Source organism: Girardinichthys multiradiatus, chromosome 3 (genome assembly GCF_021462225.1).
Source record: "Girardinichthys multiradiatus isolate DD_20200921_A chromosome 3, DD_fGirMul_XY1, whole genome shotgun sequence".
NCBI classification, from domain to species: domain Eukaryota; kingdom Metazoa; phylum Chordata; class Actinopteri; order Cyprinodontiformes; family Goodeidae; genus Girardinichthys; species Girardinichthys multiradiatus.
The window spans coordinates 41,595,294-41,706,311 of record NC_061796.1 but is presented as its reverse complement, the minus strand read 5'-3'; the positions used below and the strand labels follow the sequence as shown (position 1 = coordinate 41,706,311).

General features: G+C 40.0%; 1 protein-coding gene across 10 annotated transcripts; it reads right to left on the bottom strand.

Annotated features, from left to right (window-relative positions):
* Positions 1-5,521: 5,521 nt before the first annotated feature.
* cspg5a (chondroitin sulfate proteoglycan 5a) lies at positions 5,522-86,989 on the bottom strand. Of its 10 annotated transcripts, none has more exons than XM_047360585.1 (7): positions 86,472-86,989; positions 58,043-58,985; positions 29,333-29,521; positions 19,318-19,474; positions 15,829-15,885; positions 9,238-9,339; positions 6,373-6,509 (listed from the first exon to the last, which is right to left on the bottom strand). In XM_047360585.1, exons 1-6 carry the CDS (start codon positions 86,569-86,571, stop codon positions 9,253-9,255), a joined length of 1,533 nt encoding a protein of 510 aa, XP_047216541.1. In that variant the 5' UTR covers positions 86,572-86,989; the 3' UTR covers positions 6,373-6,509; positions 9,238-9,252. The 10 variants fall into 10 exon arrangements, with proteins under 10 accessions (XP_047216534.1, XP_047216535.1, XP_047216539.1 ...); XM_047360588.1 differs by having other exon boundaries at positions 19,396-19,474; positions 86,472-86,988; XM_047360578.1 differs by lacking the exon at positions 9,238-9,339 and having other exon boundaries at positions 5,522-6,509; positions 86,472-86,988.
* Between the last annotated feature and the right edge of the window lie 24,029 nt (positions 86,990-111,018).

Genomic DNA, 111,018 nt, shown 5'->3' with positions numbered 1-111,018 from the left:
GATAAAATTTGTCATGGAGGCTAAAAACTAAAATCTAACCCAAGTCATGATGAGGAGAGTTCAACGTGATTGGATGGATTAGGGCTGTCTGTGGAGATCTCACGATGACATGTTGAGCATGTAGTGGAGTTGAGAGCAGTTTTAATTCTCTGATAGCCTCCAGTATATTACTAGATGACACAAAGCTCTGTGAGACCTTTAATCTGCTTGGTTGGTTTGTTTGTAACTGAGTGGCTGTGTGTGTCTGAAGACACAAGAGGACAGAGGTTGCTGAGTTTGGAGTTAAAAATCCTAGTTTCATACTGGGTTTCCATGGAGATGATGCCCAATCTCTGAAAATGCACAAATCGCTGCCAACTGCTGAAAAGTGAAAGAGAAAACAAGAAGAAAAAAAGAGAGGGATGGAGAACTTGAAAGCTGTGTTTAAACTTAAACGCTGGGGTGACCAAGCCTTTTCGGTGGTGGCACCCACGCTCTGAAACCTGCTTCCATTGAATCTTTGTGCCAATAACCGAATCAGGTCTTTTTACAAGCAAAGTGAAGACGTATATGTTCAGAAAGGCTGTTTTCTGTGTTCCTTTTTCAGTTTTTTTTATGGTTTTACTGTTATGCACTTTGGTCTCCTTATTTGGATGTTTTAAAGCACTTTACAAATCAATAGATAAGAAAAATAAATGAATCATCTGGGTTTCCAGTGAGTCCACTAACTTGAATGAGCAAACCGATTCAGCAGAACAATTTCAATCCTGAAGTGTTTCCACAACTCATCTCAACTGCCTTGTATATTTAAAAATGTTTAACAGTAGGGATGATGTTAGTCAGTCAATGAAAATTGCCTGTTCAAACATGATGCTTGAAGTTCAGACCTAAAAGTGCTATGCAGGATTCAACCAACCATAACATTTTATTTATCATTTGAGTTGTGTTTTGGCTAAATTCAAGTGGGCTGCTATGTGCAGTGGTTCCAGCAGTAAGGAGTGGCTTCCATCTGAGCTCTGCCTAAGTGACCATTGTGTTTTTGGTAACCTCTGTGACTAAAGCCCTGCCTTCCCGATTAGTTAGTTTTGTTGGGTGGTTTGTTTAGATGTTTTTGAATTTATGATATTTTAAAACACCTTTTCAGGGACCAGGACAAAAACTAAAGACTGACCTTCATGAACAAGCACATAAGGACTCAGTCTTTCTCTGTTTCTTTCAGAGAGATGACAATGCCACCCCCACTCTGCCTCCCTTCTCTCTTTTGGTAATATAATGCCCGCTTGTTGCCATGGTGTTCTGTGGTACGTCTAGCTTCACTCATTTTAATTCAGTGGACCTTCTTTTAGTGTTGTTATGTGTGTGTTTCAACATGTGCAGTCATGCCCCAGCTTTACAAATGTGTATCTGTGTGTGTGTGTGACAGGCTAAAGGAATAAGGAGTGTGATAATGCCTGCTGTTGGTGTTTCTGAAGCCAATGTACTGCTGTTTGCTATTCTGTATTCATAAAAAGTCTTTTATTTTACCTTTTGGGGACTGAAATGCTCTCTGAACCCTCTGCCTATTTATCCGAAGAAAAGGAACAGCACCCAGACCTTCCCCCACCCTTCATCTATTACTCCATCCTGGGAAGAATTTGCCACAATGCTGTCGTTCAACCCGTTACTTTCACGCTGAACCAAAAGAGAAAGCCAACAAAAGGGTGGAAGCACTGCAGCCTCAGCTGAGACACACTCATTACTGTTTATCAGCTGTGGAAGAATGTGCATGTGTTTGTGGGAACCAGTTTCTGAGTTAAGGAGAGACAAGGTTTGTCTTTGGAGTTAAAACATAAAATTGTGACTTAAACTTTGGAACTTAGGACAATAAAGGCAGCTCAGCCTAAGATACAGTATATCTGAATCAAAATTACTTAGTGGGTTATTGTCACATTGGAGGAAGAATCATCAACTCAGTCCAGAGCAAGCTTTCCTGAAGAATCTTTCTATATTTGGCAGAGGTCATCTCACGTTCTATGTGGACTAGCCGCCCAATATCTGCAGAAGAAAAAATACCTAAAGCGTGAAAATATCATCATCATCATGCTTCAAAGTGGGCCAGGTGAAGAGCAGTGCATGTTTGTCTCCAGACACGACACAAAACGTTGTTTTGATTTAATCAGATTTAATCATATTTCTCCTGGTCTGACAATCTTTAATGTGTGTTTTACAAAACACATCCTAGCTGCTATGTGCTAAAGTGCAATGCACCTGATTGGTAAATTGCATTAGAAATAGTTGACCTTTTGGATGGTTCTCCAATTTCCACAAAGAAACAGTGGAGCTCTGCCTAAGTTACCATTGTGGTCTCGGTCACCTCTTCGACCAAGGCCCTTCTTCCCACACAACTTGGTTTGGTTCGGCGGCTAGATCTGGTGTTTTCAAATGTATTGCACTTAATAATGACAACCGCAGTGCCTTTCGTTAAATGCTGCCAAAACTTGTTTTTGCATCCTTTCCCTGGGTTGTCTATTGACAATTTCTTTGACTTCATTGCATGGTTTATGCTCTGATATGCACTGTTAGCTGTAAGACCAAAGAGAGATGAGTTTGTTATTTTCCATTTCACGTTCAGTCAACTCAACTTAGCAGAGCTGGCCTCAAATGAAGTTTAAGAAGCATCTAAGGATGATGAGTGGAAATCAGATTTACCCCTAACTGTTACTGTGATATGAAAAGGGTGCTATCCTTAGGTACCTTTGTACCAGCGTATAGTTTGAAGAATGAAACAATACTCAAATTACTTTCAGAATAAAGTAACAAAATGTGGAGTACCTGAAGAGCTTCAAACACTATATGGTGGAATGACATGGTCGTGTAAAATCTTAAGATGACCTGTACTGTCATTTTCCTGTGTGGAACTTTTACAAGGGAATACTTTTTATTAATTTAGAATTAAAGAGTTTAGACTGAGCTTAAAACAATCATAAAATGCCAACTATATGATGTGAAATTGCTTGGCAGGCTTTAAGAGTTTTGTGCTGAGTTAAGCATTTTATAACTTCTAACTTCAGACTCTGAAAATGACTTGATTTACAACATTTACAAAATGAGACATACGTAAAAAAATATTTGATATTGTACAGTTAACAATTTATTGCCTTAACTTGATTAACATATATTTTTACATGACATGACTGAAATATGTACGTCTGCCTGTAATTAGCATCTATATAAACGATAACCCACCAAGTAACTTTTCATGTTTTCATGACTGTGTCAGCCACAGCAGTATTTTTCATCTAATTCTGTCTATACACCAAATTTGCACCCCAAATAGCTTTTATTTGCAAGCATGAGCATGTCAGCCAGTGTGTGTTCAGCTGAAAACAGCAAAAGCATCTCCAGAGGCATGAAAGATGCAAAAGCAGCAGACTGGTTCCTGGTGTCTCTTGTCATGATTTATGAGCAGTGAGGATAACTTTTTGAAGAGTAAAGGCTTTGCAAATGGTAGGCCTCACAGCCACATCATCAACTAACTGACTTTTTATTTTCACGTATGTTTCTCAGGGAATATGGGCACAGATTTTGCCTTATCATTAACAAAATATGCTTGTTAAACACACATAGTGTGTTAAACTTTTCCAGGATCAATTTGAGCAATCTTTTTAAAATTTTTCCTTTCTCAGCCTACAATTACTCAGGGTTGAGAGGACTGTTTTTATTGCACCATTGCTCCCACTTTCCATTGTCCATTTTTAATACTTAAAAACCCTAGACTTTCAAATGGATCTAAATATTCTTACCTCACAACATACTATAATGCTAGTGTCCTAATCTGGTGTTTAATTTACCCTGGAGCTTTTAGTCTGGGTCATATTTTTAACTAGTCTAATGCTAGTTCTGTAACTTTGATTAGGATTTGATTAGGACCTTTGTGGAGTACAAACAAATCGGTTTCATACAGTAAGCCAGTTAGATTTATAGGGTGATAGATATATATGTAAACCCAGATGATGTGTTACGATACAATACTATACGATACTATACAATACTATGTAGCCCTTATAGGGAACAGTTCTTCATATTAATTCAGCTGATACATAATGAGGCCATTATGGTCTAATTTTATGTTATAACTAGATGGCCTTTATACTTCTTCCCTGTTCATAGCTGCATAAGTAGAAAACCTATGGCAAAATATTTTAGTACTTGGTGTGTATGATCTGGGTGTTTGTTGTCATTTTAGAGCTTTTTAAAATTTGTGACCAAAATTATATTTGCATGGTATCTTACACCCACATGATTAATTGAAAAGGCACAGATCCTATTAAAGAGGTAGGTACAGTTGAGTCCAATTACACACTTTCTTCTGTTATAATTTGATCAAATCAGGTCACAGATATTTTCTTTATATTCCATAATGTTATATCAACAAACATAAAAAGGGTTAAGAGTAACTTATTTAGTAATACCTTTAAGTATAGTTTGAGCAGTTTGTTGCTCTCTAGTTTCTTTACACCTGTTTTTAAATAAACTAAAAGGCTTTTACCAAAGACCTTGATTGAAGAATATAATTTCTGTATTTGCAAATCTAAATAAAAAAAAATATTTAGAACCAACGTTTGTAATCATAAGATACCAGTTAAGCTGCCTCTGATGATGACAGATTTTCACATTGAAAAATACTGTATGGTTAAAAATGACAAGAAATATGAATCTCAAATTATAACAACCTAGTATTTTTTATTTGAAATGTATTAAAATAGTTAGTGCAGAAGGTTGGATGTTACCACCTTTGTCTCACAACAAGATCTTACTGTGTGGGGTTTCCATACTTTCCCTGTGCATGTCTGGGTTTTCTCCAGGTACTCCAGTTTTCTTCCACAGGTATTTGGTCACTCTATGTTGCCCTTATACAGTGCTTTGCTAAATTATTCACACCCCTTGGACTTGAAAAGAAAATGATAAGTGGATTTTAGTACTGTCTTTTAAAATAAAAATAAAACTTGTGAAAGAAAACTGTGGAGGTCATATGTATTACGTTACCTGAGTCAATATTTTGTAGAATTACCCTTCACTGCAATTACAGCGGCAAGTCTTTTGGGGTATCTGTTTGCCAGCTTTCCACATTTAGAGACAGATATTTTGCCCATACGTCTTTGCAGAATAGATGAAGGGCATCTGTGAACAGCTATTTCATTGGTCCTCTGATGGACTGGCGACCTGTCCAGAGTGTACCCTGCTGAAGTAAGCACCAGCGCTCATGCATCCCTGAACAGGAATAACAGAAAATTGATGGCTGTGGTAAAATATAATCTAGAAGTAAAACAGAATGATTTTACTTGTGTTAAAATCTGGATCAAAACGACACTGAACTGCACCTGTGGTTATGAAATGAACCAGGTGTGTTTAACTCTGGCTGTGTTAGTGTAAGCAGCAGCACTAAGGCGCACATAGGGCAAGGACTTAAGAAGCTGTGTTCAAAGCCATGCAGAAAGCGTTGGATTTAAAGGGAAGGAAAAAAGGGGAGGCGACACGCAGGAAGACACAGGGTCCAGAGGCGTCATGTTAAAAAGGTTTATTTCGACAACTGTCTGAGTTTCATTTGTTTATTCTCTGTTTGAAGTCCCAAAAAAGTACAAAAAAAAAAAACAAGTACATCAAAGGATTAGAAATCACATCAATGAAAACCAAGACACATTGTGTTGCTTCTTTTAAATCAATCCAAGCAATTTTTTGCCAATATTTATACATACTCACTGGATTAGTCAGACAAACATCAAAACCTTTTTTACAACTTTTTCTGTACGTTTTAAACTTCTGTATGATTTCTTTCTTTTTACAAATACACCAATGCAGGCGGGGAAAGGGAAGGTATGTGTGACAGTGTTCACATAAAAGCGGGTTTATGTCTTAGAGCTTTTCACAGGATGCGTATGCTTCTAATGTCTGTGTGCGCATGTGTGCAGGTATCACAGAGAGGAAAATGTTGAAGAAACAAGAAGGGGCAGGACTGCGAAACAGGGTCATGTCTCAATGTAAGGGGTAGAGGGGGATTAACCGGGGGCTTTGGGGTGAAGCAGATTGGGGTGGGGTTTTAGCTGGGGCAGTGTCGGCGGCAGAGTTGGTGTATTTTTTCTTTTGTTTTATTTGCAGCAACCAGAGGCTGCTCGTGGCAGTGGTGCCATGTTGGAAACAGTTGCAGACAAAGTTGGTTGGCTGGTGTGTTGACAGGCTGGTTGGTTGACCGGTTAGGCGAGCTCGGCAGTGGGCGAACAGAAAGTAGGGGAGCGGGGTCTACATCTTCCCGTTGCCGGCACACCTTGTCGTTTTCTGTGTTTTGTTGTCAAGTTGCTGGGGGCTGTTTTGCGTTTTGTTTATTTTCACATCATGTTGTTCTGCAGTGAGTTTACCTCCGAGGAGTTCTCCTCGCCCAGGACCTTGTGGTTCTCATGTTTGGGGGTCAGAGAGTTGTGGATGTTGAGGGAGTCGTCCTCCTTGGGCGGAGCCTTCACCGGGTCCTCCAGCTTGTTCTGGGAATGAGGATCATCCTACACAAGAATGGGCAGTAGTGGAGGAGTGGGGGGCAAAAAGCACAGTTAGGACGGCTCAAAATAAATGACACATTCAAGCTCAGCTGCAACTCTGACCCTGATGATTAGTAGTACCTTTTGCTTTTGGGTTTTTATATGCCCTACATAACATTTTCAGTTCAAGGCTATGTTCTCTTATTCCAAAAATCCAAAACAGTAGAATCAGCCTCTTGAAACCTATTAAACCAAATTTTTTTTAAAACCTAGAGAGCTCAGCTTGTAGAGTATACAAGGCAACAAATAAAAAACTCTAATGTCCGAAAACCAATGCGCAAACACTATGTGATTAAAATGTACTTAGCTCAATATACCTAAAAATATACTAAACCACCTAATTTAATTTAGTTTTAACTAAATTAGTATTTAAGCTTATAAATCCAGTTTTTCAGAAACCTATGATTATAAAGATGAAAAATACATTGAAATGATTATCTAATAACAATATTACTTGAAGGTTTTTGATTGATCTTGCTTCCTGAAAGATTCAGTCATTTAATACGGCCTTAATTTGAAGAGACATTCATGGGGCCATTATTGTGAAGCTACAGCTAACATGAACAGATTTTTATGAACCATTAAAATGCCATAATCCACCAATGTCACTGGGTAATAATTAAGCTCATCTTTCACAGTTTAAGCAAAGATGATAGTTATGGTTTGAGTTGCACTTAAGTTGCAAAAATAGAAGACTTGAGACTCGACGTAGACTCAAGCCCTAACGACTGAGATTTGATAAAAACTCCTGGTCTAAGACTTGAGTCTTGGTTTAACTACAATTATTAACTATTCAGTGGTTTAGTATTTTCACACTGCTAAACATGAAAAACCTGACCTGATGAGCTAAATAAAAAATTTATAAATCAGATAAAATGCCACTCACAGTATGGTGGCGACATGAACGTACAATCTGAGCACCCATGTAGCGTCTACTCTTCTACATCAATAAATGTCACATTAAAAATGTGCCTGAGTGCTCAGAAATAGATAACTTTTTGTCTGAAGTTGATTTACTCTCTCAGTTTTTCACAGGAAACATTTTGAAACAACACACATGTAAATATAAAAACATTAATATCAAAATTTTATTAAACTGCCACAGGTTATAGGAATAAATATGGTCTATAACTTTAATGTTATTTAAAATATTCCCTCGTTATTCGACAAATTCAATTATTGAGATATTGATGACACTACACAATCCAATGAAAAAAATTGCCATTTAAGCCACAATCAGCTAGTTGACAGATTTTCAAATAATAATAAATAAATAAATAAATAGAGGCCAATGGAAATGGAATTGATGGCATTGTCATCTCCACTTCTATTTAACCTCCTGATTCTACTATCTAAATGCAAATTATGGAGGGCCAAAAGGGACACAATTGAAATAAAAAATATATCAGGAAATAAATAAATATGAATGTCCCATGGAATCAAAAAATGTACCATGAAAAAATAAATTAAAGAATTAAATGTACCATTTATTTACTGATTTTTCAAGTTAAAAGTTTAAAATATTTCATGATGGCACTGCAGCATGGGAGCCATAAAATAAATAAATATAGAGTGAAATAATTATAGTTATTTTTAAATGAATCTATTTGAGAAAAATGACATTTAATTATTTAATTAAATCATTTAAAATGTATATTTAAATATTTATTGGAACATTTGATTTTATAAATATGCATTTCATAATTTAATGGTATATTTAATTATTTATTGGGGCATTAATTTATTTCACGATATATTTTTTTATTTAATTTTGTCCCTTTGGTCCTCAATAGATCTACACAATATATTTAATTCTATGAAAATATTGAAGCATTTTGAGCATTTTGTTATGGTATTTGCCTTTTGTTTTGTCATGTTAGAAAACTACACTAGTCTTTAACAAATAATTGAAAAAACAAATAATTGAATCCATACTGGTTACCAGAGGTTAAAGAGAAGTCTTAAAACATTTTCTTTTGGTGATGCACAACATACAATTTGTAAACATATTAAATCTACAAAACAAAAAGGGCCTTCAAATGCTCGGCTGGCATGTAGTGAGACACTGCGGTGAGCTGCATGAGCGACACATTACCCACTCCCTTTACCCACCCTCACCAGGCAACCCCAGAAAGCACATGCACATCCACATGCAAGAAGAAAACAAATGCACCCTGTAAACAGTGAAGATCGCTCATGCAGAACACCTTCAGTTTCTGCTGTCCTTTTACTGCTTCAAAATAAAAACAGTTCACCCAAGCTTATTTTCAATGTTCACCACCATCATACATACCCAAGCAGTTGCTGGAGGAGAAGAAAAACACTGTGCTTTAGTTGTTTTAGTTTAAGTCATCTGCATTTAATTAAGGTCAGATGGGAAAAATTGAACATCAAGTCCATTGGAGCTCTGTTTTCCAGCCTCTTAGTCCCATTAATCTTGCATGGCTTTATCAACGTGGCTGCACCGGGTGTCAGTCTGCGCCTCTTTGTCACAATCACACACACACACACACACACACATACACACACACACACACACACACACACACACTATGGCCAGATATAGATGCTCTCGTTCACACACGCAAGTCCAGACCCTGAGGCCTGTGCCTTTTGAAAACACTCCCTAATTGAATGTTTGCATTTGAACGCAATGGTACTTTCAGAGTGGAAGAGCAGTGAGAGGATTTACCCGATGGCTGTTGGCCTAGATAGTAACTTCAGGCAGGACGTGTGGGTATGTCACTTCCATGGTTACGGGATAGGGGCCCTCTGTCCTCCCGTCAGCATGAAACTAGAAAATTCTTGCGTTTGTTGGGTTTCATTGTTGTTGTGCATGGGTGGAGGGGTGTGGGCAGTGGGTGGGAGCACAGAGTCACGAAGACTTTTGTGTGGTAATAAACTTTTGGGGGGGGAGTGGGAACAGATATAAACAGGGTTTCTGAAGATGAAGATGATGATGGAGGCAGATGGACGGTTCTTGATGTCCTTTTGTCAGTTCTAGGATTGCATTCTGTGCGCTGTACAATTGCATGCATGAGGAGATTGTTTTCTGGTTAATTTATAATTTTTTGTCAGATTCAGTCGAGATTTATTCCATTTTATCCAAATCACTTGCACCATTTCCAAGAAATCAAATTACTGACTGTCCATTGTTCGAATTAAGGTCTACACCTGCTGAACAACAACATTTCTTTTCTTGCATGTTTGGCTAAAGTTTATTTCTATTGAGACGAAATTAAGTTTGTTGCACAACTCAGATATGAAAGGACTGAAGCGGCACAAGAAGCTGTTTTCACAAAATGTCTGTTGATATGTGATTTGAGCAAATACTATGCTGGGTGTTGTTGTATTTGTTTTTCCTTAATTGGTAAAAAAGAAAAATCAGTAGAGGTTATGATTTATGTTTCTAATTTACCTTTTTTGTTGATACTATAGTAACACTTTACCCTGATAAATAATTTGGAAAAAACTGAAGAGGATATTCTTTAGGATGTTACTTGGTCCTTCTAATTAAAGAAAAGATCATATTTCTTATTTACTTGCAAACCTACACCAAGGAAAGTGATCAGGTTTATGTTCGGTTTAAGCAAACTGCTTCTTCTGTTTGTTGTAAAATCATTTAAGACCTGTGTTCACCTCTAATGATCTGCTTTCAATTGATGTTTGGTTCAATTTAAGCACACAGAAACACGAGTGGGTTCAAGCATTAATTACTTAATGAGTTATTTTGGTTAAAACTACTTTTGTTTAAAAATATGCAATTTTAAAACCACTATGCCTGACTCTCTACTGTCATCCTTTCCTTTTAAGTTGTTGCAGTAAAGTTGTGGGAATTTTTACTAAAGATTTCGATAAACTGATGGTTTTTGGAGCACTATGACCAGAAACAAGCCCATTCCAGTTATTTCACACAACATTGTGTTATAGTTTGTAATCAATTTTCTAAGTTTTTCTAGTAAGGTTCAATCTTGCTTTGCCATCACAGAAGCATCTGCGCCAAGAGTCTTTTCAAAGCAAGTCAAAAGCTTATGCTGTTACTTATCTGCTCTCCAGTGGGTCGACTGGTACCAGAACTGACTTCACTACACACCTTTGTCAGTGTTGTTGATTTATGTGCCACACTGTGATTGACGCAAACGATATCCTTCCAGATTTACTATCTGAAAACTTTCTGAAATTGTTAAGAACAGATTTGAGTCAATTATCTCTAAACAACTTCAACTTTGAAGGATATGAGAGACCAGGATTTGTTTTTCAGGCAGTGAGAAAAATTATGGAAAATGCATTCCTCGAAATGCAGTCACTAATGTGAATAAATCCATGTATGCGCATTAGCATTCAATGTATTACGGGGGGCCTCAGAGTAAAATATTTCTGTTGGTATATGGGTATGTGTGAGTATCTGTACTTTCCTACCATCTTTGTGTTTGCAGAGTAAATGTTTGCCTCTCAGGGTGTATGACTATCTTTGGACAGTGCAGATCAGTCTTTATTTAATAAAGGATTTGTGATTGTTTGACTGGCAGAGCATGATCAGACATTGTTGTTTGTGGCTTAACATGAACTCCTGTCTTTGAGGATAACCAACTAGTTCAGAATGATTTAAATTGCTTAATTCTGCTGAAAACCTTAGGTCAGCTCCGCTGTGATAAGTCAACAAGACCCAATACATTTGATGGAAATCCTCTTAAAATTTACTGCCGACACTGCCTCGGCAATGTATTTCCTGCATTGAATTGATTTACTGTTGACAGAAAACAATTCCTTTCCACCATTTGCTGCAGAGGGAAGGATACGCCTACACCCGGTTGAATTACTTTGAGAGGAAGATCGGGGACAAGTGGGTTCAATCCAACACCATGAATGAAGCACAAAGCTTTCAATTACAGCAGAGAAATAACTCCAGTTTATGGCACGGTGCAGAAGACAAGAACTTTGTGTTCACCTTCTCAGTAAACAGTTCTTTTTGTAAAAGGCTGTTTTTTCCAATGAAGGGTCAGTGTGATTTTTTAGAATTGTGTGATGAGGTTGATGGCCTCTTTCAACAGGACCTCAATTAAAGGGCATGTTCACATAGTTTTAATTTTCTTTCTTTCTTTCTTTCTTTTTTCTTTCTTTCTTTCTTATCTAGCTCCATTTTAGAGGGTCCTAACGGAGCATGCTATAGAGGTAGAGTTGGCACCACATATATATAAACTATTAGTCAACAATGCAGACATCCGGACATGAGTTAATCAAACAATGCCAAGATCAAAATTGTGAATGAATTTCTAATGTGTTTGTTTTATCAGACCAGATAAAGTTTCTCCTGGTACCAGAAGACACAATTCAGGTGCTTTTTACGAGTTGTGAGTAGAAACAAGAGCTCATGACTAGGTTTTTAGTATCAAGGTGTACCAAGTTAAACTGGTATAATTTCATGTGATATAATTCCTGCAACTCAAAAGTCCTTTTTTAAATCTCAGATGCCAGAGAAAGTCTTGGAGGGACCAGATTCTATCTGGCTATATGAAGGATAATGCAGCAATGCCCCTCCCCCACCAATTGCTTGCTGAAACAAAACTACGAAATATTTAATTTGTTTACCAGAAAGACAAATTTAAGACAGCCATTGCATGGAACCCAATGGCACTCCACCCATTACTCTTATTAAACAATGCGGCTCACAAAGTACAGTTGAGTCACAAGAAGTGGTGTGTTAAGTAGCCAACTACAGGTTGGCTATCTGAGAAGAAAGGCCCACTAATTAGCAAGCTAATACGAGTTTGTTATACTTGCTATAACTACTAAAGACCAGAATAATAAAAAGGTATATTGTTTGCATAAGCACTTGAAAACTATAGCCAAATTTAGTTGGTGTTTATTCTGTATTTTGCTTAAATCCACATATCAAAATCAAAACATTATTACTATAACTATATATACTATTTGTAGTAGGACTAATTGTTGCTTTTCTGTTTTAAACAAAAGCAACTTTATGTTATACATTTTGGTTTTCATTTTTTGTGACATCCTAATTTTACTCAAAGCTCAAATCATGCTGTGCAAATCACACAAGTGCATGAAACCCTCATGACAAATAAGGAAATCAGACCAGTTTTAATTTGTTTTTTTTTTTATAATTAATTTGACGGTGTTAACCTTGTTTGAAGGTGACCTCGCTTTTTATAAAATTTTGAACAGTGGAAAGGTAAAATATAATGCAGGTTGTTTCTTACTCACTCTAAACATTTTACAGGTTTTAAACAAACTGTAACAACATGAAGATTTTAAGAGTTGCTTCTAACTATAAACCTTCCCACGGACTGCAAATCGAAATATATCCTCACCTAAATCTCGCACGTGCTAATATTATTCCGTTTTTTGTAGCCAGTACAGAAAATAATAAATCACAGTGTGTGATGGGGAACAGGGTATGCAAATTTCATTTCATTGATATGTTTTGCTATTTTTATACACAGTTGAAATCAGATATTGACATATACAGGTCCTTCTCAAAAAATTAGCATATTGTGATAAAGTTCATTATTTTCTATAATGTAATGATGAAAATTGAATATTCATATATTTTAGATTCATTGCACACTAACTGAAATATTTCAGGTCTTTTATTGTCTTAATACGGATGATTTTGGCATACAGCTCATGAAAACCCAAAATTCCTATCTCACAAAATTAGCATATTTCATCCGACCAATAAAAGAAAAGTGTTTTTAATATAAAAAACGTCAACCTTCAAATAATCATGTACAGTTATGCACTCAATACTTGGTCGGGAATCCTTTTGCAGAAATGACTGCTTCAATGCGGCGTGGCATGGAGGCAATCAGCCTGTGGCACTGCTGAGGTCTTATGGAGGCCCAGGATGCTTCGATAGCGGCCTTTAGCTCATCCAGAGTGTTGGGTCTTGAGTCTCTCAACGTTCTCTTCACAATATCCCACAGATTCTCTATGGGGTTCAGGTCAGGAGAGTTGGCAGGCCAATTGAGCACAGTGATACCATGGTCAGTAAACCATTTACCAGTGGTTTTGGCACTGTGAGCAGGTGCCAGGTCGTGCTGAAAAATGAAATCTTCATCTCCATAAAGCTTTTCAGCAGATGGAAGCATGAAGTGCTCCAAAATCTCCTGATAGCTAGCTGCATTGACCCTGCCCTTGATAAAACACAGTGGACCAACACCAGCAGCTGACACGGCACCCCAGACCATCACTGACTGTGGGTACTTGACACTGGACTTCCGGCATTTTGGCATTTCCTTCTCCCCAGTCTTCCTCCAGACTCTGGCACCTTGATTTCCAAATGACATGCAGAATTTGCTTTCATCTGAAAAAAGTACTTTGGACCACTGAGCAACAGTCCAGTGCTGCTTCTCTGTAGCCCAGGTCTGGGGAATGCGGCACCTGTAGCCCATTTCCTGCACACGCCTGTGCACGGTGGCTCTGGATGTTTCTACTCCAGACTCAGTCCACTGCTTCCGCAGGTCCCCCAAGGTCTGGAATCGGCCCTTCTCCACAATCTTCCTCAGGGTCCGGTCACCTCTTCTCGTTGTGCAGCGTTTTCTGCCACACTTTTTCCTTCCCACAGACTTCCCACTGAGGTGCCTTGATACAGCACTCTGGGAACAGCCTATTCGTTCAGAAATTTATTTCTGTGTCTTACCCTCTTGCTTGAGGGTGTCAATAGTGGCCTTCTGGACAGCAGTCAGGTCGGCAGTCTTACCCATGATTGGGGTTTTGAGTGATGAACCAGGCTGGGAGTTTTAAAGGCCTCAGGAATCTTTTGCAGGTGTTTAGAGTTAACTCGTTGATTCAGATGATTAGGTTCATAGCTCGTTTAGAGACCCTTTTAATGATATGCTAATTTTGTGAGATAGGAATTTTGGGTTTTCATGAGCTGTATGCCAAAATCATCCGTATTAAGACAATAAAAGACCTGAAATATTTCAGTTAATGTGCAATGAATCTAAAATATATGAATGTTAAATTTTCATCATGACATTATGGAAAATAATGAACTTTATCACAATATGCTAATTTTTTGAGAAGGACCTGTACACCTGTTTAAAAGAAAAAAAAAATTTTTTCTTGCTCTTTGACATTAAGTAAGACTAACCTTTTCATCTTTAGGGCGGTTTTGATTACCAAGATTATTGATCTTTCCTGAGTACTTGAATAATGAGAAAAACCGTCTTTAAGATATTTTTTTCATCTTCAAATTCTATAGTTCACATGTATTTCCTTAGTATTTGGTGAAATTGTCTTTTAAACTGTATGTCTCGGGTAAGTTATTCTGGCCCATTCCTTCTGATAATGCTGGTCGTAAAACTTTTCAGCTCTGCCTACAAACCTTCTATGAAACTGAGATCAGGTCTTTATGATGGTCACCCTAAAACAATTACTTTGTTCTTTGCCATTTGTAGCCAATCTGGCAGTATGCTCTGGGTCATTGTCCATTTGAAAGACCCATTTAAACTCAAGCTTCACCTACCTGACTGACATCTTAAGATGTTGCTTCAGTATTTTTATGTATTGCTTTTTCTATAAATGCAATAAATTGTTTGAAGTACACCAGTCGCTCCTGTAGAAAAGCACCCACACCATGTGATGCTGCTACTTGGTTTTGCTCTGGGATCCGTGTGTACACACAACATCTCTGGGACACAGAACCTGTCTTCTTATTGAAGGGGATGATGGCTGAACATTCCCTTGTTTCTTTATATAACATAAAGGGGGCACATTCACGCATCCGGAAATGGTACCCATGGATAAACCAGACTTTTGGAGGTCCAAAACTCTCTGATATCTTTTGATTTTTCCATGGTGTCTCAATGTGTTTTGAGCAAAATGCATCTGTGCCTCCATTTAACTCTAACATTGTGAAGCTTTGGGTTTTGGCAAGTTGTTTAAAGACATAGTACTTTTACTATATGTCAACATCTGAATTTAAAGAGAGTAAAAAAATAATAATCTTGACTGACCTAAAACCGTAACGTTTATTCTGTTTTAACTTCAGACAGACAAAATAATAGACCTCTGGTTTTAACTTCAATATTTAAATTTGTTAAAACAAATCTTATATCTAATCTTCTCAGTTCTAGCCTGTCAAAGCTTTGTATAAGGTACTTTTGTTTGTCTTTATTTGTCCAGATGGACTGAGGCTTGGACTGATCCACTGACAGTTGAGAGGGGTGATTGACAGGGCCACAGTAACAATGAGAGAGCTGTTTGGGAGGGTGACAAGGGGTTGGGACTGTCTGACATTTCTGAAATTTGGTCTTACCTCGCAGTCGGACTCCTCTTTGGTCTTACACTCCCAGGTGTATCTGCTCATGGTTTTCTGAAGGGAGGGGGACGGGGCAAAGGGTTATATTCCTCAAAAACAACCATACAATCCATCCTCAGAAGAAAGACAGATGTGGGAGGATGGAGAAAGACAGAGTGTGAAGTATATTGAAAGAAGGAGGAAGAGTTGAAGAGCCAACAGATCAGAGACAAGTAGAGATTAGGAGGGAAACAGGAAGAGACAGAGATAAAATAGACAGAGAGGCTGGGGGTTGGAGACAGAGACCAACAGTAGGAGTAACTCGACTTCATGTCCAATGTCAGCTGATATTCCCAGCTGGATTCAGATTTGTTCCAGCACAGACTCTGGTGCTGCTTCACTGTTAGTATGAACCAACACAGCACACACAGGTTTGGAAATTTATGATGAGGTTCTGGACCATAGTGGCACAGATTTGGATTTTTTTTTTATTGTAGGGTGTACCTATGGTTTAATTATGAAATTATGTTTTGTGCCCATTTGTGTCTTACAAACTGGATTGAATAGTAGCTGGGAATACATATTTTGATGTTGAACTGGAGAGAATGTGCTCCTCTGCATCATACCGATAATGCTAGAACATTCTGCAGAAACACTAAATGGATTATTTACATTTATTTGAAAGCAGGGTTGGGATTCAATTGGAATGTAATGCTGTTTTACATAATGTACTTTACAGGTCCAAACTATAAATTGTTTTTGCTCATCAACGATTTTTACTTAGACTATCAGCTGTTATTTAAATATTAAAATACTACATTAGGAAAATACATGTTATGTTTTACATTTGCTTCAAATTCCAAAGACTCAAATTGGTTCATATGTAAAAAACTAGACATAAAAGCAGTGAACAGAAACTAATGGTAAATGGACTGAACTTATATAGCACCTTTCCAGTCATACAGACTGCTCAAAGCGCTTTACACTAGTGTCACATTCACCCAATTGCACTCACTAACGCTCACACATTCATACACTGATATGCAGATTGGTAGGCAACTTGAGGTTAAGAGCCTTGCCCAGGGGCACATTGACATATGGCAGGAGGAAGCTGCAATCAAACCCACAACCTTCTGATTGCAAGACGACTGCTCTTCCTACTGAGCCACAGTCGCCTCTTAATAATACTGAACAATTTTTATTTTTCTTAGGCTATCTTTAGAAAAGCGGTGATAGCTTTTCACATTTTGTATATTTTGAAAAATTAAATATTTTCCTTTTAGAAAGTGAATTTTAGAAAGTGAATAAAATTTCTTTATGTCAGTATACTGAAAAATCCAAATCGGAAAGTAGCATCAGAACCCAACCCTGGTTGTTGCTTGCTGAAGGATATATTTTTACTCATATTTCTTTCCAAAAAATTGTCTCGCAAAAGAGTTTTTTCTTCATTAACCATGTGTAAATCTATATTTGTCCAATTTTGTCATCCACCCTCAAAAATATTTCACATGGTACCTTTAGGAGCTTACAGTCAACCCATTTGTATACCAGAAGTACTAATCAATCCAGTGACTGAGAAGTGTTGTGAGTTGGAACTTTTTGAGATGTTGTTAAAAAGTGATGATGGATTTTTTTCTTTTTTGCAATCTCGTGTTTTGGGGTTTAAGATTTATTGAAGAGACAAGACTTTTACTTGTAGTTAGAATGAATTAGCAGGACTCATTTCCAAGAAAAGAAACTAAACGTAAAACTGCTAAAAGGAACAAGTTCAAAGCCTATAGACTGGGTTGAACAAACTACTGAAAGAGCAGTGAGAGGGTGGTTCCACATCCTGAAAATAAACTAATTTTTAGCTAAAATAAAACAAAACAAACCTCAGTTGTAGCACTACAGCAACCCATGCTGCTACAACTTTGGTGTTAGCACAACTAGCTACCCATGCTTCAGTTAGTGGAAAACCTGCCAGACTGCCACCTTCAGGCAGCAGCAAGGTTGCATCCCAGATGTTTATCCTGATAACCACAACAATTTTTTTCAAATACCAAACACTTTTACTTTACCTGTTGTGATATCACTACTACATCCTGAATAAATTCTTTTTTAGTATCACTTATTCCTCCCTCTTTCCCTACCAACCTTCAGGATAAACAAGTCAGACAATTTAATAAAGTAAACAAGAGGAGCTGCAGTGGCTGACATGGCCATTAGGAGGCGCATATAAGCGACAGAGCAGACATGCCTTGACATAAAGTATAGATACAAAGAGGTGATAAGAGAAAGAGCAAGTTAGAAGGACAGAGAACAGGCAGGGTTCACTGCAAGGATTTTCTTCTCCAAAAATGTTCTTATTGTAACTATAAAAATCTTTAACTCTTCAAAGAGCCTGCTTGGTGTCAGGGGGGATTTGAACCCCTAACCCCCAGCTGTGTTTGAGCCCTCATCCAACCACAGCAGTAAGTTATGCGGTGCTTCTGATGAAGTTAACCTCAGAAGTAAGGTTTGCATGATATGATGACTGAAATTTATGTTTTATGTAACCTTCAGCACATTTGTACTTTGTAATGCATGAAAGTTAATGTTTGCATAGGTACAATTAATTAAGGTCTGATAAGCAACAAAAGCAGGAAACTAAATCAATAAAACCAATCAAGCTAAAAGTTTTATAACTCTGTAACTCCATGGATATTAATTTCTTTGTTTACACTCCATTAGCAATATTTTTGACATATTTTCATGTTTGTTAAAGATTATGACATGTTTTTTTTCTTTTTTCTCCATTCTGGTTTTAACAGCAGATTTCTGGTTTTACAAAGAACTTTTACCACAATACCTTTTGCCAATAATGGTTCATTATTTAGGCATTTTGCCCAAAAGGTGTACACATTTAGAGATGTAATATTCTCCTAAATAGTTTTTTAAACAGTTCTCAGGCTGTTGATAGATTTTTGAAATCTCAGAGCCAAGATAAGGATCTACATTATTTTGTTCAATTTTCACAACAATTGCTGTTTGCAGTGTAGTTGTGCTAAATGCTAACATAAGATGATAAAGGGGTTTTAACATGTCAACTAAAAATCTTTTTATTTTTTATTTTTTTAAACAAACGGTGAGGCGACACTTCTGCACCTAATATAAATAATTAACCACAGCTCATGGCAGGAAGGCCTAGATGGATATATTTTAAATGCTGTTTAAGTGTTGTTCTTAAAACTGAATGGTCTAAAATCGATATTGCCAGCTCAGAGAAGATTGGAAAAAATTCTCTAATTGGTGCATCTCTATGCAGTTTTTAAAAACAGAAATATTTAAGAAATAAAGAGATCCAGTATGATTATCAGCACCCGGCACTTGGACCCCACCCATCCTCCCTCCTTCAAGATACACCTCAGAGTATCTGGGAATACTCATGCCCATGCATTTTGAGGGGAAGTTGAGGGCCCAAGCAGGATTCAGGTTAGGAGGGAGATGCAGAAAAAGGGTGGGAGAGAGAGGCGAGAACCACGTTACCTGACAGATAATGTTATCATAGTAAGCCAATGCACGGGCATGAGGGACGTTAGGAGGGGTTTCGCAGAGTTTCCTTACATTTGGGTGGGAGCCCTCAGCGATGGTGGACAGCGAGAAATTATCATTGTGCTGCTCCGATGAAGGCCGGTACTTACTGCTGGTCGCCGGTGGGATGGAAGGGATCGAACAAAGGGAGAAACCAAAAAAAGAAAACAAAGGGAAATTTAAGAATTTTGAGGCAGAGGAGCAAGGAAAAATAAACATATAGGCACATGTTTGATGGTTTGGAGAAAAAGTCAAGAAATTTGGAAAGGAGACAAAGTTATAATTATAGGACAGTGAAGCAAAGACGCTGCAGGTTGTTAAGGAAGAAAGATGATGTGAAAGTAAGATACAAGGATGAAATGGCACAAAGGAATCAGACAAAACAGAACAATATGTGGGGTTGTAGGGCTACAAAAGGAGAGGGAAAATATCGCATTGTGGAAAAGGCAAGAAGAAAAGCATAAAAAGTGGAAAAAAAGCACAAAAGCAATATCAGACAGCTCAACATGAGAAATTATAAAAGAAAACTAAAATAAACATTTATCTGTGATGCAACACTAAAATGTTACCTGGTTCTAAATATATAAAGCAGACATGACTTCTTTTTTTACTGTTTTTTAATGAAAAAAGTCACATAATAAATACAAGAATTATCTTTCTGGGAGGAAACTACTTCAGGAATTCCCGTTTGACAAAGTCAGATAGAACTCTTTGAGGTTTGTGCTCCTTCCTCTTCGTCACAGATTTCTCAAAGCAAAAGACACCAAATCAAACGCTAACTTTGTTGAGAACGATACCAGTTTTGCATCTTTTCTCTTCTGGCTCTAATGTCACCCTGTCATTCAAACAAACTATTACTGTGAACACTTGAAGGAACATCAGCCCACCACTCCCTTCTGGGGCTTTCTTTTTCATGTGTAGACTTAAAGAGGCTGTGGTCTTCTTTGTGGTTCAAAAAGCAACCATTTCTCTGTTCTGCCTGCAGAGCTTTCACATTAGATTTGATTAAAATAGTAATGCGGGTGTGGAAGAGATAAAGAACTCACTTGGCTTCCTTTGAACAAATATCAGTTGTTTATCCTGTACATAAAATGTACTTACGATGTATTTTTTACATTTATTAAGATTCTTGGTACAATTAAACGAACAAGATATGAAGTTTTGGTTGACAGGCTTTAGAAACGTGTAGTTGTGGTAAGGGTAGTTTCTTGTAGTCCTCCTTTTTTTCTTTTACACCTCCTGCACACCAGATGAAGACCTGTATTACAGATACATGAGGGAAGATCACATCACAAAAACACTACGCTACCGCCAAAGGTATCCCAGCTATGGTCCTACTTTACATTCTCGACAAGAACGGTACATTATATGGGAAATATGACACTGATGAATATTTATTGTGATTAACCCACATTTTTCTGACTTTTTTTCCTCTTTACTTTGATTACAATGGCCGCACTTTTCTCTGGGTGCTTTGGCAAGATTTTTTTCAGTGTGGGCATAAAAGACAGTAAAGGTCCATCCAACGGCCCAAATATATTGCTGGCAAACAGAGTTTGAATGTATAGCACAATCAATGTTATAGCCTAGCAAAAATTTAAATATCACTGCCACAGGTCAAACCTAGATTCTCCAGGCTCTGCCCAGGATCCCACTGTCATGCTCTGTCACGCATAATGACAAGCCAATTTCTTAATATCACCCAAAAGACATAGACAAAACCATCAAAATTCTGTTTTTTCTCTCTTTTTAGTGTTTTAGCAGGGTGTTAACCCAGTGTGAAGCCGCATTCAAACAATGCATATTCAATTTCAGCTACACTTCTGCAACAAAACCAATTACTTGTCAGAAGATACCGTTTGTTTATCAAGTGCAAATCTTAAAACTATGAGATAGTTTTGGAGCCACACAGGGATAAACCAATTATGAAGAGGTGAAAAACTGCTGCAGAATTGTCAGTTACTGTTATTTGACAGTATTATTGTTATCATTTGTAGGGTTGTGTTTCATAAGGGAAATGATTTACTTATATATATTTTTTTTGATTGAATGCTGATTGTATTACTCTCCTGCTGGAACACCCAATTGTGTCTCAATTTCAACCATCTAGCTGTTCATTTTGAAAGAAGTTGGAAAACTTGAAGGTAGTCCTCCTTTATCTGCTCTTTGCAATACAACTGTCATGGTTTGTAGTTCACTGAGTGCAGGTAAACAAGGAAGCAGAAGGGTAAAGTGAAACAATATTTAATAAATGCCAAAAGACTTACAGCTGGCATGGAGAACACAGTAGTAGGGCAGGGACTGGAACCATGAGGCAGAGACACAGAGCAAAACCATGGAGAAGTATAATGGAGGGAACAGATATGAAACAGACAGGCCAGCAGGAGAAACCAGCAGAGAACAATGAAAGCTTACATACAGGGAGAGAATGGAGAAAATGAAGGTCAAGCAGGTAATCAAGAGGAGATGAGGGAGAGTAAATGAGCAGGAGCAGACATAGAGAAACATAGGGACTAAATCCAGCAGAATAATAATAATACAAAAATGTACATAAACACTAAAGTTAACCAGGAGGTAAAATTAATTGAGAAATACACCTAACAACAATGGACATAGGGAACTGGACTGAAGAATACAAAGTCTAAGAACCTAACAGCAAGGATTGGTCAAAAATACAAAAGAAAATCAAATCATCAAACACCTGGAGACCATGAGAACAGCAGTGGTTTTGGAACCAAAACAGTCCCACAGCATTATGCCACCACCACCCAACAGTTAGCAAAATACCTCCAAACATATGTCTTGGTATTATGGTCAATTAACTCAAAATTAACAGCAAATATGTGTCTGAAATGACAATAAAACACAAAAGGCTTGGGGTTTTTCAATTTAAGCAGATACAAATTAGTGAAAGTGTCAGTGCATTGTGATGTGAAACTGGCTTCACTGTGGAAGGTGATGCTGGTGTTCCAGCTGTTTTCATCCTACGTAATGCTCAAGGCTTGTTGGTTGCTGGTCTGTTCCTGAACTTTCTAACCAATTTGTTTTCATCTGAGGGGAGCTGTTTGAGGTTAATAAATGAAACATGGACACAGTTCCATGAGGGTGTTGATCTAAAACAAGTGAGTTTTTGAAGGCTTATGAATATTCCGGATGTGCTTTTCCAAAGCCCTGAACTGAACTCTACTGAAAATTTGTGAATTCTGTTTAAAAGCTGGGGCAGTGACAGGAAATTAAATGGCTCAAATGGAATCGACCACATTTGCCAATAATATTGGTAAAATGTAAGTTTTTTGATGGATACAAAAGCTCTGGAGCTCTGGTGTCGAGGTGGAACTTCCTGAGGGACATTTAAAAAATATTAGAGTGGACGAAAAAATTTTTAAGTCTTTGTAAGAATTTTGCCCAGAAACAAATCCATAATATTTTTATCATGTATCCTGATAAAAGTTTTGTTGAACAGCTAGGCAGCTGAGGCATCATTTAGCTGTTTTTAACTCAGCACAAGAGTAAATATCATATCTAATTTTCAGTTCAGCAGCCAGGTTGATTCAGATAAACTCTTTACAAGCACTGTACATCAGATTAATAGCTCACCAGGCTATTATTAACCACTGAACTATCGGATTATGTTTGTGTCTGTTGCATTTCTGGTCGAAGAGCGTTTGACCAGAAAGTAATGATGTGTATCAAAGCAGAGAACTCACAGCCAAAGCTACTCATTACATCAGGGAAAACAAATAGTAACTTCAGTTTTAGGATTCAATTTGACATGAGTATAAACAAAAAAAAACCCACTTGTAATTAGTTACTTTTACTTCAGATTGAAGGAAGTAGCATTTAAAAATGTAAAATCCACCATCAATCTTTCATTTTCCTGACCAGGATGTCGCCTGATCTCAGATGCGCTGCAGAAATTCACAGCAGATGGAGAGTGTGGGAGTTTCAAGTATTCATGAGCCTTTTCACAACCAAACACACTCCTCTGAGTGTGTCACGCTGAGTTTTTCTCCCCATAGCTCCTCTCTCTTCCTTATCTTTCACTCTGTTTCCTTCCTTCATGCAACACTGAACTGTCACTCCCCCATCCTCATCTTGCCCTCCTTTCTGATCTCCTAATCTGCTGTCCTTTATACCTTCCTCTTTTACTACATCCTTCTCATTCCTTATCGATTTCTTAAAGCTCACCACTTGATGAGGCAGTATTTTCTCTTTCATGCAGCACCCTGCCGCTCACACCCCTCAGGTTTCACAGCTGTATGTAGGTCAACCCCACCTCCCCTGCCCGTTTCCCGCCGCCCTCCCCTCCGTCTTTTCAGACTGCCCTACTTTCAGCTGGATCCACAGTTCCAATGACATCACCCTCTCTTTCCATTTTAGATTTTTGCAAGCCAGCATCATGGATGCAACTCACTGCACCACTTTCCTTCTTACCACCGACTTTAATCTCCAACACAGCTAGCATGATATCCCTCCCTGCGGTCCTAAAAATAAACCCTGCAGCGTGGGAGATTGAGAAGAGGTCTCAGTCCTTTGGTTCCCATTTGCATCCATGGTGCTCGGTCACTGGGTTGCTTCTCATCTACATCAACAGCTTTGTTGCCATGGAGATCAGTATCCAAATACGAGCATTGGTGAAGCAAGGACAAAAAATCCTCCACTCACTACTTTTTAAATTCAATCCATCCCTTTAATCTGTCTGTTGCTCTCGTTTTCTCCCACCTTTCTGAAAGCATTTTCTTTATGATAAAGTGCATTGCACTAAATGCATGGTTTTTTAGCTTTTTCCAAAGGTTCTGAGGTTACAGCACAGCAAAGTCCCTTTTTGAATTAGCAACGCATCACAGCTATGTAGTTCTTTGCAAATGTTTTCATACTCTGAACTTTTCTTCTTCTGTCAAGTTACAACCATTTAATTTTCATTGATTTTTCTGAGATTTTATGTGATAGACCAACCAGTTACATAATTGTCAAATGGAAGGAAAATGATCCACGGTTTTCCAAATGTTTTCCAAATAGAAATCTGAACACTACCAGCAAATAAAATAAAATCAGTGCAAACAAAGAGCACCTAATTGGCAGATCATCCTGTCAATCTGTGTGTTTTAACCCTAGTATAAATACAGCTGTTCAGTGGAAGCTTTAGAGGTTTGTTCGAGAACATTAGTGAGCAAACAAGGGACTAACCAGACAGGTCAGGAAAGGGGTGGAGAAGTTTAAAGCAGGATAAAGTTGTAAAACAATATCCAAAAATTTGAACACCTTATGGAGAACTGTTCAATCCATCATCCAAAACAAGAATGAGAAACTCCAAACCAACACATATCCGTCCATCTAAAGTATCAGACCGATCACTTTAAATTCCCATAAAATATATGGAAGTTTGTGGTTGCAAGGTACACTGAGATCTTTAAAAGCTGTGGTTTCTAAACAGCTAGTATTTCTTTTCATACTGTTATTACAGTTTAACCTCTTACTGCCTCCATTCATTTATAATTATATAAAGAAACAAATTATTTATGTTTTTGCAGTCAAGCAGATGCCAAATTAAACAGAGCACAGAAAGAGAGTGTAGGTAAAAAGAAACACATGTAAATGCACTTTTGCAAAATTGGGCATAACAGCTGCTAGTTCGCAGAAAAGTGTGTGGAATATGCATCAGGAGGCATTAGTGAGATACATATGCCTTCTTGGCTGCACTAAGACAGGAGGTATTTAAAGGCAAACAAGTGACACCAGTCTACAAGAGGTTATAGTTCTTTTAATGAGCTGCAGAGAAAGTGCTGGAATGACTGGAGTTTCCTCAGCTCAATAAAACCTAGGATAAAACAGTGTTACCCCTCCCACACTGATTGCTGCCCATTACTGGTCAGCTGGTAAAAAGAAGGCTGCTACATTTTTCTCATACTTACCGAAAAGACCCATCTGGTTGCTTGGTGATATTTCCAGGTACGAAAAACCCAAACAGTCTGGGTATGGAAACTACAGAAGTGCCACAAATCCTTCTTTCAAGGTAACAACGTTCTTCAAACTAGGGTTGGTGAGCTACAGTTTGGGTTAGATAAAATCAATCAAGTCATGTAATTTGTTTTCTTTTAAAGTATTGTGTAAATGCTGTAATACTGTGGTATTTTTACTTTAGCTTATCATAAAGTTAGAATCTCATATCGGCCATGCCAAAAAGAAACTGCCTATCCCTCACCAGAGACAACAAGCATCATGTTCTTAATATTTTTTTTAATGTAGTGTATTTCCCCCTCCTTGAACCGCCACCTTAACGGGGTGGAGGGGTTTGAGTGCCCGAATGATCCTAGAGGCTATGTTGTCTGGGGCTTAAATGCCTCTGGTAGGGTCTCCCGTGGCAAACAGGCTCTAGATGACGGGTCAGACAAAGAGCAGTTTAAGACACCCTCATGAGGACTACACAAATGAGGCATGTGACGTCGCCCTGTACGGCGGAGCCGGGGTCCCACCCTGGAGCCAGGTCTGGGGTCGGGACCCATCAGAGAGCGCCTGGTGTTGCTACTCGATGCCAGATCCCCGGATGCTTAGGCTGGCTCTAGGGACGTGTAATGTCAGCTCACTGGGGGGGAAGGAGCCTGAGCTTGTGTGGGAGGTTGAGAGATATCGACTAGAAATAGTCGGGCTCACCTCCATGCACAGCGTGGGCTCTGGAATCGATCTTCTCGAGAGAGGCTGGACTATTTTCTACTCTGGCAGCCTGGGGTGGGTTTGCTTGTTGCCTCCCAGCTCAGCCATCTTGTGTTGGGGTTTACCCCAGTGGATGAGAGGGTCGCATCCCTGCGCCTTCAGGTTGGGGACAGGTCTCTGACTGTCGTTTCGGCCTACAGGCCAGGCGGTAGTGTCGAGTACCCGGCCTGCTTGACGCCCCTGTTCCTGCTGGATAGTGCCCCTCTCCGGGACTCCATTATTCTGCTGGGGGACTTCAACGCCCACGTGGGAAACAACAGTGACACCTGAAGAGGCGTAATCGGAAGGAATGGCCTCCCCGATCTGAATCCGAGTGGTGTTTCGTTATTGGACTTCTGTGCTAGTCACAGATTGTCCATAATGAACACCATGTTCAAGCATAAGGGTGTCCATCAGTGCACTTGGCACCAGGGCACCCTAGGCAGGAGATGATCGACTTGGTTGTCATCTCGTCAGATCTTTGGCTGCATATTTTGGACACTCAGGTGAAGAGAGGGGTTGAGCTGTCCATTGATCACCACCTGGTGGTGAGTTGGATTCGCTGGAAGAGGAGAAAGCCGGACAGACTTCGCAGGCCCAACGCATAGTGAGGGTCTGCTGGGAACATCTGGCAGAGCCCTCGGCCAGGGATGTATTTAACTCCCACCTCCGGGAGAGCTTTGACCAGTTTGGATGTTGGAGACATAGAGTCCGAGTGGACCATGTTCTCCGCATCTATCGTCGATGCTTCTGCCTGTAGCTGCGGCAGTAAGGTCTGCGGTGCCTGTCGTGGCAGTAATTCCCGAACCCGGTGGTGGACACCGGCAGTAAGGGACACTGTCAAGATGAAGAAGGAGTCCTATCGGCTGTGGTTGGCTTGTGGGAGTCCTGAGGCGGCTGACAGGTACCTTGAGGCCAAGCGTGCCACGGCCCAGGCTGTGGCAGAGGCAAAAACCTGGGCCTGGAAGGAGTTCGGTGAGGCCATGGAGAAGGCCTACCGGTTGGCCTCGAAGAGATTCTGGCAAACCGTCCGGCACCTCAGGCGGAGGAAGCAGTGCTTCGCCAACACTGTTTACAGTGGGTGGAAACAGAGGCCTCTGGTAGAAACAGAAGCTGGGGACTCGGGGTTGGACTCTTTCATCACCCAGGCTGAAGTCACCGAGGTGGTTAAAAAGCACCGTGGTGGCAGGGCTTTGGGGGTGGATGAGATCCGCCCTGAGTACCTCAAGTCTCTGGATGTTATAGGGCTGTCATGATTGACACGCCTCTTCAACACTGCGTGGCGGTCGGGGACAGTGCCTCTGGACTGGCAGGAGAGTCCGGCCGATAGTCGGACCTCGGCTTCAGGAGGAGCAGTATGGTTTTCGTCCCAGCCGTGGAACACTGGACCAGCTCTATACCCTCTACAGGGTACTTGAGGGTTCATGGGAGTTTGCCCAACCGGTCCACATGTGTTTTGTGGACCTGGAGAAGGCATTCGACTGTGTCCCTCGTTGTGCCCTGTGGGGAGTGCTCCAGGAGTATGGAATCGGGGGCCCTTTACTAGGGGCCATCCGAACTCTGTACAAGCGGAGCAGGAGTTTGGTCCGCATTGCTGGCACTAAGTCGGACCTGTTCCCGGTGCATGTTGGACTCTGGCGGGGCTGCCCTTTGTCACCGGTCCTGTTCATAACTTTTATGGACAGGATTTATAGGCGCAGCCAAGGGCCGGAGGGGGTCTGGTTTAGGGACCAGTGGATTTCGTCTCTTCCTTTTGCAGATGACGTGGTCCTGCTGGCCCCCTCAAGCCAAGACCTACGGCATGTGCTGGGGCGGTTTGCAGCCGAGTGTGAAGCGGCTGGGATGAAAATCAATTCCTCCAAGTTCGAGTGGGGCATGACAGAAAGAACGGGATCCCGGATACAAGCGGCTGAAATGAGCTTCCTCTGTAGGGTGGCCGGGCACTCCCTTAGAGATAGGGTGAGGAGCTCGGCCATCCGGGAGGGGCTCGGAGTAGAGCCGCTGCTCCTCCACATCGAGAGGAGCCAGTTGAGGTGGCTCGGGCATCTATACCGGATGCCTCCTGGACGCCTTCCTTGGGAGGTGTTCCAGGCACGTCCCACCGGGAGGAGGCCCAGGGTACGGCCCAGGACACGCTGGAGGGACTATGTCTCTCGGCTGGCCTGGGAACGCCTTGGGCTCCCACTGGAAGAGCTGGAGGAGGTTGTCTGGTGAGACGGACGTTTGGGCGTCTCTGCTGAGTCTGCTGCCCCCGTGACCCGGTCTCGGATAAAGCGAAAGACGACAAGTACAAGTAAGAGCAGTGTATTTTCAGCATAACCTACTTATTGTGCTGCATTTGCAACCATTTCTTTAAACAAATTGTTCTCCTATGTTCACTTGCTAAAATGATAAATTAGGCAACATAAAATTGGATCCAATCTCTGGTGGTTTTTAGAGAAACTTCATAAAGAAAATGAATGAATAAGTAACAGCATAAAAATAACGCAATAAATGTATGACTGGGCTTCAATATTAACAACAACTATTTTCAAAGAGCCTTTGCCTGATTATTCACAGAATCTATACTGTTTGTAGCATTCACGTTAGATTTATCTCCTAATCTGTCATTTTATTAAGATGATCCTTACTTTCAGGTGTCTATTCTGCCTTTCCACCTTCCATTCAATTCTCCAACACACTCAGACTGTCTGTCAATGTCCTGTCATCCTTGCCTATCTCCCTACTCCCTGTCATTTTGTTTTGTTCCCATTTTTTTCTCTTTCTGTTTTATTTTTAATTCTCTCTGTCCGGATTCTAATTACCTTTATTTGCTCATAACAAAAATTCAACATACATAACATTACAACAATGAATGTTTCAGAAAGTTTAAAGGCCACCATCTGCAGCTAGAGACATTTTAATTCATATTGGCATATACAGTCTCGTGAAAAGGTATTGCCCCATTATAGGTTTAATTCTTCAGATCATTGAACAAACTGTAATATCATACAAAGATAAACAATATGCACATATTATTAGTAAATGTTCTAGTAATTTGAAACCAAAGTAAGGAGATGGTCATTTTTAGTTAACCTCTTCATTTTAGATAGGACAGTGGTGCTATTTTAGACAGGACTGAATCCTTCTAATCTGGACAAGGATCCTCCTTCAAATTAATAGCAACCAATTTATAATTAAAATATACTGTATATTTCACCAAATGTTTAGCCAAAAAAGGAAACAAAATCATCACACCTTCTACTTTTCCTTTATTAGAAACCTCCCAGCCTCATCTTACCTGCGCTTACGCAGCTTCTTGTTCTCTCTCTTAAGAACGTGGAGCTTCTTGGCGAAGCAGACGATGATCATGAAGAACAGCAAGACCACCACGGCCGAGGCACCCACGGTGAGGCACATCACCTGGAACTCAGTCACCACCGACTCGCAGCGCGCACCTTTGTGCCATATGTAATCCTGGACATTGCATCTGAAATAAGAAAGACATGGGGGCGAAGGTGTGATTAATACATAACAAGAAAGAAAAGTGGGCCAGATATGTCATTTGCACCTTTTATGGGTATGATTGTTCATATTTTAATACCAATTATTAATTACATATATACAGGTATTAGGGATACTAGTCTGTTGATATTAATATCGGATTAGTAATGGTAAATGGACTGAATTTATATAGCAATTTTCCAATATCAACCACTAAAGGGGTTTATTCAAGTGCCACATTCAGCCAATCACACTCACAAACACACACACTTTCATTTATCGGCAGTCAGGTTAAATGTCTTGCGCAGTGGCACATCAACATGTAGCAGGAGGAAACTGGAATCAAACCCACAACTCCCAGATTGCAAGATACCAAACTCTCCCCACTGAGCTCCAGTATCAGCAAATTCAAGAAGCTACTTGTAATCAAATGTGCCTCAATATTTGATCATTATTAGTCATTAAATAACTACTGAGAGTTATTTTGCTATAGGTGGCTCTACAAGGGTCGTCTGGTCAGCTGGATAAGAATCTTGATGATTTTCACACTACTTCCTGTAACTGCTTTAATGTAGCATAAAAAAGTTGGAAAATAAATATTTTTAGGATTAAAATAAAATTACATAAGCCTAACTATAAAGTAATTTACTGGAGGAGCTTTTGTCCATAGGGTCTGATTAAAGTCTTATTCAGAAATCATAAAGACGTTACTTTGCCTCGCTGATAATGGAAAGTGAACAAAGAAAAAAACACCTGAGGAGATTTTCCAGCTATACAGATGGCAACTTTCACTCACAAATGCGCAGCCAGCAGCTGTCAAAAATACAAAGTCAGAAAAGACATTTATAGGATTTAACACAACACACATGTGGACGCACACACAAAATACACACAAATGCCATCTGAGTCCCATGCTCCTTTCATCAGTGTCTGCTAACATACGGTCCGCCTGGGGACAGGAACCATTGAGGCAGATGTTTTTGTCTACCCACTGTTTGACGTGGAAAATGGCGAACCTATCTCAGTATTATAGTACTACAGAGCAACCTGCCTACTCTGTCACATCTATGTAAGTGTGTGTAGACTGTAAAGTCACAGGTGTGCAGGGCTAATACCTTTTAACACATACATTTGCTGGAAAAAGTCTTTGACAAAGCTGTTGCTGCTATTAACTTTGTGTACTTTGTTCTTTCTTCCATAGAAAGTACTAGTAGCAAAGTCCTTCTATGTTTAGCTGTCAAATTTTGCAAATATGACTTAGGCAATTATGTTATGAGGCTAAATTAAATTCATTCTTATCATTTAGGAAAACCAGACTACAACAAAATCGGATTCTCACAAGAATTGTAGATATCTTAGCCATGATAACTTCTTAAAAATATTTTTGTAATGATATTTACTGATTTCACAGCAAAATTTGGTAAAGATGTACTTCTTTCTATTCACTCGTTCTGTAAAATGTCTCTGTAGTGACACAAAGATGGAGATCAGTAAAGAGAATGAAGAATTTGGGGTTTGCTGATCCTATATGCTTTCCCACATATAAGAGTGTCCCTTTCACGGTTTGGTTTCCTGAATCCTTTCTGAATATCCTTCTTTCATTTGCCAGCTGAGAGGAAGCGCTGGCGAAGAGCCAGGAGACATTTTGAGTGTGTGGGCAAGTGTGAGGAGGAGAGAGGGGAGTGATGGAGCCTGATATCACATTTTCAAGGAGACTTCAGTGCACTCAACCTCTGAGTGTTTCTGTGTTTGTACAAAAGGAGGTTTATGTAAGTCTGTGTGAGACGGACAGAGAGGTTGAGAGTGGGAGAAGGAGGGAAATAAAAGGTGTGAGTGATGCAGAAAGGACAATGATGTGCCGGTCACCATGGCAACCGAGATGAGCGGCAAACAGAGCCAACGCGAAGCTGAAATGTCTTGCCTTCACAGGCAAGCGTCGTCGTTAAGGCAAAAATGGAAGGCAAAAATCAGCCTTAGCATCCAGTTCAGCATTCCTCTTCTGTCTTCCTCCCCTCATTTCTCTAATCCCTCTCCTGCTGGTTATCTTTTTGAAAATGTATTTGCCTGCTCACTGCCTCTCTTTCAGCATCCTACCTCCCTCCTAGTTGCCAAAGAGCTCCAGCTGAATCACATCTGCCCTTTTAGGTTGTGCAGGCCAATTTTATTTTCAGCTGTAGGAGTCCAAGGTGAGCCTTTGGTCCTCAATATTATTAAAATGCGGAAGGTGAAGTCATCAATGGACTTTATTCTCATTCCTCAATGACACACAGTGCTTCTTTTGACCAAAAGTTAATAATAAAACATAATTTGCAGTCATCCTTGCTGCAGTTAATTGTTGTGGTGAAATTCTGAAAGTGAAAGGTGGTATAACCTTAACAATTTTCTCTCTCACTTCAGTGTATTAAAATGTTGCCACTGCTGTGGTCTGCTGATGGAGCAGCATTAGTACCAGCGATGCCAGCAGTATCAATGAATGTATTCACTAAGAAAATCAATAGTTACAACCTGTAGACTTTTGAGTCAGTGAGGATGAGGAAGTCAATACCCAAATGGTTGCCTGTAATAAACAATAAACATACAGAAAGCAGGGCTTATTCTCCTGTAGACTTATGCGACTATGCTGTTTTTTTTTCCAAAAATCCTTTCTTGCTTTCACCCACAATTCATGTCAGTTAAATTCATGTCTGTGCTGAATAATATTGAGCACTTTTGGTATTATTACTATGTAAACATTTACTGGTTTACTGTACTTTCGGGTCCTTCTGGACGGCAACGTGTATCTTCAGATTCACAGTTTTCATGATGCTTTTATTTCACATCCAGCTGAAATATTAAAATGCTTAACATTTATTTGATCATAAATACATTTGTTTTCTTTCTTCCTTCGACTCATCCCTTTAGTGATCATCACTACTGCTCATCTGCCTCCATTGCACCCTTCCCTTTGGCTTGTCTTGTTACTTTAACCCTCAACATTTGCTCTCTAACTACACTTATGAACCTTATCTTTGGTTCTTTTTCCCTTCTCCCTGACAGCTCTAAAAGAAACATTTTCTGTCCCTTCTCTGCACCGATCCAAACCATCTCAGCTTTTTGGGATTCTGTCTATTTCTCCAAACTAAGCATCATAGCAGGCCTAACCACCATGTTGTAAACTTTTCTTTCCCTCTTGCAGCTGTCGTTCATCAGATACCTCCTCTGACACTTGCATCCACTCAACCCTGCCTGCACTCCCTTTTTGGTCTCTCTTGTCCTATGTTGCTTTGGATGGTTGACCCCAGGTAATTAAACTGATCCAACTCTGTGCAGCCTAGTTGTTCCATCTGTCTCTCTGTCACTTACACAAATGTATTCAGTATGTATTGTAAATTAACTCTATGTCACTGTCATAAAATACCCCGAAATACACAGGATCCCTGAACTGTCTAATCACACCTGCTGCCCAAACTATTTGGGAGAAAAAACACATTTTACACCATTAAATGAACAGAGGTTGAAAGAAACAATATTCCTGTATCACAATTAGAACAGAGGGAATCATTTTGCTCTACATTTCCTAATTACAGTGTGTTGGGCTACAAAAAAACATGCATGCAAAGAAGGCACAAAATAAAAGTGTTTATGTATTAAAGTGGGCCAATTTTGTTGCTCCTTAAAGAGCTTTAATTTTTATTTTTACACATATTTAAAAGCAAATACAAAAAAAATCACAATTTAAGGACATTTTAAACTATATTTAGCAGAACTGGACAATATATGTAACTGGACAATCACAATTTCCATTTGGGCAATATTGCAATTGCCATTCATTCAGACTCTGCTTGTAAATTATATATTTGGCCAGTTAGATGGGCTTCTAATGACTTTATGCCCAGATATAAATATTCATGACAAAGATGTTAAAGCTCAGGAAAAGTGGAGAAGAAGAAATGTTTTGCTAATATTTTGCACTCCTACATTGTGGCATTTTAACTTTAGGATTAGTATAGTCAGGATAAACATACAGCAGTGGTTCAATGTATTCCATTATGTACCACCTACATTAATTACTGAGGATTTCCAAAAAGGCTGCTGACATTTTCAGATCCAGTCTGTTCCTGTAATACTTTCAGCCTTCATGTTCACTCCTGAAAATCCTGTGCGTTCTCACTCTCTCCCACTCTCATTTTCACACATTACCCATTTCCGCACAGAGAAGTGTTCACATGTGGTGAATTAGCTCATCAGAAAAGATCGTAAGCTTGAGTTTGAGAAAGGAAAGATAATGACAATAAATGGCCATTGTGGTTTATGGGAGTTTGCAGGATTTATGGAGTTAAGATATGCAGAGGCATTCTGATCCAGTTATTAAGACTGTTGCAGCCCTGTTAGACCAGCTGACAGTTGATGACATAATTCTGCTTTTGCATAAATTTGGTACAGGACAATCTTTATGAATGCTTTTTCTTCCTGCAAAGTCTCAAGCCTAGGATGAAACAGCTTTGACCATTATTGTTGTTTAAAGGATCCCAACACTTCTTTGGTTTAAATGAGGCAATCAGCAACAGTTATTCCCAAAATGAAGACACCCACACATCCCATAACACTGTTTTATTCACTCCCCCACCCATCATTTTATATGATGCCGTGGCTTACCACAGCAATATGGGAAGTGACATCACAATCCAAAGGGAACCTAGAAGAACTGGCACAAGACCACAGCAACCAGAAAAAATAACAAATGATCAGACTATTTAACTAATTAGGGGTGTAGTTGTATTGCAGTTTTGTTGCAAAAAATCATAAATGCTTAAACTAAATCACTTTTGCTTTTTGCTCAGTTTGTCTTTCTTGGACTTTCCTTAAGTTGCTGTTTCTGTTGTCCTTAACCATTAATTCATATGAACCTAAGTATGAACAAAGCAAAAGTCTCTGCTTAGTTTTTCTGTCATCGTTAATTCCTGTCATTTCCTTCTATGTTGAAATACGTCGGTCATTCAGATCCCCGCTAACTAAAACCTGTCGACATTAATGAAAAACTTTGCTGCTTTTAAATTATTGGAAAAATAAGACACTCAAGATGAAGCTTTTCCCCATTAAGAGTACTGCTTTATCTGTTATATAAACAGCAATATTTCACTAAATTATTATTGAATTAGAAAGTGAAAAACTGTATCCTCATTTAAAAACTCAGTTAAAAACATAGTTAACAGATGAAATTGCTGGACTAAATATTTTCCTCTTTGTCATGTTGTTGGTGCTTTTTAGATGTGAGACATTGAAGTGCTGAACAGGATATAGTTTATTAAAATCTATATAGATGGCTTTTAAGATGTGGCTCCACTTTGCCTCTATGGCTATGGAGAAAGAAAATGGTTATATATATTCAAAAAATATAGGTGGTATGAAAGCTTTAAAACTGTGACACCCACAGTAATTGAAGGGTTTCTCTTTGTTTGGTGTTTAAAGCAGTATTTCCTGAAGTAAGAACATGAGGAGAGATAGACAGCATTTTAACAAGGTCCTAAGAAGGTGAAAGGGGAACAACTGAACAGAAGGCGAGACCTAAACAAGCTGTATCTGAACTGACAGGAGAGAGTATACAAGGGTGCTGAATATATCAGCATGAAGTCCAGATTTGCATAAAAAACACCCCTATTTTTAAACATTTGCTGCCTAAGGGTAATATTTTCTTCTGCAAGTATTGCAGGGAAGGAAGAAAAAACTTAGCCAAGTATCTAAAACAGACTGGATGTGTGGCTGAAAGGCCAGCAGAGGACAGAAGAGACCCAGATTCTTCCAAAATAAACCCTGTAAAACATGAACTGGGGTTTTGGCACTGAGATCCACATTTGACTTTCCATTTCCAAATAAAGGGAAACTTTCTCATTCGCTAGGGGCTTTGGGAGGGAAAGGGAAACCACGGGTCAAACTGAGGGAAGGATTCAAAAACTGGAATAGATTTTACAAGGTTGACAGTGAGGAGGAAGAATGGCTGGAGTTTGATCTCCTCTGATTGGACGTTTAAACAAAACAGATGGACCTTTTTTAGTTTTATTTTCACAGGAAAAGATGTGTCCATGACTGAGTCAGAATGAGGTAAACCCTATGGAAAATAGCTACATGACTTGTTTGGTTGTCATTGCAAGACTTCATGGTTTTAGTCTTCACATCACTGGGTGGAGATCTCTCTGATGGGGCAATGCATCAGGGCTGGGAAAGGCAAGGGAAAGAAATATCCAAACAAGCTTTCATACCACCCATATTTTTAAAATATATATAAGAACCATTTTCTTTCTCCATAGCCATAGAGGCAAAGTGGAACAAGTCCAAACAAAACTTTTGAACTCACAGTTATTGACATTAAATGAAGAGAAATTAGCAATACAATGAAAGCAGCAACAAAGCAGCTTAAATAATATTTAATATTTAATCAATTTTCATTTTACAGATGGCCCATAATACCCAAATTACTAACTATAGTGGGGACAGAACTAGAAGATCCAATCAGGCTGTAAACTGAATCCTTCAATCTGAGAACTAAAAAAGGATTTAAAAGCATGGAAACATATTTAATATTCTCTGCTGGCATTAGAAGAATCACACCAGTTAAAACACTGATAATCACGTTTTAATACTTTCAGACATTTGTCTTTTTTTAAAGGAACACTGCATTTACAGCACAGAGCATAGCTGAGCAGGAAAGTGAACTTGGTACGTACTTGCGTGCAGTTTTTGCCATCTGGTTAGCACAATATAAACACCTAATATGGCTCATTTCTGTTTGCTTGTCACATTTACATATCGTTTCCTGCGGAGCTGTCTGCGTTACTCGGCCACATCCCGTCATTCCTGCTGTTTAATACGCACAGAGGTTGTTAACGACGCAACTGACTCATTCAACAGAGATCTGCAGATCCGACTGTACCCAAAACCTATTTGCATAAACCTCTGGATCCCTAGAGAGCAGTCACGACACCATAAAGTGCAAACTAATTACCGATTCACAGATGGGTCCCTTGTCACAGTTAACTGCAACTATTCACTGAAGCTGTAAGGGATGTTTCAACAAAACTGTTCTGCTTGTGACCCTGACAAGACAGTAAATCAGCTCTGCAGAAACTCAGTTTGCTCTTAGGAGGTTAAATACTGACATGACCTCCTCAGATTTGCACTAGACAATAAAATATAGGGTTATTGCAGGGTTTTGCTAATCAGGAAATAATTTATTTTGCAATCACTGGAAAAGATTTATGATGTTTGGGAAGCACATCAGCTGAAGAGCCAGATTCCACCACGATTTACATCTCATCATAGCTTTAGTTTGTCTATTTGACTAAAATTATCACAACTTTACGAACGGAGATAAAGCAGTTTAACAGAGATGACCCTCATGAAATCAAACTGAATAGGTACATATCTAAATCTATTTATCTATCTGCACAATACTCCACAATTAGTGGTAAAATTTGTGATTCTAATATCATTTGTGATAAATCCACATTTTACCACTTCTGCCTTTTTCAGCTGTAATTCCAACACTCTTTCTGACCTCTTAGAATCTGTAATCTGTGCAGGGTTAGGGGGGACACTGTGGACATCTACCACAGTGAGACTCCATCCAACAGGTTGAACATGTTATTGGCACGCAAAGGCTGAAGTCATGATGCCTGGAATAAATTAGGAAACAATAGTTGCATGCAAAATGTCCTTTGTTATATTAACATTACGTACACTGATGCTGTGATGACAATGTATTTGTGATTCATTGTGTGGCCCTAATTTTAACCTCTTATTTTTTAATTTCAGGCTATGAAAATCTTAACTCAATCTACAATGATCCTTCATTTGCACTGCCTCCAGCAGTGTGTATTTCCTTTCTCATTGCACTTTGATAAACCAGAATATAACCATAATCTGTTATCACTAACTAAAACAAACATAGAGTAAATCCTAAAGAGTAATTCTAGCTAATGATCCTATAATGTCTTGAGAAAAAGCTGCACTGAAGTGTTTTATGGGAGAAGTTCTCAACCACTTTCAAATGTAGATAGAAATGTTTGGGAGTCATCCCTTTGTGGTTATCAGTAGTATTGCTCTTTAAAAGACTTAGACTAACTTTAATGTGGACCACAAATGAATACGTTGATCAAGTACAGAGTTTCTCAAAAGTGTACACACCCCTCTTGCAATGCCAGGTTTCTGTGACATTTGTGGCATTTATCCTGTATAATTTAAGTGAAAACCAAAAATGTAATAGAGGAACAAATATGTATGAAAAAACTGCAGTAAAATACTTGCATAAGTGTGTACAGTGTTGAATTAATTATTTGCTGAAGCACATTTGGATTTGATTTCAGCAATCAGGCTTTGTGAGTTCATACCTGCAGTCAATTCTAATTAATCGGATTACCCTGAAATAAAGTTCAGCTGTCCTAGTTGGATTTTCCTGAGATTAGCTAATTTACTAAAGCCATTGTTTTCAGAGAGGTTACAAAGAATTAGAAGGATCTCACTGTATAAAAGTTTTCGTCTTTAGAGGAGCCCAAAAAACAGAAATCAACACAATTTTACATACACCATGGCACAGTGAAAACAGTCACAAATATCTGAAGAAAATACGGGACAAAACTAACATGACAAATAAATTACTTTTCTCCAAAACTGATGAAATAACAAGTGAGAGAGGCTGCCAAGAGGTAAAAGCAATACTGAAAAACCTGCAACGACTTCCAGCAGGTACTGGTTGTGTTCCACAGCCAGTACTGGTTGTGCTCCACCGCCAGTACTGGTTGTGCTCCTCCGCCAGTACTGGTTGTGCTCCTCCGCCAGTACTGGTTGTGCTCCACCGCCAGTACTGGTTGTGCTCCACCGCCAGTACTGGTTGTGCTCCTCCGCCAGTACTGGTTGTGCTCCTCCGCCAGTACTGGTTGTGCTCCACAGCCAGTACTGGTTGTGCTCCACAGCCAGACCTGGCTAAGAGAGCTCCCAAAGCTGGGTAGGACAAAGAGTTATGGATTTCACATAGCTTTTTTATTTACTTATCTTTTTTTGCTACTATATGTGGAAAAGGTTTTAAAATAATTCATCATAGTCTCTATTTTTTTATATCACAAACACCTGGCATTTTAACAAGGATGTGCACAATTTTGAGCCAGTGTACAAGGAGACTTGGCTTAATGTCGTGCATGTTGCTTTTCTCATGTTGCCTATGTCTGTTTCTGATGTCTTGCCTCAGTCATAAATGGCCTCTGGGAACAATAAAAGTTGAATTACATCATATGAGCACATTTATCTATCTTAAAATTCACATTTTTGGCCTATTTGTCTCAATACATAGAGCTGCACTGTGGAGCAGCTAGTAGCACTGCTGCCTAGCAGCAAAAAGGTCCTTGGTTCAAATCCCTTCCTGGGGTCTTTCTGCATGGAGCATGTTCTCCCCAAGCAAGAGTGGGTTCTCTCTGGGTGCAATCCAAAAACATGACTGTTAGGTTAACTGGTCTCTTAGTTTTTGCTTTGGTGTTTGTGTGTTTGCATTGTTATCCTGTGATGGACTGAGGTACACCCTGGACCTGTCCAGGGCCTCTCGCCCAATGACCACTGGAGATAGTTACCAGCCCCCCCATAACCCTGCAAGAATACGCAGGTATAGACATTGGATAGATGCATGGTCTCAATACACAAAAATGTGAAAACTTTAAAGAATTAAATAGATATAACTTTTATAGAACATACTGTGTTTAAGACCTAATAAGTTCATTCAGCATCTGGTTTAGTTTTGTGGAAAAGAAAAAGCAGCGTCACTCCAACAGTTTTGATATGAATATATCCAATGGAGATAATGTCCATATTGGGTTCTCTTTCAGGCCGGCTGGGTGACGGTACGTAGAAAGCATAGTCCTAGATCCTGGCCCACAGGTCACCACCTGGCCTGTGTTTCTAACAGATTTTCCCCGCTCAGCGACACACCCGCTGAGAAGCCAACTCTGGTAATTGGCAGCTCCACAGTCAGAAACGTGGCACGAGAGACACCAGCGACCATAGTCAAATGTCTGCCAGGGACCAGAACGGGCGACATCAAATCCTACCTGAAACTGCTGGCTAAGGATAAGCGTAAATACAGTAAGATTGTTATTCACGCTGGCAGTAATGACACCCGGTTACGTCAATCGGAAGTCACCAGTTAGTGTAGCTTCGGTGTGTAAGTTTGCCAAAACAATGTCGGGCTCCGTAATTTTCTCTGGTCCCCTCCCCAATCTGACCAGTGACGACATGTTTAGCCGCATGCTGTCATTCAACCGCTGGCTGTCTAGGTGGTGTCCAGAAAACGATGTGGGCTACATTGATAACTGGCGAACATTTTGGGGAAAACCTGATCTGATCCAGAGAGACGGCATCCATCCCACTTTGGATGGAGCAGCTCTTCTTTCTAGGAATCTGGCCGAATTTATTAGTTCTCCAAACCTCTGAAAACCCAGGGTTTAGACCAGGAAGCAGGGTCGTAGTTTTACACTCCTCTCTGCAGCTTCCGTACTGCTACCCACCCATTACCCTATTAAGACAGTGTCTCGCCCACGGCCAAAATTGAATAAATTAAAAAATAATCTAAAACGAGGAAATCAGGAAAATCTAATAAAAATAAACCCAACTCAGACTAAAAAGAAAAATAAAACAATTAAATGTGGCTTACTGAACATAAGATCTCTCTCTTCAAAGACTTTGCTAGTTAGTGACCTGATTTGTGACAATCAGATTGATTTATTTTGCCTCAGAGAAACCTGGCTGCAGCAAGACGATTATGTTACTATAAACTCCTACTAATTATTTAAATTTTCACATTCCTTGAAATACTGGGCGAGGAGGAGGAGTAGCAACCATCTTTCAGTCCGATTTATTGATTAGTCCCAGACCAAACAATAACTACAACTCTTTTGAATATTTAATCCTTAGTTTTCCTCATCCAAATTGCAAAGCACTAAAACCACTTCTGTTTGTTGTTTTGTACTGTCCACCAGGCCCTTACTCTCAATTTTTAGATCAGTTTTCAGACCTTTTATCTGATTTAGTGTTAAATAAAGATAAGGTTGTTATAGTGGGGATTTTAACATTCATGTTGACACTGAAAGTGATAACTTAAATATAGCCTTTGATTCTATCTTAGACTCAATTGGCTTTGCTCAAAACATTAACAAACCTACTCACCATTGTCTTCATTCTCTGGACCTTGTGCTGACATATGGCATTGAGTGTAAAGACATAACAATATTCTCTCATAACCTTGTCCTGTCTGACCATTTCTTAATAACCTTTGAGTGTAATTTAACCGAGTACTCCACACCTGAAAGAAAATTTCATTATAGTAGATCATTATCAGGCGATGCTGTAACAACCTTTAAAGAATCTGTTACACTTTTAATCTCCCCATTATCACTGAAAAGCACAGTGGAAGGCAATAATTTTGTTTCTGCCCCTTCACAAATTGATTCTTTTGTTCATAGTGTTTCTTCATCATTGCGTAGTGCATTAGACAATGCAGCCCCCTTAAAAAAGAAGGTAATTATTCATAGGAGGCTAGCTCCGTGGTTTAATTCAGAGCTGCGTACTTTAAAGCACAATGTTAGAAAATTGGAGAGAAAATGGCGCTCTACACACCTTGAGAATTCCTACTTAATCTGGAAAAATAGCCTACTGTTGTATAAAAAGACACTTCGCCAAGCCAGAACAGAGAACAAGAATAATCCTAGGTTTCTCTTAAGTACAGTTGGTAAACTTACAGGCTCAACAGAGTCATACCTCTGTTGAGCCATCCATTCCCTTAGCTCTCAGCAGTCATGACTTTATGGGATTCTTCTTAAATAAAATTGATTCTATTAAAAAGAAAATCTTTGACATACTCCCGAAGATGATTACTTCATCCTCAGCAAGTGAGACAACATTGGAAGTAACTGTAGAACCTGATCTGTGTTTGGACTGTTTTGATCCAGTGGAGCTTCCTGAGTTATGAGAAATATTAGCTTCATCTAAACCTTCAACTTGTATTGTAAAGAGGACTGTAACTTATTAGTAGGAGGTTTAGCAATCACTTCAGGGTGTCGGGTCAGGACAGCAATTTATATGTTCAGGCGAGTTGAGATGACATAACACAATATCCAATCTTCGAGTTGTCTTTAATAAGGCATCAACATTGTTCCATACAGGTATCAGCAGTTTGTAAGTGTATGTGTGGTTTCTACAAGGAGAAATAAACCAATAAGCAATTCTTAGTACTAGTCTGAAAGTACTCCTTTAACAAAAGATAACTAAAATTGTCCACACGGGGGAATAAACATGTGACTAAAGTCTCTCATAAGATTAAGAATTAACTAATAACTAACTATGAAAATGTACAACATTAATGTAGATGAATAATAACAGCTGCCAATAATAGTCTAATGATAGATAAAGACTTACAGCACAAATAAGTCATTCAAATGTAAAATGATAGCAACAACACCAACAGAATCAGATGGAACTAAACAGAGCTTAATTACCAATGCAAAGCGGCTAGCAGTTAGCTCCCCAAACTACACAGAAAACTATCTCAAACTATCTCAAATACAGCTTTAAGGCTTTTAAGAGACAAGGGTAGAGCATAAATAGTATTACTCACTTTTAATGGACGCACACAGTTAAGAGACTGGATTAAATAATATCCGTTTCATGCTGATTGTCTCAGAACAACGTAATGCACAGAACTACAGTGCATGCATTAATGTGGTCTGATAGCCATCTAGTGGTAGAAATAAGAACTACATGAAAAGAAACGTTAATAGAAAACACTGAACTAGAGGGCTGAAAACAAGTCAATTACAGTCTTTTGTACAGCCGCCCCCAAATTTGGTGTTCAAATTTGCCCCCTAGGTGTCTTCATTGTCCGGTGGTAGGGTTGGCAGCTTAATCAGGCGAACAACTGGACGAGTATAAGTCCTGCCTTTAACTTGAACGACAGCAGTCCTTACGCGTCTATCGGCTCCAGGTATGACGCTCTTAACCGTCCCCACTTGCCAGAGGGCTCTTGGCGTTTGCTGATCAACGATGAGTACTGTAGTGCCCACTGTGTTGTCATCCTTCTCTGTTTTCCATTTCTGCCTGACTTGTAAAGTGGGAAGAAAGTGTCGAATGTAATGCTTCCAGAAGTGATCCGCTAAAATCTGGGAATGTCGCCACCTTTTCCGGCTTAACATTTCAGACTCGGGATAGACCACCTGTGGAAGGGAGGAATCCGGCCGCCTCATTAACAAGCAGTTGGGCGTGACTGGGTCTGGGTCGGCAAGGTCAGAGGAAATGTAGCCCAGAGGTCTAGAGTGTAGAATGCCCTCAATTTCAACAAGGACTGTCCTTAACACCTCCTCTGGCACTGTCTGAACTCCTAGACTGATGCGTAGGGCATTCTTTACAGATCTTACCTCATGCTCCCAAGATCCACCGAAATGAGGAGCATTCGGGGGATTAAAGCGGAAGAGAATCTGTTGAGCAGCGAGCTGATCCTTAACTGCTGGTTCCAAGGCACTGAAGGCTTCATGAAGCTCCTTACTTCCTCCTTTGAAATTAGTGCCCTGGTCTGAAAGGGCACAACATGGACTGCATGTTGTGCCGAATGGGAGCACTTGCCATTCATAAATGGTAGGGTCCTGGTCCACTTTAATATCTCGCCACAGGAAACGTAAGAAGGGTTTGTCCTCATCCAGCAGCCGGACCTGATGAAACATTCCTTTCACGTCACTGCTGATAGCTACTGGGTGTTCTCGGAACCTGAGGAGGACTCCCAGAAGACTAGCTCCAAGCATGGGTCAAGGAAGAAGGTGGTCATTGAGGCTCTGCCCATTGAAAATGTAAGAACAGTTAAAGATGCTTCCCATTATCCTCGACAATGTGATGCGGAATAAACCAAGAAAAGTTACTCTCCTTAGCTTTGGCTGGGAGTATTTCATTGACATAACCAGCATCAATGAGCTTGTGGATCTCTTTGGAATAGATGGCAGCTTTCTCTGGATCTTTAGCTAGCTGTCTTTCTGTACCACATAGTTGTGGCAAGACTGCTTCTTCACCTGCATGGAGAGAGGGAAGATTCTGTTTCCATAGTAATGGAGTTGCATACCTATTTACATTATCGATCATTACTCTGGTGGTCTTTTCTTCTAGTATGCGGACTGCCTCTGTATCTTGTCTTGACCTGGTGATCAACCGCTCACTCCTGTATGGCAGTGTATCCAGCTGCCACAGCTTCTCCACATGATTTAGAAGCTCAGTCTCTGGTGAGTTACACTTAGTGAAAAGGCACTGCTGTGGGAATAGTTGGTTGCGTAACAGACTTGTGGGGCCTTGTAAAGTCCATCCTAACCTGGTATGAACTGCTGCAGGTCCACCTGGTGGTCCAAGACGTACTGGTTCCACTGGCGTAACCAGATGTGGATAATCTGATCCAATCAGCAGTAAGGGCTAAGCACCTTTAATGTTTGGCAGTGGAATGTCTCTGAGATGGCGATACTTCTCCTGCAGAGCTTCAACTGGGTAGGTATGGCAGGCTAGGTTCAACTCTTTGTCTGTGAAAACCCTGTTGAGATGGTATGACTTGCTGGGTTGTAATGCAGGAGCTACTGAGAAGGATATGGTAGCGCCATGGATGGTGCAAACTTCTTGTCGGACTGTGCGCAGTGTGAGATCTTCCGGCTTCCCTTGAAGGCCCAGGCTAACAGCGGCATCCTGTAGGAGTATTGTGCGCTCTGACCCATCGTCCAGTATTGCATAAGTCTCCAGTATCTTTGTACCACTTTGGAGGAGGACACGACATAACTTGAGTAGCACTTGATTGCTTTGAGCTGGCTGGTCAATATACAGAGTTTCTGAAACAGAACTCACTAGGCATGTGCTTGGCTCAGGTGCTTGGGGATCACCAGTTGCTGTAGACATTTGGCTGGTGTTAACCACATGCAGAATATCCAGATGCTTTCTCTCACATTGTTTGCACTTAGCTTTGAGGTTGCACCTAGCGGCCTGATGTTCACGACCGCAGCGCCAGCATCGATTGTTTGCTTTAATCCACCCTGTCTTCTGCTCTCCAGACAGGAGATTGAAGTTGCTGCACTGGTTAAAATAATGCTGCTCAGTATTGCAGAAAGGACAGTATTTCTTTGGCTTGTCTTGTGTGATCTCTTTCACAGCTGGAGCCTTATCTGATTTCACCTTTGATTGAGTGGACTGACTGCCGAGTAGAATAGCCGTAGATTTTTGTGACTTGTAGTCCGGACGTCGACCTTGGTGTGTAGCTTGTCTCTCTCTGGTAGAGGTACCGCTCTGCTGATCATTACTAACTTGAACTCGTACCTCGTACTCAAGCCAATCAGCCAGATCAAGCAGGGTTGGAACTGGAGTGTAAATGGGATTCACGAATCTATGAAATTGTGCTCTTAGGTCGTATGGCAACTTGACCAAAAGGCGAGAGACGTGTGATGCACATCTCAATTCTGTCCAGCCTTGGCTCCCAAGTTGCTGCAGCATTCCCACTAAGGCACGCACTTGAAAGGCAAATGACTTAAATGCTTTAATGTCCCCATTTCGGATATTAGGTCCGTCCATCAGATCAGAAATCCTCTTCAGCGCTAACTGCTGTGGTTGACCATACATCTCAGTGAGTGCTCTTATAGTGTCTGTAAATGGGAGCGGACTATTGCTGTAGGAGTCGGCTATAAGTAGTGCCTCTTCGAACTTGAGATGATCTGTGAGTATCTGAAACTTAAAGTGCTCTGGAGCATCATATGGAAGTAAGTTGTCCAGGGCTAGTTTCAGTCTAGCGAACTCACGTGGGTCTTCGGACTTAAAGTAAGGGATAGTAGGTTTGGGACCACAGTAAGAATCTAGAACTAGGGATTTGCTATTAGAAACATCACGGCGTGGAGGATATTGGCGGTCAGTTGGGTATCTGCCTCTTACTCTATCACATCCATAGTGCGGTGCATAATAGTCATCATGGTGACCTCTGTAATCAGGAGATGGCTCCCTATCACGTCCATAGCAGTGACTGTCATGGCGAGATCTTGGACTACTTGGTCGGTTGGGCTTCATCAAACCATATCCATCACAATGGTATGAGTCTCTCAACTTAGATGATGAGAGGCTATTTCTAGGATATCTACTATCATGGTGATAGGGCTCATCATAGCAATCGTAGTCATCCTCATATTTGGGATAATACTTGGCATCAGAACTTAAAGCTGCTTTAAAATGTGGCAGTTTGTTGTCACTTGATTTATCATGAGCTTTATTGTTTCTGTGATGTGACAACTCTGGCTCTGGACAATTGTCAATATTAAAATCCAGAGGTTTGGCTTGGGAGTAGGGAGATGAGCTTCGAGATGTTTCTGGAGAAATTTGATCTTTGCTGATTAATCCTACTTGCTTCAAACAGCGATCAAGATCCTCGATGGAGTCACGTCGGCAGCTTTGTGGAGATGGAGGAGCATCACTGATCACCGATGGGGCACTTACTGCCTGACGTGGGCCTATGTGACCACTAGATGGCGTCGGCTTGCTTGTAGGTGCTGGTGTAGTAGATTTATCCTCATCTCTGAGCTTGGACTTTGACGTAGACTGTGAGGTCTGTCCAGGAGATTGATGGATTATGTCTGTAAGACGCTGGACCTCTCTACGTAGTTGGTCATTTCCCTTTTTCATATTTCGAAGATAACTGAGTACTTCAGATGAAGATGTCTGCTCCTCCTCATGAGGGTGACGCCTTGAGGTGTAGCTGACCTCATAATCCTGGAGATATGATGGTAGATACCTCAACCTTTGTGGCCGGTCAACATCTCTGGCATCTCTCTCATGTGGCCTGGCCATATTGACTGTAGTGGTTGCTGATCCGGCTTGAAGGACCAAAATTGTAAAGAGGACTGTAACTTATTAGTAGGAGGTGTAGCAATCACTTCAGGGTGTCGGGTCAGGACAGCAATTTATATGTTCAGGCGAGTTGAGATGACATAACACAATATCCGGGTCCAATCTTCGAGTTGTCTTTAATAAGGCATCAACATTGTTCCATACAGGTATCAGCAGTTTGTAAGTGTATGTGTGGTTTCTACAAGGAGAAATAAACCAATAAGCAATTCTTAGTACTAGTCTGAAAGTACTCCTTTAACAAAGATAACTAAAATTGTCCACACAGGGGAATAAACATGTGACTAAAGTCTTTCATAAAATTAAGAATTAACTAATAACTAACTATGAAAATGTACAACATTAATGTACATGAATAATAACAGCTGCCAATAATAGTCTAATGATAGATAAAGACTTACAGCACAAATAAGTCACTCAAATGTAAAATGATAGCAACAACACCAACAGAATCAGATGGAACTAAACAGAGCTTAATTACCTATGCAAAGCGGCTAGCAGTTAGCTCCCCAAACTACACAGAAAACTATCTCAAACTATCTCAAATACAGCTTTAAGGCTTTTAAGAGACAAGGGTAGAGCATAAATAGTATTACTCACTTTTAATGGACGCACACAGTTAAGAGACTGGATTAAATAATATCCGTTTCATGCTGATTGTCTCAGAACAACGTAATGCACAGAACTACAGTGCATGCATTAATGTGGTCTGATAGCCATCTAGTGGTAGAAATAAGAACTACATGAAAAGAAACGTTAATAGAAAACACTGAACTAGAGGGCTGAAAACAAGTCAATTACAGTCTTTTGTACATGTATGTGAGACCCAATCCCGACCAAATTATTCAAGGAAGTGTTCCCTCTGATTACCAGCCCCATTTTAGGTATGATTAACCTATCCTTAGTAAATGGATATGTACCACAGGCTTTTAAGTTAGCTGTAATCAAACCTTCACTTAAGAAACCTTCGCTTGATCGAGATGACTTGAAAAATTACAGACCTATATCCAATCTTCCATTCTTATCTAAAATTCTTGAGAAAATAGTTGCTAATCAAATGTGTGAGCATTTACACAGCAATGACTTGTTTGAAGAGTTTCAGTCAGGTTTCAGAGCTCATCATAGCACTGAAACAGCTCTGCTGAAAGTCACTAATGATATTCTTATGGCCTCAGATAATGGACTTGTGTCTGTACTGGTTCTGTTAGATCTCAGTGCTGCATTTGATACAGTCGATCACAATATTCTCTTAGAAAGGCTGGAATATGCTGTAGGCTGGTTTAAATCTTATCTGTCTGACAGATTCTAGTTTGTTCATGTAAATGATAAATCATCGTTAAACTCCAGGGTTAATTGTGGAGTACTACAGGGTTCAGTACTTGGGTCAATTCTCTTTACTATATATATATAGATGCTTCCAATAGGTCAAATGATCAGGCAGCATAGGATAAATTTTCACTGTTACGCTGATGATACTCAGCTTTACTTATCCATGAATCCTGATGAGCCCAACCAGTTAGATAGACTACAAGCACGTCTTGAAGACATAAAAACTTGGATAACTTTAAATTTTCTGCTTCAAAATTCAGACAAGACAGAAGATGTCGTTTTTGGACCGGAGTCTTTAAAAAAGAAACTGCTTAGTCAATCACTTAACCTGGATGGCATTAAATTGACCTCCGATAATAAAGTAAAAAACCTTGGTGTTATTTTTGACCAGGACATTTCATTTAAATCCCATATTAAACAGGTTTCTAGGATTTCCTTCTTTCATCTCCGGAACATTGCCAAAATTAGAAATATCCTGTCCAGGAGTGATGCTGAAAAACTAGTCCTTGCATTTGTTACTTCAAGGCTGGACTATTGTAATTCTTTACTATCAGGATGTCCACAAAATGCAGTTAAAAGCCTTCAGCTGATTCAAAATGCTGCAGCAAGAGTTCTGATGAAAATTAAAAAGAGAGATCATATTTCTCCTACTTTAGCTTCCCTTCATTGGCTCCCTGTTAAATCCAGAGTATAATTTAAAATTCTCCTCCTCACATATAAAGCCCTTAATGATTTAGCTCCATCATACATCAGAGATCTGATTGTTCCATATGTTCCTAACAGGGCACTTCATTCTCAGACTGCAGGTTTACTGGTGGTTCCTAGAGTCTCTAGAAGTAGAATGGGAGGCAGATCCTTTAGTTATCAGGCTCCTCTCCTGTGGAACCAGCTCCCAGTTTTAGTCCGTGAGGCAGACACCCTGTCTACTTTTAAGGCTAGACTTAAAACTTTCCTTTTTGGTAAAGCTTATAGTTAGAGTGGCTTAGGTTATCTTGAGCTATCTCTGTAGTTATTATGCTATAGGCTTAGGCTGCTGGAGGACATAATGACCACTTTCTCCCTCTTCGCTACATTCTCACACTACTCTTTAATTCTGCATTATTTGCTGTTATTTCAGTTTTTAACTTTATGTTCTCCCTCTTTTCTCTTCCTAGAAGCTACAACTGGCCCGACTCTGTGTCTACCTGTGACACCTTTCTGGACAGGGGCATCGTCCAAGCTTTTGCTGGCAACAACTTAATGCTCACCCTCTACCGATGATCCACATGGCCCTGTCTTTCAGTGTTTAACCCTTTATCTCTCCTAGACATGGAAATTGACTGAGGTTTTACTGTGACTAACTCTATGTGCTCTCTTTCAGACTCTAACCTTGAAAACTGGCTCAGAGTTTATCTGTTCTTTCTTTCTTTCTTTCTTTCTTTCTTTCTTTCTTTGTAGGTGAAATGACTAAAGAGCTACATCCAGTAACATTTACTTTTCCTTCCCATAGAAAGGAACCCCCAGTCGGTCGTGGCAGATGGCCGCTCATACTGAGCCTGGTTCTGCTGGATGTTTCTTCCTGTTAAAAGGGAGTTTTTCCTCTCCACTGTCGCTACATGCATGCTCAGTATGAGGGATTGCTGCAAAGTCAATGCCAGTGACTGTCCTCTGTCGCTACATGCCCATCCAGGAGGAGTGAATGCTGCAAGTCTCTGACTCGATGCAATCTGCTCTGTTTCCTTAGATAGAAAAACTTTTTATCCAATTTGAATAAATAACTGAATCTGACTGCACTGTTCAATGGTTACGATTTATTGGAATGTATGTACCTGACTTTTGTGAAGTGCCTTGTGAATTGGCGCTATATAAATAAACTAAATTGAATTGAATTTCAAAATAAGAGCATGGAGCAGTCAGAGATATTTAAACCTGACAAAAAGCAAAAACAGAGAACTGACCTCATTAGAGCATATCAATGCAAAGTTGTATAAAAAGCTGTGAAAATCTGTTTTCACACGCAAACAGGTTTACAATCCCAGCTGTGAACTTCAGAGTCAAAACTCAGATAACCTGCAGAGAGGCCCACAAAGCCAAATGTTAATTTGTGCAAATGTTTTTGTGTGTTGTCAGGGATGATGTAAGTCCACAAGATTTCTCTTGGCAAAAACAAATGGTCCCTTTGCATGTAAGTTTGTGTGTGTCAGGTTTGGCCTTCTCAGCAGCCGTATATCTCCCCTGTGTATGACCTCTGGCCTGGCTCCACCTCCTGATACTTTGATGTAAAATTGATCTCTAATACACCTGTAATTCTGAATGTGTTCTCATTAAGCATGCATGAACTCCAAAAGGGATAGAAACGGCTGTTGCTGCTCAAAGCGTCTCTTAATTAAATCAAGCTGCAAGACACACACACACACACGCACCAATAAATTCAACCTGGCTCGCCTTAGTCGTTTCCATGCTGGCAAGCATTACGGGGTTCTGACTCATTCTCTCACTCAGTTTCTCCTCCAATCTCTCTTTCTGTTTCAGTAGTTTTTTTCTAATGCTTAAACCACCAGTCTCTTTTTGTCCACCTTGGTTTCTTTACCTTCCTACATCTGTCTTTCTGACAGATTATGGTGTCCAAAAGGACCCTACTGAAGGTATGAAGGAGGCTGTTAGGATGCAAAAATCTGTGTTTATACTCAAACTGAGTGTGGACAGGTGTACTGGTGAACAACAAGTGTTAGAAGCTAGAACCTAAGAGGGAATCTCATTGCTGGAAAATGCAAGACATATTACAAAACTGCTCAATACATAGAAATAAAAAAACAAGTACTCAACCTCATGAGATTTTTCTGTCATGAATACAATACAAACACTTTCTCTGTCTCTCTATTTCTTTCCATGCCACACACTCTGTCATCCCTTCCCTCTGTTTTCTCATCTCTTTCTCCGAATATGGTCCTGAGTTCTGCAGCGCCTGAGGTGGAAGTGGTTTATAACATGGGCAGATCGCGTCTGTCAGAGGGACAAAGGAGCCAGCACCGGAGATGCCACAGATACTTTAAAGGGGAAGATCGAGTTGCAGTTTAGCTTTCTAAACTTACTGATGTTTAGACCTAAAATGCTGCAAGATGAATACTGTGAAAATAGTCCAAAAATGAAAATGATCTAAAAGGTAAATGTTCATCATGCTCTGAGTAAAGTTTACCATGGTGTGATTTTTTGGGGAAAAGAAAATTACTGTTACAACACACAGTTTACAGTTTGCAACTCTAAATAATGCCCATTTACAGGCTGGTAATTTTATCTTTAAAGAGTTTTGATTAGTTGCTTTCACATTCACAGAAGCCTCTCTTGCTCCTGGGAAACTATGTTTATTTTTAGCTTCATGCACTCGATTCATTGGAGATGAGGATAACTTTTCCATTAACTGTACAACATAACAGAGGGCTTCCTTATGAAGGAAACATTGCCTGAGAATCTGCTCAAACTGTAACAAGGTGACAGACTTAACTGATTGAAGATGCACGCAATACGGTGTGCTTAGAGATGGAGAATAGGCAGCAACGTAGAACTGGCAAGCAGGAAACAACTACAAGCCTTTGTTTTCCTGCCGATGTTTGGATAACAGGATGGATTATTTATAGCTGCAGTTATCCACACGCATGCACCCTGCAAGTAGAATACTGCCTTGTTTTTGTTTTTAATAAAGCAACAACTGGAATCCAGCTGGATTTACTATTAGTGTTGGGAACTAACATTACGCAGATGATAAAGCAGTGAGTCTGCTGCAAAGTCTATATCCTGATGCAGTGATGTATATGAGAGTTAAGATCCACCCATCGGCAAGTGCAACAGTTGGTTATTGGGGAATTGCTCTGATCTCTTGGGTTGGTCAGGTGCTGCTCCTATATTTGGTACTATTTGGTGTCTTACATCTGAAGGAATATGCTACATCATTTATATCCTCTGGATAAGACAACTTCAATGTCCTTTTATTTTATTCTACTCATTTACATGAAATGGAGATAAATTACCTGTTACTAGGGCTGAAACAATTAATTGGATTAACTATTGAAATTATATTTAGAACTAATTTAGTATTTGGATAATTTGTAACTGGAGTATACAGACTCTAAAACATTTGCTCAAAAAACAACCCACTAAGAGCAGTAATTAAACCAAAGCTGTACAAAAAATAATTGGTTAATAGAAGAAATAGTAAACAGATGAATCAATTAGCAAAATAATCGTTGCAGTCCTACATGTTACTTTATACGAAATGTTTCCAGGCTTTTAAATAAAAAAATAATTTTCCCACCACATGTCCTTCTCTATCTGAAATCAACTGATATATTTTTAGGCCTCCCACCAAAAAAGTGAAACCTCTTGTAATTAATCTATTAAAAGTTATACCATATTATGCCGCACCATACCACTTTATTATTATATGTATTATAAAGCACATTAAAACAGCAACAAGGCCAACCAAAGTGCTGTACAATAAAACAAACAAGCACAGGAAGGAAAAAACAGATTTTAGCAGAAGTAAGAAAAGATAAACACAATGACTAAAATATTAAAGACACAAAGAGGTTAAAAACAGCTCACACTGGGTAAAAAGTCAGGGAATAAAAGTATTTTTCCACTTTTTTGGGCCTGCAACAGGCTCTGTCACCTTTGAGTTTGTATCGTGCGGATGGAATAGATAAGGCATCTAATCTACTGATTTAAGAGAGCGCAGAGGGACATATGATTGCTGCAAATCACAGCAATAAGAGGGGCCAGAACTGTTAAGACATTTAAAACCGTACAGAAAGTTTTTTAATGTATTTGAAAGTGAACCGGGAGTCAGTGAAGGGATGCCAAAACTGGAGAAATGTGCTATCTTTTTCCTGTACAACTGAAAAATCAGGTTGCTGCATTTTGTAGAAGTTGCAAACGTGTAATAAAGGTCTGACTGGTTCCATACCGTAGGGTCCATTTTCCCTTCCAGATTAGTGACAATCTGTTTCTCAAATGAGGCCAGGAAGGACAGACTGATGCAGCACAACTTTACTGTTCTTCTCGATTAAATTTAAGAAATTTAAAGTCCTCCATTTCCTAGCAGTTAAGGAAAGGTTGAATGGTGCATGTATCAGTGCACTTCGAAAGGAAGTAAATTTGACAGTTATCGGTATAAAAATGAAAAAGGATACCATGGTAATGAAATATAGCACCAAGAGTCAGCAGGTAAAAAGAAGAGGTCCAAGAATATAACCTTGTGGAACCCCCCACCGAAGACTCTTTGATGAGCAAATAAAACCTTTGATGTTAGGATCTGAACCATTTGAGGGCTGACTCTGTGATACCAACTCACTGCTCCAGCCTAGAAATAAGGATCTTATGTTCAATGGTGTCAAATGCAGATGTAAGATCCAACAGCAAATTGTTGCAGATTTTATTACATGAGGGTGAAGTGTAGAAAATGTCGAGTGAATCAAAATTATGTAATGTAGAATTTCTCCTTGTCGAGGCTTGCTTCTAGGGCAGCAGTATATCATGCATCACTTGACAGAAAATGGTGACTGTCAGGGTGAATCCAGATTCACCCATTACCCCTACTAGTTAGCCTTTACCCTCTAGGTTTTGAACATTCATGCCAAGGGCTAGGGGTAACCTAATTCTCAGTGGGATGTGGAAAGATAGCATTTTGCAAAGGCTATCTGGCCTAACAAGGGGAGATTTTAAGCAGAATAGATATCCAAGAACTCATAAAAAGTTTAGGATAGCTATTATAGATTGGTTATTTTACACATATTCATTATTATGTTATATCTGTGGATATGGGAAAGTTTAGGTAAGCATAATGTTTTATCATAGCCATTTTCTTACTTTAGAAAATCAAAACAGATGTGCCTTTATATAATGGAATGTTTTCTTGTTTTTCTCATTTTGAAAAGTGGGTAAGAGAAACAAGCCTCTGTGTCATATAGCAATATGCCATTGTTATATACATTTTGTAAAAATGTCCAGAAAGTATTTATTATCCAAATAAACAGGCAAACTATCAGTGTATATCAGCTTGAACTGTGTTTATAGATGTAAAAAATGAATTTGTTTCCATCTATCTTATGAATACTACATCCCCCACATTTATTGGTAAGGCTGCAGTTTTCAGTGAGCTTTGGAGATTCTCAAATTTTCCTCCTTGCCCATGATGGGATAATTTATTTTGCAACCACTAGGAAAAATGTATTATGTTTGTGTGACAGATCAGCTGAAGAGCCAGATTCCACCATGATGTACCTCTCACAGCTTTAATCAGTGAGACTCCATTCAACAGGTTGAATATGTCCATGAAAGTGTTAAGTCACAATGCTCGGAATATTTTGGTAAATAAATATTGCTTACCCTGATACCGTGATGATGATATATTCATACCATATTGCGCAGCCCTAATTTATCCTCTTATTTTATATTTCAGGCTATGTAAATCTTAAATCAAACTACACTGATACTTAATTTCTGCTGCATTGTCTATTTTCTTTGTCTATTTTTTTATTGCAAATTCCTATTCTACTGGACACAATGCACTCTTACAACAAACCAACTTCACTATCCTGTGTATATAACTTGGAGACACCATAGAAGGCATTATTTTACAGCACAGCTCAAAGCATGACCCCTCTTGCCTTTGTGTTTTTATAAATATTCATTCTTCAGCTTTTTTTTGGTACGTCTGCAGCAAAAATTCAAAGCCGTATTTGAGAAAACAGCACGAGTTTGTGGATATTTTGTTATTATATAAGTGTAGAGGACAATGTACATGTTTCTCACTGTACTGTTTACTGACCTGAGCTGCTGTCAGGTCAGTAAACAGCATTTCAAACATTTATCTCATGCTAACGAAGGAGATTAAGTTAAGCTGCAAGTGCCAGCAAACACAAGCACACACAAACAAAACAAAATGAAAATTTGAAATAAATCAAATCAGTGTTTCACAAACAAACCCAAGTCATGTGTAAACCTACACGAACTCATGGCTTTATCCACAGAGGATCATATTGGTTCTCATCTGTGCCAGCACTCCATTGACCCATATCTTGCTCTTGCCCAGAAGTGAAATGCCTCTCAGGCATGCTCTCAGGAGGCTCATCACTGCTACTATCTGCTGACCGCAGCCCAAAATATGCCCAGAATATCTGGATCACAGTGATTAAACAGACATGAATCCCAGTATTTCATTTTAAACACTAGGATTAATACAATAGTGAATGTAACCGTGTTGGATCCAGTGTTTATCTTTGTGCTGGAGTTTGTGAAACTATTTATTTATCTGGTATCTGTAGAATAAAAATAATAATGTCAAGAAGAAGCTTGTAGATTATACCACGTGTGTTTAAGGCCACATCAGCTTATGACAGTGAAACTGCAGCTGTCAATACATCCATGAATATGGAAGAAAGTATACTGGTCAAACTATAGGTTGTTTTCTGTCCTGTTCATGTGAGTTTTAGACCGACCTCTTCCTGGAAGCCAAAGTCAAGGTCAAAATAGGAAATCATAAACAACTCTGATGAGAAGTAAACTGGAAGCTAGTCTTGTTTAACACATGTCGAATACATCATGAATTTTATACAGAATAGATACCAGAACCACCAGCTGAATGCTTATTTACATCTTTTTAGTTATTTTCCTGGTTTCCTTTCTCACATAAACTAAAAATTCTCAATAAACCTGCTTTTTATTCAGATTTGTCTGTTTTTAGACAATGGAAAGCAAATTGAGTCTGAAGTTGAGACTGAAAAGTAGATCATAAGGACTTTGTTTTCAATCATCATCACTGCTGCATTCAAACCTCAGAAGTTGGAACTCTGATCTAGGAACAACATCACACCAAAATTGAGGACTTTCTAGTTGCAAGTTGACCATAAGACGAAAACCAGAGGGATTTCCTAATTGTCAGGGTCACTCACTAGCCTAACTATACAGCAGATGTTGTACTGCACAACCATTACTATTATGAGTGCTGCTGCTTTATTGTGGCAAAGACTTAATGGCAACTTCACTATGTTTTGTATAGAGCTGCACAGCATGACAAATCACAGTTGTCATCACAATGTAAACATGTGGAATATCTAAATGGGAAAGGTCTACTTTGACGCAATCCTCCCTGTTCTAGATCATGGTCAAATTATCTACAGGAATTCCCTTCAAAAACCCTTTCCATAAACCGGATTTCATCTGGAATGCATTTTGTCACTGGTGCCTTTTACAGCTAGTACTATTATGCTTGTTCTAATTGCTCTACTGTTGCCTCTTGCATTGTAATGAGTACCAGTTCTCAGTTGTTTCAAGTTAAAAAAGGTAAAATAAAACAAATACATTTGGTAGATGATAACATTTCAGGTGCCACGCATTCAAATGCATTCAAACTCTGCTTGGTGATAATATTTTTGACCAACTGGATGTACTTTTAAGCACACACCTTGAAGTGACCAAGATCATAAGGCTTAAGGAGAGAAGTAGGGAAATCATCAAGATGGAAAAGAAAAAGTGAAGTCAGGAAAATGCGGGTTTACAGTAACTGATATTGTCACCACAATATTTAACAATAATATGTTGATTTCGTGTTTTAATATTGTGTACCCCTAGTTTCAAAGTAGACTGAGTGGCAACAACTCTTATTATAATTACATAATGATAAAACAATTTAGCATAAGATAGAAATGCTGTGTCCTGACATACAGGGCTTGGGGTTAAAAGGGCAGCTAGGATCGGAGTCATGAATACAACAAGGGATGAAAGCTCTAAGTCCTGTTGTCCTCTAAGTTGAGGTTCCCTGAGACCATAAATCCATCTTTGTTCCTTCATTGCTGGTCAATGCGACCTCTCTGGGTGACATTTGTCTCTGTTACATTTTTTTTATCAGACAGGGATGTGAGAGAGGTTTTTGAGTTGGTATGAGAATTGTAGGCAGGGTGAACAAATTAATATCTAAAGTATCGGTTTTAGACAGGAAGCTGTTTGCCATTGTGCATAAATCTGCATACCAATCTTTGCAGCCGCTTGCTAATTGGAGGTCTTCCTTCGATGATTGGTTGTTTCATGCATTTGATTATGTGGATTGCGTGCTAAATCATCTTTTGATCTGATAGGGCGCATCAGTATCCTCTGTGATTAAATGTACATGTTCTACATTAAACACAAATATATTCCACATGGATAACTGGATACTTTAAGGTTATACTGGGCTCTGTTTTTTACAACATTTTTACCCATTATTATCCTAAGGCAAGAGGTTTATAGTAAAATATATATATTTTTATATATTTTGGGCTGCACGGTGGTGCGGTTGGTAGCACTGTTGCCTTGCAGCAAGAAGGTCCTAGGTTCAATTCCCAGCCAGGGGTCTTTCTGCATGGAGTTTGCATGTTCTCCCCGTGCATGCAAGGGTTCTCACCAGGTACTCCGGCTTCCTCCCACAGTCCAAAGACATGCCTGTTAGGTTAATTGGTCTCTAAATTGCCCTTAGGTGTATGAATGAGTGTGTGCGTGGTTGTTTGTGTGTTGCCCTGTGATGGACTGGCGACCTGTCCAGGGTGTACCCTGCCTCCAGCCCATAGACTGCTGGAGATAGGCACCAGCTCCCCCACGACCCACTATGGAGTAAGCAGTAGAAAATGACTGACTGATGATATATATTTTTATTTTCTAGTCCGTAATAGTCTGAGGAGTGGTTGTTTTGATTTTCCTGACCTTCTAAACTACATCAACTACATCAATAAGTTTTATTTATTTTCTTTTGATGGAGTGTAGAACGATACCAAAAAGAGTAACAGGAATGCATCATATAAACATACAAATTAACACGCATCTTAACAATGATGCCAGAGAAGGTTTGGTACAATCTAGGGACAGACTCAATGGTGATCTGCAGCAATAAACCTGATCAATTTCTAATGCTAACAAAAGATGACTGTCCTTATATTAAATGCATATTCTGGACAGCAACTCCAGCAGTTTTTAGACCCTACAGTAATGGGACAGAACTGTTCATAGACATGTCAAATATAAAAATAACATCCATTTACTGTTCACTTGAAGTCTGCATATTAGTTCTATGTGTATAATCTAAAACTAAATAAAACTGTGAAAATTATTGAATAATTTAATTTATTTTGTGGAATTAGCAAACAGTTATTCCATTTTTGGAATAACTTCTAGAGGCATTTTAAAGTAGCTGGAACTGATGAGACAAAGTGAGTTTTTAACATTTTGTGCTTGTGTTTAGGAAACAATTTCTGTTTTGTCTTACCTGCAGAAAATCTCCTCATCAGTCAGCTGGTAGCACCGCCCTCCGTTGAGGCAATAGTTGGACAGACAGACAGAGCGGCAGCTTCCATTGATCCTCTGGGAGCCCAGTTGACACCCGTTAGGTGAGACATCAGGTACCGCACCAGGATCCGGACCACCAGGGTTGAAGGATCCAGACCCTGGGACCCGGGGCCTGGAACGAGCAGGAGACCCCACAGCCTCTCTAAGGTCTTCGTCACTCTCGTAAGCATTGCTTGTAGTGCTGTAGCTGTACTTGTCAACGGTGGGAGTCATGCCGTCTTCATAGGGTGTAAGGTAGTCGTAGTTTTCTGGCATTGCCCAGGAAGTTGCATCACCACCTTGCAGCTCGTGGGCCAGAGATGACGGAGATGGTGGGGCTAGGTCTAGGTTACGCCCACGAGAGGACGGATCAAAGAAATCCACGTGAAGGACGTCCGGGTTGGAAGGGTTGGTGGCAGCAGCTGGCAGGGCAGTAGTGGTCGTAAGGTGGTCCAGGTCAAACATGGCAGTTTCCTTGACATGGATCCAAGGTGGGTCAGTGTGTGGCAAACGCTGCACCTCTTCATCTCCCTCTTCCTCTCCTTCCAAAACGTCCTGTCTGCGGGGGTTGCTAGGCAACAGAAGGTCTGTCTCAGCCGAATCAGGGATGATATGGGGCGTTGCTGCCAAGGTCATTTTCTCCACCGTGGGAACCACAGGATCAGCAAACATGCCGCTGCTGTCGTCGTCCTCCTTGCCGCCTCGAGGGATACGACCAGCCCTCGGTGTCACAGGGCTGATCGGAGCAGAAGTGGCAGAGGTGCTCATCCCAGTTACTGTTGCGATGACATCATTAACGTTTACGGGGCCTTCCTCCTCGATGAGTGGAGAAGTGATATTGACTTTATTGTCTGGCTCAGTAGCAATTATCTTAAGAACAGTCCCTGCAAAGAGAAAAAAGTCTTTTAGTATAAATACATTTTTATGAATTTAGTGAAACAAGTAAACATCATCAAAATTTGGTACTAAATTAGGCAAAATAAGAAGAAGATTTGTAAAGATTTCTAAATGCAACATAATTCATACTGATTTACTTGTTTGAATTTATTCTAACAAAAGTATCAATTACTGCTTTATGAAGAACATGCAGTGAAGTACTTAATGTCAGCAACATGGTTAAAAAAACAAAACAATAGAAGCATGGCAAGGTTACATGTACTTTACCTTCAATTACTCTGTTTAATCATGTGGGAAATAAAGACACATTGTTGCAGTTTCGGAGAGAAATTTGATTCTGTTCTTGCCTGACTCAACATGTGGTTGGGAGTTTTGTCTGCTTTTCATAAGGATGCTTAATATACACTGCTCAAAAAAATAAAGGGAACACTTAAACAACATAATATAACTCCAAGTAAATCAAACTTCTGTGAAATCAAACTGTCCACTTAGGAAGCAACACTGATTGACAATCAATTTCACATGCTGTTGTGCAAATGGAATAGACAACAGGGGGAAATCTTTGGCGATTAGCAAGACACACTCAAGTTCTGCAGATGGGGACCACAGACCACTTCTCAGTACCTATGCTTTCTGGCTGATGTTTTGGTCACTTTTGAATGTTGGTGGTGCTTTCACACTCGTGGTAGCATGAGACGGACTCTACAACCCACACAAGTGGCTCAGGTAGTGCAGCTCATCCAGGATGGCACATCAATGCCAGCTGTGGCAAGAAGGTTTGCTGTGTCTGTCAGTGTAGTGTCCAGAACCTGGAGGCGCTACCAGGAGACAGGCCAGTACACCAGGAGACGTGGAGGAGGCCGTAGGAGGGCAACAACCCAGCAGCTGGGCCGCTACCTCCACCTTTGTGCAAGGAGGAACTGGAGGAGCACTGACAGAGCCCTGCAAAATGACCTCCAGCAGGCCACAGATGTGCATCTGTTTGCACAAACGGTTAGAAACCAACTCCATGAGGATGGTCTGAGGGCACAAATGGGGGTTGTGCTCACAGCCCAACACCATGCAGGACGCTTGGCATTTGCCAGAGAACACCAGGATTGGCAAATTCGCCACTGGCGTCCTGTGCTCTTCACAGATGAAAGCAGGTTCACACTGAGCACATGTGACAGACGTGACAGAGTCTGGAGACACCGTGGAGAGCGATCTGCTGCCCACAACATCCTTCAGCATGACAGGTTTGGCAGTGGGTCAGTAATGGTGTGGGGTGGCATTTCTTTGGACGGCAACATGGCCCTCACCAGAGGTAGCCTGACTGCCATTAGGTACCGAGATGAGATCCTCAGACCCCTTGTGAGACCATGTGCTGGTGTGGTTGGCCCTGGGTTCCTCCTAATGCAGGACAATGCTAGACCTCATGTGGTTGGTTCCTGCAAGATGAAGACATTTAAGCTATGGACTGGCCTGCCCGTTCCCCAGACCTGAATCAGATTGAGCACATCTGGGACATCTTGTCTTGCTCTATCCACCAACGTCACGTTGCACCACAGACTGTCCAGGAGTTGGGGGACGCTTTAGTCCAGGTCTGGGAGGAGATCCCTCAGGAGACCATCAGCCGTCTCATCAGGAGCATGCCCAGGTATTGTAGGGAGGTCATACAGACACGTGGAGGCCACACACAATACTGAGCCTCATTTTGACTTGTTTTAAGGACATTACATCAAAGTTGGATCAGCCTGTAGTGTCACTATTCCTCTTTAATTTTGTTTGTGACTCCAAATCCAGGCCTCCATTGGTTAATAAATTTAATTTCCTTTGAGGATTTTTGTGTGATTTTGTTGTCAGCACATTCAACTTTGTACAGAACAAAGTATTAATGAGATCTAGGATGTGTTATTTGAGTGTTCCCTTTAGTTGTTTGAGCAGTGTATTTTTATAGCAGAGAGAGCTGGGCTGGGTTCGGACCAGTAAAGCACCCACACTCTATGCCTTTAAAGCTGTGGGAGGTAAAACTGTGGGAGAGAACAAAGCATGGAACCATTCAGCTGAAATAACGACAGCCTTTTTTAGAAATAGATCCTGCCTTGATGTGAAGGTTTGCCAAATTAAAATAACACTATAGTCCAACACATCGATAGTATCTTCATACCACTAATTAGAAATGCATTGAGAAATCAGCAATTGTCCGATTTTCCGTTTGATTGTCCCTGAGCAGTAGAGGGCTGGTTAAAAATGTAAAAATTGCATAGTTTTTCTCTTAAGTGAAGGTATCATATGTAAGAACTACCAACAATTTCTACTGTGAATGCTGTTACTTTGGAAAAGTCAAAGTTACTTATTTCTATTATCAGTGGAGTTTTCAATGAAGTCAGACAATGCGAGACAGCAAAGATATAAGATGTAAAAAGATATTTGAAAAGGAAACTTATTCTCTACAGCAGGTCCAAACATTACTGCAGTTCACTCAGAATGCAAGTAGGCAAGAGTGAGAGAAGAGGAATTTCACCAGATAACAGGAGCTCTGAATGGAGTACATATGGGGTAATAACGCTGTCAAAAACAATGTGTATGTAAAGATGGAAGCGTGTGCATATTAGTCAATAGTTGTGCATAAGTAAAATCCAAAAGAGGTATTGTATATTTTCTCTATAAGAATACAAAATAAAATGTTACAGCTTCAAGAAATTACAAACACAAAGTTCAAGTTTACAGTTGTGGTTTATTCTTTATGAATACGATATGCTATAACCGTTTGTGAATACGATTTCTTTTTTTTGAGAATATGAATTTACATCAGCAACTTGGCATCACGTGATCTCAGGCTGGTTAGTGGAGCATAGACTTAGTCTGACTTAATATGCACACATTTCAGTCTTTACATACACATTGTTTTTGACAGCGTTCTTACCCCATAAGTACAGCAAAGTAGCTTTGTTTTACCTTTTAAGGCTTTGTCTGTTATGTACCAGGATGTGGAAATGGCTAAGATGCTAAAAATAGGACAATATGTAAACTTCATAATCATTTTGTGTTTGTTTTAAAATATAATGTTTTACAGAAACTGTTCCGCTCATGACAAAAAGGCTAAAAAAAGCATTATTCTCTCCTGTCTTCTTATATTATAGTTCATAAAAAGAAATCAGAATTAGCAAATCATTGTTGTACTGTTGTTTGATTGTAAGAATGTCATAAATCAATTTGATTTTTTTTTTAACACACCTTCAGTCAAGCTTCACCAGTATTTAACTGCCACTGCCAAACTGTTACTTCATGCGTTAAGTCTTGAGCATTACAAAATCAACAGAGCGAGCTCAAGGCGTCTGGGGGATGAAACAAATAAAAATGACACACGATTGGCTGTATCCTCTGGTCCATTACTTCATCTGAGGGCGGACTAGTGGACCCGTACAAAAAGCAGCTTTAGGGTCACTCCCTCTACCAGATTAAAGGAATAATTCACTAATGTACTTGAATGGCGGGTATCTAGGATTAAGGATTACTGGTTTGAAGAGGAAATGGATTTTGGGGTTCACTGCAGGGTGGGGGTGATGATCTCAGAGAGACTCAGACAAAACAAAGTCTGGACAGATGTACGAAAGCTGTAACCTTAATAAGTAAAGATCAAGGAGACTGATCATCGACAGATATAGCTGTAACAACCCTCTCTCTCAAGTATGTGACAGCAGGGATGACCGTAGATTTAACTCTTAGACATACAAGCTAGTGCTGCAATGTCTTTCACTAAAATACAGGGGAGGACAAGTGCGTGAGCGTCTTGATCTTGCTGGCTCAGTAACAAACTGTGGAAAATAAGGCCGGCCCTCTGAAACCGTCTGAGCTTCGGTAGAAAACAATCTGAGCCAAAAACAAAGACAGGTTGTCTTTAATTACGAAGTGGCTTTTCCTTCAACTGCTTTGAAGAAGAGCATGTGAAACTAGGGGTTCACTGATTAATCGACCCCCAATTCCTACATTTTGGGCAATTGTTTGGCAATAGTTTGGACAGCAATGTTTGAAACTTTTCATTTATTTTTGAGAACACTACCTCATGTGCAGTTAAAATAAGTTTGCATCATTAAGATTGGAACATTGAAGGTTTATTGTGACCTTATAACACCTGACAGTGTCAATTATTTAAAAAATTGGTTTTGGCCAAGATCAGAATCGGCAGGTTAGGCTTTTTAAAAATCGGTCATCGGCCAGAAAACTGTAATTGGTGCACCCCTATTTGAAAAGCTAGTGTTTCACTTCGAAAGTCCCCAAATCACGATGGATGCTGGCATGGATGGCAAAGCTGAAGCAAACAGTGACAAAGACAATGATTATTTTTTAGAACTAACACTGGTACCGAGTTCAAAATATTCTAGTGTGATTTTTTTTCATCAGTTTGGATTCCGTGCATGTTCACCTCCATAGATGCTGTGTTCTTCTTGTATTATTTACACTCTGCCAATACAGCAATACATGCAGTTTCAAAATATAAAAAAATCCAGTAAAACAGAATAGATGGAGTCCCTTTCTGACTTGTCTCTGCACTCTGTATAGTTTAAACAACATATTTGACTGCAGCTGAAGGTGATGGCATCAGATGTAAAAAAGCACAGATGTCTGTGGATGTTTGTTGTTGGCCATGCCCTGACAAAATACATACCGCTTCTTTTTCTGCTTTTGCTCTCAGAAGACGGTGCATTAAAAGCTGGCTCCCTGCCTGTCTGGCCTGTACCACTACAACCAGATTATTCTGCAGATTATTCTCAGTAGTAGTGGTGTCTGATGCAGTAGTTCTGCAGTTCTCATAACCCAGTTGTCACAGATCAATGGGAGTGTACACCGTGGACAAGTTCAGACAAATCACCAGTCCATCACAGGACCGACACATGGAAAATAAAAATAAAAGATGCACATTCACTCCTTTACTTCAATTTAGAATCACTTTTTCACCTAAAGGTTTTGGTCTGTGGGATTAGTCAAAATGTGAAGCAGAAGCAACAATCTTAACCATAATACTACGCCAAAACACTTTGCATGAATAAACGACAATCTCAATGAATATTGGCTAATACACTCAGCATTATCCAGACAGGGTACTGATATCGAGTTAATCTTTTGCACTAATTATTATTAGGATCTTATGAGGCATCTTAATAACCTTAGCTTAGCAGCCACCAGCAGAATCAGATTGGTCAGGGCGAGAAAGAGAATTAAAGCACTGGAAGTTTGTGTCCTAAAAAGAAATTTGATTTTATACACTTTTATTTCACTTTTTTGTCCTATTTGGTTAAGCTAAATTAGCAAAACCTCTTTGTTAAGAAAGAAAATGTTAAAAAATAGTTTGGGGTTAAGACACACTATTCCCGTTTAATAGCCCATAAAGGTTTAGAAAGGATTTTAAAGTCTCATAATAATTATCTTGAGATGTTTAAGATCTGCTGTGAACTTTATTCTTTTTTGTGAACATTTTGTATACATCTCAGCAGGGATTAAAAAAATTTTTTATTATTCACTCTGTACACAAGATATACTTTGCAGTGTATACAAAAAAGGAAAAAAATAGTGGCTCCTGTTTTAGATGGGTAAAATATCAAACCAGAGGTTACGGTTCTTTCCTTTGATCTCCTGCTGTCAGTTGTAAATGCACTACTGGTCCCATAAGGAGCTTTGCTTAGTAACCTCCTCTTGATGGCATATTTGAGAATCTGCTTTAAAGCTACAATCAGGAGTCCATGGAAGTTTAGTCTTAATAATATGTCCGACTACATTCTTCAGTGAGTTAATAATGCATGCGCTTGCTGATTTAGGGACAAATGCAGATATGCAGAAAGAAAACTAGCACCGCTTTCTGAGTCTTATTAACTGCAGTTTATTTTGCCATTTTCCAAGCCAGTCACAATAGTATACATATATAGGAATTTGCTGGTAAGCTAAATTTTATCATTTACCATAAGCACAGGAAGTGGGGGCTGTAGCTTTTATTGTGATGACTAAATGACATAGCAAACTAACACAAATTGTAAAGGTACTGAAACCGCGGGCACGGCACATGGCGTGGTGGTAGAGGGCGTGACTCATATACAGAGGCTCCAGTCGTTGACGCAAATGTCCTTGGTTCGAGTCCTGACCCTCAGAGATCTGTGATGTTTTAAAAAGAAAACATAACAAAATATAAAAGCCACAGATGCCACAAAAAAAATCTTTAAAAAAAAGATACTGAAGCTGCTAGGAAATGCAAATGGTTGACTATTGATTGCAATAAAGCCTTATATTGGGGATACCATAGTCATCAGGAAGTAAAACAAATGATGACATTAACTTTTGTTATAAACTTTATTTAGCCAGATATCTCAGGGTGTTCAGAAGAACAATAAATTCTGTTGATTTCAGAGTGAGCCAGTAAGAGGAGGCAAGCATCACAATTGAGGTAAATGTCAAAACTCTCCCTGCAGCATTTTGGATTAATTGTAAATTTAGGGAGGGTTTAGGACACATTGCTATAATTAGCACTAGTCCTGCCTAAACTGGATATGCATGGACTATTTTTATGTTTTAGTTTGGGATAGATATGTTTCATAGATGAGAAATCCTGCTCTTTAAACTGGTTAAAGATGAGACTTTTAAAGGACAAATCTTTGTCAATTCTATAAATGACTAAACGATCTGTAACAGCATTAGTGTGCAACTATTTCTTCTTGTTGACATCATCCAGCGGGCTGTCAGCGCAATAAATATGACCAGTAGAAAACATGAGTTTATTCAAAATATCTGGGGTCATCCTGAGGCTAATCCATCCAGCAGTCTCACAATCCACTGCTGTTTAAAGCATCCACTGAGCAGCCAGAAGACAAACACGAAAACAACATGTAGGATCTCTGCTCCTCCCCTTCTGGTTGGTTCTGGCAGCTCATTGTCTGCAGCTGCAACGCATTCTCCTAATGAGCTCATGGGCTTCTTAAGGTAGCTGCTGATACAGACCTTTGCTGGAACATAACCTCAGTTATGTGGACTCCTGTCTGCCTGCCTATCCGTCTGCCTGCCTGTCTGCCTGTCGACCTGCCTATCGGCCTGCCTGTCGACCTGCCTATCGGCCTGCCTATCGGCCTGCCTATCGGCCTACCTGCCTGCCAACATCTGGTAATACTCCCTCCTAAGGACTGCACTGTAAATATTCTCATCACCAGTACTCTCTCTCTCTCTCCTTGGATTCCTGGGTTTACCTCCTCCTCCTCTGGCTTCTGGACAACTCCAACTCAAGATTCCTTAAACAAAGTCTACAGTAGAAATAAACCTCATTTACCGTCTTATCCTGTGTGCTGAGTCTGTTTCATCCTCTGGTTTTGTTCTACTTCGACTATTTAAGCAATTCATGATAGTATGTTCCAGCCATCTAACATGTCGAAGAACAATTCAGATGATGAACAGACTTCCTTAAAGGAACGCCTACAATCTACTGAAACCATGCTTCAACAGCTACTGCAACAACAAAGAACTATGGATTCTCATCTCACGGAACTTGGTGGTATGGTTCATGCTTTAAGTGAAATCCTAACCAAACTCTCACCTGCCTCTTCCAATCCTCCAGTTCGTTTAGAGAATCCTCAGCCACCCACAATTCTATCTTCTGGGATCCGAGAGCCTGACTTCCGTCCGTCTGAACTGTTTGATGGTAATCCTAATAACTTTGGTGATTTTTCTCTCCAGTGTGAATTAGCATTTAGTCGTTCCCCCTCCCTTTTCCCTACTGCTGCCTCCAAGATTACTTATATTGTTACCTCGCTAAAGGGATCTGCTCTGCGCTGGGCGCACGCCTATTTGGCATCTAACCCTGTTGAGTCTCTTAGTTATGCTATTTTTTTCAGTCACTTCAAGAGAGTCTTCGATCAACCACTCCAGCAGGAGGCAGCGGCTAAGAAGATACTCACCCTCAAACAGGGAAGGAGAGCGTTGGCGGAGTTCGCCATCGACTTCCGGGTGGCAGCGCAGGAGGTGGGTTGGGATGAAGCGGCACTCAAGGGTATTTTTTGTTAATTCCCTTGCAGATCAAGTAAAGGACCAGTTGGTTTTGAGAGATGAACCAGAAAGACTGGATGAATTAATCAACTCCCTGCTGGTCTTCTGCAACCTCTGCCCACCCCTAGCCGCCCCTGGTCCCACATTTCCGTTGATTTCATCACTGGTCTCCCGCCATCTGACGGTAACAGAGTCATCCTTACTGTTGTTGACAGATTCTCTAAAACAGCCCATTTTGTTCCTTTACCCAAGCTTCCGTCTGCATTGGAGACTACCCAACTCTTGGTTCTCCACGTTTTCCACATCCATGGCATACCTTTGGACATTGTTTCTGACCGAGACCCGCAGTTCATCTCGCAAGTTTGGAAGGAGTTTTGCAAAGCTTTTGGTGCCTCCGTAAGTCTTTCGTCTGGATACCACCCCCAATCTAATGGACCGACAGAAAGATGCAACCAGGAACTTGAAGTCACCTTGAGGTGCGTAATAAATGACAACCCCTCTTCTTGGTGCAAACATCTCACATGGATCGAATATGCTCACAACACACATACTTCCTCTGCTACTGGTTTGTCCCCCTTTGAGGCTTCACTGGGCTATCTACCTCCACTGTTTCCCAGTGTTGAATCTGACATCCTGGACCCCTCTGTTCAGCATTATGTTTCCAGGTGTCGTAGGATCTGTCAACAGACCAGGAGGACCCTCCTACGCACTCTGGAACAAAATAAGAGGTTTGCTAACCGTCACCGTTCTGCTGCACCTGTCTACCGCGTCAATCAGAGAGTCTGGCTTTCCACCAGGAATATTAAATTAAAAAATACTCCTAGAAAGTTGGCCCCCCGTTTCATTGGCCCTTTTCGCATCGAGAGGATCATCAACCCATCTGCGGTGAGACTCAAACTACCATCTTCCATGCACATTCACCCTACTTTCCATGTTTCCCAGATCCCCCTCCCCCCGCTCGACTTATTGATGACCACCCTGCATATACGGTCAATTGTATCCTGGATGCTCGGCGTAGGGAGCGTGGTTTTCAATATCTTGCGGATTGGGCAGGATATGGACCTGAAGAGAGAACCTGGGTTCCCCGTTCTCACATCCTGGACCCTGCTCTCATCACGTCCTTTTACAAACGCCATCCTGAAAAACTTTCTGGATTGCCTGGAGGCAATCGTTGAGGGGAGGGTACTGTAGGATCTCTGCTCCTCCCCTCCTGGTTGGTTCTGGCAGCTCATTGTCTGTAGCTGCAACGCATTCTCCTAATGAGCTCATGGGCTTCTTAAGGTAGCTGCTGATACAGACCTTTGCTGGAACATAACCTCAGTTATGTGGACTCCTGTCGGCCTACCTGCCTGCCAACATCTGGTAATACTCCCTCCTAAGGACTGCACTGTAAATATTCTCATTACCAGTACTCTCTCTCTCTCTCCTTGGATTCCTGGGTTTACCTCCTCCTCCTCTGGCTTCTGGACAACTCCAACTCAAGATTCCTTAAACAAAGTCTACAGTAGAAATAAACCTCATTTACCGTCTTATCCTGTGTGCTGAGTCTGTTTCATCCTCTGGTTTTTTTCTACTTCGACTATTTAAGCAATTCATGATACAACACTCTTTCTCTTAACACTAACATGAATACATTAAACATTTTTTTCGGTAACTAACTGTCACAATATTTTTCATTTTATTGTGGTTGTATTTTTTCTTCTTTCCTATTTTATATTCAGCACTTTGGTCAGAGCTCGCTGTTTTCAAGGTGCTTTATAGATAAAGTTGATTTGGCTAAAATAATCTGAAACAACTAAGTACCAATTTTCCCTCTTATCTGCAACCCAAGTAGGGACTGTAAGCTAGTCTAGGCAAGACTGCCATACATTAGAAAGTGATGATGGAAGGTGATGGGAAGAGGTGGAGATGAGAGCTGGGGAGAAAAACATAATGACACAGAGACTGCAAAGAATGGAGACAGAACCATAAAGAGAGGGGGAAGGTGACATTTGCTCTGATTGATAGGAAAAGATGATGAAAGAGACTGACTGGAAAAGACATGGCCCCTGATAAAATATCTGACTTTAACTCTCACTGTGACAGTCTGTCAGCTCCCTGGAATGAATCATACCCCAGAGATGTTTCATCTACTCTTGTGCTATTGCCTCAAAAGACACATTCCCTCAGTGTGATTAAATTACAGCATCACGGTTCAAGCGGTAATTGCTGCTAAAAGGTGCTGCGTTTACTCTGGACTGGGTTTTGTAGACACATAAGCCTAATCTTATCATATCTGAATCCTCGTAAATTGCACACAAACCAAGCCAAATCTAGACTGTTATAATAGGCCCAAAGTTTTGTTCTGTCTTTAATGTGTGCAGGGATGCGCTCTGGACCTCCTACGACGCTGTGGTGGCTGCTGCTGTGTTCTATGCTGTGGTCTGCCGGGGCAGTGGCTGCACAGAGTGGTACATCAGTAGACTGGACAAGCTGGTTAGCAGAGCCAGTTTAGTTGTGGCCTGTCCCTTGGACTCTACAGTGAAGGTGAGGAGAAGAGGATGTTGGCCAAACTGACATCCATCATGAACAATGCCTCTCACCCATCTACAACACTGAGCAGAGCACCCTGAGCAGCTCCTTCAGCAGAAGGCTGATGCTGCCACAGTGCAGAAAGGAGCTTTAGAAGGTCCTTCCTCCCATCAACAATAAGACCTGCAAATGTACAATACTGCCAATATATACATGTTTCACCTCATTTATATCTCTTCTTTCTATGTATATAGTGTATATATTTGTTGTAACCTTATTCTAGATATAGTGTTTATGTTTTAAATGTAGCTTTTTTTTGTTGCTTCGCTTGCACTATTTGTTTTTATTAACACTTTTCTTTAAATTATCTTCCTAGATGTCCTAGATTTTATCTTATTTTATCTTAATACAGCTCAAAACGAATGTGACATTAAAGGATTTTTTTATTATATCACCAATTATATTTTAATCAGGGTTCATTTTGAGATATACCTTGACCTCAGCTCATGTCCACTGATTACTGGTCTGTATCTGTGCAGATCCTGTTTCTTATTCAGTTTACTTAGTTTATATATTTAGGTCTGACCAGCTGGCAAAAAAGGAGTGGCTGTAAGTAACCCTTTCCTAGCCAAGAGCATATGCAAATAAACGTTGAGGATATATTTTGTTCACCACCTTTGCATCATTCAGCTTTTTTATTTGGGACAATATATTATCATTATTAATTATCATTATTGTGGAGAAAAGAGACAGGAAAAGTTTCCATTAGCAAGGGAAAACTATTTGTTCTAAGGCTATCTGAAAACATCCACAAGCCAAGGGGAATAAGTTTGATTCCATATTCCCTACCCATATGGACTGATTGCACACGAATCCTCTACATGTTGTTTAATCTCCGCTGTGCTTCCAACAGACTCAAACTTGTTCACAATGCACAGACGATCAGAGCTCAGGTACTTTTTTTGAGAACACAGTGGTGTCATTCTGCCAGAATCCTCACAGTGCATCACTGAACTGAGCTCCAATTAATTGGAGCTGTCTCCCTTTCAACACCTCGTTAGCTTAATTGGATTAACAAAGAGAAACTTTTTGATGGGCAGCTGATTTCAGAGCTGCCTGGCGACTCTCTGAAAACTGCAGAAAGTATTTTCTGTAACACAGGGGTGGCTTACCTTACAGATCTTATGGTGCGTTGCAGTTAAAGTATGCAACTTGGACTCAAGTACGATTGTTATAAAAGGTTGTAGTTGTTGTTGGCATGTGGCACATCCCTACTCAGCCCAGATTGTACCTGCTACTGAGCAGGTCCCAAAAAACAGGTACTGGGCTAGAACATCCAGTAATGGAAACACTTGCAAAACGGGCTGAGTAGAGTGGAGCTGGCCTAAGTAGAACCCGAGAAAAAGGGTCAGTAGTTAGAACACAAGCCCTTGCACTACCAATGTTGAGGGTCTTTTTCCCAATTAGAGCCAGGGAACTGGCAAACTAGACCTGTCTTGACATGATTGGCTGGGTTTGTGACAGACAGGATCAGAATCCAAAATGACAAAACCGACTGAATGAAAGATTGTTTGTTTGTCGCTTTCCCACCTGAATGTGTTATATAAGAAGATTCCTCACTCATTGTTTGTTTTGTAAAGGGTATGTGTGTGTTGTCTATTTGCCAACACAACCTAATGGTGCCTGGGGTGGCTTCCAGGGGTGTGGATCATCATAATGTTAGGAGATTAGCTTCCCCTAATTGTGCTTTTCTAATAGTGTGCGTGTGTGTGTGTGCGTGTACGTGTGTGTCACTGTGACTGTTTGGGGCTAATGGCTTCTCAAAGCCAAGGGCTGGCGAACCGCCGTCCCCCCCAGGCTTTTTGTTTAACCCAAATCATTTTGGAAAGCGAAGCCACTAAACCTCCCTCGGACCTGAGGCACTCTGATTGGTCATGACACACTGTAAAGAGGAAGCTGATTGGTGGTGACAGTTAGGGTCTTATGGCCAGTTTGGTGACCCAGACTGTGGGGAGGGGGGAAAGGTCATCCTGTAGACGACAAACAAACAAAAGATCATAGGCTCATGTAGAAACAATATGGCAGTTCTTTGGAACAGGGTCAGGTGGGGAAGAGTTTTCATATTCTGCCGGTATAATATGAGCTACAACAGCAATTAATTTCCCTTTGGAATGAATAAAGTATTTCTGGATTGAATTCAATTTAACTGAATGTACTGAACCATGTAATGTCTGAATGCTTGTGGTAAACCCATCAATTACAAGTTTTACACTAAAACTGTTTCACATTTCCAGATAAAAATAGTGAAACAAAAAAAAAATATTGTGATACAATCAAATAAGTTTTAAGTTTAAAGAAGTCAAATTAAAAAAAGTTTAATTTGTATTCATATATTGTATGTAAACAAACCCATCCAAAAATATTTGCACTCCTTGTAAAGTTGCACACAAAGCCTTAAAATTAATGCATCTTTTATTACAATAGTATAAACTAACAATACTACAATTTCTGCAGTTCTTTAAAAGCAAGATACTCTTTGGTTCTCATCCATCCTTGTTGGACCCTATTCCAGTTAGTTTTAACATATTGATTATTGCTCTGAATGTGGATATCAACATGTTTAGGTGAGCAGGAATGTTTAAGTGATCATTTTCTGACCAATGAAAATAAACACACATCTCCCTTATGTGTAATTACAAGTTCAATAACAAGTTCTCATGTCTTTCCTATTTTAAAGAGTGGCCAGATAAACTGAGTGTCTTTATCACATCATATTTATTCCACAGGAGGTGCAGTTTGCTGATGCAAGACAACCAAATTAACATTTTTCAGCATTTGACCCGCTGATGCCCAGTCAAAGCTGATCAGGAGAATATCTGTCAGTTTTGATCACAAATTTAAGATGCATTACTTATAAGGTTTTTCAAAATGTGCATAATTTTGCTATAATAGCATGATTTCTCCATCAGAATTTAGTAACTTCTCTTTTCAAGAGCAAATTCCTGCCTAACCCCTAAACAGCGTTTAACAAAACAACACTACACCCACCTCTGACTGTTTTTAACTTATTCAAGTTTCAGAAAACCTTTGATTGATTAACCTGAACATGTGAATATAAAATTAAAAGCCCCAACCTTGATGGCACTTATGCATGTTATGCTGTGCCCAATTTATACCTAAAAGATTTTTTTCACAGTGGTAAAGTTCTGATTTTCGAGCTAATGAATCCGTCAAAGAACCAGGATATATAGCCACTAAATGATGCACAACCAGTATTTTTTTTTATGTTTTTCGTCGTTACATTGACAAAGAGTATGTTTGAACTTAATGTGCAAATGAAGATATGTTTCTATTAATGTTTGGAAAACATTCAAGCTGAGCTGACCACTAACAGGACAAGAACACAGGATACAGAGGTGAATAACCTTGGAGTTATTTTTGACCAGGACATGTCATTTAAATCCCATATTAAACAGGTTTCTAGGATTTCCTTCTTTCATCTCTGGAACATTGCCAAAATTAGAAATATTCTATCCAGGAGTGACGCTGAAAAACTAGTCCATACATTTGTTACTTCAAGGCTGGACTATTGTAATTATTTACTATCAGGATGTCCACAAAATGCAGTTAAAAGCCTTCAGCTGATTCAAAATGCTGCAGCAAGAGTTCTGATGAAAATTAAAAAGAGAGATCATATTTCTCCTATTTTAGCTTCCCTTCATTGGCTCCCTGTTAAATCCAGAATAGAATATAAAATTCTCCTCCTCACATATAAAGCCCTTAATGATTTAGCTCCATCATACATCAGAGATCTGATTGTTCCATATGTTCCTAACAGAGCACTTCGTTCTCAGACTGCAGGTTTACTGGTGGTTCCTAGAGTCTCTAGAAGTAGAATGGGAGGCAGATCCTTTAGTTATCAGGCTCCTCTCCTGTGGAACCAGCTCCTAGTTTTAGTCCGTGAGGGAGACACCCTGTCTACTTTTAAGGCTAGGCTTAAAACGTTCCTTTTTGATAAAGCTTATAGTTAGTGACTTAGGTTATCCTGAGCTATCTTCCCTATTTTTACCTCTGTCTTCTTCCCTCCCTGTTAGATGAAGTCAGGTTTAGCCTAAACCGGCTCAGTTATGGTTGAGGTGCAAACACACCCTCCATTTCTGCTACTTGTATGACCCCTTCTCTTTTCCAATGGTTATAATCAGTCTGACAGAGAGAGGTATCCAGATCCTTGTGGTTTTTAGTATAACAATGGACATCAGTGGGCTCTAGATGGACAAACTGTCTACTTTTAAGGCTAGGCTTAAAACTTTCCTTTTTGATAAAGCTTATAGTAAGAAAACTGGCTCAACGTTTATCTGTTCTTTCTTTCTAGGTGAAACAACTAAAGGAGCTACATCCATTAACATTTACTTTTCCTTCCCATAGAAAGTACTCCTGGATCAATGCTTCTGTGTTCTTTTTGTGTCTCTGCTCTGTTCTCTCAAACCCCCAGTCGGTCGTGGCAGATGGCAGCTCACACTGAGCCTGGTTCTGGTGGAGGTTTCTTCCTGTTAAAAGGGAGTTTTTCCTCTCCACTGTCGCTACATGCATGCTCAGTATGAGGGATTGCTGCAAAGTCAACGCAAGTGACTGTCCACTGTATCTACATGCTCATCCAGGAGGAGGGAATGCTGCAAGTCACTGACTGTATGCAATCTGCTGGGTTTCCTTAGATAGAAAAACTTTTTATCCAATTTGAATAAATAACTGAATCTGACTGCACTGTTCAATTGTTAGGATTAATTGGAATGTATGTACCTGACTGTTGTGAAGTGCCTTGAGACAACATTTGTTGTTAATTGGCGCTATATAAATAAAACTGAATTGAATTGAATAAGAGCCTATTTATCTCATTCTGATGGATTTTAGCTTCAAATTCCTAAACCTCAAGAGAACCACACATGCATCCTGTGTTTTTTCCTCTCGTTTCCACATTGAATCTAATGAATGGCTCCTGGAGCTTCTTTATCTTTGGTCAGCGTAGCTCATTAACGTCGAAATGAAGAAGAAATGTGCAGGTCTGCGTTAGCAGCAAGTCTCACTCTAATACATTTTGTCCTCGCACTTCCTTTTCTCTCTGCTTCTTCATCTGTTCACCGTCTCCTTGTCTCTTCCTTCCTCTTCATTATTTTTGAATTCCTCCTCTTTTTTCTTTTTCCCTATATTTCTCTTTCCTTTTGCTCTTGTTCTGCAATGCTTCAGCATCTGCATTTTTTTCCTCCTTCTGTGTGACAAGAGCTTTTATTTCTGACTCCACAGGTGGTGGGATGGAGAAAGGATGTGTCAACATAGAAATGATGCTGGCCTTGTTGGAGCTGATGCGGCTCTGTGAACTAAAGATCTACAGACGATGCTCACAAATGGAGTCAAGAACCAAAGAATAGTGTGTTTACCCTTAAACAATTATTGTGGCTTGTGTGAGAAAGGATGATAGTATCTGTGGTTGGATCTCTGCCTGTGCAGGAAAGATTGTATTTTTTTGTGTATATGTAACTATTTAAGTTATAGATGTAAATTCTCATAATAACGGTGTTTAATGTGGTTTGGCCTGACAGCTGTCTGCCGCATCAAGAAAACTCATATTTGTTGCTATCCACTTCACTGCTGTAGTTATATCTGAATGAAACTTTGAAAAGATGACTTTAAAGAGAACCACTGTGTGTCCCTATGACTAAATGCTGTCCAATTTTTCTGCCTTGAAAAGATGAGCCAGTCACAGAGAACAGACATTGACACCTCTTTACCTCAACCAAGTATGCATATCTGAAAGGAAGGCTTTCAAAAACACAACAAAGAGAACAGAAATGTGTATTCATATTTACATCAAGTTGTTTTCTTTTCTGCACGTTCTTAATTTGAACGTTAAACAGTTGAGTATAATAGAAAATAAAAGGCAAAATCTCAACATATTGCAGGCAGTGTATTCTTTTAAAACAAGACAGTTTAAATCGTGGCATTTTGATTTTAAGTAAATATAAAGATGTAAGATTTAAAATAAGATCCATGTGGAAATGCCCTAACTTAGCTGTGCTTTGTACTATGCAGAGAAATCTGATTTTGATCTGATTGCAATCTCAGCATATTGCATTATTTGTTATTTCTCATTTCCTTCTCTTCTTCTGCAGTTCATGCTGGATGAACCAGCTCTTAAATAAGCATGTTAAACAGTGGATGCATTTGCGGTTGATTGCCATCTTTTTCTGGTTAAAATAAGTCCTACATTTAAATAGAAGCCCAACCTCTGTCATGTTAAACACACAATATATACATAGAAGCCCAGTAATATTTGGCTGAATGTCCCTTCGCAAGTTGCAACTCAATTACACATGTTTAATAGTCATCAACAAGCTTCTGGCATAACTCTCTCTAGACATAAAACCCCTCTTTATGGCAGAACTGGTAAAGCCATTTAAACTGGTTAGTTTATTTGCGTGGAGCCAGCTTTGAAACAAAACCCTGACATTTTCAACAGGGTTGAGGTTGGGACTTTTAAGGCCATTCCAGATGCATATTATTAGCCTGCTTATCAGTCAAAAGCATTTATGATGTATTTATCATTAGCATGCTGAAACATTCAGCTATGTCCAAGTTTCAGACTTTGTTTCTGTCACCCTCAAATAAAGTAAACAGATTAGAATAATCAGAAACCATAAAGGAACTCGATTATAACCTGAAAACTGCTGAACACCAGCGTCAATGTCCACAGTGAAGCAGGTTTTACATCAACATGGACTGAGAGGGTGTCAACCAAGAAATAAATAATCTGCACCTTCAACCTCGTCTGAAATTTGCAGCAGTAAACATGCAACAGCCAACTGCCTTCTGGAGAAATGTTTTATGGTCAGGCAAGCGAAAGACTTACATATATGGCCACAGTAACAAGAAGCAGTGTCATGCTGTGAGGCGGTTTTACTGCCAGTAGTACGAGTTGCACAAGGTAGATATAAAAGGCGCAGTACCTCCAGGTTCTTCAACTTGTCAAAAGGTCAAATTGAAGATTATGAACTGAGTTGTGTTCATACAACGATAAATATTTTTGGGAATGTATGTATATTTCTGACCCTATATTTATAGTTTTGGCCTTGTATTGATTGGAGAACATCCACAAGACATTTCAACTTGTGACTCAATTCCTGTTTTGTAATTTTTTTAAGGTGTGTGGAGTTATTTTTGATCTCGTGACCCTAAAAAGCAGTTTCAATAAATCCCCAAATTAATATGAGGTTTATTTCTCATATGTAAACTGTTCCTGGACAATTACTGTAAGACATCTGATTGAACTGTGAGTTAATGGGTTAATATTGTCAGATAATAATTACAAAATAAAAAACAGAACTGATATTCTGTAGTAAAACCTCTTCCCTTCTTTGTTCTGGTTATTCCATAAAGCTTTGCTAGTTGAACATGTATCTCTGGGCATTTGTAAAAACATATATATATCTACATTAGAACAGAAAAGTTGTTGTTGTGCCATCCACATGCTAAAGCAGATTCACCTTTGACAATATTTTCATGAACAGTCATTTAATTGTATTTGCTATTTTAAATTTTCACATAATGAGAACCTCTGAGCCTCAGAGTAGAAGAAGCTGTTTCTATGTTGTTGTCTAAATGAGGAAAACTCTGCATTCAACCAAACATACCCATCTGCCTAATTAACTGTCTATCTGTTAAATGTGGTTTGTTGCCATGACAGGTGTTTGTGTGTGTGGGTGTGTGTGTGCTTTCATAGTGGAGTGTGATGAGCGAGCTGAATGCTAATGTGACAGTCTGCAGCGGAGGAGAGCGCAGGCACCGCCAGACGAGAAGAGGGAAGCATGTGCACGAGCATGAACCCAATGACTCGCTTCAACAAGGACACACTGACACACAGGCAGTACAGCATCTGATAGATTAAATAAAACTCTTCTATGGATGAGGAAAAGATTACCTGTGAATGCAGAGAACCATGTGCACTGGAACATTTTAACCCAAAAGATGAGCATTTTAAATATTTTTCACCTTTTGTCTACCATTACCAGACACACTCGCTTCCCATATAACACAGAAATATGTAAATTACCATTCAAGGGCAGTTTCAGAACAATTTGAGAACGGTGCCAACTCAGCACTGCAAAAAAAAAGCACACCAACAATGTTTCATCTTTTAGACGGAAGCACACAGATATCAAGCTCCTCATGAAACTCTGTGAAGGTTGTTTGATGACCTTTTTCAAGCCACAATGAAAAAAGTTCTGGAAGACCACCATCAAGGATGACCAACACATACAAAAGTTACACCTGAGAGTCAAATCAAGGCAAAAAAATCAATGCCTACATGCAAGAGGAGATACATTGGAGCAGAAGAACACTTGGTTACTAAGAAGCGGACACAAGTGAGTTTTAGGAGAAAATGTGACTTATGTTAGTATTCATACATGCATCCACAATAATGATGTTTCATTTTTAGGTTTCATCATTTCTATTTTGTCACAATACTTGGTAAATGCAGGTAACCATGAACATTAACACATAAAACTGCATGAGCTATCGAAGAGGACATATGAGGTTGTTTTGTGTAACAACCTTGTCCATTTACATATAAAGCATTACATAAGCAGCCGCCAATGAACATCAGCAGCTTGAATCACTGCCAGATGTGGGTGATAATTCATAGGTGAAGGACAAGGAAAAAACAAGTGTAGGTTGATTCTGTTAGTTCTGCAGCATTCGCTCTGTGTCTCTGTGTTTTGAGTGGATCTCCTTTGTAAAATGAGGTCAAATGAGGGGCACTGAGAGGGAGGTACTCCAGGTTAGAAATAAGGCAGCTATGAGAGGAAAGGTTTTGAGAAAATGTGGTACATTAAAGCTCTGATTTTGTCAACATGAAGAAACCAAACATTTGCTGACAGATGTTTCGTAGCACAACTGTCATGTGATGCCTCCAGCTGTTCACTGAGCTTACCTAGTTCACATTAATGATGCATCAGTACAATACAGTGGTAACTAGATCTTCAACTTCGTTTAGGCACACTCTTGACCAACAAAGCAGATTTTGATTTATACATTATCTAACAAATCAAAGTCTGTTAGAGAACAGTTAATGATTTCTTAATCTTTACATCCTCTGAACAAAGTCTGAATTTCCAAAGTTGAATACAGGTCTTCCGGTCACCTCCATGGCCACTAGTGTATAAAATCCAGCAATCAGGCATGAAGACTGCTTTACAAACATTTGTAAATTCTAGGATGGTACCATGATGGGATGCCACCTGTGCAACAAGTCCACTGCTAAAATCTCATCACTTCTAAATATTCCACAGTCGTCACTGGTTTTATAACAAAATGGAAGCACTTGCGCTTAAAGCATCTCAGCCACAAAGTGGTAGCCCATGTAAAAATCACAGAGAACAGTCAGCAGATGTTGAGTCACAGAGTGTGCAGAGGTTGGCAACTTCCCCCAGCTTGCTGCTTTAGGACCTGGATAACTTGCTTTAACTGAAGGAACCTTCCTTGTCACCATAAGATTCTGAAGGGGAATTTCCATTCAACCTTAAGCTCAAACACATCTGGGCTGTGCAGCAGGACAGGGATCCATAGCACACCAGCAAGTCCACCTCTGAGTGGCTCAAAGACAACTAAATGAAGGTTTTAGAGTGGCCCTGTCAAACTGCAGACTTAAATATGATTCTGATGGTGTAGCATGGCTTCAAACGTCAAGTTCATGGTCAATCATCCTCTACTGTAGCTGAATTACAACAATTGTGGGAAGCACAATGGAACAACATTCCTCCACACGGATGTAAAAGGCTCAAATATAACACAAAAGCAAAACCAGATTAAAAAAACTGTAAGGGGGCAAATACTTTTTCCTGGCACAGTAGTAAACATGATGCTATGTCTGAAGCAATGTTACTTTAATAATTTCTTTAAAATGTATAAATGTGCAAACAAGAAAACAAAACAAATGCAACAGAATCTATAAGACTATCAGATGTGTTGGTGAGGCTCGTGTAGGGAGGTCTTCGTCCTCAACGCGGCTGTCCCGGGTTCGAGCCCCAGCCTGGTGAAGTTTACTATATGTCTTTCCCCTATCTCCACCCCATTTCCTGTCTGTCTACTTAAAAACAAAAGTTAAAATAAGGCCACTAGTGCTGCAAAATAAAATATAAAAAAAAAATTGAAACCCAACACTCACACACATGCTAAACCTAACCCAATAACAGCATTTAAAAATGTGAGGATCAGGAAAATGTCATCACTTTTTTGGTAAAATATGAAAAACGGTTCTCACTCAGCAGCAAGTACAAGAACACACACACTTCACACACTATTAGTGACGTGGGAGCCAACAGGCACACAGCCACCCAGTTTGAAAGAAATGCGAAAATGTGCCAAAATCCAAACATTCTGAGCGTAATGAAATTCTTTGCTCAAACACATCATGTCAGCGATAAGTACACACTGAGTTGCTGGCCATTGGATGTGCATGGTTTCCATGGAGACCAAAAGGAAGAGGCTGAGACTGCATGTGCATCGCTATTCTTTATCAGTAACCAGAACTGCAAAATGAGTACATTTTATGATTGCTGTCTATACTTTTTATCCTTTACAATAAAAAGTGCTGGACTGGGTTAGTGGGTTCATGCCTGGAGGATTTGGCTTAAAGCTTATCTAGATATGTGTGTCAGGGGGACAGAGGAGAAAACACAAAGCGAAGAGGAGGAGGTGTGGAGAGCATATCCACGAGTTTCTGTTCAAAAGCAAGCAGCAGACATCCTTGGTCCAGCCATCACCCATCCACCTCAACCACCCCTGGGGGAGGGGAGGAGGTAGAAGAGGGCGGCTGCATGTCATCAGCACTAAAAATGCAGGAGGAGGATTACAAATGGCCACAAGAAGAGGGGTGGCATTTGAGAAAATGAACAAGCGAACTCTGATTGACCACTGTCAGTTCAGGTCAGTTAAATTTTTGTCCTTTGCAGATGTGGGGCAAGCTGCCGCCTTTACACTTCACCGGTGAAGCGAGATGTGTTGATGGGTGAGAAGGGGGGAGGAAGGCGGGGGTTAGCCCAAGGTGGATGTCTGTACCAAATCTGCCAGCTTCTTTTTGCTCTACTGTACATGCACCTCAGCTGGAAGATGACGAGTGACAAAAACACATTATGTATTTCTACTCAAACTGATGTTAAGATGAGGATGGTGAATTTTTATGTTTTAATATCCTCCACTATCCCTAAAGCAGTGAAGGAATCTCCATTCCATTAACCAGGTTTTTACCACCCATGGACCACTAGGTCTGCCATTGCGTCATTCTCTTTCATTAAGACATTTTTTTTAACTGATGCCATGTTTACTGAGATTCATGGACTCTACAAGGTGAATTTACCAACCGGTAAATTGAGAGCTTTGCTTTTCGACTCGGACCTTCTCTTCACCACAATGGACCGGCACAGTGCCCCCATTACTGTGGCAGCCGCACCGATCCGTCTGTCGATCTCCCGCTCCATTCTTCCCTCACTCGTGAACAAGACCCCGAGATACTTAAACTCCTCCACTTGAGGCAGGAACTCCCCTCCAACCTGAAGAGGACAAGCCACCCTTTTCTGGTCGAGTACCATGGCCTCGGACTTGGAGGAGCTGATCCTCATCCCAGCCGCTTCACACTCGGCTGCGAACCGCCACAGCGCATGCTGTAGGTCTTGGCTAGAGGGGGCCAGCAGGACCACGTCATCCGCAAAAAGAAGAGACAAAATCCACTGGTCCCCAAACCAGACCCCTTGGCTGCGTCTAGAAATCCTGTCCATAAAAGTTATGAACAGGACCGGTGACAAAGGGCAGCCCTGCCGGAGTCCAACATGCACTGGGAACAGGTCCGACTTAGTGCCGGCAATGCGGACCAAACTCCTGCTCCGCTCGTACAGGGACCGGATGGCCCCTAATAAAGGGCCCCCAATTCCATACTCCTGGAGCACCCCCCACAGGGCATCACGAGGGACAGAGTCGAATGCCTTCTCCAGGTCCACAAAACACATGTGAACCGGTTGGGCAAACTCCCATGAACCCTCGAGCACCCTGTAGAGTGTATAGAGCTGGTCCAGTGTTCCACGGCCGGGAGGAAAACCACACTGCTCCTCCTGAAGCCGAGGTTCGACTATCGGTCGGACTCTCCTCTCCAATACCCTGGCGTATGCCTTACCAGGGAGGCTGAGGAGTGTGATCCCCCTGTAGTTGGAACACACCCTCCGGTCCCCCTTCTTATGAAGGGGGACCACCACCCCAGTCTGCCAGTCCAGAGGCACTGTCCCCGACCGCCACGCAATGTTGAAGAGGCGTGTCAACCATGACAGCCCTACAACATCCAGAGACTTGAGGTACTCAGGGCGGATCTCATCCACCCCCGAAGCCTTGCCACCGCTGAACTTTTTAACCACCTCGGTGACTTCAGCCTGGGTGATGAAAGAGTCCAACCCCGAGTCCCCAGCCTCTGTTTCCACCACGGAATGCGTGATGCAGGATTGAGGAGATCCTCGAAGTACTCCTTCCACCGCCCGATAATGTCCTCAGTCGAGGTCAGCAGTCTCCTGCCCCCACTATAAACAGTGTTGGCGAAGCACTGCTTCCCCCTCCTGAGGCGCCGGACGGTTTGCCAGAATCGCTTCGAGGCCAACCGGTAGTCCTTCTCCATGGCCTCACCGAACTCTTCCCAGGCCCGAGTTTTTGCCTCTGCCACAGCCCGGGCCGCAGCATGCTTGGCCTCACGGTACCCGTCAGCCGCCTCAGGAGTCCCACAAGCCAACCACAGGCTTTCTCCTCCTCCAGCGGATCCAACTCACCACCAGGTGATGATCAGTGGACAGCTCAGCCCCTCTCTTCACCCGAGCGTCCAAAACATGCGGTCGAAGGTCTGATGATACGACAACAAAGTCGATCATCGACCTCCTGCCTAGGGTGTCCTGGTGCCAAGTGCACTGATGGACACCCTTATGTTGGAACATGGTGTTCGTTATGGACAATCCGTGACTAGCACAGAAGTCCAATAACAAAACACCACTCGGATTCAGATCGGGGAGGCCATTCCTCCCGGTCACGCCTCTCCAGGTGTCACTGTCGTTCCCCACGTGGGCGTTGAAGTCCCCCAGCAGAATAATGGAGTCCCCGGGAGGGGCACTATCCAGCACCCCCGACAGGGGGCCGGGTACTCTGCACTACCACTCGGCCCGTAGGCTGAAATGATAGTCAGAGACCTCTCCCCAACCCGAAGGCGCAGGGATACGACCCTCTCATCCACTGGGGTAAACCCCAACACGAGACGGCTGAGCTGGGGGGCAACAAGCAAACCCACACCAGCCCGCCGCCTCTCCCCGTGGGCCACTCCAGAGTAGAAGAGAGCCCAACCCCTCTCAAGGAGATGGGTTCCAGAGCCCACGCTGTGCGTGGAGGCGAGCCCGACTATTTCTAATCGATATCTCTCGACCTCCCGCACAAGCTCAGGCTCCTTCCCCCCCAGCGAGGTGACATTCCACGTCCCTAGAGCCAGCCTAAGCATCCGGGGATCGGGCCGCTGAGGTCTCCACCTTCGTCCGCCACCCAATCCTCTTTGCACCGGTCCCTCATGGTTCCCCCTGCAGGTGGTTGGCCCACTGGGGGATGGCCTCACGTCTCTCGTTCGGGCTTGGCCCGGCCAGGTCCCGCGAGGAACAACCCGGCCACCAGGCGCTCTCCGACGAGTCCCGACCCCAGGCCTGGCTCCAGGGTGGGACCCCGGCTCCGCCGTACCGGGCGACGTCACGTGCCTCGATATTTTGTTCTTCATGAGGGATTCTTGAACCACTCTTTGTCTGACCCATCCCCTAGAGCCTGTTTGCCATGGGAGACCCTACCAGGGGCATTTAGGCAGTAAGAGGTTAAGGAGCTTAAAAACCTCCACCATGTTAAGCTGAGACGTATGCATCAGATTATGTGAACTATTCATGTATACTTATAAAATTTACACATATGCTTAAGCTAACATTATTTTCTTCAAACTTGATGAAACTTCAGTAGCCAAAACACCTAGGGCAATCTGTAGAATGCATATGTAGCATTGAACATTTATCCCCAGATGGTCAGGCAATCATTACATATTCAAAAAAAATAATGACATCACTGCAAAAGTAACTAACCGGCACTATAGCACACTACATTTTCTACCCTTCATTCCAATGAACATGCACTATACAAAACAGAGGAGCAATAAGTGACACACATCCTTCATGTAAAGGACGCTTTTTCCCCTTCACATCCAGACATACATAAAACGCATTTTTATATATGACAACAAACATTCAAGATAAAGCGTGACAATAACAAAGGATCAGTGTTGAAGTGTTTCAATACTAATGTGCATTAATAACATTATATTATAACATGGTCTTCATTTACACTATCAGTCAAAGGTTTGGACACACCTTTGTCATTCAATGGCTTTTTCTTATTTTTATTACTTTCTACATTGTAGATACAATATAAAACCATCAAAACTATGATGAAAAATGGTGTAGCAAAACGAAAAATCATGAAATAACTCAATGCATATTTTATATTTTAGACTCTTTAAAAAAAAAGAAACCTTGCTTTGATTCCTCCTTGCACACTTTTGGTATTCTCTCGATGAGCTTCATGAGGTAGTCACCTGAAATAGTTTTCCAACAGTCTGAAGTAATAAAATACAGACAAACCATTGAATGAGAAGGTGTAGCCAAAGTTTTGACTGGTAATGTACATTTTGCATGTCCACAGGAAGCTTTAAAGCTGTTATTAAGAGGAAACGTCCCTCAAACTACTTGGCAGCAAAGAACCCAAGATGCCTCCAGTTTGCAAAGCTTTTATTTTAAACTTCAAAGCAAAATAGGCCCATAGCACTGTTTTACTATGCAGAGAAATACATGATATTCATACAGAAAGAGGGTTAGGGGGAAATAAAACTTGTGGAAAAATAGTTCCAGTTACCGCCTTGAGTGCTAACTCTTCACTAAGATGACTCCATCCATTAAACTCCATACCACACGCTGAATATATTACTGGCATGTAGTATTATTATTAACTACTGGAAAACCTTCTGTGAAATACTGTATTTCAAGTAGTGCTTTGCGGTTTTAATATTGTACTGCGATGACAATATATTTTCCATATATCGTGCATCCCAGTTTTAACCATACAGGCATTAAGAAGCAATCCAACATATGGTAATAAAACATGTGATTTTTGTTTGACTCCTCAGCTGTTTCAGAGGATAAAACATATTTTAATGACCTCATTTGTTCCAGTCAAGTAAATATGAAGATTTTTTAAAAATCCCAAATATAATTTGAGATGCTACAAGACTTTTTTTATCTGCACTCTACCTGTTAGAAAACTGCAGTATAAACTCCTACAAAATCTTTTTAAATACATCTGTCTTATTAAGAAAGAGGAAAAACTATGAAATTAAAGAAATTCTATTAAATTAATGAGTTAAAGGTAAAGGCTGAAAGAAATGCTATATTTACGGATGATTCAGGGTTGAACTGACTCTTTATTGGTCCAAATAAATCAGACAATGAAAATTAAAACCACATCCATGTGGATTGTAGCCGCTCAGACGAATTAGTGAGATTTTATTCGATTATAACGGCAGACTGATTTCATATCATGCACGCTCCTGCATCATAAATCTGACAGCAATGTGGCCAGCATGCATGTGCAGCGGACCTCAGACAAAGGGGTATGGTCCCTGTGTTGTTTTCTTTTTTCATGTTTACTCGACATTTTCTTCCTATTTTTGTCTGTGTGGGTGTATCAGAATGTCCACTCAGACCCCTCATGAATTATTCATCAGACCCCCCCCAGCTCTAATCCTGGCCTTTTGTGAAGCCATGGTGCCTGCGTGCCTTCAGGGATCCGGTTTACAGCATCTGCTGCTGGATGCTGTCACTGTCACACAAAACTGAGGGTCCTTCAGGGAAATTTCTGCAGCGAAGGATTCTGTGGCTGTGGTGCGGGAAGGGTTAAAACGCTGACCTGATTTAAAATGCCACCGTTTTTGTTTTATTCCTTTAGGGAATAAAGCAGCATTTTAGACCTCATAAACAATAAACACACTTGCTTAACACTGAGATGGCAGTAATGTATCTGTATGCTTTCTGACCTTATTTAGATAATATATGGAAAACATGACATTGTGATGTTTTAATGTTCCGATCACAATATTGATTGAGATAAACCTAGATCTTCTTCTTGAATTCTCTTTTCCATTATAAGCATGTCTCCACCACTCTGTCTTAGCTTTGTCAACCATCCATTTCAGATGTGGGCACCAAAAACTGTGAAAGACCCGTCTGCAGACTGGATAATTATATATTTATGTGATTTTTGTGAATTGTCAATTTGCACACAATGAAATCGTGATTCAATATATGGTTGCAGCTTTAACCATATTGCTCTTCTGATGTCTATTGTGTTCTTCAAGACTCTAGCCTGACCTATTTTATTATTTATGTAATTATTTTAAATTATATACTATTACTGGCACTAACAGCGACACGATTACCATTTTTGCCTCCTATAAATTTAGAAAACTGATTTGACAGCTAGGACAATGTTTACTCTTGCACTGATTCAAAATATGATTAAGGACGTTTTTAACCATCCAGTTTTAGTTTCAAGCACCTTAAAGATGTTAGGATTGAAATAATTTAGCAGATTTTACCGACCAGAGGTTCATTATTTTATCATCAGACTAAAGAGCTTCCTAACCTACAATCTGAGCCTCACTGACCTCCTTTCTGTCTGCCCTGTGGGAGTATGTTACGGTACCCTGAATCCACTGAGAGGATGTGCTGCTGCAGCAGAAAAAATTAAACTAATTAATGCGAATGTTTTAGCATGACTGCTGTGCGCAGTGGAAGGACCAGCCTCCTTACCGTGGACATACAGCGGGATCAGGTGCAGAGCCAGGACGCACGACAGCAGCATTTGCCTCCAGCATCCCGTGCAGACGCTCGGTTTCTTCTTTCCCTGCATTCTTGTGCAATTTTATGCTCAGACGATCAAACGTGAAATAAAAAATAAAACACCCTGGGTTTTACAAATACTGACAGCAAAGTTCCAATAGCTTTTAGAAAGTATTCCGGACTGATGGGTCTGTAGGTTTCAGTCTAGACTCCAGCCTCTCCGCGCTTCTCCTCCATAGCCACTTGGTCTCTCCGCTGTTTACTCACTCGGCTCAGTTCTCTGTGGCGGGTTTTACGGCTCCATTGCTACAAAACGTGCTGGAGGCGGGGGTGAGGGGTACTAGTTTTGAGGTGGCACAGAGTAAAGGTACGGGTCGGATCGGTACGTTTTGGGGCACTTTGTGTGGCTGAGAGGGAGACAAACGCACGGCGGTCTGCAGCGCGCTCAGCAACCTTCTCATCGTCTGAGGAGGAAGAAAAAGGACTGTTGATGCGCCTCCTCCTCTTCTCCCCCATCCTCATACCACCTCCCCCTTTCTTCCCTCCCTTACTTTCCCAAGACGATTCCCACCTCCTCATTGTTTCTCCATCCGTTTGTTTCATTAAACTTTAAGCGAATTTCGCATCTTTTTTCGTCCAACACCGTCCTTTTCACATTTCCACTTTTTTCTCACTTTCTTCCTCATCATTTGTAATCCACTTTTATACTGCATTAAAATAGGATTTTGTTGTTTATTAAAATTTAGGTATTAAAATTATGTAATGGAGCATATTAGCCTAGGTCGTAAATACTTTGGTCACTAGCTAATGCTTACATTTTAATCCTAACTACTTTATTTCAGTAACAAATCCCATGTAAAGATTTTGAATTTGATGCTTGCAGCATGTTCCAAAAAATTTGGAACAAGGGCAAGAAAAGAGTGGGAAAGTTTAGAAATGCTCAGAAAACACCTGTTTGGATCATTCCACAGATAAACAGGTTAAATGAAAACAGCTTAGTGTCATGATTGTGTACAAAAGGAGACCCTCCCCAAAAGGTCCAGTCGTTCACAAGCAAGAATGGGCTGAGGTTCACGGATTTGTGTGAAAAAATAGTCCAACAGTTTAAAAATAACGTTTCTCAACGTACAGTTGGAAGGAATTTAAGGATTTTAATCACCTACAGTACATAACATCATCAAAAGACTCAGAATCTGGGAAAATCTCTGCACATACGCAGCAAGGCTGACAACCAACATAAATTCTTCTGACCTTCGACCCCTCAGGAGGCACTGCATTACTAACCAACATCATTCTGTAACAGATATTACTACGTGGGCTCAGGAACACGTCAGAAAGCCATTGTCGCTACATCTAAAAGTGCAAATTAAAACTCTACCATGCAAAGCCAAACAACACCAAGAAACGCCGCTGACTTCTCTGGGCCCGAGCTCATCTGAGACGGACTGACACAAATCGGCAAAGTGTGCTGTGGTCTGATGAGTCCGCATTTGAACTTGTTTTTGGAAATCATCGATGTCAGGATTTCCAAAAACTTTTAACTATCCAGATTGTTATCAGCACAAAGTTCAAAAGCCAGCATCTGTGATGGTATGGGGGTGTGTTAGTGCCCATGGCATGGGTAACTTGCACATCTGTGAAGGCACCATTAATGCTGAAAGGTTCATACAGTTTTTGGAGCAACATATGCTGCCTTCAAAGCAAGGACTTTTTAAGAGACATCCCTGATTATTTCAGCAAGAAAAAGTCAAGCCACATTCTGCATGGCTTTGTAGTAAAAAAGAGCGGGTACTAGACTGGCCTGCCTGCAATCCATACCTGTCTTCCATTGGAAAGGTGTGGCGCATTATGAAGCACAAAATACGACAATAGAGACCCCAGACTGCTGAGTAACTGATGTTCTATTTGCAAATAACAACAAAGTGTATCAGTTTGAACATTAAATACAGGTCCTTCTCAAAATATTAGCATATTGTGATAAAGTTCATTATTTTCCATAATGTCATGATGGAAATTTAACATTCATATATTTTAGATTCATTGCACACTAACTGAAATATTTCAGGTCTTTTATTGTCTTAATATGGATGATTGTGGCATACAGCTCATGAAAACCCAAAATTCCTATCTCACAAAATTAGCATATCATTAAATGGGTCTCTAAACGAGCTATGAACCTAATCATCTGAATCAACGAGTTAACTCTAAACACCTGCAAAAGATTCCTGAGGCCTTTAAAACTCCCAGCCTGGTTCATCACTCAAAACCCCAATCATGGGTAAGACTGCCGACCTGACTGCTGTCCAGGAGGCCACTATTGACACCCTCAAGCAAGAGGGTAAGACACAGAAAGAAATTTCTGAACGAATAGGCTGTTCCCAGAGTGCTGTATCAAGGCACCTCAGTGGGAAGTCTGTGGGAAGGAAAAAGTGTGACAGAAAACGCTGCACAACGAGAAGAGGTGACCGGACCCTGAGGAAGATTGTGGAGAAGGGCCGATTCCAGACCTTGGGGGACCTGCGGAAGCAGTGGACTGAGTCTGGAGTAGAAACATGCAGAGCCACCGTGCACAGGCGTGTGCAGGAAATGGGTTACAGGTGCCGCATTCCCCAGGTCAAGCCACTTTTGAACCAGAAACAGCGGCAGAAGCGCCTGACCTGGGCTACAGAGAAGCAGCACTGGACTGTTGCTCAGTGGTCCAAAGTACTTTTTTCGGATGAAAGCAAATTCTGCATGTCATTCGGAAATGAAGGTGCCAGAGTCTGGAGGAAGACTGGGGAGAAGGAAATACCAAAATGCCAGAAGTCCAGTGTCAAGTACCCACAGTCAGTGATGGTCTGGGGTGCCGTGTCAGCTGCTGGTGTTGGTCCACTGTGTTTTATCAAGGGCAGGGTCAATGCAGCTAGCTATCAGGAGATTTTGGAGCACTTCATGCTTCCATCTGCTGAAAAGCTTTATGGAGATGAAGATTTCATTTTTCAGCACGACCTGGCACCTGCTCACAGTGCCAAAACCACTGGTAAATGGTTTACTGACCATGGTATCACTGTGCTCAATTGGCCTGCCAACTCTCCTGACCTGAACCCCATAGAGAATCTGTGGGATATTGTGAAGAGAACGTTGAGAGACTCAAGACCCAACACTCTGGATGAGCTAAAGGCCGCTATCGAAGCATCCTGGGCCTCCATAAGACCTCAGCAGTGCCACAGGCTGATTGCCTCCATGCCACACCGCATTGAAGCAGTCATTTCTGCAAAATGATTCCCGACCAAGTATTGAGTGCATAATTGTACATGATTATTTGAAGGTTGACGTTTTTTGTATTAAAAACACTTTTCTTTTATTGGTCGGATGAAATATGCTAATTGTGTGAGATAGGAATTTTGGGTTTTCATGAGCTGTATGCCAAAATCATCCGTATTAAGACAATAAAAGACCTGAAATATTTTAGTTAGTGTACAATGAATCTAAAATATATGAATGTTAAATTTTCATCATGACATTATGGAAAATAATGAACTTTATCACAATATGCTAATATTTTGAGAAGGACCTGTAGGTTGAACAGGATTTTGAAATAATTGTAATCTGTTTCTTTTACCTTTTACACAGCATCCCAGCTTCATTGAAAGTGGGTTTGTACAATCATTTGGAAGATTTCCTTTTCTCAAACCAAAATGTTATGATGTCCATGTTTTGACTTAAACAATCATGTATAGCAATTATTGCCACCATTCACAAGGAAGGTAAGCCCCAAAAGGTCATTACTAAAGAATCTTGCTGTTCACAGGGTGCAGTGTTGTAATGGAAAGTTGAGTGGAAGAAGAAAAATTGTGGTAGGAAAGGCTGCTCAGGAAACAGGGATTGCTTTTTAATTTTCATGATTATGGCTTATTGTCATGATTTGTGGGTGTTTTTGGGTTCTTCTTCTTCTTGTTGATAGGTTTTGAATCATGTTTCTGTTTATTATTTTCCTGGTCATGCTTTAGTTTTTATCTTCTAGTTCATGTTTTGTCAAGTTAGGTTTTTGGATCTGGTTATGCTTTAGTTTCATGCTTTTCCTGTTATGTTTCTATTAGTTTGTATTCAAGAGTCTCTTTTCTGTTCTAGCCACCTTTTGTTCTCTCCTTTTCAATCATCTTCATTCGGTTCACCTGGACCTAGTATTCAGTCTCCTCGTTTCACCTGGTTCTTGCTCCATATATACACACACATCTGTTCTGTTCACTCCTTGTGGAAACTTCACAGTTCATCTGTCTTGCCAGCCTTCCCATGTCTGTTTTTTCCAACACCTTCTGTAGTAAGTTTTGTTAATTAAATAATTTCACTTACCGTCATGGTACCTGCTTGTCTTCATACCGGGGTCCCCCGCTACACAAACCCTGACATTTATTGCTTTCTCCAAATTCACTTTCCAAAAGAACCAAATAATATGGCCAATAAAACAGGATTTTTAAAGCTGAGATCCACTGAGATGATTGGCCTATACAATCATGCATAAGTCTAAAGACTTGATAGTTTTTCAGCACACAGTAACTGACAACCTCGACAAGGAAGGTAATTCACAGAAAACAAGCTGGTTGTGTAAAGAGAGTTGTCTCCAGGCATACAAAAGAAAAGTTGAGTGAGAAGGTGACAAAAAAAGATGATAGGAATAACAACGTATGTCTGTTAATTATGTTGTTTATAGGTTCTAGCTACTGAAAACCCTGAACTCAGTTAGTCAGAAAAATATTACAAAAGACCAATGAAAAATGATTTTGAATGTAGAAACATCAGCCTACTAAAAGTATATGCAGTCAACACTTGGCTGGGCCTCCTTTAGCATAAATTACTGCATCAGTGCAGCATGGCATGGAGGCAGTCGGCCTGTGGCTCTGCTGAGGTGTTAAGGAAGCCCCTATTGCTTTTATAGGGGCGTTTGGCTCATCTATATTGTTGGTTCTGGTGTCTCTCATCTTCCTCTTAAGAAATACTCCACAGGTGGTTTAAATCAAGCCAGTTTCGTGTCCACTCACGAACAGTTATATCGTGGTCATTAAAACAACCAGTTGTACTTTTGACAGTATGGACAAGTGCAAAGTCCTGCTGGAAGATGAAATCAGCATCTCCATAAAGCTTGTCAGCAGAAGGGACCATCAGGTGGTCCAAAATGTCCTGGCAGAAGACTGTGCTGACTCTGGAGTTGATAAAACCCAGTGTACCAACACAATCGGATGATATGGCACCTCAAATCACCACTAACCGTGAAAACTTCACACTGGACCCCAAGCATGTTGAATTCTGTGTTTCTCCACTCTTTCCCCAGACTCTGGGAGCTTGATTCCCAAATGAAAAACATAACTTACTTTTATCTGAAAACAACACTTTTACCACTGAGCAACAGTTCAGGGATTTTTCTCACTAGCCCAGGTAAAATATTTCTGAGGTTGGGGCTGGTTCAGAAGTGGCTTCACACAAGGAATGTAACATTTGTAGTCTATGTCCTGCATACATTTATGTGTGGGGGATATTGAAGCTACAACTCCAGCTGCAGTTCAGCCGTTGTCAGCCTTTCTAAACTCTTGAATGGGGTTACCATTAGAATCAGTTTTAATGTATGTACTTGACTTGGCATCTTGTCTGTATAATTCGACTGAACTGACTTTGTAAAGTGCCTTGAGATGGCGTGTGTTGTGAATTGATGTCAAATAAATAAACTGAATTGAATCATTGCAAGGCTTTGGTTGTTTCTTGTGCAGAATTTTCTACATTTGCTATAAATGTTTTTCATCTTCCAAGACTGTTTTAAATCTTCTTCTCTTCTTTGTTTGGAAATAGTACATTTTTTCCTTCTCTGTTGTCTATAAACTTTTATTAGCTTCATTTTATCCATACTTTTTAATTTTCCATCACTTCTTTGTTTTATCAAAACTTTTTCCATCCTCTCATTTGAGGACCTTTTTCCCTACCGCTTCTTTCGCTTTTCCATATTTTTTATCCCTAGTTTCTGTCATTTATTTAAGTGCTGGATCTCAGTCCTTTGCTCTTAATCATTCTTCATCCTTAGACTAACTCAGGAGGAGGAAGCTGGTTAATATTGTGCAAAATAATAATAATAATCTGAAGGATCCAACGTCATCTAAACAATAAGCTTCGTTTAGCAGTGTGACAGAGAGAAGCAAAGAAGATGTGTTGGCAGAGGGGGTTATTAAGATAAGGGGGTCTGCTCACGTTGTGATGAATGCTCAAGAGCCCTAAGGGTAATGATTGCAGTGGGGGTCGCAGACATTCTTCATTCTTCCACACAAAAAAGCAGAAAAGAAGAGGGAGGGGCTATGCAACAGGGGGTGCTCTCCCCATGCATTTCTGTGTGTGTGTGTGTGTGTGCATATTCATAGGAATTATTTATAAAACACAATATATGTATACATATTTATAATTGCGTTTGTATGCTGATGTGCATCCATGCGGGAAAACCATTTGTTTAGTTTTTGAGTAAAATGTTTAGCAGAAAGGAAAACATGTTCAATGAATTGTAAAAAGAAGGGTAGGAGGAGAGTTTTGAAGCTGAATTTAAATTACATTAAACAGCGCTGCTTTTACAAAGAGAAATGAGTCATAAAACTTGCCTGAAGAAAAGGTCTTCTCTCTTTCTCTATTTTGTCCTATGTGACTACTTCCTTTGACTGAAATCTGGTCCTTTTCGATATCTTTTCAGAAAATGTCCTCCCTAGTCCTTAAAATGTGGGTCAGCACATTGTTTAGGGGAGTTGCAGAAAACAGAACACGATGCAAATATGCACTTCTAATTGATTTTAATGATTTACACTAATTTATCCCACACAATTACTGATATATTGATGCACACTGGCTCACAAAAATGTTGTAAGTCAGTCGACTTAATATCCGAGGTTAGACTTTACTCATTGGGAAACCTGGTAAAGGCCAGATAATGTTCCAACACATAAAACCACAGAACTGAAAGAAGTGACTACACTAATGCAATGGTAACTCTGTGTGCCTGTTTTTTTTTTTTTTTTGCGACAGGTTGGGTCTTGAACTGCTCCCTCTCCTGGATCAGCTTCCTCCCCGCCACACCGCGTGCTGGTGGTTGGAGTCTCTGCCTGCTGGTGTACTGGTGGTTCTTGGTGTTCGCGGTCGGGTGCTTTGGTGGGTTCTGGCTCACTCCCGGTGGCTGCTTGCCGGGGCCTGGCCCCCTGGGCTCTGTCGGGCCTCTGCTTGGGGGGTGGTGTGTCCCGGGATCTTGGGCCTCTGGGTCCATGGCTGGATCTGCTCGGGCGTGGACGGCTGCCGGCAGGGCCTGTGGACTCGTCGCTGCGGCTCCCTGGGGCTTCTGCACTGTCGCTGCTGGGTGGTTCCCCTGGGACACTCCACTGCTCTTCTCTGGGGGGGTTGCGGTAGTCCCGGCGGTAGTTATCCTGGGGTTCCTGTGCTTTGGGGGGCCTTTAGATGTCTGTGGCTCGGATCTCCTCAGTGTCCGTCCAGGGACCATGGGGCAGGCCTGTGGGTCCTCACACTCGCTATTGCATATTTTTGTGGAGAAAGCTTGTATACAAAAACACGTCCACACCCATACTCACTGGTGTTAAGCTTCAAGTGTTGACAGATACACAGATCTTCTATGTTGGGCTGCACCTCTCTAAGTACATTTTATATTCAGAATTACCGTGTACTATTTTGTAAAAAAAAAAAATAACAGCTGCAGGTGTATAAGCAAGCAGGGTGTAATCTTGTATTCTCTTCATCCTTCTTTCTTTCCTCCACTCTTTCCTCCTTTTCTCCCCTTTTTCCCATCTCTCTCTTTTTTGAGCTTCTTTTTTCCTTTTCATTTCAGTCTTCGTGTCTGTAACAATTGAAATATTCCCAAAGAAGTTTATAATAAAGTTTCTTTTATAAATATCAAGCAGAGCTTTAAAGCATTAGTTGTGATGCTCTGCTTGTGAAAGTAAATCTGTTGGGCAATTTCTTGGCACTCTGACAACAATTCTGAGCGATATTCTGCCGGACAGGACACAGTAAAAAATAAAAAAAATAAAAACTCTGGGCCAGCATTAATGAACATAGTATTTGACTCCTTGTTTCCTGCTTTGATGGTAAATGACTCAAATGTAGAGCAAACTAAAGTGAGAACATTTAATAGAAAAACAACATAGAAAAAACCTACAGAACTCAGGCAGAATTAACAAGGAGGAGCAAGTGGAGACACAGAAAACGAGCCTGGAGCACAGAAACAGAGCCAATGGGAGAGAAACAGAAGGAACCAGGGAGAAACAAAGAGAACGGGTAGGTATATATATACAGTGGCAGGGGTAGAGAAATGACAGGCAAACCAGAAGAGCTAATCAGAGGGAATGAATTGCAGCTGAGGCAACGAGAAGGCAGAGCAATCAGATGAAATGTGGAGCAGTCGAGGTAGAAGAAACTAGCCGAGAAGAGACAAATAAACACAATTGGAACTGAACAAGAAACTCTTGGGAAAATGACAAACAGAGATCTAACAGCAAACAACCTAAATGTAAAAGGATCACAAGAAAAACAAGAATGAACTAAAGAAATACACCTAAGAATAATGAGCACAAGGAATTTAACTAAATAGCAAAACCCAAGTGTCAAAAATAACAAATAAATATAATAAAATGGCATTCTAAAAATAAAAAATAAAGAATTGAACAATCTATGCTTTTTGAAAATCTAATCTTATGTTTTTGACACTAACTGCAGTTGAAAAAAACTATGAAATAAAATTTGAAGGCCAAACGTGCCTCACCTGCTCACCTTGATTCGAGTTTTTATTTGCTGTTGTTTTGAGAAGCACAGGCAGGATGATTAAAAAAATTCTAATAAGTTTGAACAAACAATAAAAGACAATTCTCTGCTGCTGAAGCAGTGCAATATTATTAGTTTCCATGAAAAGAGAATTAGAAAAAGTCTCAATATACCATAAATAGTTTCAAAATAAAATGCTATTTTGTAAATTATGTTGGTTTTAAAAGTCGAAACGAAAGAAAGCTATATCATTGTAGGATCTGTAAATAACATGCAATTAAAATTTCTTATATTGTCTGGGTAGTCGTAAAGGAAACCGCTCACTACAGCAAAATGCATTGGCATTTTAGCTTACAGATCTAAAAACTGAAGCATCATGAAGTGTAATAAGAGGTGGAAGTAACAGACTAGGTATTTTATGACCTATAAACTCCCTAAATCAATCACATGTTACAGAATAGTTTCAAATGCTTTTGTTCACCCATAGTTTTTTTTATACTTTTCATGTTATCTCTTAAGTTGATTTAAGGTAACTGATTTAACTTTTTTCACATTCATCATGTAACAACAAATATTGTGGTTGACACTTTACAAAATGTGAAAAGATTTAAAGATAAACATAGGCTTCTTTTTCTCTCATTTTCACTCCTTTTATTGACTCTGACCATGACAACATGTTGTGAAGTGGTGTAAAAAATGAGGAAAGCAAAAAAAAAAAAAAGACAGGAAGTGGACAGGAAGGAAGTGTTAGAACCAAAAGACTGTCTCCACCAGATCAACAATATCAGAAAGTCTTGTAATTAACATACATTAACTAAAATACAGAAAAATCATCTGAAAGATGCATCAAATCTTTGCTAATTATCACAAAACAAGTCATAAAATCTATTTTGTATCTGTCAAATTGTATTATCTATAGTATGTATGTTGGATTCAGCCAAACAAATAAAAAAATAAAAAAACTGTATGACAGGATGCTGTTAATTAGGTCCATGCAGACTTGTCTTTTTGTGTGGTTCATCTATTGAGCTTATTGGACCCTTTTAATGACTAGATGATTTATAGGTTAAAGTTAAGTGGCTTGTAAAACAAAAACATCCATCTGAAAATAGTCAGTCTGGACTAAAAATTAATGAAAAACCTTTTGAAATAACTTATGAAAAGCTAACATTACCAAAATGATGAAAATGCTGAAGAATTTATGCTCATACATTTTTCTTAACAGTTGTGCCTCAGTGCATCTTTGCAGCAGTTGGAAAGATAAAAAGAACAAAACGAAGAGATGAGTAGACAAAAGAGGTGGATAAAGGGAAGGGAGGAGCTCCCATCCTGCTGTGAACCCCTGGCCTACTTTACCCTTCTCCATATTTCATGACACACATACAGTTATTAGCACATATGCTGCAGTCACATGCGCAGAGCCATCGAAACACTCCATCAGGTGCACACACTTAGACATGGCTGCAACAGCCACACAGAGCAGTGACATGTCAGGGATTAAAACACACAAGGTCAGACATGTATCTAGTAAACAAAAAATTACTGTGGTTGGCATGATTCAGTCAGTTTTACATACATGTGCTCTGCCCTAAATGTATCACACCCACTTAATGTGATGTTATATTTTTTATATTGTCATTATGAATGCCTGTGCATATTCTTAGTTATCCGAGTCATTGCAACTACAACAGGCTTGAATTGATGACATTTGGATTTTCGCACAGCTTTTTCTGAAAACATTTCAACGCCTATCCAGGACTCTTTCTGGGTGAATCATTAGGAATACTGGCAGGTAAAGTGACAAACATTGATTTTCTCCCCACAACAGCACCTGGCAGCAGCTGTGGTGTACTAGAAAGGAAGGTTTTGTATTTAAAGTTGTAAGCCCAACAAATATTGATGGCTGAGACTAGGTTGTACTTTCTACAACAGCATGTCCTTAGAGATACTCTATTGTGGTTTTAAGCATAACAAAAGCCGTCTGTTATTTGAGACTGATCAGGTTGCCTCTCGGTGGTCCTATTTCTATTTCCAAATGTGCACACAGTTAGAGCTGCAGAGCTTCTTCTAAACCTATAAACCAAACTGTATAAAAGGAATGGTAACAGATAAAGCTGCAGTGCGCAGCTCCAAACAGCCGAGACTGTTAATGGAGGTATAAAAGGCTGTTATGCAACCACACTAAGTATAATCGTTACATCAAATGGCCTCAGTGATCTCTTAATTGTCCCACCATTTTATCAGGGATTTAGACTCTGTAAAAGGTCAGATTTGTGCTTTTTAATTTAGTTGTGTAGGTGTAGCTGAAACTGTCAGAGGCCTCGCCACTGACCTGACAAACGCATCATGAGCGCTGCAGGTAGTGTTACTATGGAGCTGTCGTTATAGCAACAATCTCCTCCAAAAAAAGGGCAAGGATCTGCAGCAAGTTCCTCTGCACCAGAATGTAAACACACACCAAAAATATACTCCAGTTAAATGCACAAGATTGAATTCATTTTTTAAATTAACTTGATAGATGAGACATACAGTGGCTTTCAATAATGTACACATTTCTTTTAAAATACCAGGATTTAAAATCATATCTAAACATTCTTAACCTCTAATTTCAGATAAATTCTGCACAATTCAACTGAAAAAGAAGAGTAAAAAAGTTGTAATTACCTGGTTGCATAAGTGTGCAAGCCCTTGATCTAATACTTTCCTGAACCACATTTTGATAAGATTTCAGCACTTAATCTTCTTTGGTACACACCTGTCATTAATTATAGAGATCTGATTAACCTTAAATAAAGTTCACCTGTGCTAGTAGAATTTTCTTTACATTTGCATATTTTAGCTAAAGTCTTAATTTGCAGTGAGGTCAAAAGGATCCCACAGAATCAAAAAGTTACATAAAAACCCCACAGCATTAGTATGTACCACGGAACAGTGAAGACAATAACTGGAAAAACTATGGAACAATAGTAACATGTCAAAACGTAATTTTTGAATGAGTGGTCTTTCAGGGGTTTTTCTTTATAATTTTTTCAAAATATATATTGTTTTATTTATTTCTCTCCATATTTTTGTGCTATTCTAACCATGTGTTCAAGTATTTGTCCTACAGCAAAAACTGGTTTATTTTGACCTGAAAATTATTTAGTGAGCACAACTCGAATGGCACATTTGTGATGCAGGGGGTTCCAACAGTTTTGAGCAGGCCACAGAAAGGAGCTCTTGGGGCAGAAGACAGCAGGTGGAATCTGCTTGTACATTAACAAAGGTTGATGTACTGATGTCACAGTGTCACAGAAGAAATGTAACCCGTACCTGGAAGAGAATTTAAGTGCACCCTTCCATCAAACATTTTGACAGGTGGGCGGGACTTCCGGTGAGGGCGGGACTTCCGGTGGGGGGCATATGGGCGCCATGTGGTTGCCATGTGGGCAGGGGGGGGGTGTGTCCAAGGGGCGTAACAGTGGATGTTGATTGGTTGTCGTCATTAGGGGCGATACCTTAAATGAGTCAATTAAAACACAGGGGTGTGTTTAAGGGTGTTACGGGGAAGGCCTTAAATGAGCCAATTAAAACACACAGGGGTGTGTTTAAGGGTGTTATTAATAATCTGTATGTTTTTTCAGGCGTTAATACATCTAAAAAACAAAACAACAAAAAAAAGACATGCATCCTTTTATATTTTTAAAGGTATAATCAACTTAATGTTGACCTATCACATGAAATCCTAATAAAGGAACTGTGTAACCTGACAGAATTGTAAGTTAATTTTGCTTTACAGCAGGACCTATTTGTTGAATATATGAGCCAGTCTAAATCCGTTCAAAATAGAAAAGACCTAAAAAAGTAAATAAAAAAAAATTGTGCTTCACTACATCGATGGAACGAGAAAAACCTTCAGCTTCTGCGTCAACATACTGGAAAAGCAGCTGAAAATAGGTAAGACGAATATCAGATTAACAGAAAAAAAAAAGAACATCAGTATACTGTTTCCAAGTTACAAATTGACTAGCAATGATGTGTTTGTTTTTGAATCATGAGAGACTCCATTTTAGGAAAAAGGAATGATAATTTAAGTTACCTGTAGCTTTTCTAAAAAACATTTTTACTTTTTCATCTTAGAGTTACAGGGGGTTACAACTGTTAGGGGCAATGTCAGGAAAGGGGCAGTTACGTCTGTTTCTTAGATAACATATCACCTTTGAACTCAAGAAGGGTTTTGGTCTTAAAAACATAGGCAGCTGAAATAGGTAAGACGAATATCAGATTAACAGAAAAAAAAAGAACATCAGTATACTGTTTCCAAGTTACAAATTGACTAGCAATGATGTGTTTGTTTTTGAATCATGAGAGACTCCATTTTAGGAAAAAGGAATGATAATTTTAGTTACCTGTAGCTTTTCTAAAAACATTTTACTTTTTCATCTTAGAGTTACAGGGTTACAGTTATTCTATATCCCAACTGTTAGGGGTGATGTCAGGAAGGGGCAGTTACGTCTGTTTCTTAGATAACATATCACCTTTGAACTCAAGAAGGGTTTTGGTCTTAAAAACATAGTCTTTGCAGTTGAGATAACACTGTCATGTTCTGGTATAAATACTGTGTGTAAATGTTGGGGGCTCTGTTTCATTGGTTAACCTCAGTGTCAGGGTCTTCAAATGCTGAATGTCTTTGAACCATAACACTTGTTACATTGAAAAATACCAGTACTGACAAGAAAAAATGTCGGTAAATATTTCAGGAAACCCGGAAATTGTGGCTTCTTCTTCTGATAATTCACAAAAGCACAATGACATCTTAAAACGTAAGTAAGTAAGTAAGTATCATTAAATGCATGTGAATGTTCTCAAATTTTGTTTATATATATTGTTTATATATATATATATATATATATATATATATATATATATATTTGTTTCTTTGTCATAGAACCCACCGCTGATGACCTTGATGATTTCATCTTGACACAATCAGATTATGGTAAGTAAATGTTAAATGCAATAAATATATATATATATATATATATATATATATATATTATAGTTAACCCTTGACAATGTTTCAATTTATAGATTTGATGAGAGAGGTAAACCCGAATGATCAAGTTGGAGGGTTCAGCTGCTGGAATCGACACTCCAAATTAAGAAGGCGAATTATCTCCAAACAAGAAAAACTCCCAACTACATCTGAACTTTCTTCTAACACAGAAATTACGACAGATTCTTTGAATACTCCTCCGCCAATTATCATCATTTCCCCTGAAGACACACCGGATAAGTTACCGGCACCTCCAGAAAGTAAGTCCTAAGAACTAACTGTTTTTCTTTGAGAGTGAATGTATTTTATTTATGTGTTATTAGAGACTTTTGTTTTAAACCTCAGATAAAACTTTTTACAGATTCGACTGAGAGCTCTGTGGAAGACATAGTTGTCGAGCAGGAGCAAGGTAAGGAAATAAAAATTAAATAAAAACAATATATATATATATATATATATGTATTTTAAGCATAGTTCAATAAAAATGTCATATAAACCTGTTTACAGATACATCCAAAGATGCCACATTAAATCCGCCCACCAGAAGGTCGCTTTTCAAAGATCAAGACAGCTTTCAGCAGAACGGCACAGTTTCAGTCCAACAAGAAGTGAAATCTGGAGGTTTTACCGCAAAGAATCGGAGTAAGATTAAAAAAAAAACTTGTGTATTTTAAAAACTATTTTCGTTTTATTTATGAACGCTGTGCTGCGCAGCGTAAGATAACTTTTTATTGTCTTCTGTTTTTACAGAATATTTAACCCCGGCCAAAAGACAGCGACTCTTTGCGCTACAAACCCGAGCAACGCTAGTGAGTGGTTTAATGAACGGTACGTTTTAATTCATACATACATACTGAATTAATTTTAATTCCCCTTTTTTTTTTTTTTTTTTTTTTTCAGCTTTAATGTGATTATTTCAATATATATATATATATATATATATATATTTATTATCTATTTATTTATTTTTTGTTCATTCTCCTTACAGAGGTTACGTTGATGGTAGGACAGATTGGTCACAGAAACGGACAGCGCAGGAAGACAGTCTCTACAGCCTCACGGAATCTTCGTAATAAGACCTCATCGTTAACGCTTCTGGCTGCATGTCAGATTCTGTTAAAGAAGCATTTTGGTGACATCAAGGTGATTTTAAACTGAACTGATCACTGTGTTTTTTTTTTTGTTTGTTTTTTTTTTTTTCTGTAGGTTAGTTTTTTTTTTATTTTCGTTTCTTATGTTCATAGAAAATGGATAACCGAATCAGACTTGCCCTGGATGAAATAAGAAATTTAGTTAATGAACTTAACGAAATTCCCGTTAATGCAGAAGAAAATAGCACACCGTCTCCACACAGCATTGAGCAAAATTATCATAACCCCTCTACGTCACACTCCGCAGATCATCACGGGGGTCATTTCAATACGGGAGTAGCGGTTAGTTCTGATCAAGTAATCAGACTTGCCCTGGATGAAATAAGAAATTTAGTTAATGAACTTAACGAAATCCCCGTTAATGCATCTCCTGCTAATAGTGAAAATTTAATAAATGAACATCAGCACGGTGACGTTTTAAACGTAATCAATCAGGCTCTTTCCGATTTGAACAGCGAACCGTCTCCACACAGCAGCATTGAGGAAAATGATTCACCTGCACACGCCGCAGATCGGCACGGTGACGTTTTAAACGTAATCAATCAGGCTCTTTCCGATTTGAACAGCGAACCGTCTCCACACAGCAGCAGCATTGAGGAAAATGATCCACCTGACACTCATCAGAATCCTTCTACGTCACACTCCGCAGATCATCACGGGGGTAATTTCAATACGGGAGTAGCGGTTAGTTCTGATCAAATAGAGCGAGATCCTCCAGCTGTGGTTGAACGTGAACATTTTAATAACCATGAAATAAGGAGACCTTTTACCATACCGCCGCCCTGTCCAAGTGACGTTCCAGATTTAGCAGCATTCTATACAGACATCATGCGTATTATAATTGAATTAGCCGACGCTGCGAGATCGTTAACCAGACGTAACGACGTTGTGCAGCTGGAATTAGTGGGTGAAAATCTCAACCGTCACATCACATTTACTGTTACAGATGATGGAAATATGATCCTGCCTGCTTTCGAAAACTTCCTCGACGATTTAGTACAATCGAATGCAAATATACCTGTAGATAATAACATGGAATTTGTTCTTCAGGTTGTTAATGACCCAGCAGGAGGTTCTAAGCGTAAAGCTGCAGGAACGTTAGACTGTGAACTGTTTAATAAGAAAATGCGTCATTTGTATATTATAAACAATACCGGTAATCAGTTATGTTTTGCAATCAGCCTCGCACACGTCTCTGATCCTGAGCTCACGGATCACCGTGCTGTAGAACTGGGGAGGAGATGGCACCATCAGGCAGGCCTTGACGAGCAAACAGCAGTTACTTTTAGTGATATTGGTAAATTTGAAACCATTCTGAAGAGAAAAATTGTAGTGTTTCACAGAACCACGGGCTCTACTGCTCTGTGTAAATTTGAGACCAGTTTCCCCGATCGTTCAAACCCTCTGTTTTTGCTGTTATTTCAAGGTCATTACTATGGGATAAAAAATCTCAAAGGTTTTATGGGGTGCAGATATATTTGTAATTACTGTTACGCCAGCTATCAGAATGCCAATACACACCATTGTGAAGGTTATTGTCCAGTGTGTCGAACATATAAATGTATGCAAGAGATTAGCAATCCTGTAAGCTGTGCAGGCTGTCAAAGAATCTGTCGTAATTCTTCATGTTTCAGCAGACACAGGGAACCGCGCATCAGAAATAGTGCTGAAAGGCCTATCAGTGACTGTGAGTTGGTAAAACTGTGTAAAGTATGCAAACGGATATACGTTATTCCAATCAGTAAACCGAATAAACCACACGTGTGTAATGTAAAATGCAGTATTTGCGGTGAAAATGTACCCCCCAGCCTAGACGTTACATGCGATGATCATAAATGTTACATTCTGCCTTGCAGTGCAATTAATCAGCTTGATGATAAACTGATTTTTTATGATTTCGAATGCCTCGTCAATGAGAGCGGCATGCATACCCCCTTTCTGGTCTGTGCTAAAACGTTGAAAGGTGATGAATGGTACGCTTATGGACTGAATTGCACCCAAAAATTTCTCTTGCATTTCAGGAGGCCAATGTACAAAGGTTACACCTTAATAGCGCACAATGCGCGGGGGTACGATGGTTACCTGATTCTCACAGCAATGCTGCAGTTAGGCATTAAACCACATATCGTCATGGTAGGGAGTAAAGTTCTCTGTTTAACCGACCCTGATTACAGGTTAAAATACATTGATAGCCTGTCCTTCATGTGCATGAAGCTTAGTGCCATGCCGAAAGCGTTAGGCTTTACCGATCAAAGCAAGGGTTTTTTCCCCCACCTATTTTCCTCTGAACAACATCTCCAGTATGTAGGGGCTTTTCCTCCTCCATCCTGCTACGCTGTAGAACGCATGAGTCTTCAAGAACAACAGGTGTTTAGCAGCTGGTACAGAGAAGCGAGCAAAGAGGTCTTTGACTTTAAGAAAGAAGCAATTCGTTATTGTAAAAATGACGTTGAAATTATTTTTCAAGGATGCTTAAAATTCAGAGACGAGTTCTTTAAGGAGACAAGTGTGGATCCGTTTAAAAGTATCACAATAGCATCAGCCTGCATGAAGGTTTTTGTAACCAATTTCCTTCCTCCTCAAACCTTAGCCATTCCATCACCTCTGGACTACAGACGTAGCAGTAAAACGTTCTCTAGCGCGTCCATTCAATGGCTCGGCTGGATTGCAGACAGCAGAGCCATATTTATCGAGCATGCATTAAATAGGGGTGAAAAGAAAATCGGGCCATATTCAGTGGATGGGTATGCAGAGATTAACGGTGTCAAAGTTGCGTTTGAATTTTATGGCTGTTTTTTCCACGGCTGTAAAAAGTGTTACATGCCTCATGACAAGTGTCCGTTGAGAGGGGTCGCATTTGAACAGTTTTACGCAGCCACTGTTGAGAGAAGCAAGGTGTTACAAACTGTGTACGGCCTTCGTCTCGAAGTCATATGGGAGCATGAGTGGATTGAAATGAAAAAATCAGACCCAGGGGTGATCAGCTTTCTTGAGAAAGTTAATGCACCCGAACCGCTATCCCCCCGGGATGCGCTGTATGGTGGACGCACCTGTCCTATGAAGTTGAGGTACACAGCGGAACCGGATGAAACTGTACACTATGTGGATTACACATCTCTGTACCCTTATGTAAACGCCAACTGCGTTTTTCCCCTCGGACACCCCACCATCATTTACAAAGATTTTGATGACCCCAGCAGCTACTTCGGTATAATCAAAGCTGTGGTCTACCCACCACGTAACCTGTTGTTCCCTGTTTTACCTTACAGAACATCCCAAGGTAAACTTGTGTTCACTCTCTGCCGCTCATGCGCTGAATTAAATTACCAGTCAGGTCCCTGCATGCATAATGATGAAGACAGAGCTCTGACGGGTGTGTGGGTGACTGTAGAGTTTTGTAAAGCGTTGCAGTGTGGTTATCGTCTTGCTAAAATCACAGAGGTGTGGCATTTTGAAAAGAGAAGTGATACAATCTTTAAAGGTTACATTCATTGCTTTTTAAAGGGTAAGCAGGAGGCTTCAGGCTATCCATCTGAAGCAGTGGATCAGGAGAGTAAGTCAAAGTATATAAGCGACTACAAACTGCATCAGGGCATCCAATTAGACCCTGAGAAAATCGAGATGAATCCTGCCAAAAGGCAGGTTGCAAAATTGTGTTTAAACAGTTTTTGGGGGAAATTTGCGCAAAGAAGTGATCTGTCTCAGACCACAGTCATCACTAACCCTGAAGACTTTTTCAGCTTCATGTTCTCGAGTAAATACAGGGTTAACTATTTTCATTTTTTCAACCCTGAAATGTGTGTAGTGCAGTGGAATTTCAATAAACGTGTCATATATCCACCAAGTAAGACAAATAATGTGTTTATAGCAGCATTCACCACCGCTTATGCACGTTTAAAACTTCTCAGCAGCATGGAGAAGTTACAGGACAGATTGATTTATATTGACACGGACAGTTTGATTTATGTGACAAAAAGTGGTGAAACTCCTCTGGAATTGGGGAATTATCTGGGTGATCTTACTGACGAGTTAGATGGTGACAGCATTTCGGAGTTTGCATCGACAGGACCCAAGAGTTATGCATACCAGACCAAAAACCGTAAAAATGTAATGATACGTGCTAAAGGCATCACTCAGACGCATGAATGCAGCGAGAGGGTCAATTTTGACAGCATATATATATATATATATATATTGTTTTTATTTAATTTTTATTTCCTTACCTTGCTCCTGCTCGACAACTATGTCTTCCACAGAGCTCTCAGTCGAATCTGTAAAAAGTTTTATCTGAGGTTTAAAACAAAAGTCTCTAATAACACATAAATAAAATACATTCACTCTCAAAGAAAAACAGTTAGTTCTTAGGACTTACTTTCTGGAGGTGCCGGTAACTTATCCGGTGTGTCTTCAGGGGAAATGATGATAATTGGCGGAGGAGTATTCAAAGAATCTGTCGTAATTTCTGTGTTAGAAGAAAGTTCAGATGTAGTTGGGAGTTTTTCTTGTTTGGAGATAATTCGCCTTCTTAATTTGGAGTGTCGATTCCAGCAGCTGAACCCTCCAACTTGATCATTCGGGTTTACCTCTCTCATCAAATCTATAAATTGAAACATTGTCAAGGGTTAACTATAATATATATATATATATATATATATATATATATTTTATTGCATTTAACATTTACTTACCATAATCTGATTGTGTCAAGATGAAATCATCAAGGTCATCAGCGGTGGGTTCTATGACAAAGAAACAAATATATATATATATATATATATATATATATATATATAAACAATATATATAAACAAAATTTGAGAACATTCACATGCATTTAATGATACTTACTTACTTACTTACGTTTTAAGATGTCATTGTGCTTTTGTGAATTATCAGAAGAAGAAGCCACAATTTCCGGGTTTCCTGAAATATTTACCGACATTTTTTCTTGTCAGTACTGGTATTTTTCAATGTAACAAGTGTTATGGTTCAAAGACATTCAGCATTTGAAGACCCTGACACTGAGGTTAACCAGTGAAACAGAGCCCCCAACATTTACACACAGTATTTATACCAGAACATGACAGTGTTATCTCAACTGCAAAGACTATGTTTTTAAGACCAAAACCCTTCTTGAGTTCAAAGGTGATATGTTATCTAAGAAACAGACGTAACTGCCCCTTCCTGACATCGCCCCTAACAGTTGGGATATAGAATAACTGTAACCCTGTAACTCTAAGATGAAAAAGTAAATTGTTTTTAGAAAAGCTACAGGTAACTAAAATTATCATTCCTTTTTCCTAAAATGGAGTCTCTCATGATTCAAAAACAAACACATCATTGCTAGTCAATTTGTAACTTGGAAACAGTATACTGATGTTCTTTTTTTTTCTGTTAATCTGATATTCGTCTTACCTATTTCAGCTGCCTATGTTTTTAAGACCAAAACCCTTCTTGAGTTCAAAGGTGATATGTTATCTAAGAAACAGACGTAACTGCCCCTTTCCTGACATTGCCCCTAACAGTTGTAACCCCCTGTAACTCTAAGATGAAAAAGTAAAAATGTTTTTTAGAAAAGCTACAGGTAACTAAAATTATCATTCCTTTTTTTTTTTTTCCTAAAATGGAGTCTCTCATGATTCAAAAACAAACACATCATTGCTAGTCAATTTGTAACTTGGAAACAGTATACTGATGTTCTTTTTTTTTTCTGTTAATCTGATATTCGTCTTACCTATTTCAACTGCTTTTCCAGTATGTTGACGCAGAAGCTGAAGGTTTTTCTCGTTCCATCGATGTAGTGAAGCACAATTTTTTATTTATTTACTTTTTTAGGTCTTTTCTATTTTGAACGGATTTAGACTGGCTCATATATTCAACAAATAGGTCCTGCTGTAAAGCAAAATTAACTTACAATTCTGTCAGGTTACACAGTTCCTTTATTAGGATTTCATGTGATAGGTCAACATTAAGTTGATTATACCTTTAAAAATATAAAAGGATGCATGCAAGGATGTCTTTTTTTTGTTTGTTTGTTTTTTAGATGTATTAACGCCTGAAAAAACATACAGATTATTAATAACACCCTTAAACACACCCCTGTGTGTTTTAATTGGCTCATTTAAGGCCTTCCCCGTAACACCCTTAAACACACCCCTGTGTTTTAATTGACTCATTTAAGGTATCGCCCCTAATGACGACAACCAATCAACATCCACTGTTACGCCCCTTGGACACACCCCCCTGCCCACATGGCGCCCACATGGCCCCCACCGGAAGTCCCGCCCTCACCGGAAGTCCCGCCCACTTGTCAAAATGTTTGATGAAAGGGTGCACTTAAATTCTCTCCTGGAGTCATTATTTATAGACTGTAAACCTTTTCATTCACCAAGAGAGTTCTCCTGGTTTGTTTTGGCCGGTGTTCACATCCCACTACAAGGCTGCACATCAGAGACTTAAAACATACTGGACCACTGCTACACAACAAGAGCCGTTTTGGGAATTCGTGATCACTGTCTGCTTCATGTCAGTCCAACTTATAGGCAGCAATTAAAAACTTGCCTTTGGTTTGGACTGTTAGGAAGTGGATGGAGCAGTCAAAGTACAAACTACTACCCTGCTTTGACTGAACTGACTGGAGTGTTTTTCAAGCTTCAACCACTGACCCGAATGAGCTTGCTGAAACAGTCACTTACTTCTTACATCAGTTTTTGTGAGGATATGTGTTTGCAGACCAAGACCTTTCCTAAATACAACAACGATCAACCATGGTCACTTCCCCTCTAAGGAAGCTGCTTAGGAACAAGGAAGAGGGTTACAACAGTGGGGACCAAGCTCTGTTTAAACAAGTCTGGAAAAAACTGACCAAGGAGATCAGGGCAGCCAAGAGAAGCTACAGTGAGAATACGACCTGACATCAGTTTGGAATGGTCTGAAAAACATCAGTCTGAGAAAACAGGTTGGGATATGATACATTCAACTTCGGACTTTACTTGATTCTCCACCACCTTAACCACCCAAGGACGTACGCCAGGGTCCTGTTTTTGGACTTCAGCTCGGCCATCAACATCATCAACCCAGACATCCTCCACCATAAGCTTATCCAGCTTCAGGGGGAGTATGTGGAGGCCTTTACCTGTCAGTGGATCACCAGGTTCCTGACTGACCAGCAGCAGCGGGTGAGGCTGGGGAGCATCTTATGAACCTTTTTTAATTTCCTTTTTATTTATATAAATTTGTATTTAAATGTCTTGAGAGCAACGTGTAACCAAAGTCAACATTTGTTATATGTGTCAAAAAAATAACAAACACAAATCATACTAATGTTATTTGTCACACAAATAACAAACACAAATCACAACTTGGTAAATAAAGAAAAATTAAATCTTGTTTCTTTAAATTCATGGAACAAAAGATCACACTTGAAATTACCTCTAAGCCAGCACAAACTTTCACTTAACATAAATACTTATTTCCTAAAAGACTTAATACACAGGCGGACTAAAATATTGTATACAGGATTTATAGTAGTAGTAGTATAGTATAATATAGTAGTAGTAAAAACTGTTTTAAGCTCAGTTAAATATTTGTGTTTGCCATAAAAAAATAACATTTTTACAAGAATGGAACTGTGACTGGTCTTTCTAAGATTCAAACCTGCATTAAGGCTCTGTAAATATGTGTTTTAAATTAAATGATGAAACAAAAATAGGTGTATTTGTATAATACTGGTGTGCTCTAAGCCTGAGAAATGACATAAAACAGAAATCTTTAGCTCTGGATCATTTTGTCATTTGCTGTAACTATATCGACATACATATCAATAACCAACCAAAACTGAATAATGCCAGTCTAAGTCACAAAAATCCTTCTTAACCAGGAAAATGGTTTAAAAGACAAACCTCAAACAAAAAACTGGCTAATTCTTTTTCTAGATCCATGCAAAACTCATATTGGTTCATAATTAGAGGTGCATGAACATACAAAAGACCAGGTCTTCCCGGAATCCAGGTATTAGCTACATTTTCCACATAGTTTTACAATAAAACCAGTACAATACAAAACAAAACAGTAACAACAATAATACAATAAAAAATGAACAAAAAAAGAACAGCAGCAACTGTTAAACAATAAAACTGTTGTTGGACCATTTGTTGCTAAATGTTGGATCATGTGTGCGCTACTATGCCTTCCAGCATCAGCTGCCATTATGTACCATGTACCCAGGATAGGCCGCTGCCACAACTCCCAGCAGGAATTGCAGCTGCTACCACAAATCCCAGCAGGGATTGCAGCTGCTACCACAACTCCCAGCAGGGATTGCGTCGCAGCTCTGATGTCACAGTGGACTATACAAGGGCACCGGAGACGCCCACAAGCTGGAAACCGGACCAGCATCTGAGGTGCAACACTCTGGAGAAGAAAATCCCTCTTGGAGTTTCATTCATTCTCCTCCGTTGGCCAATGAGAAGAAAAATTCATGAAAGAAGTTTTTGGAATAGGAAGGCCAGAAACTTTACTTTACCGATCGAAGATGTGAATTCAACACGTGACCAAAAACCCCACGGAGGTTTCAAGGAGACGGAATTGCCATCCTTGTATTTGTTCCAGTCGACTACTGACAATCAAATCATATTTTCCCCTTTTGCCAAAGGAGGCCAGAGGATGAAGATTGACCACTCTTCTTGGAGTTAATTGCGGACGTGCGACAACCCCCCGAACCTCCTTTGTTCGCTGAGCTTCCAACTTTGGAGGTTTTATGATACTCTGCGCCTGGTGGGGCTGCACCCAAAGCTTCGTTCAGCCCCATATTTCTCTTGTATTCTGCCATAACTGCCATAACTGCTGGTTTGATTTTGTACACATTCAATGCTGTTTTATTTTGTATAGTTAGATATTTTACCGCTTTTATGTAGAAGTTTGCATGGTTGATTTGGTGAAAATTATTGAATCGGAATAGCGAGGTGTATCAGGGCTGTTGATTTAAATAAATATTCACGTAGATAAAGACAGAGTGATTTGTCAGTCAAAATAAGGTTGAAGATCTTCCACTTGCGGCGAAACGGTTGATTAAACAGTAACATCTAGTAATAGTTATCAATTATTACTGAGAATTTAACAATTGTAATTATCAAGGGCTTTGCACCACAATTACAACACCAAAGGTCTCTGATTTCGATTCATTCAGTTTGTCAGTCAGTCATTTTCTACCGCCTTTTGCCCATAGACTGCTGGAGATAGCCACCAGCTCCCCTGCGACCCACTATGGAATAAGCGGTAGATTTCAATTCATATATAAGGATTTTTGGTTAAGATAAAAAAAATTCAAATTATGATTTTAAATTATAATTCTTGATAAATATTAATTATTCAATAATCATAATCCTTACACTGTTCAATACAAAAACAGAAACTGTCTGGATCTGGCTGTTAGATGTGTGTTGTTTAGTTTTTTTTCTCAGCCAGGTGTTTTGTGTTCATTCGAGTTATTTAGGTTATTTAGGTTATTTCCTTCTGTTTAGTTTTCACTATATAGATTCTTGTGTTCATGTGTTTGTTTTCA

Coding starts and splice junctions, on each gene's coding strand:
- cspg5a (XM_047360578.1), bottom strand. CDS start 86,571: ATGCAGGGAAAGAAGAAACCGAGCGTCTGCACGGGATGCTGGAGGCAA. Junction 58,986..86,471: donor GATCCCGCTGTATGTCCACG/GTAAGGAGGCTG, acceptor TTCTCTTTGCAG/GGACTGTTCTTAAGATAATT. Junction 29,522..58,042: donor GATGAGGAGATTTTCTGCAG/GTAAGACAAAAC, acceptor TTCTTATTTCAG/ATGCAATGTCCAGGATTACA.